At 61.5% G+C, this 137,421-nt stretch overlaps 7 protein-coding genes and 1 non-coding gene across 9 annotated transcripts in view; 7 read left to right on the forward strand and 1 right to left on the reverse strand.

The window, feature by feature from the left end:
• Positions 1-8,977: 8,977 nt before the first annotated feature.
• LOC101937762 (solute carrier family 35 member G3) lies at positions 8,978-11,944 on the forward strand. Its single transcript, XM_005279490.4, has one exon. It carries the CDS (start codon positions 8,997-8,999, stop codon positions 10,044-10,046), a length of 1,050 nt encoding a protein of 349 aa, XP_005279547.3. The 5' UTR covers positions 8,978-8,996; the 3' UTR covers positions 10,047-11,944.
• A 3,833-nt stretch (positions 11,945-15,777) lies between these two features.
• On the forward strand, positions 15,778-38,388 carry POLR2A (RNA polymerase II subunit A). Of its 2 annotated transcripts, XM_065570340.1 has the most exons (30): positions 15,778-16,012; positions 19,361-19,493; positions 19,803-19,939; positions 20,538-20,711; positions 22,517-22,798; positions 23,038-23,199; positions 23,826-24,046; positions 24,130-24,262; positions 24,759-24,883; positions 25,089-25,299; positions 25,387-25,596; positions 26,664-26,832; positions 27,395-27,489; positions 28,134-28,337; positions 28,951-29,173; positions 29,572-29,755; positions 30,214-30,385; positions 30,741-30,982; positions 31,032-31,171; positions 31,273-31,478; positions 31,679-31,903; positions 31,997-32,243; positions 32,624-32,724; positions 32,827-32,931; positions 33,783-33,965; positions 34,301-34,504; positions 34,797-34,983; positions 36,027-36,140; positions 36,257-36,406; positions 36,496-38,388. In XM_065570340.1, exons 1-30 carry the CDS (start codon positions 15,923-15,925, stop codon positions 37,650-37,652), a joined length of 6,186 nt encoding a protein of 2,061 aa, XP_065426412.1. In that variant the 5' UTR covers positions 15,778-15,922; the 3' UTR covers positions 37,653-38,388. The 2 variants fall into 2 exon arrangements, with proteins under 2 accessions (XP_065426412.1, XP_065426413.1); XM_065570341.1 differs by lacking the exon at positions 31,032-31,171 and having other exon boundaries at positions 30,741-30,846.
• A 1,961-nt stretch (positions 38,389-40,349) lies between these two features.
• TRNAL-UAG (transfer RNA leucine (anticodon UAG)) lies at positions 40,350-40,431 on the forward strand. The gene has a single exon. It is a non-coding gene; the product is annotated as a tRNA-Leu (tRNA).
• Positions 40,432-41,915: 1,484 nt separating this feature from the next.
• LOC101937482 (TNF superfamily member 12) lies at positions 41,916-60,764 on the forward strand. Its single transcript, XM_065570407.1, has 13 exons — positions 41,916-42,147; positions 46,161-46,196; positions 47,462-47,542; positions 47,917-47,974; positions 48,509-48,544; positions 49,146-49,267; positions 49,620-49,868; positions 53,485-53,697; positions 54,998-55,115; positions 58,052-58,099; positions 58,499-58,617; positions 59,326-59,467; positions 59,627-60,764. Exons 1-13 carry the CDS (start codon positions 41,980-41,982, stop codon positions 59,734-59,736), a joined length of 1,500 nt encoding a protein of 499 aa, XP_065426479.1. The 5' UTR covers positions 41,916-41,979; the 3' UTR covers positions 59,737-60,764.
• Positions 60,765-62,451: 1,687 nt separating this feature from the next.
• WRAP53 (WD repeat containing antisense to TP53) lies at positions 62,452-69,014 on the forward strand. The gene is given in 12 exon segments (XM_065569126.1): positions 62,452-62,739; positions 63,315-63,791; positions 64,295-64,319; positions 64,321-64,396; positions 64,990-65,096; positions 65,557-65,645; positions 65,871-65,961; positions 66,286-66,418; positions 67,170-67,378; positions 67,483-67,586; positions 68,055-68,198; positions 68,635-69,014. Coding segments are annotated over 11 exon segments (1,416 nt in total). The 5' UTR covers positions 62,452-62,739; positions 63,315-63,537; the 3' UTR covers positions 68,819-69,014.
• Positions 69,015-73,764: 4,750 nt separating this feature from the next.
• On the forward strand, positions 73,765-89,017 carry EFNB3 (ephrin B3). Its single transcript, XM_065569125.1, has 5 exons — positions 73,765-74,676; positions 79,004-79,296; positions 84,413-84,505; positions 85,526-85,630; positions 86,718-89,017. Exons 1-5 carry the CDS (start codon positions 74,558-74,560, stop codon positions 87,116-87,118), a joined length of 1,011 nt encoding a protein of 336 aa, XP_065425197.1. The 5' UTR covers positions 73,765-74,557; the 3' UTR covers positions 87,119-89,017.
• Positions 89,018-99,709: 10,692 nt separating this feature from the next.
• LOC101936383 (T-complex protein 1 subunit theta-like) lies at positions 99,710-101,693 on the reverse strand. Its single transcript, XM_042843841.2, has one exon. The coding sequence runs from the start codon at positions 101,468-101,470 to the stop codon at positions 99,818-99,820; it is 1,653 nt and encodes a 550-aa protein (XP_042699775.2). The 5' UTR covers positions 101,471-101,693; the 3' UTR covers positions 99,710-99,817.
• A 2,759-nt stretch (positions 101,694-104,452) lies between these two features.
• DNAH2 (dynein axonemal heavy chain 2) overlaps positions 104,453-137,421 on the forward strand; it is a 149,087-nt gene continuing 116,118 nt past the window's right edge. Inside the window, 13 exon segments of the mRNA XM_065570348.1 lie at positions 104,453-104,562; positions 106,994-107,129; positions 115,273-115,364; positions 116,553-116,723; positions 117,362-117,590; positions 118,295-118,405; positions 123,196-123,434; positions 123,826-124,017; positions 132,212-132,417; positions 132,916-133,045; positions 133,477-133,659; positions 135,675-135,889; positions 135,972-136,118. Of these exon segments, the coding sequence (XP_065426420.1) occupies positions 107,009-107,129; positions 115,273-115,364; positions 116,553-116,723; positions 117,362-117,590; positions 118,295-118,405; positions 123,196-123,434; positions 123,826-124,017; positions 132,212-132,417; positions 132,916-133,045; positions 133,477-133,659; positions 135,675-135,889; positions 135,972-136,118 (2,036 nt within the window). The 5' untranslated portion in view covers positions 104,453-104,562; positions 106,994-107,008.

A 137,421-nucleotide genomic window follows, 5' to 3' on the forward strand; every position in this document is an offset into this window, starting at 1 on the left:
CACACACTGACACACACACCACCTGTGTCACACACACCGACACACACACACACACATTGCCTGCGTCACACACACACACCCTGACACACACCCCGACAAACACACACCTCACCTGCGTCACACACACACGGCCTGCATCACACACACACTGACACACACACCACCTGTGTCACACACACCGACACACACACACACACACATTGCCTGCGTCACACACACACACCCTTACACACACCCCGACATACACACACCACCTGCGTCACACACACACCGTCTGCGTCACACACACACATATAGACAAACACCTGCCTGCGTCACACACACACACACCGACACACACAGACCGGCCTGCGTCACACACACACCCTGAGACACACACACCGGCCTGCATCACACACACACCCCGACACACACACACACACCCCGACACACACACGCCGGCCTGCGTCACACAAACACACACTGACACCCCCCCAACACACACACACACACACCGGCCTGCATCACACACACACCGGTCTGCGTCACACACACACACACACACACTCCAACACACACACACACCAGCCTGCATCTCACACACACACACAGCAACACACTCTGACGCACACACACCAGCCTGCGTCACACACACACACCCCGACACAGCCTGTCAGACACACACACACTCACCAGCCTCCCCGCGCTCACACACAGACACACACACACCATGGCCTGCATCACACATCCAGAGACACACAAACCCCGACACACACACACACGCCGCCTATGTCACACACAGACAAACCCCGACACACACACACACACACACTACCTGCGTCACACACACACACACCCCGACACACACATACAAACACACTGCCTGTGTCACGCACACCCCGAAACACACACACACCCCACCTGTCACACACACACACAAACCCTGACACACACACACTACCTGCGTCACACACACACACCGACACACACACACACATACCGCCTGCATCACACACACACTGACACACACACCGCCTGCATCACACACACACACACACACCGACACACACATACAAACACATCGCCTGCGTCACATACACCCCGAAACACACACACACACACCCACACCACCTGTGTCACACACACACCCCGACACACACACACACCGCCTGCATCACACACATACTGGCACACACACACCGCCTGCGTCACACACACACACACCCCGACGCACACATACAAACACCCCGCCTGTGTCACACACACACTCACCCCGACACACACACACCACCTGCATCACACACACGACACACCACCACCTGCATCACACACACACTGACACACACACCGCCTGCATCACACACACACACACACACCGACACACACATACAAACACATCGCCTGCGTCACATACACCCCAAAACACACACACACACACCCACACCACCTGTGTCACACACACACCCCGACACACACACACACCGCCTGCATCACACACATACTGGCACACACACACCGCCTGCGTCACACACACACACACCCCGACGCACACATACAAACACCCCGCCTGTGTCACACACACACTCACCCCGACACACACACACCACCTGCATCACACAGACACGACACACACACCACCTGCATCACACACACACTGACACACACACCACCTGCGTCTCACACAAACACCGACACACACATACACACACACCGCCTGCATCACACTCTGACACACACACACCAGCCTGCGTCACACACACACACCCCGACACAGCCTGTCAGACACACACACACTCACCAGCCTCCCCGCGCTCACACACAGACACACACACACCCTGGCCTGCATCACACATCCAGACACACACACCAGCCTGTCAGACACAGACACACACACACCAGCCTGCGTCACATACCCTGACACACACACTCACAGAGACACACACCGGCATGCATCACACACCCAGAGACACACACACCAACCTGTCACACACACACACACTCCGGTCTGCATCACACACCCAGAGACACACACACCAGCCTGTCACACACACACAGACACATACAGACACACACCGGCCTGTGTCACACACCCAGAGACACCCCCCCCCAGCCTGTCAGACACACACACACACAGGTCTGCGTCAAACACACAGACACACACACCAGCCTGTCAGACACACAGACACAGTCCTGCATCACACACACACACAGACACTGACCTGCATCACACACACAGAGCCACAGATTAATACACATGCACACACACACAGTAAGACACACACATACACAAGCCTGTGTCACGTGCACACATCCTGAAACACACAGACACGAGCCTGCATCTCACACAGACACACTCACAGACACACACAGGCCTGCATCACCCAGAGACATAGACACATAACCAGAGCCCTGGCCAGCGCCTGGTGCACACTCACACTGACACACTTGCAGGCCTGCATCACGTGCACACCCAAGCAGACACACCCCCCAACATACACACACACACACACGCACAGAGGGCTCTGTGTCACTCACACACACGGGCCTGCATCACACACACAGACATACCAACACACACGCATCTGTCTCACATAACACACACAGGGGCCTGCATTGCGCGTACACACAGAGGCATGGATCACATACATACACACACACAGATGCCTGGATTGCATGCACACTCACACAGGTCTGGATTGTGTGTGTGTACACTGACACACATGGGCCTGGATTGCACACGCATACACACACAGATGCCTAGATCATGTGTGGGCACACACACACACACACTAGCCTGGATCGTGTGCACACATCATCAGACACACCCAAAGGCCTGGATCACGCATGCACACACACAGACACCTGCCTGGATTGCACACAGACAAATACAGAGGGATGGATCACACGCGTGCACACACAGCGGCCTGGATAGCATGTGCGCGCACACACAGAGCAGCCTGGATCACACACGCAGAGGCCTCCTTGTGTGTGTTGGTGTGTATGTGAGCTAAACACACACACACATCTGGAGGGGGCTAGATCTCACACAGAGGCCTTGCACTATCTTCTTCTGTCTCATGCGCACGGGCCTAGATCACACGTACAAACACACACACACACGCCCCACAAATCTCACACACACGCAGGCCTCGATATCAGATCCACACAAAGTTACAGGTCCAGCTCACACACATACGCACACACCCCCTAAATCCTACACACACTGGCCTAGATGTCTCTCTGTCTTGCACACACACGCCTAGATCACACATGGACACAGGCCTAGATCTCTCTCTCACACACACACACCCCCGATCTCAAATACAGGCACAAATCACACACACAGAGGCACAGAAAGGCCTAGATCACACAGAGGCCTAGAACTCTGTGTGTGTGTGTCTCTCTCTCTCTCACTCACACACACACACACCAATTTTTCTCACACACAGGCCTAAATATGTCATCACACAACACAGAGGCCTAGATATCAGAAACACAACGGCCTAGACAAACACAAAGGCCTAGCTCTCACAGAAGCCTAGATGAAACACACACACACACAGAGGCCTAACACACAGACACACACACAGGCCTAGATATCATAGAGTTACCATATTTCAATACTGAAAAAAGAGGACACTCTACGGGGCCCTGGCCCCGCCCCAACTCCACCCCTTCCCCCCAAAGTCCCCGCCCCAACTCCACCCCTCCCCTGAGCACCCCACATTCCCCCTCCTCCCTCCCACCCCCCGGCTGCTGCTGTGCTGGGGAAGTTGCTTCGGCCCCCGCTGCGGTGGAGAGCGGCGGGAGCCGGGAAAGTTGGAGCCCGGGGAGGAGTCGGTCCCCTTACCATGCCTCTCTATTTTCCCGGACATGTCCAGCTTTTTGGAAATTCCTTCCGGACGGGGATTTGAGGACAAAAAAGCCAGACATGTCCGGGAAAATCCAGACGTATGGTAACCCTACCCCAGAGCCGCCTCCCGCCCGCCCGCCGGACCCCCCCAGGCCTCACCCCAGAGCCGCCTCCCGCCCGCCCGCCGGACCCCCCCAGGCCTCACCCCAGAGCCGCCTCCCGCCCGCCCGCCGGACCCCCCCAGGCCTCACCCCAGAGCCGCCTCCCGCCCGCCCGCCGGACCCCCCCAGGCCTCACCCCAGAGCCGCCTCCCGCCCGCCCGCCGGACCCCCCCAGGCCTCACCCCAGAGCCGCCTCCCGCCCGCCCGCCGGACCCCCCCAGGCCTCACCCCAGAGCCGCCTCCCGCCCGCCCGCCGGACCCCCCCAGGCCTCACCCCAGAGCCGCCTCCCGCCCGCCCGCCGGACCCCCCCAGGCCTCACCCCAGAGCCGCCTCCCGCCCGCCCGCCGGACCCCCCCAGGCCTCACCCCAGAGCCGCCTCCCGCCCGCCCGCCGGACCCCCCCAGGCCTCACCCCAGAGCCGCCTCCCGCCCGCCCGCCGGACCCCCCCAGGCCTCACCCCAGAGCCGCCTCCCGCCCGCCCGCCGGACCCCCCCAGGCCTCACCCCAGAGCCGCCTCCCGCCCGCCCGCCGGACCCCCCCAGGCCTCACCCCAGAGCCGCCTCCCGCCCGCCCGCCGGACCCCCCCAGGCCTCACCCCAGAGCCGCCTCCCGCCCGCCCGCCGGACCCCCCCAGGCCTCACCTCAGAGATGCTTCCTCCCGCCTGCCCGCCGGACCCCCCCAGGCCTCACCCCAGAGCTGCCTCTCGCCCGCCCGACCCCCCCAGGCCTCACCCCAGAGCCGCCTCCCGCCCGCCCGCCGGACCCCCCCAGGCCTCACCCCAGAGCCGCCTCCCGCCCGCCCGCCGGACCCCCCCAGGCCTCACCCCAGAGCCGCCTCCCGCCCGCCCGCCGGACCCCCCCAGGCCTCACCCCAGAGCCGCCTCCCGCCCGCCCGCCGGACCCCCCAGGCCTCACCCCAGAGCCGCCTCCCGCCCGCCTGCCGGACCCCCCCAGGCCTCACCCCAGAGCCGCCTCCCGCCCGCCCGCCGGACCCCCCCAGGCCTCACCTCAGAGATGCTTCCTCCCGCCTGCCCGCCGGACCCCCCCAGGCCTCACCCCAGAGCTGCCTCTCGCCCGCCCGACCCCCCAGGCCTCACCTCAGAGATGCTTCCTCCCGCCTGCCCGACCCCCCAGGCCTCACCCCGGAGCTGCCTCCCGCCTGCCCGACCCCCCAGGCCTCACCCCGAGCCGCCTTCCACCCGCCCGCCGGACCTAGGGTGACCAGATGTCCCGATTTTATAGGGACAGTGCCGATTTTTGGGTCTTTTTCTTATATAGGCTCCTATTACCCCCCCACCCCCTGTCCTGATTTTTCACATTTGCTGACTGGTCACCCTAGCCGGACCCCCCAGGACTCACCCCAGAGCCACCCGCTCTCCACAGGGCCCATCCTCAGCCTTCTCCTGCCTCAGTGCCCCCTCTACTGAGAGCCTGCCCTCCGCAGCCCCCCTGCCTCAGAGCCCCCCACCCCCTCCCATAGCCCCCTACCCTCAGAATCCCCCACCCTTCACCTCCCTCAGGGGAGCCTCCACCCCACTCCCAGACGGACCTGGGGAGGCGCTGGAGCGCGGGCCCTTCCCCAGTGGGGGAGCTCGGGCTCCCGGGAGCCGACAGCACCGCCGCGCACCGAGAAACTTTCCCCTGCGCCGGGACTCACCCCCGGGCAGCGGCTCGGCCGGGGGTGGGGGGAGGCAGCCCCGGCTGCACGGACCGCTGGCGGGGGGGGGCTCCTTGCACGGCCGGGACGGAGGGGGGAGACTGAGGCTCTGTCAGAGCCGCGGGGGATGCTCGGAGGAGGGAGAAGCGGCCGCGGGTCCCCCGCACCAGCAGCGGCTGCAGAGACGCCACCGCTCCTAGCCGTGGGGTGCAGGGTTGCAGCAGCACGGGGGGTTGCAATCCGCAGGCTGAGCGAGCTGACACCCCAAGAGGAGAGGGGGCAGTGGGTAGGGTTATCATACGTCCATATTTTCCAGGCGTTTTTATATATTTAAAAAATCCTCCCAGATGGCAATTAACAACTAAAGAGCCAGACATGTCCGGGGAAATACGGACGTATGGTAACCCTAAGATATCAGATACACACACACACAGAGGCAGAAAAAGGCCTAGATCACACAGAGGCCTAGAACTCTCTCTCTGTCTCTCTTTCTCACACACACACACACACACACACACACACACACACACACACACACACACATTTTTCTCACGCACAGGCCTAAATATTTCATCACAAAACACAAAGGCCTAGATATCAGAAACACAAGGGTCTAGCTCTCACAGAGGCCTTGATCACACACACACACACAAACGTGCACACACATAGAGGCCTAACACACGCGCGCACACACATAGGCCTAGATATCTCACTCACAGACACACAAAGGCTTAGATATCAGATACACACACACACACACACACACACACTCTAGATCTCACACACACACACGATCTCACACACACACACACACACACACACACACACTAGATCTCTCTCACACACACACACACACACGATCTCACACACACACACACACACACACACTAGATCTCACACACACACATGCCCAGATTTCTCTCACACGCAACCCTAAATAGCTGACCCCTGGACAGACAGAGGCTGAGGTATTGGAAACACAAAGATCTAGACAGAGACACAGGCCTAGCTCACACACACACACAGGCCTAGCTCACACACACACACAGGCCTAGCTCACACACACACAGGCCTAGCTCACACACAGAGGACTAGATTGTACGCACGCACACACACACAGAGGCCTAGATTACACACACAGGCTTAGATCACACACAGAGGACTAGATTGTACGCACGCACACACACACAGAGGCCTAGATTACACACACAGGCCTATATCTCTCTCTTTCACATACACACACATGCCTAAATCACACCCACCAACTCCATCATATATACGAACATACAGACATTTTGCTCTCCATCTGTCTGTCTCTCTCTCACACACACACACACACACTCTCCCAAATCTCTGTCTCACACACCCAGAGTCCTGGATCCATCTCTCATACACGTGCGCACACACACACAGAGGTCTGGATCTGTCTCTCACACGCATGTGCACACACACACACACACACAGAGGCTTGGATCCAACTCTCACATGCATGTGCACACACACACACACATATGCCTGGATCCATCTCTCACATGCGTGTGCACACACACACACATGCCTGGATCCATCTCTCACATGCGTGTGCACACACACACACCTGGATCCATCTCTCACACGCGTATACACACACACACACACACAGAGAGGCCTGGATCCGTCTCTCAAACACATGTGCGCGCGCACACGCACACACACAAATCTCACATGTACACACAGACTCAAATCACCCAGTAACACTATAGAGGCCTAGATGACACACCCCCTAGATCTCCCACAGGCCCAGATTGCACACTCACAACACACTGGCCCACATCTCTCACACACACACACCAGGTTGCACGTGAGTGTGTACACACACACCCCTGCACACCTCCTCTTATGGCTTAGCCAGTCCCTCCAAATCCTAACCCCGTAGCAATCATCCCAGCCAGGGGGTGGGAGGAGGGGGGTCATGACATCATCTGCGGCGGAGGTGATGTCACAGAGCCGTGTGGGTGACATCACAGTTCCCAGGGAGCTGAGCAGCTGCTGCAGGACCTGCCTGAGTCCTGCCCGTGGGGCACGAGTCAGGCCCCCCACCCGACCCCAGACCGAGGCCAGAGGTGAGGGCCACGCACGGGACCGGACGGAAGGCGCGGGCGGCTGGACGGACAGATGGAGGCGGGGTGGGTGGATCGGTGTAGATGGGGACGGACGGACGGGTGGACGGAAGGACAGAGGGACGGATGGATGGAGGTAGATGGGGATGGACGGGGTGGATGGAGAGGGGTAGATGGGCATGGACGGACGGACGCGGTGGTGGTGGGTAGATGGGGATGGATGGATGGGGTGGATGGAAGGACAGATGGCTGGATGGATGGACAGAGGGACGGGGTGGACGGGGTAGATGGGGATGGACAGACAGACAGGGCGGGTGGATGTGGGTAGATGGAGATGGACAGACAGACAGACAGGGCGGGTGGATGTGGGGAGATGGAGATGGACAGACAGACGGTGGGTGGATGGGAGTGGATGGGGGTAGATGGGGACAAACGGGGTGGACGGAAGGACAGAGGGATGGATGGATGGAGGTAGATGGGGATGGACCAGGTGGATGGAGAGGGGTAGATGGGCATGGACGGACGGACGGACGCGGTGGTGGTGGGTAGATGGGGATGGATGGATGGGGTGGATGGAAGTACAGATGGATGGATGGATGGACAGAGGGACGGGGTGGATAGGGATGGATGGACAGACAGACAGGGTGGGTGGATGTGGGTAGATGGAGATGGACAGACAGACAGACAGGGCAGGTGGATGGAGGTAGATGGGGATGGACAGACAGACAGACGGTGGGTAGATGGGGACGAACAGACAGACGGGGGGGGTGGATGGGGGTAGATGGGGACGAATGGGGTGGATGGAAGGACAGAGGAACGGATGGATGGGGGTAGATGGGGATGGACAGATTGATGGACGGGGTGGATGGAGGGGGGTAGATGGGGTTGGACAGACGCGGTGGAGGGGGTAGATGGGGATGGTGGGTGGAAGGACAGAGGGACGGATGGATGCAAGGACAGAGGGATGGATAGATGGACAGAGGGATGGAGGGATGGATGGATGGGGGTAGATGGGGCTAGACAGACAGACAGACCGGGTGCGTGGATGGGGGTAGATGGGGCTAGACAGACAGACAGACCAGGTGGGTGGATGGGGGTAGATGGGGCTGGACAGACGGACGGACAGGGTGTGTGGATGGGGGTAGATGCTCATGGGGGGGGTGCACGTCTTGCCAATGCCCCATTCACCTCCCCCTCCCTCCCTCTCTCCCCTAGGCTGCGGTGTGAGCGCTGCCCCCCGCCGGCCATGCGGCCCCCCAGTGCCCCGCCCACACCATCCTGGCCGCTGGCCACCCTGCTGCGCTCCTCCCGCCCCTGCTCCCCCGCGGTCCCAGCCCGCTGGGCCCCCTGGCGTCGGTACCGCCTCTCGGAGAGCATGAAGGGGCTGCTGGTGGCCCTGCTGGGGGGTGGGGTCCCAGCCGGCTTCGTGGCCCCCTTCACCCGTATGGCCCACGACGCCTCCGCCATCCCCTCGCTGGAGATCCTGCTGGTCCGCTGCCTCTTCCACCTGGCCTTCGCGTGCCGGCTCCGCTGCGGCCGGGCCCCACTGCTGGGGCCCGCCCAGGCCCGCCGCCGCCTCCTCCTGCACGCCGCTGCCAATGTTGTCTCCGTGGCCTGCGCCTACAGCTCCTTCGTGGCCGTGCCCAGTGCCAACGCCGCCACCGTCCGCAAGGGCTCCTCCACCCTGGGCTCGGCCCTGCTGGCCCTGTGCGTGGAGAGCCGGCCGCTGAGCGGCTACGACTGGTTCGGGCTCTTGGGCAGCACCTTGGGCCTGTTCATCATGGTGGTGCCAGATCTGCTCAGCCTGGACCCCAGCACCCGCCTGGACGACGCCTTCGGCTACACCTTGGCCTGCCTGGGCGGCGTGGCCTTGGCCTTGGCCTTGGTCATCTTCCGGGCCTTGGATTTCCCGGCCAAGCTGCCCACGGCGGCTTTCGCCTTCGGGGCGCTGGGGGGCCTGGTGTGCGCCCCGGCCATGTTCCTGCTGCAGGAGCCGGTGCTGCCGGCTGAGCCGCTCACCTGGAGCTGCACGGTGGCCATCGGGATGCTGGCCGTGGTCTCCTTCCTCTGCGCCAGTCACGCCGTCACCCTGGCGCACCCGGCCCTGGTGTGCGCGGTGCTGCACTCCGAGGTGGTGGTGACGCTGGCCGTGCAGTACTACGTGCTGCGGGAGGTTGTGACGCCCTTCGACGTCATGGGGGCAGGCGTCATCTTGGGCAGCATCTCCATCATTGCCGCCCAGAATGTCAGCTGCCACCCGCGGGACGAGGAGGAGGGGGAGGACGAGGAGGGGTGAGGGCAGGGAGCAGGCTCGGCTGGGACCCTGTGCCCCATGGACACACCCGGAGGAGACCGCCATGTACCAGGCCGAGCTGGGACCCTCCGCCCTACGGACACACCTGGAGAGATCCCCACGTACCAGGCCAAGATGGGACCCTCCGCCCTACGGACACACCTGGAGAGATCCCCATGTACCAAGCCGAGCTGGGACCCTCCACCCCATGGACACGCCCGGAAGAGATCCCCATGTACCAGGCTTGGCTGGGACCCTCCGCCCCATGGACATACCTGGCGGAGATCCCCATGTACCAGGCCGAGCTGGGACCCTCCACCCCATGGACACACCCAGAGGAGATCCCCATGTACCAGGCTTGGCTGGCACCCTCCACCACATGGATCCACCCGGAGGAGATCCCCACGTACCAGGCCAAGCTGGGACCCTCCGCCCCACGGACACACCTGGAGAGATCCCCATGTACCAGGCTGAGCTGGGACCCTCCACCCCATGGACACACCCAGACGAGATCCCCATGTACCAGGCCGAGCTGGGACCCTCCACCCCATAGACACACCCGGAGGAGATTCCCCACGTACCAGGCCAAGCTGGGACCCTCCGCCCCACAGACACACCTGGAGGAGATCCCCATGTACCAGGCTTGGCTGGGACCCTCCGCCCCATGGACATACCTGGCGGAGATCCCCATGTACCAGGCCGAGCTGGGACCCTCCACCCCATGGACACACCCAGGGGAGATCCCCATGTACCAGGCTTGGCTGGCACCCTCCACCCCATGGATCCACCCGGAGGAGATCTCCACGTACCAGACCAAGCTGGGACCCTCCGCCCCACGGACACACCTGGAGAGATCCCCATGTACCAGGCTGAGCTGGGACCCTCCACCCCATGGACACACCCAGAGGAGATCCCCATGTACCAGGCCGAGCTGGGACCCTCCACCCCATAGACACACCCGGAGGAGATTCCCCACGTACCAGGCCAAGCTGGGACCCTCCGCCCCACAGACACACCTGGAGAGATCCCCATGTACCAGGCTGAGCTGGGACCCTCCACCCCATGGACACACCCAGACGAGATCCCCATGTACCAGGCCGAGCTGGGACCCTCCACCCCATAGACACACCTGGAGGAGATCCCCACGTACCAGGCTTGGCTGGGACCCTCCACCCCATGGACACACCCGGAGGAGATCCCCATGTACCAGGCCTGGATGGGACTCTCCACCCCATGGACACACCCAGAGGAGAACCCCATGTACCAGGCCATGCTGGGACCCTCCGATGCTGAAACGAGGCCTGATCCCACAGGGCACCAGTGCCCTCTTATGGGCACCGGCTTAGCGCCCACTTCCTGGTGTGGACACACCCGCCCGGTACAGACCCTTCCCATGCAGCGTGGATGGGAGGGACCGGCCCCGCCCCACCCCGGGGCCTGCTGGACATGCCAGACTTTGGCTTCCCAGAGCTGTTCCCCGACAGGTCTTGCGAACGCCACGGGGCCAAAGCCGAGAGTCAGAAATAAAATGTGTATGTCTGAGGATGGGCCTTCAGGGCAGCTCGATACAGGTGTCCCCCGGGGCAAGGCGCCCTCGCTGGGCGGGCGGGGCTGTCTTGGCCACCCTAAATAGGCCCCCATGAAGCTGTAAGTGCCCCACTGGCTGATAACCATCCTGCCCCATAGATCCCTTCCTGACCCTTGGCCATTACAGCCCTGAAGCTTGAGGTTTAAGGTGGGGCCTGGGCTGAAAGGGAGCAAAGGGATGCCCGTGTGGGCTCTGGGACATTAGTGTTACCAGCGTGGTACCTTCGGAGCCGCCCCAGTGTTTCCAGCCAGGTTGATTGGGGGGGAATAGGGGTCACAGAGAGTCAAGTCCCTTTCTGAGCAGCTGCAGTTGGTTGAGGACAGAAATTGACGCCTGGCAGCAGAACTGCCCAGTGGGTGTAACGTGCTGACTCCCTGAATGGCCCCGATCTTCGGGGGGGGGGGGGGGGGCTGGGTAGCATCCGGCATGACGGGGCCCCAATTTCGGACAGGGGGGTCTGGGCAGCACTCCCGCCATGCTCATAATAAACTCTTCTCATTTTGGACAGGAGGGGGAACATGTCAGGACTCCTGGGTTCTCTCCTCAGCTCTGGAAGGGGAGTGGGGGCTGGTGGATTAGAGCGGTGGGGGGCTGGGAGCCAGAACTCCTGGGTTCTCTCCCTGGCTCTGAGAGGGGAGTGGGGGCTGGTGGGTCACAGCAGGGGTGGCTGGGAGCCAGGACTCCTGGGTTCTCTCCCTGGCTCTGGGAGGGGAGTGGGGGCTGGTGGGTCAGAGCAGGGGTGGCTGGGAGCCAGGACTCCTGGGTTCTCTCCCCAGCTCTGGGAGAGGAGTGGGGGCTGGTGGGTTAGAGCAGGGAGGCAGAAAGGCCAGGCGGACGAGGGAGGGCAGGTGATTCAGGCTTTATTTAATATCTGCTCATTAGGACATTTCTGTTCCATTCCTTTGTAACCCCAGCTTTTTTGTCGTTGTTGTGTGTGGGGGGGAATTAGCAGGCAGGAGACCTTCAGCGCAACCCCCCATCCAGACCGGCTGGGGTCTCCCATCTGGCCCAGCTCAAGCTCCTCATTCACATGCTAATAGAGTCACCCAGATACAGGCACCAGCCAGCTGGGCTGTGGGCTGTGTACTGACCAGCTCAGGGGACATGGGGCCTGTCCCTCTAGGGGGCGCCGGCTCCCCTCCGGCCCCAGGGCAGGGACTGGCTGGCTCAGGGGGGCAGGGAATGGGGCAGGGGCCTGTCCCCTCTAGGGGGCGCCGGCTCCCCTCCGGCCCCAGGGCGGGGACTGGCTGGCTCAGGGGGGCAGGGAATGGGGCAGGGGCCTGTCCCCTATAGGGGGCGCCGGCTCCCCTCCGGCCCCAGGGCAGGGACTGGCTGGCTCAGGGGGGCAGGGAATGGGGCAGGGGCCTGTCCCCTCTAGGGGGCGCCGGCTCCCCTCCGGCCCCAGGGCGGGGACTGGCTGGCTCAGGGGGGCGGGGAATGGGGCAGGGGCCTGTCCCCTCTAGGGGGCGCCGGCTCCCCTCCGGCCCCAGGGCGGGGACTGGCTGGCTCAGGGGGGCGGGGAATGGGGCAGGGGCCTGTCCCCTCTAGGGGGCGCCGGCTCCCATCCAGCCCCAGGGCAGGGACCAATGGGTGCTGGGTTTCAACACGCGCTGGTGCCATCTAGTGCCCAGCGGCAGGAGCTGCAGACACAGTGGGCTGGGATCATACCCTCCCCCTACTCAAAATGCCAGCTGGGGGGGGACCCAGCAGGGGGGTGAGTCACCCTTCCCAGCTGGCACCTGTCCTGGCACCTGCGCCATGGAGGCCCTGGCTGTACTGGGCCAAATTCAGCATGCCGGGGGGCGGAATTTTCTGTCCTATTTCTCAGAGGCCCAGGCGTGCCTCAGTTTCCCCCGGCAAAGGGACCTGGGTTTCAAGGTGACCCAGATCTGTGAGGCGGCCAGAGAAACACCGGCACAGGGACGCCAAGCCAGGCGCGATTTCCACGGGGGGGGGGGGAGGGTTCGGTCTCTGTAACCGTGTCCGGGGGGGGGGATTTTCACACCCCCGGGCGCAGACCTGTGCAGAGCACAGGGGCTTTGGGAGGAGAATGACCCCGCTAGGCACCTGCCTGCGGCCTGGGGGGCGGGGGTGGACTCCAGGCATTTCAGGGCGGGGGGTTGGATCACGCGTCAGGCACGAGACACCGGAGCCTGGATCCCCCACGGCCCCTAGCCAGGCAATGCTCCCCCAAATCCCCCAGCCCTTAACCTGGCAGCGTCCCCCAAGCCCGGATGCCAACTGCCCCTAACCGGCCAGTGCCCCTCCTGAGCCTGGATCCCCTCCAGCCCCTATCTGGACAGTGTCCCCCCGTACAGCATGGATCCCCTGGCCCCTAACCGGGCAGCGCCCCCCCAGCCTGAATCCCACCTGCCCCTAACCAGGCAGTGCCCCCCCAGACCTCCTCGGTGCCTAACTGGGCACTGCCCCCCTGAGCCTGGATCAGTGCCCCCCTGAGACCGGATCCCCCCAAGTCCCCTAACTAGGCAGTGCCTCCCCCCAAATCTAACCCTGCCTGAACTGGGCAGCGCCCCCAACTCCTAACCAGACAGCGCCTCTCCCCCCAGGTCTCAACCCCGCCCGGCCCCTAACCGGGCAGCACCCCCCCCTCGAGCCTGAACCCCCCAGCCCCTAACCGGGCAGCGCCTCCCCCCCCCGAGCCCCTAACCAGACAGCGCCTCACTCCCCCCCCTGAGCCCGGATCCCCCCGGCCCCTAACCAGACAGCGCCCCCCCCCCCCCCCCGAGCCCGGATCCCCCCGGCCCCTAACCAGACAGCGCCCCCCCCCCCGAATCCCCCCCGGCCCCTAACCAGACAGCGCCCCCCCCCGAGCCCGGATCCCCCCGGGCCCCTAACCAGACAGCGCCTCCCCCCCGAGCCCGGGCCCGGATCCCCCCGGGCCCCTAACCAGACAGCGCCCCCCCCCGAGCCCGGATCCCCCCCGGCCCCTAACCGGGCAGCGCCTCCCCCCCCCCCCGAGTCCGCCCCCCCCCCGGCCCCTAACCGGACAGCGCCTCCCCCCCCCCCCGAGCCCGGATCCCCCCCGGCCCCTAACCGGACAGCGCCTCCCCCCCCCCCCGAGCCCGGATCCCCCCCGGCCCCTAACCGGGCAGCGCCTCCCCCCCCCCCCCGAGCCCGGATCCCCCCCCGGCTCCCAACCAGACAGCGCCTCCCCCCCCCCCGAGCCCGGCCCCCCCCCGGCCCCTAACCGGGCAGCGCCTCCCCCCCCCCGGATCCCCCCCGGCCCCTAACCGGGCAGCGCCTCCCCCCCCCCCCGAGCCCGGATCCCCCCGGCCCCTAACCGGACAGCGCCCCCCCCCCCGAGCCCGGCCCAGTGCCCCCCTAAACCTAGATCCTCCTGCGGCCCCTAACCAGGCACTGCCTCCCCCAGCCCAGATCTCCCTCCCCCGGACCCGCGCTACGATTTCGCTCCGGGCGAAGGCCCGAGCCGCGGCCTTTCCCAGTCCGGGAGGCCGGGCCGCGGGGCACCTGCCCCGGCAGGCGGCTCACGCAAGGCTCCCGGCTGCGCAAGGCCGCACCCGGAGCGTTCCAACCCCTCCCCCCACCGCCGCCGCACTCCGAGCCTCGACTTGGCTCCCAGGCCCGGCTGGCGCGGCGCTCAGCCATCTCCAGTCCTTTCCGGCCAGCCCCGCCTTTTTCCCTCATGCATATTCACCTGCCCTCGTGAATTATTCATAGAGGGGGGCGGAACGAACGTTAGGTTAATTATTCATGAGCGCGTACCATTAAAACCGGAGACGGGGAGATTTGTTTTTGTTTTTTAGAAAAAGGTTGCTGGATCATTCTGGCACGTACCAAGCCCTCCCTTTACTACTAAACGAGTGGGGAAAAAAAATCCCCTTCCCAAATTTCACATGGACGGTCTCACACAACAGCGGGCTCCGCCCCCCCCTCCTCGCCTTTGCACTTGGTTCCGTCCCCTCTCCCACCATCCCTTCCCGTGCGTGCTCACCCCTGCCGCCTGGCCCGGGCCGCCCCGCGGCCCGAGGAGGGCGGGGGGGAGCGAGGGGCGAGGCTATATAAGGCGGCTCCCGGCCGCTCGCGGCTCAGTCGCGCTGAGAAGCGCGCCGGGGACGGATCGGAGGGAGGGGTCCGGCGGCTGGGCGCGGTCGCGCGTGCGGAGCCCGGGGGCTGTGGTGGGGTGTAGTGGGGCTGGTGGGGTGTAGTGGAGCAGGCGGCCCGGGGCCGCGAAGCGCGGGAGGGGGCCGGAGCCGGTTGCTGCCCGCCGGAGGAGGCCGCCGCGGCGCGCGGCCGTGTCACGTGATTCGCCATGCACGGGGGGCCGCCCTCCGGGGACAGCGCGTGCCCGCTGCGCACCATCAAGCGCGTGCAGTTCGGCATCCTCAGCCCCGATGAGATGGTGGGTGCCCGGGGGCAAAGTGTGTGTGGGGGGCGGGGTTCCGCGCAGTGCAAATGCGGGGTGGTGCATTGCACAGCTTCGTGCTCTCTGGGGGTGCGTTGGGGGCATTGTACCAGCGAATTCATTGGCTAGTGGAGTATCTGGGGGTGCGTTGGGGGCTCTGCATTCACTAGGGGGTGCATTGCACAGCTTCGTGCTCTCTGGGGGGTGCGTTGGGGTTGGGGGTTGTGCATTGATTGCACTAGAGTGCATTGCACAGTCGAGTGGTATTTTGGGGGTGCATGGGAGATTGGGGGGCTGTGGATTGCACCAGAGTGTGTATTTGACAGTGGAGTATCTGGGGTTGGGGGGGTGTCTGTGCATTCACTAGGGGGTGCATTGCACTAGAATGCATATTTGACAGTGGCATATTGGGGGTTGTGGGACTGCATTCACTAGGGGGTGCATTGAACAGTGTACTGGTATCCTGGGGGGGGTGTATTGGAGGTTGAGAGGCGTGCATTGCACAAGAGTGCTTGGCGTAGTGGGGGGGTGTCTGCATTCACTAGGGGGTGCATTGCACTAGAATGTACATTTGACAGTGGCATATTGGGGGTTGTGGGACTGCATTCACTAGGGGGTGCATTGAACAGTGTACTGGTATCCTGGGGGTGTGTGTATTGGAGGTTGAGAGGTGTGCATTGCACAAGAGTGCTTGGCGCAGTGGAGTGGTGTCTGGGGGTGCATTGGACGTTGGGAGGCTGTGCATGGCGCATGGGGGTGTTGCACAGCGTAGTGCAGGGATTCTCAAACTTCTGTACTGGTGACCCCTTTCCCATAGGAAGCCTCCAAGTGCGACCTCCCCCTTATAAATTAAAAAAGCTTTGTTAGATATTTAACACCATTATAAACTGGGCAAAGCAGGGTTTGGGGTGGAGGCTGACCACTCGTGTGCCCCCCCATGTAATAACCCCATGACCCCCTGTGGCCTCCAGACCCCCAGTTTGAGAACCCCTGGCATAGTGGTATGGGTGCATTGGAGGTTGGGAGGCTGTGCATTGCACTAGAAGGTGCATTGCACAGCGTAGTGGTATCTAGGAGTGCATTGGAGGTGTGTGGGGCTGGTGCATTGCCCTAGGGGTTCCATTGCACAGCGTAGTGGTATCTAGGGGTGCATTGGAGTGTGGGGCCGGTGCATTGCACGAGTGGGTGCATTGCATAGTGTTAAATGGGGGTGCATTGGAGGTGTGTGGGGCCGATGCATTGCACTAGGGGTTCCATTGCACAGCGTAGTGGTATCTGGGGGTGCATTGGAGTGTGGGGCCGATGCATTGCACTAGGGGTTCCATTGCACAGCGTAGTGGTATCTGGCGGCGCACTGGAGTATGGGAAGCAGTGCATTGCACTAGAGGGTGCATTGCACAGTGTGATGGTGTCTGAGGGCTGTGCACAATGTAACGTTTGGGGGTGCATTGGGCGGATGCTGTGCATTGCAGTAGGGGCGCATTGCACAGCGTAGTGGTATCTGGGGGACTTACTGGAATGTGGTGAAATGTGGGGTACAGAGTGAGGTGCAGTGAAATAGGGGTACACACCACAGTGTAGTGCATGACATAACTGGGGCATTGAGGACACTTGGAAGCGAAGGACTCTTGTGGCTACATAACCTAATTAAGGGTGTGGGAAAAGTGGGATCAAGTTTTGGGGGTGCTGTGACTAGGATCATGGGGGGGCAGCTGTGGAATATGGGCGGGGACAGACAGATGTACGAATCGGATGTTCTGGGCAGTTTGTTCCCGGACTCTGGGAGCAACATGGATCTTCGTAACACTTTTCCAGTGGTGGTGTTTGGGGACTGTCACAGAGTGTGGGGGGACACAAGGCCCTGCACCCCCGGCTTCCTGCGATTCACCATGACTCTCAGCCAGCCAGTAAAGCAGAAGGTTTATTTAGATGACAGGGACACAGTCCAAGACAGGTCTTGCAGGCACAGACCACAGGATCCCCCTCAGTTAGGTCCATCTTGGGGTCCCAGGGGCACCACAGCCCCATTGGGAGGTCAGAGCCCCGTCTGCCTCCCAGCCCTTCCACCAGCCAGCTCTGAAACTTCCCCTTCAGCGACCCCTCCCCCAGACTTTGTTCAGTCTCCGGGCACAAGTGTCACCTGGGCTCTAACCCCTCCCTGGGTTCTCATGTTACATGCTCAGGTATTCTCCGTGGGTCAGTCTCCCATCCCCCAGTGCAGACTATCCTAGCCACACTCCCCTGTCAGCATTCAAAGATCACAGTAAGAACCGTCCCAGTTCATCACAGGGACGAGGGGCTATTTCCTGCCGATTGCATTGGCGTGCAGAGTTTTAATACACCAGGATGGAACTGGAGACAGACAGGGAATCGGGGTGCAAATATTTCTGCTTTCATTCCTTCAAAACGTTTTTGGATGCGGTTTGCAGAGCGTCGTATTAAGTGACGTATTAAAAAATCAATTCCAAGCCATTTCAGGTGCAGTACCTCTGCTCGAATCCTGCCAAATTTTGTGATCTTCCAGACACCTTTAAATGTGTTGTCATGTTTTTTTCTCCGCGGGGTGGCAAGTGAAATTGGCCGTACGAAGAGCCAACCGGCTCAACAATCAGAAATGATTTGATCGCCTGTTTTCCTGGTGCCGTAATTTTTAAGCGCTGTTTGCAGCGAAGGCAGGTCAAAAAAAATCACCAAAAAAACTAGTCGGAGGCAAATGCTGATATTAAGGGAGTTGTCAGAAAGTTTTTGAAGTTTGTAGACAGCTTCATTTTTTGGTTCATACATAGCGGCTCAGGATACGATCGGTTAATTCTTACAACGGCAAATCAGAAGGGCTTTTTTGATGGATCCTTAATTTATCTTAGGCCTCGCTGGTGAAACGCGGTAGATAAGTGATGCAAAGTTACCAGCTCCTTGACTTACCGGGAGCCACTGGATTTAGCTTTCTGAAAATCCTGATCTGATTTAGGTTGAAAGCCCTGGCAGGTTTAAAGCCGGGAGTTAATTATAGGTTGGTACTGGGCGTGGGAGGCTTAGACAGTGCAAATTAACCTGTGGAACTCCATGCCACATTAAATGGAGGCAGTCTTTCCAAACTGCAAGGTGTTGACAGGAGTCTTTGTCATGCTTTGGGGCATTGCTGGAGACAGGATATTGGGATAGAGGTCGGACCCGTCATGAAACATCCTGGGCTTCTCCTAATCCTTAAGCCCCCCACATGCAGTATCACCCAGGCTGACAGCCCACCCTGCGCTGCCGCGCCGGCGTCTGCCTCAGTTTCCCCTGGGTGTGGTGTCACTTCCAGCACAAGCCTGACGCTCCCTTTCCGTTTTGCCACCCTCCCAGAAACGAATGTCGGTGACGGAGGGGGGGATCAAGTACCCCGAGACGACGGAGGGGGGCCGCCCCAAGCTGGGGGGCTTGATGGACCCCCGTCAAGGAGTGATCGAGAAGACGGGCCGGTGCCAGACGTGTGCGGGTGAGACCAAAAGACCTCGCTCCTGAGGGCGGTGGGGGGGGGGGGGATGCCGGCGTGGCGTCCCCTGGGGCTGAGCCAGCCAGTCCCTGCCCTGGGGCCGGATGGGAGCGAGTGCCCCATAGAGGCGACAGGCCTCATTCCCCACCCCCCTAAACTGTAATCCCCAAAACCCAAATGTTCCCAGGCGGGCGCCTGCTGCATTGGCTGACCGGTGCTGTTGGCCGCCCGCCAGCCCGCAGCGCGGGGGTGCCCCTGGTGTGGGTGTTTCTGGGGTGCCGTGGCGCTCACCGGGGGCCGCTCTCCCCGCAGGGAACATGACCGAGTGCCCGGGCCACTTCGGCCACATCGAGCTGGCCAAGCCCGTCTTCCATGTGGGCTTCTTGGGGAAGACCATGAAGGTGCTGCGCTGCGTCTGCTTCTTCTGCTCCAAACTGTTGGTGGACTCGGTGAGCTGACCCCCCTCCCCACGGGGGCCCGGTACAATTGTCCCGCCCTTTGATAGGCCCCCCCCCGGAAATCCATCCCCTCCCCACCCTGAGACAAGTCCCTTGTCAGCTCCCACTTGCTCTGTAAGACCATAGACGAGCGGCCCCCAAACGTTTGAGGGTCACGCCTGGTGGGGAGCAAGGGCGCAGATGGTAAGGGGGCCGAGGCTGGGGCTGCAGCTGGGGGTGGATCTGGGACCTGGAGCAGGTCCGTGGCTCAGAGGTGGGGAGGGGGAATGGGGACGGGTAAGGGGCCTGGGGCTGCAGCCAGGGCTGGAGCCATAGCAAGGCTGGGGGCGGAGTCAGGGGCTGAGATGTGGCTGGGGATGGGACCAGAGCAGAGCTGGGGGTGGGGAGGGGCTAGGTGGCGCTCCGTCCCCACCCCTGTGGGGGCTGGCCTGCACCCCGCCGTGCCCTCCAGACTTTCCTCCATGCCCCCCACTCTTTGGGGACCTCTGCCATAGACCCATCACCACCCACCTCGCCACGCCCCTCTCTGTGCATCTGGGGGATCTCGGGGTTCCCTGGGTCACGTCCCGGTATGTGTCTTCTGCTGCAGAACAACCCGAAAATCAAGGACATCCTGGGCAAGTCAAAGGGGCAGCCCAAGAAGCGCCTGACCCACGTCTACGACCTTTGCAAAGGCAAGAACATCTGTGAAGGTGGGGAGGAGATGGACAACAAGTTCGGGGTGGAGCAGCCGGATGGCGACGAGGACCTGACCAAAGAGAAGGTAGTGAGGGTGTGACCCCCCCCTTGGGAACTGCCACCTGATGTGCAATCTTGTTACGTACACCCCACACACACACTACCTCTGAGCCCATTTTCCTGCCAGCTTGGGACTCCAGAACCCTGCCTTGTTGAGCCAGACACGCCTGCCTGCTACAGCACAGACCCAGCTCTGAACCACGTCCCCCAAAAGCTGCAGGCTTAACTGAAAACACCTTAAGTGCTCTTGTCTCCAGTACCCAGATACCCAGTTCCCAATGGGTCCAAACCTCAAATCAATCCGTTTTACTCTGTATAAAGCTTATACAGGGGAAACTCATAAATGTTTCGCCCTCTGTAACACTGATAGAGAAATGCACAGCTGTTTGCTCCCCAGGAATTAATTGCTTGTTCAGGGTTAATAAGCAAAAGTGACTTTAAGTATAAAAAGGAGGATTTAAGTGGTTCCCAATAATAACAGACAGAGCAAAGTAAATTACCAAGCAAAATAAAACAAAAACAGGCAAGTCTAAGCCTAATACAGTAGGAAACTGAATATGGGTAAATCTCACTCTGAGATGTTCCAATACGCTTCCTTTACAGACTAGACTCCTTTGTTCTGTTCCACCCCCTTATATAGCTTTTGCACAAGGCGAGAATCCTTTGTCCCCACCTCCTCCTTCTAAATGGAAAACACTGGGTTAAAGATGGATTCCAGTTCAGGTGACGGGCACTGTCACGGAGTCCCCGGGCGATGCTCTGGGACTGCTCCCTACGAAGCCAGGCAGGGCTCTGGTGAAGTCTCCTCTCTGTGAGCAGACTGTCTCCAGGGCAAGAAGCTCCCACGGCTTCCACCTTCCTGGGTCTGACCTCAGAGCATCCACCATCCTCTGCCCCTGCGTGAGCTTCCCGCAGCAAGTCCACCAGGCGGGTCCTGGGGGAGCCAGAGGGCCCCGTACCCCCACTTCACAGTCAGACGTGACTCTCAGCCAGCCAGTAAAACAGAGGTGACAGGAACATGGTCTAAAACAGCTTGTAGGTACAGAGACCAGGACCCCTCAGCCGGGTCCATTTTGGGGGGCAGTGAGCCAGACACCCACATCTGCACTTCACTCCTCGTCCCCAGCTAGCTCCAAACTGACCCTCCAGTCCGACCTCCTTTGCTTTGTTCCTTTCACTGGGCCAGGAGGTCACATGATTCCTTTGTTCTCTAACCCCGTTAGCTATCACCTTGCAGGGGGAAAGCGCCCCGGCCATTAGTTGCCAGGAGACAGAGTGTTGGCCATTTATGTACACTGGCCCTTTGCTCTGCAACAATCTCACCCCCTAGCAACTTAAGAAATGCATAGGGGAAACTGAGGCACCCACACAGTATTCAGAGGAAACATTAAGAACAGTCCCACTTCGTCCCAGTCACATGTAAGACTTCATTACCCACTTGCCAGCATACAGGGAGACTTACAAGTAAACAGAGCCCGGTACAACCAATTGTCCTGGTCAATGGGAGCCATCAAGATTCCAAGCCACCATTAATGGCCCACACTTTGCATAATTACAATAGGACCTCGGGTTATATTTCATAGTCCTAGTTTCAGATACAAGAATGATACATTCATACAAATAGGATGACCACGCTGTGTAGATTATAAGCTTTGAAATGATCCTGTACAAGAGACCTTTTGCAGGAAGCATGTTCCAGTTGCATCATATTGATGCTCATTAGCATATTTGCATAACATCGGATGGAGTGCACCGTCACAGAGGGACCCCGGCGGGGTGGGGATGGCGCCGGGCTGGCCCTGACTGGGACTCCCTCCCTCCCCTGCACAGGGTCACGGCGGCTGTGGGCGGTACCAGCCCCGGATCCGGCGCACCGGGCTGGAGCTCTACGCTGAGTGGAAACACGTCAACGAGGACTCGCAGGAGAAGAAAATCTTGCTGAGCCCGGAGCGGGTGCATGAGATCTTCAAGCGCATCTCGGACGAGGAGTGTTTCATCCTGGGCATGGAGCCCAAGTACGCCCGGCCTGAGTGGATGATCTGCACCGTCCTGCCTGTGCCCCCGCTCTCCGTCCGGCCCGCCGTGGTCATGCAGGGCTCGGCCAGGAACCAGGTGGGAGTTGGGATGCCTGGGGTCTCTCCCTGGCTCTGGGGGGGAGTGGGGGCTAGTGGTTAGAGCAGGAGGGGCTGGGAGTCAGGACTCCTGGGTTCTCTCCCTGGATCTGGGAGGGGAGTGGAGGCTGGTGGGTCAGAGCGGGGAGGGGGCTGGGAGCCAGGACTCCTGGGTTCTCTCCCAGTGCTGGGAGAGGGGCGGGGCCGCTCCCTGACTCCGGCTGTCTCCCCCTCTCTCAGGACGACCTGACCCACAAGCTGGCGGACGTGGTGAAGATCAACAACCAGCTGCGGCGCAACGAGCAGAACGGGGCGGCCGCCCACGTCATCGCCGAGGACGTCAAGTTGCTGCAGTTCCACGTGGCCACCATGGTGGACAACGAGCTGCCGGGCCTGCCCCGGGTGAGCCTGGCTCTCCTCGCTGTGCTGGGAGCCTGGCAGTGCCGTGCGTGCTGGGACTTGTAGTCTGTGCCCCTGCCGGTTGCATGCTGGGATTTGTCGTCTCCATGTGTTGTCAGTCTGATTTGGGACAAGAGGGAGCATTGCATGCTGGGATTTGTGGTCTTTGCTGCTTGTGCCTTTGCTTGTGATGGCACGTTGTGTGCCTAATCCCAGCATGCAGTAGAGACAATGCTGCACTACAAGCCAATCCAGAGACTACAAATCCCAACATGCAAAGCTGTACCCCAAGCCAGAGACTCTGTATCTCAGCATGCAATGCTGTGCGGAGCACTGCATGCTGGGACTTGTAGTTGGCGTGGCTTGTAATGGAGAGTTGCATGCAGGGAGGTGTCCCTGCTGGGCCAATTGGCTCAAGGCCCAGCATTGCATGCTGGGATTTGTAGCCTCTGGCTTGCCTTGATAGCCCAGCGTTACATGCTGGGACTTGTAGTCTTGGTGGGCGGCACCTCCACATTAATGATGGTGGTTCCTGTGTGCCCTGCTTTTCCCAGGCTGGGGGTGCCCCCTCTTGCTCCCCTAATCTGTGTCCGAGCCCAGTTAACCCCCTCCTTCCTCCCCCCTGGCAGGCTATGCAGAAATCAGGGCGTCCCCTCAAGTCCCTGAAGCAGCGGCTGAAGGGGAAAGAGGGGCGCGTGCGGGGGAACCTGATGGGGAAGCGGGTGGATTTCTCCGCCCGGACGGTCATCACCCCGGACCCCAACCTCTCCATTGACCAAGTGGGGGTGCCCCGCTCCATCGCTGCCAACATGACCTTCGCCGAGATCGTCACGCCCTTCAACATCGACAGGTGGGGCAGCCGGCGAGCCCAGGGGGGCTAGGGGAGGGGAGGGCCCGGATCCCCCCACAGCTAACGCCTCTGCCCCCTCGTAGGCTCCAGGAGCTGGTACGCAGGGGTAACAGCCAGTACCCGGGGGCCAAGTACATCATCCGAGACAACGGTGACCGCATCGACCTGCGCTTCCACCCCAAGCCCAGCGACCTCCACCTGCAAATCGGCTACAAGGTCGGCGCGGCCGGGGGGTGGGGGCCTGGCTCTCAAGGCAGTAGCTTCCCCGATCTCCCAGAGATCCTGCCCATGACCCCGGTGGGGGCTGCAGAGGGGCTTTCCATACCTTAAAAAGGGGGGAGGGATGGGGGGGTCTGGGGGGGAGGGTTCAGATTGGGGAGGGGCGTATGGAGACTGGCGGTCAGGGGGTGGGACGGCGTGTGGTTCAGATTCGGGGCAGGGTGTCGGGAGGTGGGCCTCTGGGGCAGGAGGGTTGGGGCAGGGGTCTTTGGCCAGGGTTCAGGGGTGGGGTCTCCAGGGTGGGAGGGTTTTGGGGAAGGGGATGGGCTCTGGGGTGGGAGGGTGTTGGGTGGATGGGGAAGGGGTGTGGGGATGGGATTTCTGGGGGTGGGAGGCTCGAGGAGAGGGGCGGGGTCTGTGGGGCACGGGTGGGATCTCTGGGGGCAGGTGGGATCACTGCCCCGCTCACCCCCCCTCCCCCCACCCCCGCCAGGTGGAGCGGCACATGTGCGACGGGGACATCGTGATCTTCAACCGCCAGCCCACGCTGCACAAGATGTCCATGATGGGGCACCGGGTGCGCATCCTGCCCTGGTCCACGTTCCGCCTCAACCTCAGGTGAGGGGCACCCCCTCCCCGTCTGGGCTCTCAACCCCCCTCATCCGGGCGGCCCCGTGCCCCCGTGTGTGGGAGTCCCCCAAGCTGCGGGCGGTGCAGGTCTGTTAACCCAGCCCCCGACGTGACCCCGGCTCGCTGCCATGGGGGCTGGGAGGCTGATCTGCCAGGCACAGCCCCCCCTTCACGGGCTCCGCTCCCCCCCCAGCGTGACCACCCCCTACAACGCCGACTTCGACGGGGATGAGATGAACCTGCACCTGCCCCAGTCGCTGGAGACGCGGGCGGAGATCCAGGAGCTGGCCATGGTGCCCCGCATGATCGTCACCCCCCAGTCCAACCGGCCCGTCATGGGCATCGTGCAGGACACCCTCACCGCCGTCCGCAAATTCACCAAGCGTGATGTCTTCCTGGAGCGGGTGAGCGGGCGCGAATCGCGGGGGGGCGGGGGAGGGCTGGGCCAGCGTCCCATCCCCCCATCTGACGCTCCCCCCCCTTGTCTCCAGGGCGAGGTGATGAACCTGCTCATGTTCCTGTCCACCTGGGATGGCAAGGTGCCCCAGCCGGCCATCCTCAAACCCCGCCCACTCTGGACGGGCAAACAGATCTTCTCCCTCATCATCCCGGGCCACATCAACTGCATCCGCACCCACAGCACCCACCCCGACGACGAGGACAGCGGGCCCTACAAGCACATCTCGCCCGGCGACACCAAGGTACCCGCCGGGGCCGGGTCCCCCCCTGGGGTGCCACTGAGCGGCTGTGCCCGGCTCTCATGCCCCGTTCCAGCACACACGCCCCCGCTGTCGAATCACACAGCGTCTCCATGGGAGGACTCAGCTAGGGGGATGCCCAGTGCCCCGTGTGTGTGAACCCCAAATTATATTGGCGGGCGCTGTACAGGCCGATCTGCACCGCGCAAGCTCAGAAAATGTGCCCCCTCCCTCGTGTGGCAGGAGATGTACATGATGTGAATTGCTGTCACGTGGCGGGAATGTTCTTAATGTTTTCTCTGAATGCTGTGTGGGTGCCTCAGTTTCCCCTATGCCTTTCTTAAGTATCTAGGTGGTGGGATAAGGGGGGATGATTGTTGCAGAGCCCGAGAGGGCCAGTGCGATGGTGTCTGCACAGAGAATGGCTGACACCCTGTCTCCTGGCCACTGATGGCCTGGGCCCCTCCCCGGCAAGTGCTGTTGGAGAACAGAGATCAGGTGGCCTCCTGGCCCGGGAAAAAGAGACAGGCCAGAAGAGGGGCTGGAGCGTTTCAGTTTGGAGCTGGCTGGGGAAACTGAGGGAGGCCCAGACTCGGGGCCCCAAGATGGACCTGATTGAGTTGGTCCTCTTGTCTGTACCTGCAAGCTCTGTTTGGGGCCGTGTTCCTGTCGTCTAATAAATCTTCGGTGTTACTGGCTGGCTGAGTCTCAGGGTGAATTGCAGGAAGTGGGGGTGACTCCCCCACACTCCGTGACACGGGTGAACCCCAAATTATATTGGCCTGCGCTGTGTAGGCCCATCTGCACCGCGCAAGCTCAGCGAATTCACCCTCTCTGTCGTGTGGCGGGAGATAGACGTGGCTTTTGAGACGAATGGAACAAGCTGGGTTCTGAAATCAGCAAGAAATAGATTGAACGACGGGTGGATTTTAAGGGATCGCGAACAGATCAAAGCAGATTCCTTTAGTATAGAAACCATTCCCGTGGCATAGGGTTATCTCGCGGGGTTCCTCTACCCAGCCACGCGTCGTGACGGCCGCTCTGCCGAGATCTGACTCCTCTCCCGCCAGGTGATCGTGGAGAACGGGGAGCTGATCATGGGTATCCTGTGTAAGAAATCGCTCGGCACCTCGGCGGGCTCCCTGGTCCACATCTCCTACCTGGAGATGGGCCACGACACGACCCGCCTCTTCTACAGCAACATCCAGACCGTCATCAACAACTGGCTGCTCATCGAGGGTGAGTCTGGAGGGAGGCAGCTTCCCACCCCCTGCAGGTGCCCTGCTCCAGCTCCTTGCTGACGGGGCTCCTGCAGAAAGGACTGGCTACTGCTAGGTGCTACGGGGGGTCCCCTGGTCCTTTCTGCAGCACCCCGTCGCCTGGGCACAGCGCGAACCCTCCCCCCCCCCGATCTCCCGGCTGGGCACCTCACAGAGGGAGATAGTCTGTGCACGGAACGCCTTCCGGTCTGCGAGACGGAGGGGGATCGGCCGATGTCAGGAAGGACCCTGATTCCCAGCCCCCCGGCTCTAACCCACCCACCCCCACTCCCCTCCCAGAGCTGGGGGGAGAATCCAGGTGTCCTGGCTCCCAGCCCCCCCCTGCTCTAACCCAGCAGCCCCCACTGCCCTCCCAGAGCTGGGGGAGAACCCAGGCGTCCTGGCTCCCAGCCCTAGCCTGGAGGTGGGACCCCAGGTTTGTCATGTGCCTTGGGAGACCAGAAATCCCCCCCCTGCCCATTCCTCGTGGGTGGATCCTGCTGGGGAGGGGGGCCGGGTCTGACTGTACTGTTCCCCCCCAGGTCACACCATCGGCATTGGGGACTCCATTGCTGATGCGAAGACCTACCAGGATATTCAGAACACCATCAAGAAAGCCAAGCAGGATGTCATAGAGGTGCCAGGGATCGGGGGGCGCCGTGAGGGAGCTGGCCTGGCCCCTTTGTGCTGGGGTGTGGGGGCGCAGTGGGGCTCTGCGTTTTGGGGCTTGTGGGTGGTGGTGATGGGTTTGGGGGACATGGAGGCTGGGTTTCAGGGGGCAGTGGAGGCCTGGATGTGGGGGGGCTGGGATTTGGGGGCTTGTTTTGGGGGCAGCGGAGGGCTGGATGTTAAGGGGTGTGGTGGCAGGGTTTGGGGGAGCTGTGGGGGCCTGGATTTGGAGGGGTGTGGAGGCTGGGTTTTGAGGGGCTGGGTTTGGGGGCAGTGGAGGGGTGTGGCGCATGGATTTTCGGGGCAGTGGGGGGGCTGGATGTGGAAGGGCATGGGGACTGGGTTTGGGGGAGCTGTGGGGGCTGATCTGGAGCGGTGTGGAGGCTGGGTTTGGGGTAAGTGGAGGCTGGGTTGTGGGGGGCTGGGTTTGGGGGCAGTGGACAGGCATGGAGGCTGGGTTTTGGGGGGCCATAGGGGGCTGGGTTTGGGAGCTGTGGAGGGGCGTGGAGGCTGGGGTTGGGGGGCTGGGTTCACCCCACCAGAGGCCCCTCTGGGATCAGGGCTGGCGGTGGGGTTTCGGGGGCCCGGCACTCACCCCGTGCGGCTCCCCAGGTGATCGAGAAGGCTCACAACAACGAGCTGGAGCCCACACCGGGCAACACGCTGCGGCAGACCTTCGAGAACCAGGTGAACCGCATCCTGAACGATGCCCGCGACAAGACCGGCTCCTCCGCCCAGAAGTCCCTGTCCGAGTACAACAACTTCAAATCCATGGTGGTGTCGGGGGCCAAGGGCTCCAAGATCAACATCTCCCAGGTGGGGCTAGAACCTGGGGACTGGCCGCTGCCCCAGGGCCTTGCTTCTGGGGGTGGGCGGGGCCTTCTCCCAGCCCCACCCCCTGAGGTGGGAGTGGGCAGGGCCTTCTCTGAGCCCCACCCCCTGGGTTGGGAAGGTGGCAGGGGCTTTCTAGCACCGCTCCCTGGGTTGAGATGGTGGGATGAGCCTTCTCCCAGCCCTTCCCCCTGGGTTGGGGGAGGGGCTCTCTTCCAGTCCTGTCCACCCAGTGCTAGCTTTTCACCTTGCCCCCAGCCTCCCTTAGGATCTGTGGGGCTAGGCGTGGGGGGGGAAAGCAGTGTGGGAACCCTTTTGGGGAGCTGTGTGTGCAGAGCCGGGAGCTGGGGCAGCCCCTCCGTCCAGCACCGGTCCCAGGTGTGAATCACAGTCAACGGGGGGGCTGTGAAGTCCCCCGTCACAATGCGGGGGGGGGGGGGGCTGATCTTGGTCTGTGGGGATCCATCCCTGGGAGCTGCTGGGGGGGGGGGGGGGGGGGGCTGGGTGAAGAGGGGGAGACCCAGGCCTGGCTTGGCCAGTGGGCTGGGACCAGGTTGGCACTGGGATCACCCTCCCCTCCCCCCCCCCCCCCCCCCAGGTCATTGCCGTGGTGGGGCAGCAGAACGTGGAGGGGAAGCGCATCCCGTTCGGGTTCAAGCACCGCACGCTGCCCCACTTCATCAAGGACGACTACGGGCCGGAGAGCCGGGGCTTTGTGGAGAACTCCTACCTGGCTGGCCTGACGCCCACCGAGTTCTTCTTCCATGCCATGGGCGGGCGCGAGGGCCTCATCGACACGGCCGTCAAGACAGCCGAGACCGGTGAGGAGCGGGGCACTGTGGGGCGGGGAGTGGGGCAGGGGGCGCTCTCGCACTGGGATACCGCGGCAAGCTGTAAACCCCTCCAGGTCCTGCGCTCACACAGACGTTCGCCCCCAGCTGTGTTGCCATGCTGGTGCCTGTGTAAGAAAAGGCCCCCCCAAAATCGGGACATCTGGTCACCCTCCAGCCGGGACCCACCTCGTGGCTTCAGTCTCGGTTCCCCAGACGGGTGTCGAGTTGTGGGGGGAGTGTCCCCTCTTTGATCCTTTGCCCGAGAACTCTTGTACCGAGAACTCGTGGGTGGTGAATGTCATGGTGCCAGGGCACTGCTTGGGGGTATCTCCCCGGCAATGCCCCCCCCCCCCCCCCCGCGCTGATGCCCACTTTCCCCTCCCCAGGGTACATCCAGCGGCGGCTGATCAAATCCATGGAGTCGGTGATGGTGAAATACGACGCCACCGTACGCAACTCCATCAACCAGGTGGTGCAGCTGCGGTACGGCGAGGACGGGCTGGCAGGGGAGAGTGTGGAGTTCCAGAACCTGGCCACCCTCAAGCCCTCCAACAAGGCCTTTGAAAAGAAGTGAGTGAACCTGGCCCTATGCGTGTGGGGCGCCATTTCCCCTCGCCCCAGAGGTGGCTGCAGTGGCTGCATTGCGGCGCCGGGCAAGGAGTACCTGGGTAACTGGCCGCCAGGCCCCAGAGGTGGCCGCATCTCAGTGCCGGGCGAGGGGTCACTGAATAACCAGCCGCCCCGCCCCAGAGGTGGCTGCATCTCCGCTCTAGCCGAGGGGTCCCTGTGTAACCAGCCGCTCTGCCCCAGAGGTGGCCGCATCTCAGTGCCGGGCGAGGGGTCACTGAATAACCAGCCACCCCGCCCCAGAGTTGGCTGCATTGTGGTGCAGAAGCTGTACATTTGGGAGTATGGGTGGGGAAAGGTTTCAGAGGGAGGGGTGTGAGGGAGCAGCTCCTAGGGGTGGGTGTGTGGGGAGGTGCCCCCCCCTGCCCAGCAGCTCTCACTCCTGGCCCTTCCGCCCGCAGGTTCAAGTTTGACTACACCAACGAGCGGGCCCTGCGGCGCACCCTGCAGGAGGAGATGGTGAAGGACATCCTGAGCAACGCGCACATCCAGAACGAGCTGGAGAGGGAGTTCGAGAAGATGCGCGAGGACCGCGAGGTGCTGAGAGTCATTTTCCCAACGGGCGACAGCAAGGTGAGTGGGTCAGCGCGGGACCCAGCAGTCCCAGTCCCCTCCCAGAGCCGGGAGAGAACCCAGGAGTTCTGGCTCCCAGCGCGCCCCCCCCCCCCCCCCCCGCACTCACCCACCAGGCCCCACGCCCCTCCCAGAGCCGGGAGAGAACCCAGGAGTCCTGGCTCCCAGCCCCCCTGCTCTGACTCACCAGCCCCCACTCCCCTCCCAGAGCTGGGAGAGAACCCAGGAGTCCTGGTGCCCAGCCCTCCTGCTCTGGACTCTAAACCTCAGGACCTTGCGGTGTGGGGGGAGGCTCTGGATTGTACCATGTGCTGAGCCCCAGTTTCTTCTCCCTCCCCCCCCCCCCCCCCACAAGGTGGTCTTGCCCTGCAACTTGCTTCGCATGATCTGGAATGCCCAGAAGATCTTCCACATCAACGCGCGCCTGCCCTCCGACCTGCACCCCATCAAGGTGGTGGAAGGTGGGTCTTCCCCCGGCCCCGTCGAGGGGCCAGTCAGCCCCATGGCATGCTGGGACAGCCGGGGGGGCGGGGGTGTTTCTCTGCAGGGACCCTGGAACTCCCTGGGGGGGGGAATGCTGGCCCGGAGTCTGATCCGGTGCGGGAGCAGAGGGTACTGGCCCGGACGGGCCCGTGGTCTGATCCAGTGCTGGGCATGGGGGGGTACTGCCCGTGGACTGGTCTGATCCGGGTGCGGGGAAGGATACCGGCCTGGGTGGGGACCAGAATATCTTCCATATCAACATGCGCCTGCCCTCCAACTTGCACCCCATCAAGGTGGTGGAAGGCGGGACGCTGGGAGGCTCCGTGGACGCTGGGGTGACCCCTGGGCCGCCTGACGCTCTCTCTCCCCCCCCCCTTCCTCCCCCCCCCCCCCCCCCCCCCCAGGCGTGAAGGATCTGAGCAGGAAGCTGGTGATCGTGAACGGGGATGACCCACTGAGCCGGCAGGCCCAGGAGAACGCCACCCTCCTCTTCAACATCCACCTGCGTTCCACGCTCTGCAGCCGGCGCATGGTGGAGGAGTTCCGGCTCAGTGGGGAGGCCTTCGATTGGCTGCTGGGCGAGATCGAGTCCAAGTTCAACCAGGCCATCGTAAGCGCTAGGGGGCGGCGGAGCCGGGGGAGGGGGGGGGGGGCCTGGCCTAATGCAGGACAGGCGGGATGCCGGGATAGATGGGGCCCATCCAGGCGGGACGCCGGGGTGGGAGGCCAGAGGATGGCTGCCCCAGGAGCCGGTCTCCCGGGCTGGTTCCTCCCCCTCTCCGGTTCCGACGCCGTCTCCCCCTCCTGCAGGCTCACCCGGGTGAGATGGTGGGTGCCCTGGCGGCCCAGTCGCTGGGCGAACCCGCCACCCAGATGACCCTGAACACCTTCCACTACGCCGGCGTCTCGGCCAAAAACGTCACACTGGGCGTGCCCCGTCTCAAGGAGCTGATCAACATCTCCAAGAAACCCAAGACGCCCTCCCTCACCGTCTTCCTGCTGGGGCAGTCCGCCCGGGATGCTGAGCGGGCCAAGGTAACGCCATGGGGCTCTGGCGTTGCTTGGGGGGGGGGGGAAATGGGGGGGAGGCTGCATGCAGTCCCCCTCAACCCATCTCTCTCCTACCAGGATATCCTGTGCCGGCTGGAGCACACGACTCTGCGCAAGGTGACGGCCAACACAGCCATCTACTACGACCCCAACCCGCAGAGCACAGTGGTGGCGGAAGACCAGGAGTGGGTCAACGTCTACTACGAGATGCCCGACTTCGATGTGAGCCGCATCTCACCCTGGCTGCTGCGGGTTGAGCTCGACCGCAAGCACATGACCGACCGCAAGCTCACCATGGAGCAGATCGCCGAGAAGATCAACGCCGGTGAGGGGGACACACACACTCCCTCCCTCCCTCCCTCCAAGGTGGCAGGAGCCTTCATGCCATCCCAGCCGGGGGGGTGGGGGGGAAGCAGAGATGTGTTCCTCACCCCCCCCCCATAGCTCTGCTTTGAGGCAGATTCCAATCCACTCTCATGCTTCATGGCTCTGGCCTACAGGGGTCAGGAAGCATTTGTGCAAAATTAGACACACATGTTTTGTTTTGTTTTTTCCCCCACCTTCCTCTGAAGAATCAGAGCTCATCCCACAGCAGGAGATGGGTTATGGGGCGGCCCTCTGGGGGAAGGGGGCAGCACAGGGGCGTGGGGGTCTGACCCATGGCGGGAAGGGTGCTGCCGCTGATGGCTCCCCTCCCCACCGCAGGCTTCGGGGACGACTTGAACTGTATCTTCAATGACGACAACGCAGAGAAGCTGGTGCTGCGGATCCGCATCATGAACAGCGACGAGAACAAGATGCAGGAGGTGAGTGACCGGGTTGGGGGGCAGCCCTGGGGTGGGGGGAGATTGGGGAGGAGGGGAGGTGTTGCCTGTTGCTAACCCGGCCCCTCTCCCCGTGCGGCGCAGGAGGAGGAGGTGGTGGACAAGATGGATGATGATGTTTTCCTTCGCTGCATCGAGTCCAACATGCTGACGGACATGACTCTGCAGGGCATCGAGCAAATCAGCAAGGTGGGGGGGCCTCTGCCCACCTGGGGGGGTGACAGAGCCAGACTAAGCCTGCCCCAGGGCACGCTGGGTAACTGGGGTAGTGCCGGGGTTGGCGGGGGGGGGGGGGTTGTTACAGAGCTGGGCTAGGCCTGTCCCAGGGCACGCTGGGTAACTGGGCTAGTGCCAGGGTTGGGGGGGTGGGGGGTTGTTACAGAGCTGGGCTAGGCCTGCCCCAGGGCACGCTGGGTAACTGGGCTAGTGCCGGGGTTGGCGGGGGGGGGGGTTGTTACAGAGCTGGGCTAGGCCTGTCCCAGGGCACGCTGGGTAACTGGGCTAGTGCCGGGGTTGGGGGGGGGGGGTTGTTACAGAGCTGGGCTAGGCCTGCCCCAGGGCACGCTGGGTAGCTCGGGGGCGCTGTGCTGCGGGAGCCGGGCGAAGGGCTCAGTAGGGGGCGCTCTCCCCTCAGTGCCCACCACCACCACAGATGTGAAACCAGGATCCTCATCCGTGAATGCCACTAAACCCCCCCCTGCCCCCAGGACCTGTCACATTAATCCGGGTGGTGTCCTGGCCCCGCCCCTTCTCGGGGATCCTGTTGGGTCACTTCCTGTCCTCCCCTGCAGCTTCAGTCACACCACGTCTTTCACTTCCTGTCCTAAACTACTGGTACCATGGCTCTGCAGCTGTTCAACCCCCCCACACTCCACCCTAGAAGCAGCTGCATTTCCGCAAAAGGATCCCTGATTAACAGAGGTGGCCACATCTCAGTGCTGAGCGAGGGGTCCCTGGCCGGCCCCTCGGGGGCGTAGCGTTGACCTACCCTGTGTCTCTCGCCTCTTGCCTCCCTCCCTCCCCCCACTCCCTCCCCCCAGGTGTACATGCACCTGCCCCAGACTGACAACAAGAAGAAGATCATTATCACGGAGGATGGGGAGTTCAAGGCCCTGCAGGAGTGGATCCTGGAGACGGATGGGGTCAGTCTCATGCGGGTGCTGAGTGAGAAGGACGTGGACCCCGTGCGCACAACCTCCAATGACATCGTAGAGATCTTCACCGTGAGTCTGGATGCCTGGGTTCCCTCCCTGGCTCGGGGAGGGGAGTGGGGGCTGGTGGGTAGAGCAGGGGGGGCTGGGAGCCAGGATGCCTCGGTTCTGTCCCCGGCTCTGGGAGGGGAGTGGGGGCTGGTGGATTAGAGCGGGGGGGGGGCTGGGAGCCAGGACCCCTGGGTTCTCTCTCCAGCTCTGGGAGGAGAGTGGGGTCTGGTGGAGAGTAGGAGGAGCGGGGGGGGGGGGAGGGGGGACACACATCCTGCAGTATCTGGGCCCATTGCCTGCCCCAGCAGAGGGGGGGCCCCATGATAAGCAGGCTCCACTGCCCCTGCCCCCCCCAGGTGCTGGGCATCGAGGCCGTGCGCAAGGCCCTAGAGCGGGAGCTCTACCACGTCATCTCCTTCGACGGCTCCTACGTCAACTACCGGCACCTGGCGCTGCTCTGCGACACCATGACCTGCCGTGGGCACCTCATGGCCATCACCCGGCACGGGGTCAACCGCCAGGACACGGGCCCGCTCATGAAGTGCTCCTTCGAGGAGACGGTGAGCCGGGGGCGCTGTGGGGAGCGGGGCTGGCTCTGGGGTGGAGCTCCCGGCTCCTCCAACTCCAGCCCTCCTGGCAGAGGGTGCTGTGCGGGCAGGGGGGCTGGCGAGGGGGCGGGCTCCCAGCTACTCCAACCTGGCCACTCCTAGCAGGGGGCGCTATGGGGGGGGCTCCTGGGTACCCCATTCCCAGCCCCTCCAAGCAGGGGGCTATTCGTCTCCCAGTGGGGGGGGGGGGGGGGCCTCCCGGCTCCTGTGTTCCCCGCCAGCCCCTGACCCCCGGCCCCCGCAGGTGGATGTGCTGATGGAGGCGGCGGCCCACGGGGAGAGCGACCCCATGAAGGGGGTGTCGGAGAACATCATGCTGGGGCAGCTGGCGCCCGCTGGCACCGGCTGCTTCGACCTGCTGCTGGACGCCGAGAAGTGCAAATACGGCATGGAGATCCCCACCAACATCCCCGGGCTGGGCGTGGGCGTCCGTGAGTACCGCCTGGCTGCCCTGCCCGGCTCTGGGAGGGGAGTGGGGGCTGGTGGGCCAGGACTCCTGGCTTCTCTCCCGGCTCTGGGAGGGGAGTGGGGGCTGGTGGGCCAGGACTCCTGGGTTCTCTCCCCGGCTCTGGGAGGGGAGTGGGGGCTGGTGGGCCAGGACTCCTGGGTTCTCTCCCCGGCTCTGGGAGGGGAGTGGGGGCTGGTGGGTTAGAGGAGGGGGGCCGGGAGCCAGGACTCCTGGGTTCTCTCCCGGCTCTGGGAGGGGAGTGGGGGCTGGTGGGTTAGAGCAGGGAGGGCCGGGAGCCAGGACTCCTGGGTTCTCTCCCGGCTCTGGGAGGGGAGTGGGGGCTGGTGTGCCAGGACTCCTGGGTTCTCTCCCCGGCTCTGGGAGGGGAGTGGGGGCTGGTGGGTTAGAGCAGGGAGGGCCGGGAGCCAGGACTCCTGGGTTCTCTCCCGGCTCTGGGAGGGGAGTGGGGGCTGGTGGGCCAGGACTCCTGGGTTCTCTCCCCGGCTCTGGGAGGGGAGTGGGGGCTGGTGGGCCAGGACTCCTGGGTTCTCTCCCCGGCTCTGGGAGGGGAGTGGGGGCTGGTGGGTTAGAGGAGGGGGGCCGGGAGCCAGGACTCCTGGGTTCTCTCCCGGCTCTGGGAGGGGAGTGGGGGCTGGTGGGTTAGAGCAGGGAGGGCCGGGAGCCAGGACTCCTGGGTTCTCTCCCGGCTCTGGGAGGGGAGTGGGGGCTGGTGTGCCAGGACTCCTGGGTTCTCTCCCCGGCTCTGGGAGGGGAGTGGGGGCTGGTGGGCCAGGACTCCTGGGTTCTCTCCCTGGCTCTGGGAGGGGAGTGGGGGCTGGTGGGCCAGGACTCCTGGGTTCTCTCCCCGGCTCTGGGAGGGGAGTGGGTTGTGGCAGGGGAGCTGGGAGCCAGGATGGCTTTGGGAGGGGTGGCTTCCCCGCCCAGCCTGGGGGGTTGGTGCTGGCCTCTTCCCCCTCAGTCACCCCGCTCTTCTCGGCTCTAACATTCTGCTCTCCTTCCCCGCAGCCACCGGCATGTTCTTTGGCTCGGCCCCCAGCCCCATGGGGGGGATGTCACCCGCCATGACCCCCTGGAACCAGGGGGCCACCCCGGCCTACGGAGCCTGGTCCCCGAGTGTCGGTGCGTATGGGGGGGATGGAGTTATCCCTTGGGGGGCAGTGGATGGGTTCTGCTGTCCTCCCCCTTACTTCCAGTCAGGGGTGAAATTAACCTGCCCCCTTTGTCGCTCCCCACAGGCAGCGGCATGACCCCCGGTGCGGCCGGTTTCTCCCCCAGCGCTGCCTCCGATGCCAGTGGCTTCAGCCCGGGCTATTCCCCGGCGTGGTCCCCCACCCCCGGCTCGCCAGGCTCCCCGGGCCCCTCCAGCCCCTACGTCCCGTCACCAGGTGAGTGTCGGGCCTTGGCCCATGTCCCCCGCCCCCCGCCATGCTCCCCCACCTCTAACAACCCCCTCTCCTCTTCCTTCGCCCCACAGGTGGGGCCATGTCTCCCAGCTACTCCCCAACGTCGCCGGCTTACGAGCCCCGCTCGCCCGGAGGGTACACGCCCCAGAGCCCCAGCTACAGCCCGACATCCCCCTCGTACAGCCCCACGTCCCCCTCCTACTCTCCCACCAGCCCGAACTACAGCCCGACCAGCCCCAGCTACAGCCCCACGTCACCCAGCTACAGTCCGACCAGTCCGAGCTACAGCCCCACATCGCCGAGCTACAGCCCAACCAGCCCCAGCTACAGTCCAACATCACCTAGCTATAGTCCGACCAGCCCCAGCTACAGCCCGACGTCGCCTAGCTATAGTCCGACTAGCCCCAGCTACAGTCCAACATCACCTAGCTACAGTCCGACCAGTCCTAGCTACAGCCCCACGTCGCCGAGTTACAGCCCCACTAGCCCAAGCTACAGCCCGACGTCCCCCAGCTACAGTCCCACCTCGCCCAGCTACAGCCCAACCAGCCCCAATTACAGCCCGACGTCCCCCAACTACACCCCCACCAGCCCCAGCTACAGCCCAACGTCACCCAGCTACAGCCCCACCAGCCCCAACTACACCCCGACCTCGCCAAACTACAGCCCCACCTCTCCCAGCTACAGCCCGACGAGTCCCAGCTACAGCCCGACGTCGCCCAGCTACTCACCCTCCAGCCCCCGCTACACCCCGCAATCACCAACCTACACCCCCAGCAGCCCCAGCTACAGCCCCAGCAGCCCCAGCTACAGCCCGACCAGCCCGAAGTACACCCCGACCAGCCCCTCCTACAGCCCCAGCTCCCCCGAGTACACCCCAACTTCCCCCAAGTACAGCCCTACCTCCCCCAAATACAGCCCTACCTCCCCCAAGTACAGCCCTACCTCGCCGACCTACAGCCCCACGACCCCCAAGTACAGCCCCACCTCGCCGACTTACTCCCCGACCTCCCCCGTCTACACCCCGACCTCCCCCAAGTACTCCCCGACCAGCCCCACCTACAGCCCCACCTCCCCCAAGTACAGCCCCACCTCGCCCACCTACAGCCCCACCTCGCCCAAGGGCTCAACCTACTCCCCAACCTCGCCCGGCTACAGCCCCACCTCACCGACCTACAGCCTCACCAGCCCAGCCATCAGCCCCGACGACAGCGACGAAGACAACTGAGGGGGCGCCGTGCCTGGGTCCTTGCAGCTTGGGGCGTGAGCCGTTTAAATGGGGGGGGGGGCAGGGAGGAGACCTGTTGCAATCAGGAGTGTCTGATCCTTTTGGGGTGGGGGGTCACCCCAGGAAATCACAGGGGCCAGGAGTTTGATCTCCATTGAGGTAGGCTGGGGGGCTGATCCCCCCCCCCCCCTTGAATTCCTTACTGGGCAATCCAAAGGGGCAGAAACATGGGGGGACATGGTTCATGACCCCAAAAAACAGGGCCCCTGTTTTAATTCTCTTTGTAGATACATTTAGACTACCTAGCCGGTGGGAGAGGCGGGGCACATTGCTGCCATTGGGGGTGTCTGTCTCCCCCCGGCATTATACAGCCACTGCAAGTGGTGTTTCGATACCTTAGTTTAAGCCTTTTCTGCCGGCGCTCGGAGCTGTATGTTTCATTTGGTGTCGGTTTATACCCCCCGCCCGGCGACATGAGAGCAGATTTTAACCAGCGTAGAAAATCCAGGGGGACGGTTATTGCTCTGGGCTTTTAATGAAACTTCCTCTAGCGCTGTTTGCCTGGGGGGGGGGGGGGGGGTTCCACCCACCCACCCACACCAGGGGGCAAATGACCGATTGTAAATGACCTGCCCCCTGCTTCTATTATGTTTTTTTTGTGTCAAGTTTGACTTCCCTGCAGGGAGGGAGAAATACTGTACCTTTGTGAGGAAAATAAACGTTTTAGTAATTTTCATCAAGGTGCGTTTGTGTCTGTGAGAATCGAGCAGGGGGTGGAGTGGGCAAACCGCTGCGGATGCTAGAACCCAGGAGTTCTGGCTCTCAGCCCCCCTTGCTTTAACCACTAGCCCCCACTCCCTTCTCAGAGCTGGGGAAAGAACCCAGGAATCCTAGCTCCCAGCCCCCCCTGCTCTAACCCACCAGCCCCCACTCCCCTCCCAGAGCCGGGGAGAGAACCCAGGGGTCCTGGCTCTCAGCGACCCCGCTGTGTGTGTCAGGAATGAGTTCTGTGCCTATAGCCTCTCATGCCTGCTCTCCCTGCCTCAGTTTCCCCAGGGGGTAACAGCAGGAGCCTTCTTCCCTGTCCCCTTCCTGCAGCGGGGGTTGGAAGGGGCCTCAGACCTTTAAAAGAGAAGGACTCAGCCGGCTGCGTCAGCCGGGAATCGAACCCAGGCCAACGGCTCGGAAGGCAGCTCTGCTCACGGCTGGCAGGTGGTGGGCGCCAGGCTGGGGGTGAACACTGAATCCGGGGGAGGGGACAAGCTGGTTCTGGGCAGGGGGTGGTTTTGAACCCCCTGTCCCCGGAGCCTTAAACTGCTCGGCGGTGCTCCTGTGGGGGCAGGCTTGATAGAAGGGGGACGTGGGGCTGAGAGATTGTGCAGAGTGGGGGGCAGGGGAAAGGGGGGGGTGTGTCTTTCCAGACACCAAAAAAACCCTCAGGACTCCTGGGTTCTTGCCCTGGCTCTGGGAGAGGAGTGGGGTCTAGTGGTTAGATGGAGGAGGCAGGACTCCTGGGTTCTGTCCCTAGTGCTGGGTGGGGAGTAAGGCCTAGTGGGTTGGAACTGGGACTCCTGGGTTTTGTGCCTATCTTGGAGGCTTTGGGGGAAGTGCCTGTGTTGTGTTGTGCCTCAGTTTCCCCATCTGGTAACTGAGGCGGAGGCAGAGTGCGGGCAGGGCCTGGCACAAGCAGGGCCCGGTTCCGGACGAGCCCTCTGGGATCCCACCCATCCTTGAACAGTCTTCGAGGGAAAGAAGACGATTCCCTGCGGATTTCACTCCATCACCCCGAGAGGTGGCCGCATCTCAGCGCCGGGCAAGGGGTCCCTGAGTAACCAGCTGCCCCGCCCCAGAGATGGGCACATCTCAGTGCAGGGCGAGGGGTCCCCGTGTAACCAGCCGCCCCGCCCCAGAGATGGGCACATCTCAGCGCCGTGCGAGGGGTCCCCGTGTAACCAGCCGCCCCGCCCCAGAGATGGGCACATCTCAGTGCCGGGCGAGGGGTCCCCGTGTAACCAGCCGCCCCGCCCCAGAGATGGGCACATCTCAGTGCAGGGCGAGGGGTCCCCGTGTAACCAGCCGCCCCGTCCCAGAGATGGGCACATCTCAGCGCAGGGCGAGGGGTCCCCGTGTAACCAGCCGCCCCGCCCCAGAGATGGGCACATCTCAGTGCAGGGCGAGGGGTCCCCGTGTAACCAACTGCCCCGTCCCACAGGTGGCCGCATGTTTGCTTCATGCAGCTGTAGCAGAAAGTGGAGGTGAGCTGGGTTTATACCAGTGGGGGGTACGTGTGCTCTTGGGGGGTACACTGAGGTCTCCCAGGGGGGCCACGCCAATGCCTTGTTTTCCAGCAGGCCAGTGGAGTCAGGCCGCATTCAAATTTCCAACCTTGACCTCTTAACGCTGCTCGGGATCCGCCCCCGAATCAAGATTTCTATGGCCTGGGTGTTTCCTACTGCATCGGTCACGCTTGGGGGTTGATGGGGGGTTTGGGGTGTAATTTGGGGGCGCAGAAGCCAAATCAGCCTCCCGCCAAGAGGCTGGCGGCCAGGCCAGGCCGAGAGGTGCCGGTTTATATGGGCCGGGAATCTGGAGGGGGCAGAACCAGATGTGGCTCCAGATTTGCTTCGCACCTTTGGAGCCGGTGTCAGGCTGCTCCTGACCCATTGCCAGGCCCCGACGCAGGAGGCTGCCGCCGGTGGTAGCGTGGCCGAGCGGTCTAAGGCGCTGGATTTAGGCTCCAGTCTCTCCGGGGACGTGGGTTCGAATCCCACCGCTGCCAAACGAAGGTTTTCTTTTGGAGAGTTTTAGCGCCGCCCCCTGCACGAAGGGGGGGGCCGGGAGCCGGTCGCTCCTCCCAGGAAAGGGATTTTAGCTGTCGCTCCCCCTCCCGGGCGCCGCGTCGGTGGCGTGGTGGGCAGCGGAGCTGGTTTCCAAGTAACAGACCCCGGTTCGGTTCCCGCCCCGACCAGCTTGTTTCTTTACAGATTATTTTAACCCCTTCACCACCATAGGATCCTTCCCCCCATGGGTCAATCCCGACCCCCTGCCCGCCCCCCAGCTCTACCGGTGCCCCTCACTCCCGACCCGCAGCCCCCTGGATATGGGGACTGAGGCCAAATTCTAGGAGGTCTCCGGCCAGAGGCATCCGGAGTGGCCCGGCTGACGAGCCTCCCCTAGCCCCCCGGGGGACGCCAGATGTTGCGGGGGAGGGAAGTGGGGCGGGCGCTCCGTGCAGATGCAGAAGTCTGGGGGGGGGTCCTCTTGGCATGTGGGGGGCAGGGAGGGGTCAACCAGCTGCTTAGCTGGGGCCGATCTGGGTCCTGGAGCTGTTCCACACACCGGCCACCAGGGGGCAACAGAGACCGGCTGGTGGGTTGGGGGGGGCTGGGAGCCAGGACTCCTGGGTTCTCTCCCTGGCTCTGGGAGAGGAGTGGGGGGCTGGGTTAGGGGTTGCCAGCCCCCTGCCACTCGGAGGATTTCGTTCTTGTGGCCAGGCCGGTGCGTGTCAGGGCAGAGCGACCCACCTGGGCCGGCTCCTCTGTCTGCTTGTCACACACACCCTGATGCCTTGCTCGCACACCCAGAGATGGCTCGCACAAACACTCACACATGCATACATTGACACAGAGTGCTACACTGACAGTGCTAATGACACACACTGTCTCTCACACAGACAGAAACACACTGACACACACACCCTGCTCTCTCTCGCTCTCGCTCTCTCTCACACACATACCGACAGAAACACACACTCACACAGAAACACACACTGACACTCACACACTGACACACACACAAACACACACTGACTGACACTCTCACACACATTGAGACACACTGACTGACACACACACTCAGACACAAACACACACTGACACACACACAAAGACACACTGACTGACACTCTAACACACAGAAACACACACTGACTGACACTCTCTCACACATTGAGACACACTGACTGACACACACACTCAGACACAAACACACACTGACACACACACAAAGACACACTGACTGACACTCTAACACACAGAAACACACACTGACTGACACTCTCTCACACACACTGACACACACACTGATTGACACACACTGACACACACAAACACACAATCACACACACTGACACACACACAGACTGACACTCTCTCTCTCACACACACACACACACACTGACTGACAATCTCACACACACACACACTGTCTCTCTCTCGCTCACACACACACACACACACACACACACGGTCTCTCTCATTCTCTCTTTCGCTCCCCCCCCCCGCCTGTTTCCTGTCCCTGGCGCCCGGCCCCGCACGGACCCGCCCCGATGCCCCGGCCCGGCCCCGGAGCGAGGGGCGGCGGGTCCATGGGGCGCAGGCGGCGGCGGGCGCGGGCCGGGCGAGCGCTGGGGCTGGCGGGGGCCGCGCTGGGAATAGCCGGGCTGGGGCTGGGGCTGGTGCTGGCGGCCTGGGCCTGGGCCCGGAGCCCCCCGAGGGTGAGTGACCGGGACCCCCAGCGCCCCCAGCCTGGGACCCCCCCGCGGCCCCCCAGCGGCCCCAGACTGGGACCCCCCCCGCGGCCCCCCAGCGCCCCCTCCTCGGGCCCCGAGCGGCCCCAGCCTGGGACCCCTCCGCGCCCCCTCCTCGGGCCCCGAGCGGCCCTAGACTGGGACCCCCCGCGGACCCCCAGCGCCCCCAGCCTGGGACCCCCGCGCCCCCTCCTCGGGCCCCGAGCGCCCCCAGCCTGGGACCCCCCCGCGGCCCCCCAGCGCCCCCTCGTCGGGCCCCGAGCGGCCCTAGCCTGGGACCCCCCCGCGGCCCACCAGCACCCCCTCCTCGGGCCCTAGCCTGGGACCCCCGCGCGGCCCCCCAGCGCCCCCAGCCTGGGACCCCCCCCCCCGCGGCCCCCCAGCTTGGGACCCCCCCGCGCCCCCTCCTCGGGCCCCGAGCGGCCCTAGCCTGGGGCCCCCCGCGCCCTCCGCGCCCCCAGCCTGGGACCCCCCCCGCGCCCCCTCCTCGGGCCCCGAGCGGCCCTAGCCTGGGCCCCCCCCCGCGCCCTCCGCGCCCCCAGCCTGGGACCCCCCCGCGCCCCCTCCTCGGGCCCCGAGCGGCCCCAGCCTGGGACCCCCCTGCGCCCCCTCCTCGGGCCCCGAGCGCCCCCAGCCTGGGGCCCCCCCGCGCCCCCTCCGCGCCCCCAGCCTGGGACCCCCCGGCCCCCCCACCCCCCAGCGCCCCCTCCCCGGGCCCCGAGCGGCCCCAGCCTGGGACCCCCGCGGCCCCCCCGCGCCCCAAGCCTGGGACCCCTCCGCGCCCCCAGCCTGGGACCCCCCCCGCGTCCCCCCAGCGCCCCCTCCCCGGGCCCCGAGCGGCCCCAGCCTGGGACCCCTCCGCGCCCCCTCCCCGCGCCCCTAGCCTAGGATTCCCTGCTCCCCCTTCCCGCGCCCCAAGCCTGGGACCCCTCCGCGCCCCCTCCTCGCGCCCCCAGCCTGGGACCCCCCAGCAGTTCCCCTCTTCCGCGCCCTCCCGCGACCCCCCAGCCGCTCCTCCCAGTGACCTCTGCCCTCCCCGCGCCCCAGCCAGGGACCCACCCCAGAGCTCCCCCCCTCAACCCCCCAGCGCCCTCCACGCCCCGAGCCGGCGCCCCCCCCCCCCCCAGGGATTGAGTGACCGGGACCCCGGCGTTCGCCCCCCCCCCCCCCCCCCCGGCGCAGGGCGGGGGGCCGGCGACGGGAGGACGTGGTGGGGGAGGGGAAACCAAACGGTTACACAACGCCTCCCCCCCCCCGCTACACACACACACCACACCGCCACACAACCCCCCCAACACACATCGCCAAACAGCCCCCCCCCGCTATACACACACACACACCACCACACAACCCCCCCACAGCTACACAACCTCCCCCAACACATAGCCAAACAGCCCCCCTGCTATACACACACACACCGCCACACAACCCCCCCAACACACATCGCCAACCCCCCAAATGCTATACACACGCACACCACAGAGCTACACACACACCCCATTGCTACACAACCCGCCAAACAACCACCCCCCCGAACCACTACACACACACACACACAGCCCCAGCCCCCTCCCCCATAGCTACACACACATTGCTCTGCAAACACACACACCACACCGCTACACACACAGAGTCCCCCACATGGCTACACACACCCGCTACACACACACACACATACACACTGCTGTGCAAACACACACCCAGTACACACACCCACTGTTCTGCAAATACACACCCCGCTACATAAGCACACACTGCTTTACAAACATACACACAGTACACATACACACTGCTCTGGAAACACACACCCGCCACACACACACACACACACTGCTCTACAAACACACCCACACATTCCCTGCTCTGCAAACACAAGCCCCGCTAAACACACACACACTGCTCTGCAAACACACACCCGCTCTACACACACACACACACACACACACAGAGCTTTGAAAATACACACACTGCCACATACACACACTGCTCTGGAAACACACACCTCGTCACATATACACACTGCTCTAGAAACACAACCCCACTACACAAACACACACACTGCTCTAGAAACACACACACACACACACTACACACATACACACTTAGTCACTGCTCTCCAACACACACACACACACACACACTGCTGTGCAAACACACACCCGCTACACACACACACTGCTCTGCAGACACCCCACAGCTACACACACTGCTCTGCAAACACACACCTCCTACACACACACACACACACTGCTCTGCACATGCATACCCCATTACACACTCACAGACTGCTCTGCAATCACTCTCCTGCCACACACACACACACACACACACAGAGAGAGCTCTCTACAAACACACACACACACAGAAACACTGCTCTGCAAACACAAACCCCGCACCCCACCCCACCACATACACACACTGCTCTACAAACATACGCCACTACACACACAGACACACACACTGCTCTAGAAACACACACACTATACACACACTGCTGTGCAAACACATACACTGCTACACACACAGACACATTGCTCTGCAGACACACAACCCGCTACACACACACACACACAGCCCTACAAACACACACCCACTATGCACCCACCCACACTGCTGTGCAAACACACACACCGCTACACATACACACACACATACACACACTGCTCTGCAAACAGACCCACTACACACACACTGCTCTGCAAACACACACACTGCACACACTACTGTGCAAAAACACACCACCACATATACACACTGCTCTACAAACACACACACTACACAAACACACACTACTGTGTATACACACACACCACCACATACACACACTGCTTTACAAACACACAGACAAACACTGCTCTGCAAACACCCACCCACTACACAAACACACACACTGCTCTTCAAACACACTCCTGCTACACATACACACATGGCTAGACAATCCCGCCCTACCGCCAAACAACAGTCCTCACACACAGCTACACCCCCCCAACCCACACACCTACACCCCACACACCACACTGCTACACACACAGCCCCTCACACCACCTAACAACTTCTGCCCCCACACCGCTACACACACAGCCCCCACTACCACTAAATGCACACCCCTGCTACACCCCCCCACCACTAAACACACACACTGCTCTGCAATCACACACCCTGCTACCCACCCACAAACACTACCCTGCTAACATACACCTGCTACACACACAAACTGCTCCGCAAGCACACACCCCACTATGCTCTCACACTGCTCTGCACACACCTGCTACATACACGAACACACACAGAGCTTTGCAAACACCCCCTGCCACACACACACACTGCTCTGCAAATGCACACACTGCTACACACACACACGCACACCCACTACACTCACACATGCACTGCTCTGGAAACACCCTCCCGCTACACACGCACATACTGATACACACACACTGCTCTGCCAACACACCCCACTATACACACCCACACACACTTATTATGCAAGCACATAACATTCTAACATACAACACTGTCCAAACACACCCACAATAACACACCCACATCTCCTGTGCCTTGATCTGATGTGTGATCTCCCCGCCCCACCCGCTGGCTGCAGCCATGGGTGCTTTCTCCTCCAGGATGGAAGGGTCTGTGCGTGCCCCCCCCCACCCTGTGCCTCAGTTTCCCCATGTGTTGGGTTGCGGGAGGCTGTTGCCTCTCTGGCCATGGGGACAGGGTGGGACGGCAGCGGGTCCAGACCTTGAGATGCCCAGGAGACACCGCCCTGAATCTAGGCTGGGTTATAGGGCAATGGGGCCAGCCCTGCCTGCCAGGGGAGATCGCCCCCGCCCCGCTCCCTGCCCCACAGTGCCCCCTAGCGCCGCCCTGGGGTCAGCCCTTCCTGCCAGGGGAGAGCGCCCCCTGCTGAGCCCCCTGCTTCACTCCCACAGCGCCCCCTAGCGTTGGTCTGACTCCATCTGTGTCTCTGTCGCCAGGAGCTGCCGGAGGAGATGCCGGGTGCGCTGGAGCTGGTATGTCTGGGGTGCCAGTTCCCCCCCTCCACCCCACACCAGCTCCCTTCCCTCTGGGGTCGGTTTTCTCCTTTCCCTGACAAGTCGTTTTCGTTCCCTTTTGCTTTTTCCTTCCGTCTTTCTTCTCCTTCTCTCTCTTAATTTCTCCCGCTCTTTTCCTTTCATCCTTGAGTTTCTCGTTCCTCCTTTTCTTTCCGTTTTCCTCTCTCCGTTCTTTCTTCCTCTCATCCCTTTGCTCTCTGGTTTTCTCTGTCCCGTCTTCCGTTCCTCTTTCCCCTCAGCCCTGTGATGTTCCTTCTCCTTTCCCTTCACTTTCCTTCTTTCTTCTCTTTCATCTGTTCAGCCTTCTTCGTTCGTTCCTCTGCTTTTCTTTCCTTCTCTCCTTTGTCTGTTCAGTTCTTCATTCATTTCTCATTCCTCCTGTTCGCCTTCCCGTCTCTTCTCCTTTTCTTTTTCATTCTCTTGTTTTTTTCTTTTGTTTGTGCTTTCTTTTTGTTTCTCCCTTCAGCCTTTTCATTCTTCTTTCCACTGATTCTGGGTTCTGCTTTCCTCCATCATAGACTTTTTCATTCTTCCTTTCTCCTCTCGTTTTTCTCCATTCCTCCTACATTTTTCCGCTCTTCTGTGCATTCACTGTTTGTGCGTTCGCTTGTTTTGCCTTTTGCTCCTTTTTCATTCATTCTTCTGCTTTTCTCCTTCCTGTCTTTCACTCATTCGTCCCACATTCAGCCTTCTACCCTCTCTCTTCACTTTGCCTTTTCTTTCCCACTCTCTTCTTTTTCCATTGCTTCGTTTTCTCTTAGTTTTTCTCTTTCGTCCTTCACCCATCTTTTCCTGCCATTTTCTTCTTTCTTTCTTTCTTTCTTATTCATCCCCTTTTCTTTTTCTGTCTTTCTTTCAAATTCGTCCCCTTTTTTTTCTTTCTTTCTTCATGGACTTTTTCACTCTTTCCGTCTCTCTTTCACTCCTTCTCTGGAGGGGGCCCAGGACCCCGGAGGGAGGTGGGGGAGACTGGGTCATCCCCCCGCCCTGAGGGATATGGGCCATGAACAGAGATGGGCTAACTTCCCGCTGCCCCCGCTACTCCCCCCTTCCTGAGACTGGGCCCCTCCCAGCCAGGACTGGCTCCCACCCCCCAAGACGGTGTATTATTTAGGGGGGTGGGCTCCTGCAACACAGAGATTGTGGGGGGCTGCAGGGGGGCTGTGTGTGTGTCATTTACACACCCCCATTAACCCTTTCCTCACTCAACTGTCCCCCCCCAGCTGGTGCCCCCTGTTGGCCGCAGCCCCCAGGGCTGGTTCCTGCAACACCTGGACCAAGAGGAAGCACCGCGGGAGAGGAGATCGGGTGAGTGAACCCCCAGCATTGTCCTCAACCCGGCAAAGGGGGGCTGGCAGCCCGGACTCCTGGGTTCCCTCCCCACCATGGGGGGGCTGGGAGCCAGGACTCCTGGGTTCTCTCCCCGGTTTTGGGAGGGGAGTGGGGGCTGGTGGGTTAGAGCAGGGAGGGCTGGGAACCAGGACTCCTGGGTTCTCTCCCGGGCTCTGGGAGGGAAGTGGGGGCTGGTAGGTCAGAGCAAGGGCGGGTGGATTCTGTGGTTGTCTGCATATGCATCTCCATGTAATGCTGCCCCCTAGTGGCAGCTCACCATATAGCGCCCGTGTGTGTCATGAGACCCATATGGCATAAAGGTAAGTGCGATTCTCCCTGCTTGTATTCGGCAGTGTCCAGGGGGAAGAGGCCTCGCTCAAAACCTGTTGCTGCGCACTATAAAGGTGAGAGACCTGGGAGGCATCCGGTCGGGTTGGGATTGGGAGGTGGTGGATTTAAAAAATATATATACACATATTTGGAGCTGGCTTGTTGCTGGTTAAGTCATTGTGGTTTTGAGCCCCCCCTGCTCTAACCACCAGACCCCATTTCCCTCCCAGAGCCAGTGAGAGAACTCAGGAGTCCTGGCTCCCAGCCCCCTGCTCTAACCCACCAGCCCCCACTCCCCTCCCAGAGCCGGGGAGAGAACCCAGGAGTCCTAGCTCCCAGCCCCCCCTGCTCTGATCCACTAGCCCCCACTCCCCTTCCAGAGCCGGGGAGAGAACCCAGGAGTCCTGGCTCCCAGCCCCCCCTGCTCTAACCCACCAGCCCCCACGCCCCTCCCAGAGCCGGGGAGAGAACCCAGGAGTCCTGGCTCCCAGCCCCCCCTGCTCTAACCACCAGCCCCCGCTCCCCTTCCAGAGCCGGGGAGAGAACCCAGGAGTCCTGGCTCCCAGCGCTCCCAGTGTAATAACGGTTCGTGTTGCTCTCTGTTTCAGTGCAATTGCCAAAGGACCCAGCTGGGATCAATTCAGGTAATTCTAGGAGGGGCTGTGTGAAGCCCGCGATTCCACGAGGTGGCTGGGAGCCAGGACTCCTGGGTTCTCTCCCCGGCTCTGGGAGGGGAGTGGGGGCTGGTGGGTTAGAGCAGGGGGCGCTGGGAGCCAGGACTCCTGGGTTCTCTCCCCAGCTCTGGGAGGGGAGTGGGGGCTGGTGGGTTAGAGCAGGGGGGCTGGGAGCCAGGATTCCTGGGTTCTCTCCCCGGCTCTGGGAGGGGAGTGGGGGCTGGTTGTTAGAGCAGGGGGTGCTGGGAGCTTTCAGTCTAGCTACGCTTTCCCTGCCACCGCCTTAGGGGTGGGGAGCCTGGTACCTGTACAAACATCCCTCCCCAGCCCGAGCGCCCTGCAGTTCCGAGGGCAGCCAGCAGGGGGCAGCCTCACACCCTGAGGATAATACATCAGGGGCAGCTTATTATAAACCGGGAATGGGGGCAGAGAAGGTGGGAGTGGGGCTGGGGGAGCCAGGCAGAGGGGTGGGCCAGTGCAGCCCTCAGTCTTGAGTGTGGCGGGGTGGGGGAATCTAATGTGTAATACACCTGCCCCCCCTTCTGTGCCTCCCCCTCCCCCACCATGCCAGGGCCTGACGGGACCATCCGGGGCTGGGAGGAGACGCTCAATGCCACGAAACCCTTGAACTACAATCCGGCCAGCGGGGAATTTGACGTCCTCCGGAAGGGCCTGTACTACCTGTACTGCCAGGTGAGGGGCAGCCAGATGCCTGGGTTCTCTCCTCGACTCTGAGAGGGGGGTGGGGGCTGGTGGGTTAGAGCAGAGGGGGCTAGGAGCCAGGACTCCTGGGTTCTCTCCCCGGCTCTGGGAGGGGAGTGGGGGCTGGTGGTTAGAGCAGGGCGGGCTGGGAGCCAGGACTCCTGGGTTCTCTCCCTGGCTCTGGGAGGGGAGTGGGGGCTGGTGGTTAGAGCAGGGCGGGCTGGGAGCCAGGAGTCCTGGGTTCTCTCCTCGGCTCTGGAAGGGGAGTGGGGGCTGGTGGATAGAGCAGGGGGGGTTGGGGCCTGGACTCCTGGGTTCTATTGACCCCCTCTGCCCCCGGCAGGTGCATTTCAACGAGGGGCGGACAGTGTACATCAAGCTGGACGTGGTGGTGGACGGGGTGCTGGCCCTGCGGTGCCTGGAGCAGTTTCCCCCGACCAGCGCCGGCCCGCAGGACCCCGAGCTGCACGTCTGCCAGGTCTCCGGGCTCCTGCTCCTCCAGCCGCACTCCGTCCTTCGCCTCCGCACCATCCGCGACGTGAGGCTCAAGGCTGAGCCCTATCTGACCTTCTTCGGCCTCTTCCAGGTGCACTGAGCCCGGGGCGGCGGGGCAGGACTCCTGGGTTCCCTGGGAGAGCAGTGGTGTTGAGTGGCCGGAGCAGGACGGGGCTGGGAGCCAGGACTCCTGGGTTCTATCCCCAGCTCTGGGAGGAGAGTGGAGTCCAGTGGTTAGAGCGGGGGGGCTGGGAGCCAGGACTCCTGGGTTCTCTCCCTGGGTCTTGTAGGGGAGTGGGGGCTGGTGGGTTAGAGCAGGGGGGGCTGGGAGCCAGGACTCCTGGGTTCTCTCCCTGGCTCTTCCTGTCCCCAATGCTCAGGGTGGGGATAAAACACCCAACCAAAGCCCTGACCCCCACAGCAGGGGAAAGTGGCACATGGGGGGGGGGGGGGGGGGGCGCAGTGCCCCTTGTTGCCACCAGGGGGCACACGGCTGCTCTCGGCTGGCTGGCCTGCCCGTCTCGCCCACCACTTGACAGCAGTGGCGGCCAATAGCACGCCGGGACCACCGATGCCTGATTGGCTGCACCATGGGTGGGCGGGGCACACACACACACCGGTGCCCGTGCGGGGTGGGGCCGGGACTCACGGGACACAGAGTATTTTATACCAGAAACAATTATTAAAAGGAGAATTAAAATGCCGTGGCCTCATCTGTGGTGAATTGCTTGACCTGGGTTCTCTGGGAGGGGAGTGGGGGCTAGTGGTTAGAGCAGGGGGGCTGGGAGCCAGGACTCCTGGGTTCTCTCCCTAGATCTATATGCGGGCAAGGGTGTTTCGCATAGGAGAAGAAGTGGACGGTCCCACTGAGGTTTATTCTTCGGCCCCCACCCATTTATTTTACCACGAACGCCCAACACCGGCCCACCTCCCTGGCCATGGCAGAGACTGACAGCCGCAGCTGTCTTCCTGGCTCAGAAATCCCCAGGCCTGTTTCTCCAGCCGGTCCTGTGCCCCAAGGAGCTCTGTCTCTTGACTTCCTCTCTGGGTGACCCGCCCAGCCTGCCTCTCTGGCTTTCTGTGCCTCCATCGCTTTCTGTTTCTCACACACAGCGGCGATCCGTCGATCCCTCAGCCCATGCCCTTACCCCTCAGTCCCAGGGAAACCCCTCCATCCGCAGGGCTTAGCACCTTGGGCGGTGGCTTTCCGCGGTTTCATCTCTCGCTACACACATGGTGCACTGAGTTGCTCCTTCTGCTGAGCCAGATCGGTCCGCGCAGCCTGGGCCGTCTGTCGAGCAAAACAGCCGTGAACCGGTTTGTCACGGGGTGCGAGAAAGGGAGTGGAGTCCTGGGCAGCTAGACACATTACCAGCTGCCAAAAAGGGGCAGCTTATAAAGGCGGAGACGGCTGCTGGCAGACAGCGCCCGGAGGGAGGCCAAATTCCAGGCGACAGGTGCTGGCAGAACAGGAAGCCAGGGGCCGAGGGAGGAGGCGGCTGGCCCCAGAGAAACAGGTGTGAGTTTTCTTTTGAAAGGCTTCATGCAGGGCTTAATAGACCAGAGGCCAGACGAGGGAGGGAGGGGTGCTGTTTTGGGGAAACTGAGGCAGGCCTCAATAGAATCACGCTCAGCCAGGTGCCCTGGTGAACGCTGCTTATTCATTGGATCACATGATACTGTGGGGAGAAAGGGGAGGGGTTACACCTTGTATATGTCTACCCCCGACCTTGAGACGGCCAACCCTCCCCACGGCCCCCTCCATCCATCATGACATACACCACCTAGCTACCTGCCCTGCTGTCCCAGGCCTCCGCTCCCTGCCCCCTCTTGGTCCAGACCCGCAGCCCCCCGCCCCTGCTAGCCCAGCCCCGCCAGGGCCCCTTGATCCTGCCCCCTGGGGTGAAGGCCACCAGGCCTCGATCGATGGCTTTCCCAGAGCCGGCGGCCGCGTGGGTGGCTGGGTCAGGCCTGCAGTAGCTTATCTTGTGTTCGCGCTCACCAGAACAAACTGATGATCAAACACTTCAATTCCTGAGAAAGCCTGAACGCGGGTTATCTCAACCGCTGCCCCGCCCCAGAGGTGGCCGCATCTCAGCGCTGGGTGAGGAAGCCCTGGATAACCAGCCGCTCCGCCCCAGAGGTGGCTGCATCTCAGCACCGGGTGAGGGGTCCCTGGGTAACCAGCCGCCCTGCCCCAGAGGTGGCCGCATCTCAGCACTGGGCGAGGGGTCCCTGGGTACCCAACCTGGCAACTGCTTTAGGCTCAAAAGGCACAAGGGGACTATTGGTTGGGAGGGGGCTGCAGGCAGATGTGGGATAGGCAGTAGCCCAGTGCGAGGGAGGGGAGTGGGGTCAGGTGGGTTAGAGCAGGGGTGCTGGGAGCCAGGACTCCTGGGTTCTCTCCCTGGCTCTGGGAGGAGAGTGGGGGCTGGTGGATTAGAGCGGGGGTGGGGCTGGGAGCCAAGTCTCCTGGGTTCTCTCCCTGGCTCTGGGAGGGAGTGGGGGCTGGTGGTTAGAGCAGGGGGGGCTGGGAGCCAGGACTCCTGGGTTCTCTCCCCGGCTCTGGGAGGAGAGTGGGGGCTGGTGGGTTAGAGCAGGGGGGGCTGGGAGCCAGGACTGCTGGGTTATAGTCTATTCAGGGGGGCAGGGAAGTTTCCCAGCTTTTGCTAACACCCTGGGACCTGAGTGCATTCATCCTTCCTATGCAAATAGGAATGAAGCCAAGCATTTGGGTGGGGGAGATAGAAATCAGGGGGTGACTTTGAGTTCTGGAGGTCTGAGGCAAGAAGGGGGAGCTGGATATTTGCAGAAGAATTCAGGGGGTCCCTGGAAAATTCAGGGTGAGCTCAGAGACTTGGGGGTGCCCTCCACAGAGGGGGTAAAGGTTGGGGGAGAGATTTGGGGTGCAGAGACTTGTGGGTGACCTCCCCACGGGAGGAAGGTTTCAGGGGCAGAGATTTTGTGGACTTCCCAAGAGAGGGACTTTAGGGGGGATTTTGCAGGAGGGGGGAAAGATTTGGGGGGGACCTCAGGGAACCCACAGAGATCTGAAACAGGGGGACCCCCACCCATTCGCCATTGTGGGGAGGCTAACGGTCCCGGCCAGCTGGCAGACGGATACAGCTGGCAAGGCCCCGGGCACCCGGCAGTTTCCTCCCCACACGCCCTCTTCCCCACGTCCCCTTACGCAAGACCCAGACGCCAGCGCCCGCCACTAGCCGGCCACAGCCTGGGGCTCGCCGGCCACCCCCTGGAACCTGCAAAGGGGCCCCCACCAGATCCCAGCTGCACCCCCTAGGCCAACCCAGGCCTCACTGGGCTCCGGAGAGGTTGGGGGAGGAGTGAGCAGGGGGATTTTCAGGGGGTGGCTTTGAGAACAGGCCGGGAGAGATTTTGGAGGTGTCCAGGCAGGAATTTGGGGGAGCAGCTAGGGAGGGGGAGGAGAGGCTCTGGGAATGGGATGTGTGGGGGTGTCAGGGAGGGATTGGAAGGGGATTTGGGGGCACAGCTAGGGAGGGGGAGGGGGCTCTGGGTGTGATTTTTGGGGGTGTCAAGGAGGGATTTGTGGGCGAGCTAGGGAGGGGGTGGGGGCTCTGGAAGGGGGATTTGGGGGTATCTGGGCAGGAATTTGGGGGAGCAGCTACCAAGGGGGGGCTCCGGGAGTGGGCTTGGGGGGCATCAGGTGGGGGGAAAAGCCAGGGGGGAGGTGACGCTCCCCAGCCCTCATGGCCGAGGCCCCGGGGCGCCAGGCTCTGGGGGGGCTGTGGCTGGGGGGGGGCGCGGCCCTGGGGGTGCTGGCATGTGTCATCGCCCTTATGGCCCAGCAGGCCCACCTGGGAGCCCTGCGGGGGGAACTGACCCAGCTCCGGGGGGAGCTGGCGGCCGCCAGGAGGGGAGAGACCAGGCCCCCTGGAGAGACGCAGGTGAGACCCCCCAAAACTGATCCACATGAGGGGCTGGTGGTTAGAGCAGAGGAGGCTGGGAGCCAGGACTCCTGGGTTCTCTCCCCAGCTCTGGGAGGGGACTGGGGGCTGGTGGGTTAGAGCAGGGGGGGCTGGGAGCCAGGACTCCTGGGTTCTCTCCCCAGCTCTGGCAGGGGAGTGGGGGCTGGTGGGTTAGAGCAGGGGGGGCTGGGAGCCAGGACTCCTGGGTTCTCTCCCCAGCTCTGGGAGGGGACTGGGGGCTGGTGCGTTAGATCAGGGGGGCTGGGAGCCAGGACTCCTGGGTTCTCTCCCCAGCTCTGGGAGGGGACTGGGGGCTGGTGGGTTAGAGCAGGGGGGGCTGGGAGCCAGGACTCCTGGGTTCTCTCCCCAGCTCTGGCAGGGGAGTGGGGGCTGGTGGATCAGAGCAGAGGGGGCTGGGAGCCAGGACTCCTGGGTTCTCTCCCTGGCTCTGGGAGGGGAGTGGGGGTTGGAGAGTTAGAGCAGGGGGGCTGGGAGCCAGGACTCCTGGGTTCTCTCCCCAGCTCTGGCAGGGGAGTGGGGGCTGGTGGGTTAGAGCAGGGGGGGCTGGGAGCCAGGACTCCTGGGTTCTCTCCCCAGCTCTGGCAGGGGAGTGGGGGCTGGTGGATCAGAGCAGAGGGGGCTGGGAGCCAGGACTCCTGGGTTCTCTAACCGGCTCTGGGAGGGGAAGGAGGTGCAGGGGGCAGGTGAAACTTACCGGGGAAGATCGGAGGTGCTGCTTTGCTCTCGCTTCCCCCTTGTCCTCCACGGGGCAGCAGCCGGGAGGGAGGAGACCCCTGAAGGGTTAAAGATTAAGCTGCCCCCCCGCATCAGGGCTGGGGGGAGCCGCGAACACAAACCTGGCACCGACCTTCAGCGTTCGGCGAGGAGGCGGAAAGAGCCCGCCTCCCTGGGAAAACCCCACATGGCAGAAAGGAATGTGCAGAGCGACCCAATTACTGCCGGCGCTGGGAGGGGAGTGGGGCCTAGTGGTTAGAGCAGGGGGGGGGGGAGCTGGGAGCCAGGACTCCTGGGTTCTCTCCCCGGTGCTGGGAGGGGAGTGGGGGCTGGTGGATTAGAGCAGGGGGCCTGGGAGCCAGGACTCCTGGGTTCTCTCATCAGCTCTGGGAGGGGAGTGGGGGCTAGTGGTTAGAGCCAGGGTGGGGCAGGGAGCTGGGAGCCAGAACTCCTGGGTTCTCTCCCCAGCTCCGGGAGGGGAGTGGGGGTTGGCGCCAGGGGATCTCTTCCAGGGTTAACCCTCTCCTGTCTGCTCTTGGTTCAGGAGCCTGGGGAGCTGGAGTCCCCCCTGGCTGCGGGGGTCCAGGCCCCCATGGTTTGGCGAAGGGGGAAAAGGGGCTCTGAGGGGAAGTCAAGGCAGCAGGACCAGCGGCAGCAACACAGTGAGTGGCTGGGGATGAAGTGACAAGTGGCTGCAGCTGATAATGGGTGTCCCACCCTTGGGTGGGGGTGGGGAACGGGGCCTGTCCCCTCTAGGGGGCGCAGGCTCCCATCCGGCCCCAGGGCGGGGGCTGGCTGTGGGTGGTGTGTGTGGTGGGGGAATGGGATATTGAGAAATGAAAGTAGAAAGTGACAAACTCAGCAGGGGAAAGGCCAGCTGCGGATATCAGCTGCCTCCCCGGGTGAATCCGGAGTCACTCCTGATTGCAATGCGGTGAGGCCTAGATTCCATTTCCAATTTTTGCCTCCCAGGTTGTCACACAGTTTGGGGGAGTCCGGGCCCTGCACCCCTCTTCCTGGGATTCACCGTGACTCTCAGCCAGCCAGTAAACAGAGGTTTATTGGACAGTAGGAACACAGTCTGAAACAGAGCTTGTAGGTACACCAGAACCCCTCAGTCAAGTCCTTCTGGGGGGTTCAGGGAGCTTAGACCCCAGCTTGGGGTTCCCTGCGTTGCACCACCCAGCCCCAAACTGAAAACAAAAACTCCTCCAGAAGCTCTCTCCCCCCTCCCCCAGCTCCTCCTCTCCTTTGTCCAGTCTCCCGGGCAGAAGGTGTCACTTCTCCCACCCCTCCTCCTGGCTCAGGTTACAGCTCAGGGATCTTCCTTCAAGGGAAGCCCCCCACCCCCAATGTAACCCCCCTGCAACATTCCCAGGTCAGATCTGCTCTGCTCCCTGCTCCGTCACATCTCTCCCCCCTTCGAGACTGAACTGAGCGGGGTCACTCTGACCAGGGACCTGGGGAAGTTCAGGGCCCCGTCTCCGGGACAACGCGTCCGCTGTCACGTTGGCACTTCCCTTCCCATGGACCACGTCCATGTCCTCATCCTGCAGGAGCCGGCTCCACCTCAGGAGCTTGGCGTTGGCTCCTTTCATCTGGTGCAGCCAGGTCAGGGGAGAGTGGTCGGTGTGCACGGTGAAGTGTCACCCAAAGAGATATGGCTCTAGTTTCTTGAGGGCCCACACCATGGCCAGGCATTCCTTCTCGATGGCCGCGTAGGAGCCTGTCTGCAGGGTCAACCCTGTGCATCTCGCAGGTATTCTCAAAGGCCGTCAGGAAGGTATCCATGTCCTCCCCCTCCTTTCGCTGGGCCAGGAAGCACTTATCAAAGCTCTTTGCAGTCTTGGGTCCCCCCTCGCTCGCCGCAGCCGGGGCCCCACTGGTCCTCAGCCTGGCCAGTTCCAGCTCATGCTGACGCTGTTTCTCCTTCTACGCCAGCCTACGCTGACTCTGTTTTTCCTTCTCTTCCCGCTGCTTTTCCCGTTCTTCCCGCTCCTCCTTCAGTTCTTGCTTCCTTAACTCAAGCTCTTCCCGTCTCATCTCCCATTCATATTCCAGCCGCATCCGCTCCCGGGACGGGGAGCTCCGCCGGGACGATCCCCTGCTGGCCGCTAGGGTCAGGGTGCCCTCGGTATTCGCTGGGCTTCCCCCAACCCCTCCCCTAGGTATAGGTAGGCAGGGTCTCGGGATGTCCTCGGCAGCAGTCTGACCCCTCCCCGCCATGTCAGGCCCCGGGGCCCACGCTGCATCCGCCGGGCGGCTTCCCTCAGGGACAGGGCTCGGTTCATCCAAGCGATCCCTCTCCTCCAGCTGGGCAATGAGCTGTTCTTTGGTGGACCTCCCACTGCGCAGCCCCCTCTGCCTGCACAGCTCCACCAGGTCGCTCTTAAGGCGTTTAGCATCCATCCTCCTGCTGGCCACTCGCCGGCCTGTGCTCTCCGCTTTCCACCGTTCCAGGGGGACCCCTAGTGTGCCAGCCCTTCTTCAGGTCACCCCCTCTCTGCCAGGGTCGAGGTGCAGACTCCTCCGCCCCGGGACCGCTCGCTGCGATCCCCCGGGGGACCCTGTTACTGCAACAGTCCTCCTCTCTGGTCACACACTCCCAGGGGTTAATCGCCCCCTGAAACCGTCTCTCTCTGACGCTTCAGCCCACCTGGTCCCCATCGATCCCCCTTCGTTTTACTGCTCCCCAGTCACTTACTGCAGGAAGCGCCGTCCACGGGGTGCAGTAGATCCCACCCTACCACCAGTTGTCACGGAGTGTGGGGGGACACAAAGCCCTGCACCCCCGGCTTCCTGCGATTCATCATGACTCTCAGCCAGCCAGTAAAGTGAAAGGTTTATTGGACAGTAGGAACACAGTCTGAAACAGAGATTGTAGGTACAACCAGGGCCCCTCAGTCAAGTCCTTCTGGGGGGTTCAGGGAGCTTACACCCCAGCCTCAGGGGTCCCTGCGTTCCACCACCCAGCACCATACTGAAACTAAAAACTCCTCCAGCAGCTCTCTTCCCCCTCCCCTCTGCTCCTCCTCTCCTTTGTCCAGTCTCCCGGGCCGAAGGTGTCACTTCTCCCACCCCCCCTCCAGTTTCAGGTTACAGCTCAGGTAGCTTCCTTCAAGGGAAGCCCCCCACCCCCAATGTAACCCCCCTGCAACATTCCCAGTCAAATCCACCCGCTCCCTGCTCCGTCACACAGGTCAGTTTCTGGTAATAGCTGTTGCCCCGGCGCCCCCCGCAGTGAATCACCCCGTTGAGCTGATGTCAGGAGTGGGATCGATCGCTGATTATCTCCATTAACCCACCTGTCTTTTGCGGTGCGGGGGGAGATGCTCCGGGGTTGACCCCTGGGGTGGAGACCTCGGGCTCTGACCCTGGTGCAGGCAGCAGTTCTGGGGAGATCACACAAGCCCTTAAGTTCACACCGCTTGGTGGCAACGGTGGGATCGCAGTGCCGCTTGATAGGTCTGTTAAAGTTCTCAGTGGCTCCGAGCCCACTGGGAGATCCAGGCTCTGGCAGCCATGGGGCAAAGGGGCGCAGGGGTGAGGCGAGGGAAACTGGCGAGTCACTGTCTCTGTCTTTCCACCTGACTCCTAGGGAAACGCTCGGTTCTGCACCTGGCCCCCAGCCATCGCTCCACCAACAGTAAGTCGTCGTCCCCACCCCCCACCCCAGCATCCCCCTTGCCTATGTGACCCACACTGACCATCAGGACTCCTGGGGTCTCTCCCCTGTTCTGGGAGGGGAGTGGGGGCTGGTGGGTTAGAGCAGGGGGGCTGGGAGCCAGGACTCCTGTGTTCTCTCCCCGGCTCTGGGAGGGGAGTGGGGGCTGGTGGTCAGAGCAGGGGGGGCTGGGAGCCAGGACTCCTGGGTTATCTCCCCGGCTCTGGGAGGGGAGTGGGGGCTGGTGGGTTAGAGCAGGGGGGCTGGGAGCCAGGACTCCTGGGTTCTCTCCCCGGCTCTGGGAGGGGAGTGGGGGCTGGTGGTTACAGCAGGGGGGGCTGGGAGCCAGGGGGTCCTAACAGCCCCCCGTCACCCCCACAGATGAGGGGGACATGACTGAGATCTGGTGGCAGCCTTTCCTGCAGCAGGGCCCAGCGCTGGAAGTGAGTGGTCCGGACGTGGCCGTGAAGCAGACGGGATTGTACCTCGTCTACAGCCAGGTAAGGGCCAGTCCCCGCCCTGGGGCCAGGTGGGAGCCAGCGCCCCCTAGAGGGGACAGGCCCCTGCCCCGTTCCCCGCCCCCCTGAGCCAGCCAGTCCCTGCCCTGGGGCCGGATGGGAGCCAGCACCCGCTAGAGGGGACAGGCCCCTGCCCCATTCCCTGCCCTCCTGAGCCAGCCAGTCCCTGTCCTGGGGCCAGAGGGGAGGCGGCGCCCCCTAGAGGGGACAGGCCCCTGCCCCATTCCCTGCCCCCCTGAGCCAGCCAGTCCCCGCCCTGGGGCCGGATGGGAGCCAGCGCCCCCTAGAGGGGACAGGCCCCAGCCCTGTTCCCCGTCCCCCTGAGCCAGCCAGTCTCCGCCCTGGGGCTGGATGGGAGCTGGCTTCCCCTAGAGGGGACAGGCCCCTGCCCCGTTCCCCACCCCCCTGAGCCAGCCAGTCCCCGCCCTAGGGCCAGAAGGGAGCCAGCCTCCCCTAGAGGGGACAGGCCCCTGCCCCATTCCCTGCCCCCCTGAGCCAGCCAGTCCCCGCCCTGGGGCCAGAGGGGAGCCAGCGTCCCCTAGAGGGGGACAGGACCCTGCCCCATTCCCCGCCCACCTGAGCCAGCCAGTCCCCGCCCTAGGGCCGGAGGGGAGCCGGCGCCCCCTAGAGGGGACGGGCCCCGGGACCCCCAGTCCAACCCTCAGCCCCTCTCCCCTGCCGCCGCCCCAGGTGCTGTTCCACGACCCCACGTTCACCATGGGGCAGGTGCTGTGGCGGGCGTCGGCCGGGGGGCCAGGGCAGATCCTGCTGCGGTGTGTCCAGAGCATGCCCCGTGAGCCGGAGCAGGCTTACAACAGCTGTTACAGCGGAGGTGAGCGGGGGGGGGGGGGGGGAAATGTTATAGCTACTCGGGGGGAGACCATCCCGGGGGCAGGAATTTGCAGCCACTGGGGGGGGCAGTTACAGGGAAGGGGGGGGCAGCAGGGAGCTGTCCAGGCCCCCGCCCATGATGATGTGTGTCCCCCCTCAGGCGTTTTCCAGCTGCAGCGTGGGGACCAGCTGAGTCTCCGGGTGCCCCGGGCCAACGCATCACTAGATCTCAGCCCGCATGGGACGTTCCTGGGCCTGGTCCGCCTGTAGAGGGCCGGCCACCCCCCCGCCCCCAGGAGAGGAAGGGACCCAGGCGTCCGGGGAGCTGCAGAGGGACTCGGCTAGAAAAGGGACCCAGGCGTCCGAGAAGCTGCAGAGGGAATCATCCGGAAGGGACCCAGGCATCCGGGGAGCTGCAGAGGGAATCGTCCAGAAGGGACCCAGGCATCCGGGGAGCTGCAGAGGGACTCGGCCAGAAGGAACCCAAGCGTCCAGGGAGCTGCAGAGGGAATCATCCAGAAGGGACCCGGGGAGCTGCAGAGGGACCAGGCCAGAAGGGACCCAGGCATCCGGGGAGCTGCAGAGGGAATCATCCGGAAGGGACCCGGGGAGCTGCAGAGGGACCAGGCCAGAAGGGACCCAGGCATCTGGGGAGCTGCAGAGGGACTCGGCCGGACGGATCCCAGGGGACCTGCAGAAGGGAGCTGCAGAGGGACCTGGCCAGAAGGGACCCAGGTGCCCGGGAAAATCCCAGGGCTGTGATTTTGGGGTCTCATCATTGGGGCGGGTGCAGGACTCCACCCTGACCACCAGGGGGCACCCCCGAGGATAGCCTGAACCGAACCAACCCCCCCCCCCAAAAAAAAACGAAGGAAATTCCAGCCCAAAAACTTTGTGAAGGTGGCGAATGGGGCACAGTGAACAAACATGCCCAGGGGATGGGCGACTGGGAGCCCGGACTCCTGGGTTCTCTCTTCAGTTCTGAGTGGGGTCTAGTGGCTTGGAACAAGGGCAGGGGAGGAGCCAGGACTCCTGGGTTCTTATTTGGCTTTGTCCGAAGCCCGGCAGCGACAGGGATACAGACCACTCGGCCGGTCTGGGAGGAAGGGACCCAGGCATCCGGGGAGTTGCCAAGGAACTCAGCTGGCCTGGGAGGAGCCACAGGGGGGCGTTAAGAGGACACATCCCGTTTGTTACAGTCCCGGGTGGGAGCAGGGGAGTGGCGGGGGGCTGGGTTCGCCTGGGGGCTCTGCTGTGGGTTTGTTACCTGCTAATAAAAACTGATTCCACTTGCCAAACACCCCCCTCGTGCCCCCATCTGCTCGGACCCCCAGCAGGTCCGTCACAGACACCTTCCGGCTTTGTCCTTACGGAGACCGGGCTGCGCCCCCCGGCCCGTGTCCCATTCCCTGCCCCGCCAGCTTCACCTGCCCCCCACTCAACCACCCTGCCCCCCAGCTCCATCTGCCTCCTCCAACCAACCTACCCTCCCCGCTGGGCCCCCTCCCCCCCGACCTCCACCTGCCCCCCACTCAACTCCCACTCCAGCCAGCCGCCCCTTCCCCCCACAACCCCCCTCCAGCCAGCCGCCCCTTCCCCTACACCTCCCCCCACTCAACCCCCCCTCCAGCAGGCCGCCCCCTCCCCCCCCACCTGCCCCCACACAACCCCCCTCCAGCCAGCCGCCCCTTCCCCTACACCTCCCCCCACTCAACCCCCCCTCCAGCAGGCCGCCCCTCCCCCCCACCTCCACCTGCCCCCACACAATCCCCCTCCAGCCAGCCGCCCCTCCCCACCACCTGCGCCCCACTCAACTCCCCCTCCAGCCAACCTCCCCTCCCCCCACAGCTCCACCTACCCCCCCACTTGTTCCCCCCACCAGCCAACCTCCCCACCCCACTGCCCCCCCAGCCAACCTCCGCACCCCCCAGCTCTACCTGCCCCCCCCACTCAACCCCCCCACCCAGCCAGCTTCCTGCCCCAGCTGGGCCCCCCTCACGCCCCCCAGCTCCACCTACTACCCCCATGAGCCTCCCCTCCCAGGTGGGTCCCCCCTCGCCCCCAGACACCCCCCCCATTCGACTCGTGCCTCATCCCCAGCCGAGACCTCCCCTATCGAACCAGCCCCCTTCCCATCTCGGCCTCCCCCAGACTACAGCCAGGCCCCCACGACTGGGCCCTGCCCTCAGGCTCCAGCCAGCCCCCCAGCTGCCCCCCTCCAGCCCAGCCCCCCCAGCAGAGGTCCCGGCCATCCCTGGGGGGGGGGGAGGAGTTGAGGCACCCAATAGGTTCCAATCCCCCTCCATGGAGGGACCCATCGGTCTGTCACCTAGGGGTGGGCCGTGCATGGAAGATGGGGACGGGGGGGGGGGGGGGGATTGGGACACGGGAGCGTGGGGGCCGCTGGCAAAACCAGAGTGCGAACGGTTCCTCCCCCTGGCCCCGGAAAGGCCCTTCAGTGTCACAAGCAAACGCAAACCACAGAGTTACGAAAAACAGGAAATGGGAGGGGGGGGCTGCGGCAGAGCTGGGGGGGGCAGGGCCGGGCTGGCAGGGGCTGTGGATCGGGAGTGAGGGGCACCGGCAGAGCTGGGGGGGGGGCAGGGCTGGGGGGGCAGGGGCTGCGGGGTCGGGAGTGAGGGGCACCGGCAGAGCTGGGGGGGGCAGGGCAGGGCTGGCAGGGGCTGCGGGTCGGGAGTGAGGGGCACCGGCAGAGCTGGGGGGGGCAGGGCTGGGGGGGCAGGGGCTGCGGGTCGGGAGTGAGGGGCACCGGCAGAGCTGGGGGGGGCAGGGCAGGGCTGGCAGGGGCTGCGGGTCGGGAGTGAGGGGCACCGGCAGAGCTGGGGGGGGCAGGGCAGGGCTGGCAGGGGCTGCGGGTCGGGAGTGAGGGGCACCGGCAGCGATGGGGGGGGCAGGGCTGGGGGGGCAGGGGCTGCGGGTCGGGAGTGAGGGGCACCGGCAGAGCTGGGGGGGGGGGCAGGGGCTGTGGGTCGGGAGTGAGGGGCACCGGCAGAGCTGGGGGGGCGGATTTGGAGGAGTGTGGCCAAGGCCTGAGATCTCGCGGGATTTGCGGAGGAGTGTGGCCAGCAGCTCAGATCTCGCGGTATGTGGGGGAAGCTGGGGTGGGCGGTGGCGTCGTGAGAGCAAGGGTTTCAGGTCTCGCGGAGTTTCCAGGCAAGTCTCGCGAGATCTCCCCGAGGGGCGGAGCCTGGTGCTGTCATGGCCGCCTCCACCGATTGAGCTGCTCGTGTTGTCGGAGTGAGAACCTGGGAGGTAACGGGGCCCGTCCATCTACCCCCCCACGGGAGAGAGTGGGCGCGTCCATGTAACCCCCCCCACGGGGAGAGTGGTCCCGTCCATCTACCCCCCCCCCCCCGACAGAGAGTGGTCCCGTCCATGCACCCCAACACCCTTCTCCTTCCCCCGCTCTCCGGGGTAAGAGCCCAGATTCCAGCCGGGAAGAGGGACACGTGGTCTGGGGGGGCGGGGCTGGGAGCCAGGACTCCTGGGTTCTCTCCCCGGCTCTGGGAGGGGAGCGGGGGCTGGTGGGTTGGAGCGGGGGCGGGGGGGGAGCCAGGACTCCTGGGTTCTCTCCCCGGCTCTAGGAGGGGAGTGGGGGCTGGTGGGTTAGAGCAGGGGGGGGCTGGGAGCCAGGACTCCTGGGTTCTCTCCCCGGGTCTGGGAGGGGAGTGGGGGGCTGGTGGGTTAGAGCAGGGCGGGCTGGGAGCCAGGACTCCTGGGTTCTCTCCCCGGCTCTGGGAGGGGAGTGGGGGCTGGTGGGTTCGAGCTGGGAGCCAGGACTCCTGGGTTCTCTCCCGCCATTAACCCTTTGTCTCCTGCCTCGCCAGGCGCCCCCGCCCCATGCTCTGGGGATGCTCGACTCACTGGGGCACGTCGGCCGCTGCAGCACCCGCCGGAGCAGACCCGTCCCCGGCCGCGCTCCCCGCCGCCCGCCCAGCTGAGCCCCCGGGCGATGGAGGCAGAGACTCTCGCTGGCGATGCCTGTGTGGATGATCCGGCGGGAGAGACGCGGGGTCCCCAGAGACGTCTGCCCAGCTGAGCCCCCGGGCGATGGAGGCAGAGACTCTCGCTGGCGATGCCTGTGTGGATGATCCGGCCGGGGGAGCTGCTGGGTCCCCGGAGCCGCCCGCCAAGCTGGCCCGGCAGAACGGCTCGCCCAGGGGCGAGGCGCCGGGGGCGGGATCCATGCCGCAGGAGGACCCAGGTTGGGAGCCGGCTGGCGGAGAGGGGCTGGCGGAAGCAGGGAACGAAGTGGCGGAGGACGGAGGACCGGGACCGGGACCGGAGTGGGAAGAGGAGTACTAGTAAGGGCCAGAGCGATGAACCAGGCCCCCCCGTTGCGCCGGGCATGGGCCCCCCACACACGGAGCCTCAGTGGGGCGGGGAGCGCCTGGATCTGGTCGCTGGCGCTGAGCAGGGGCTGGGTCGGGGTGGCCTGATCCACTGGAAGGGTTCGAGGCCGGGCATGTGTCAATGCTTAGAACGGCCAGCAGGGGCTGTGAGCCAGGACTCCTGGGTTCTCTGCCTGGCTCTGGGAGGGAAGTGGGGCTGGTGGGTTAGAGCAGGGGGGGCTGGGAGCCAGGACTCCTGGGTTCTCTCCCCGGCTCTGGGAGGGGAGTGGGTCTAGTGGTTAGAGTGGGACAGCTGGGCCCTAGGACTCCTGTGCTCTCTCTGCAGCTCTGGGAGGGGATTGGGGTCTGGTGGTTAGAGCAAGGGAGGGGGGCAGGCTGGGAGCAGGACGCCTGGGTTCTCTCCAGAGGGGCTGGGTGACCTCTTTAGCAGTGTCTCCCCCTCTCTCTCCCCCCAGCCTGCCGGGCTACGAGTTCCTGGGCCCCCCCCAAACTGCTGACGGGCGCCTGGGGCGAATACGGCTGCCTGCCGGAGAACTTCCTCAAGGGCTGCAAGTGGTAGGATGCTGGGCCGGGCCCTGGTTTCGGGGACGGGGTGGGGGGGCATAGATCTTTGGGGTCACATCCCGGGACTGTGATCAGGGATCGGCTGAGTGTCACACAGAGCCCCCTTGCGGAGATCGGATCCTCCCCCCGCCCCTGCCCCCTCGGTGCTGGACAGAGCCCCAGGCCAGGAGCAGGTCCCAGACACACTTCATAGTGGGTGCTGCATGGACACCGCTGGCGAGGATTGAGGGGACCCCAAGTTGGAATGGGGGCGGGGGCTTCCCACAATGGGCTGGGTGCTCAGGGCAGTTCTTTCCCCACAGGGCCTTCAGCCTAAATACACGTGGGTAGGAGGGGAAACTGAGGCACGGGAGATTTTTTTTTAAGCTGAGTTCCGGGAGGGGAGTGGGGTCTAGTGGTTAGAGCAGGGGAGGGAGGCAGGATGCCTGGGTTCCCTCCCTGGCTCTGGGAAGGGAGTGGGGTCCGGTGTTTAAAGCGGGGGAGGGGGGCGGGGTTGGAGCACGATGCCTGAGTTCTCTCCCCCGTTCTGGGCCGGGACAGGGGCACCCTGACTGCCTGGCTCTGCCCCTCCCCCTCTCCGCAGGGCCCCCCGACGGCTCCTGTCTCCTGACCAACAGCGCCGACAACACCCTGCGCATTTACAACCTGCCCCCTGAGCTCTACGGCCAGGAGTGGGGGGCCGTGGCCGAGATGGTAGGGGGAAGGGGCGGAGCGGGTGGGAAGGGGGAGTGCTCTTGAAGGGACAGTCACCTTCCCCCCTGTGTGGCGTGGGAACTGTGCTGGTGTAATGGGTGTGTGGGTGCGGGGCCGTTTTTTCCCCCAATAGCCCCCACTCCTCTCCCCGAGCCGGGGAGAGAACCCAGGAGTCCTGGCTCCCAGCCCCCCCGCTCTACCCACCAGTCCCCACTCCCCTCCCCGAGCCGGGGAGAGAACCCAGGAGTCCTGGCTCCCAGCCCCCCCCGCTCTACCCACCAGTCCCCACTCCCCTCCCCGAGCTGGGGAGAGAACCCAGGAGTCCTGGCTCCCAGCCCCCCCTGATCTAACCCACCAGCCCCCACTCCTCTCCCAGAGCTGGGGAGAGAACCCAGGAGTCCTGCCCCCCCCCCGCCCCCGAAGGGGCAGCCTGACCGCACGTGGGTCTGTCTCCCCGCAGAGCCCCGTGCTGCGAATGGCCGAGGGAGACACCGTCTACGACTACTGCTGGTTCCCGCTGATGAGCTCCGCCGACCCACCCACCTGCTTGTAAATGCCGCGGTCCGCGAGGGCGCCCCCTGCTGGCCCACAGGGAAGGGGGTGGAGCTCTTTTCCACCCGGCCCCAGGGCGGGGACCGGCTGGCTCAGGGGGGCGGGGAATGGGGAGGAGCCTGTCCCCTCTAGGGGGCGCCGGCTCCCCCCGTCCTGCACTCCCCAGCTGTCCCCGCCCCCACCCCCGTCCCTCACATTTCTGCCTCTCTTGTGGTCCTGCAGCTTTGCCAGCAGCAGCCGGGACAACCCTGTCCATGTGTGGGACGCTTTCCGCGGGGACCTGCGGGCCACATTCCGCAGCTACAACCACCTGGTGCGTACAGAGTCTGGCGCCCCGGCCCCCCCCCACGCCCACCGCTGGGGAGAGAACCCAGGAGTCCAGGCTCCCAGCCCCCCCGGCTCTAACCCACCAGCCCCCACTCCCCTCCCAGAGCCGGGGAGAGAACCCAGGAGTCCTGGCTCCCAGCCCCCCCTGCTCTAACCCAGCAGCCCCCACTCCCCTCCCAGATTCAGCGAGAGAACCCAGGAGTCCTGGCTCCCAGCCCCCCTGCTCTGACCCACCAGCCCCCACTCCCTTCCGAGAGCCAGGGAGAGAACCCTGGCGTCCTGACGCCCCTCTCTGTGGGTCTGTCCCCAGGATGAGCTGACGGCCGCTCACTCCCTCTGCTTCACCCCCGACGGCTCCCAGCTATTCTGCGGGTTCGATAAGACCGTGCGGGTGTTCGAGACGGAGCGCCCGGGCCGGGTGTGCGAGAGCCGTCCCACTTTTGGTGAGTCCCCCCCAGCACCACCCCAGCTGATGGCACCACAGCGCTGGCTTTGTGAAAAACCCATTAGGTTGCAGAGTTAACACTTCCTTGGCAGGGAAAGGAGGGGCCCCGTGGAGGTCAGGGAAGGCGGATTCGGGGTGACGCTTGGACTTCTGGAGAGAAATAGGGAATTATTTGTCGCCATTGTTAGCTTCCAGAGGTAACATTTTGCCTCTGCCGCGAATCTTTGGTAATCGGTCAGTTGGCCATCACTAGGTTCCAGAGTTAACAAACCACTGGGGTTTGCGTGGGGGTGAAATGTGTGTGTCTCAACCCCAGCTACTCCCCTTCTTCCAGTGAAATCGGCATCAGGTGTCTCACTGCCATCATTGGGCTCCAGAGTTAATACGCCCTCCTCCCCCCCCCCCCCCCCCAGATTTGAAGTTGCCCTTTCAGCTCAGGGAGGCTGTGGAGGAACGGCCCCTCCTCTCTGTGGTGAAACGGGGAGCTGGCAGTTTACCATCATCATTAGGGTCCAGAGTTAACGCCCTGGCCAGGTTTTTTGGGGGGGCAGGCAGGGTATGCGGAGGGGGCGCGTTGGGTCAAACCCACCCCAGGGAATTAGGTCTCGGTGGTGTCTGTTTTCCCAGCCTGCCACCATTAGGTTCCACAATGAACGGCCCGGCACTGAGTGGAGGGGGTGGGAGGGCTGTTCTGGGGGGGGGTATCGTTTGGGGGTTTTTAACCTCTCCTTCGCCCTCCCCCAATGCAGTGAAGAAACAGGGGCAGTGCGGTATCATCTCCTGCATCGCCTTCAGCCCGGCCCAGCCCCTCTACTCCTGTGCCTCCTACTCCCGGACGGTGGGGCTGTATTCGCGGGCCGAGGGTGCGCCGCTGGCCATGCTGCAGGGCCACCGGGGCGGCGTCACTCACGCCCTCTTCTCCCCCGACGGCACCCGGCTCTTCACCGGTGGGCGCAAGGTAGGCGAAACTCGTGGAGCGGGGGCAGGGCCTGAGAAGCGGCTGCTGGAGGGGGGGGGCAGGGGTGGAGTCCCGGGGCACTCACAGCTTCTCCTGCCCCACAGGACCCCGAGATCCTGTGCTGGGACCTGCGGCAGCCGGGCCGGGTCCTGTTCTCCATGCACCGCACCGTGGCCACCAACCAGCGCCTCTACTTCGACCTAGAGCCGTGAGTGACCCCTCCACACATTTTCCCTCCTTCCTCCGCATCCCTGCCCGGCGGGGGCTGGGGGCCCAGACTCCTGGATTCTCTCCCCCAGCTATGGCACACGCTCTCGGTACGAGAGAAGGCGAGTCATTTTGCGGTTGTGTGCCTCAGTTTCCCCACCCGGCAGAAGAGGGACAAGGCTCCTTCCTTTGCCCGTGGCGCGGGGAGCGGCGCTCACGGAGGGGCTGGGTGGGGCTCTGGGCGACGGGGCCACCCCACCCTTGGCACGGGGGGGGGGGTCTCGCTGCTACCATAACACCCCTAATAGTGCCCCTTCAGATAATTATTGAGGTCGGGGGATGGAACCCAGGCCTCCTGGCACACCCAGCCACTGCCAGTGTGGGAGCCCAAGGACCCCTGGGAGCCATAACCCTCCCCCAGCTGCAGCCTCTAAGGGCCAGATGGGGTGTCGTTTCCCCCCCCCCCCAGGAGCGGCCAGTTCCTGCTGAGCGGTACCACGGAGGGGCTGGTCTCAGTGTGGGACACGGCTCAGCCCCCGACCGGAGACCCCAAGCCGGTGCTGGAACCCGTGCTGCAATTCCAGGCCCTGCGGGACTGCGTCAACGGGATCAGGTACTGGTGGGCGGGAAGCCCGGATGCCTGGGTTCTCTCCCCGGCTCTGGGAGGGGAGTGGGGGCTGGTGGGTTAGAGCAGGGGGGGCTGGGAGCCAGGACTCCTGGGTTCTCTCCCCGGCTCTGGGAGGGGAGTGGGGGCTGGTGGGTTAGAGCAGGGGGGGCTGGGAGCCAGGACTCCTGGGTTCTCTCCCCGGCTCTGGGAGGGGAGTGGGGGCTGGTGGGTTAGAGCAGGGGGGCTGGGAGCCAGGACTCCTGGGTTCTCTCCCCTGGCTCTGGGAGGGGAGTGAGGGCTGGTGGGTTAGAGCAGGGGGGGCTGGGAGCCAGGACTCCTGGGTTCTCTCCCCTGGCTGTGGGAGGGGAGTGGGGCTTACTGGTTAGAGCAGGGGGGGGAGGAGCCGGTGGCCCCCTCTTGACCCTGTCTCCCCTCTGTTCAGCCTGCACCCCAGCCTGCCCTTGCTGGCCAGCGCGTCCGGCCAGCGCGAGTTCCCGGAGCCATGGGGCAGCAGTGAGGAGGACGAGGAAGGGGAGCCCGGGCCCCCCCAGCGCCCGGCCCGCGGCCAGAACTGCCTACAGCTGTGGTGGTGTGGGGAGAGCAGGGGGCACAGCCCTGCCCCATGATGCTGCCTGCCCGGACTGTGTGGCCTGGATGACTCGGGAAGGGCGGCGGGGGGGCTCGGCTGGAGATTTCGGGGTGGCTTAGGTTGGGGGGAGATGGAGGGGCACTGCTTTGGGGGGGGGGATCTGTACATAACGCTCTCGGCTTTGTCTATTCACCGGCTTGTTCGGAGCCATAAAATGTTTGGGTTTTTTATCATCCCCCTGTATGTTTTTGGGGGGCAGATGACGGACGAGAGCTGGGGCCAATACCCTGACCGGGGGCACTTCCACCCTAGCCTGCTCTCACCATTAGCTCCCTCGCACGCCTGGGGGCTGGGCTCTGGGTTCCCTGGATTTCATCCCTTTTGGTAGGCCCTACCATAACAACCAACCAGGAGACCCTACGATAACAAAGCGCCTGTGGGGAATTGACCAAGTCCCCGAGGAAAATGAAAAGAAGGAAGACGGATAAGGGGGCACGGTCTACCTGCCCTGCACCCCCCCCCCCAGTTGTCCCAGTAACAGGGAGCAGGCAGGTCCGCCCCCCCCCCCCCCCACCCCAGGCGTGTGAAACCCACCCCAGAGCCGCTGTCTGGGGCCAGGCGGCCCAGCGCGGGGCTGGTTTGTCTTGGCAGCGGCTGTCCAAACACAGCTGGAGATGGGTAAATAGCCCTCTCCATGCAGGAGGGAAGCGGGCCGGGGGAGTTGGCGCGAGTGTCCATCTAAATGTTGCTGGGGCGGGGGGTTGTGAGTCAGGACGCCTGAGTTTGGGAACGGGGGCGGGGGGGGGGAGGAATCCTTGGATAGATCCCAAAGGGGGCTGCATCTCAGCGCCGGGCAAGGGGTCCCTGGATAACCAGCCGCCCCGCCCCAGAGGTGGCCGCATCTCAGTGCCAGGCGAGGGGTCCCTGGAGAACCAGCCGCCCTGCCCCAGAGGTGGCCGTATCTTGGTGCCGGGTGAGGGGTCCCTGGATAACCAGCCACCCCGCCCCAAAGGTGGCCGCATCTCAGTGCTGGGCGAGGGGTCCCTGGATAACCAGCCGTCCCCCCACCCTCCCCGCCTGGCTCTCCTCCTGTGGGTCAGGGTCCCTTTAAGAGCTCACCTTCGGGCCTCCTTCCCTCCCCACCTGAGTCTCCTGTTTCCAGCAGCATCCGGTTGCCACAGCAACCTCCTCTGATGTCACAAAGACGGGATCAGGGGCAACAGGAGCCCCCCTGCCTCCTTAAAGGGACCCTGCCTCCTGGGTTCCCATCCCAACCTGGGAGCCAGGACTCCTAGGTTCTGTCCCAGCTCTGGGAGGGGCCCCCCTCGTCTAACCACCAGTCTCCACTCCCCTCCCAGATCTGGGGAGAGAACCCAGGAGTCCTGGCTCCCAGCCCACCCTGCTCTGACCCACCAGCCCCCACTCCCCTCCCAGATCTGGGGAGAGAACCCAGGTGTCCTGGCTCCCAGCCCCCCCTGTTCTAACCACTATTCCCCACTTCCTTCTCAGAGCTGGGGAGGGAACCCAGGAGTCCTGGCTTCCAGACCCCCCTGCTCTACCCATTAGCCCCCACTCCCTTCCCAGAGGGGTCAAGGGGTGGGGAGAGACCTGAGATTAGATTGGCTGCTGGGTCTGATCCTGGCAGGGGCCGGGATGCCAGGGTAGATGGGCCCGTGGACCTGCCGCTATGGGGTGATGGGGCGGCCTACTGTGCCTCTGGCAAACCCTATAATAACAAACATTTGGGCCCAGTGTTCCCAGAAGACCCTACGATAACAAAGTGACAGCCACTGCCGGTGCTCATAAGACCCTACAGTAACAAAGAGGGGCAAGTATGCAGGGTGCTCAAACCATCTAATGATTTATTATTGTAGGGTCTCTCTCTGCCAACAGGTTCTGTTTTTTTGGGAGGGGTTTGTTTATTCTGCTAGATTAATTAACGGGGGGGTTGGGATGGGGCAGATCTCAGCGTAGGGGATGTGGGATAGGAATTGAGGAATCTCTGTGGTCTCTTAGCAGTAAAGGGGCTATGACACGCACTAGGCTGGGCTCTCCCAGAACGGGATTTAATTCCCCCTTTTTCTCTGGCGCGCAGCAGCTCTGGCTCGTTCCCTCCCAGAGCCTGTCCCTGCTTGTCCCAACATCCCACCTTCCCCAGCCGGCTCCGGACGTGCCCGGCTCCCCCGGCAGGGGGTGTGTGGCTGTGGGCTTCGGGGGCGAAACGGCCTCTTCCCCAGCCAGTGGGCGATGGGATCGGGGCTGGAGAAATGCCCCCACTCGCTCTGGGGCGGAGGGGGAGCTCCTGGCTGCCCCGGCCCCTGCCAGCAGGGGGCGCTGTGGGGGGGGGGGCAGCTCCTGGCTACCCCGGTCCCGGCTGCTGGAGCAGACTCGCTGCAATAACAGATTCGGCCACCAGATGGTGCCAGCAGCCTCTGTTTGCATTGGGCAAATATCGCCCCCCCCCTTCTTGTGGGCTACAGCCGCCCCCACCCCTGTCCCCTGCCGAGTCCCCCGCCCCCGCTCCCTGCCCCACAGCGCCCCCTAGCGCCGCCCTGGAGCCAGCCCCGCCGGCTAGGGGAGAGCGCCCCCTGCTGAGCCCCCCGCCCCGCTCCCTGCCCCACAGCGCCCCCTAGTGATCCCCTGGGGCCAGCCCCGCCTGCCAGGGGAGCGCGCCCCCTGCTGTCCCCGCCCCGCTCCCTGCCCCACAGCGCCCCCTAGTGATCCCCTGGGGCCAGCCCCGCCTGCCAGGGGAGAGCGCCCCCTGCTGCCCCCGCCCCGCTCCCTGCCCCACAGCGCCCCCTAGCGCCGCCCCGGGGCCAGCCCCGCCTGCCAGGGGAGAGCGCCCCCTGCTGAGACCCCCCCGGCCCCGCCCCCTGCCCCACAGCGCCCCCTAGCGCCGCCCCGGGGCCAGCCCCGCCGGCCAGGGGAGAGCACCTCCTGCTGAGCCCCCCGCCCCGCTCCCTGCCCCACAGCACCCCCTAGCGCCGCCCCGGGGCCAGCCCCACCTGCCAGGGGAGAGCGCCCCCTGCTGCCCCCGCCCCGCTCCCTGCCCCACAGCGCCCCCTAGCGCCACCCTGGGACCAGCCCCGCCCGCCAGGGGAGCGTGCCCCCTGCTGAGACCCCGCCCCACATGACATCCGTGGGGCTGGGGAGTCTTCCATCCTGGCTCCTGGCTCGCGGCGGGAGCTGGGCGGCACACGGGGGCAGACGGCTTCTCGCAGCTGCGGATTGTGCCTTGGGAACAACATGCTGCGAAGATTTACATCCAAATCACAGTTTCCCCAAAGCAAACTCAGCTCTGTGCTGCTCCGGCCTGCCCTGCGGGGCGCCCGGACGCCTGGGTTCCCTCCCCAACGCTAGGGGGGAGGAGGGACTGGTGGGTTAGAGCAGGGGGGGCTGGGAGCCAGGACTCCTGGGTTCTCTCCCCGGCTCTGGGAGGGGAGTGGGGGCGGGTGGGTTAGAGGGGGGGGGCGGGAGCCAGGACTCCTGGGTTCTCTCCCGGCTCTGGGAGGGGAGTGGGGGCTGGTGGGTTAGAGCAGAGGGGGGCTGCGAGCCAGGACTCCTGGGTTCTCTCCCCGGCTCTGGGAGGGGAGTGGGGGCTGGTGGGTTAGAGCAGGGGGGCTGGGAGCCAGGACTCCTGGGTTCTCTCCCCCGGCTCTGGGAGGGGAGTGGGGGCTGGTGGGTTAGAGCAGGGAGGGCTGGGAGCCAGGACTCCTGGGTTCTCTCCCCAGCTCTGGGAGTGGAGTGGGGGCTGGTGGGTTAGAGCAGGGGGGCTGGGAGCCAGGACTCCTGGGTTCTCTCCCCGGCTCTGGGAGGGGAGTGGGAGCTGGTGGGTTAGAGTGGGGGGGCTGGGAGCCAGGACTCCTGGGTTCTCTCCCCGGCTCTGGGAGGGGAGTGGGAGCTGGTGGGTTAGAGTGGGGGGGCTGGGAGCCAGGACTCCTGGGTTCTCTCCCCGGCTCTGGGAGGGGAGTGGGAGCTGGTGGGTTAGAGTAGGGGGGCTGGGAGCCAGGACTCCTGGGATCTCTCCCCGGCTCAAGAGCCACATGTCGAAAATGCCCCTCCCTGCTCCTGACACTAAAATCACACCCCCCTTTGCCCCAGGCCCGTCTGGGAACCCCAATAACGCCTGCTAATGCTGGTTGGCTTCCCGCCTCGGCCTCAGGATCCCACCTGGCCCATTTGACCCCCCCACCCCCCGCGAACATCAAAACCCTGCAAGCCCAACGGGCCGAGAAATCCCAGAGGCCCGGTCAAAGATACCAATCTGGGCAACTCCTGTCTCGGGAAAGCCCCCCGGCCGCAAGGATCTACCCGTTTGTAGGAACCGCCGCTGCCCTTAAAACGAGCGAACCCCGGAGATCCCGGATTAAATTTTTAATGAAAGGGTTTCCCAGCCGGTTTAACATCCGCGAGTTGTTCTCGGCGAAGGAACAGCCCCTGGGGAAACTCTTCGATGGGCCCAGCAGCTCGGAAACGGCCTTCGAATCTGTGCGGGGTTTCAAAAGCCACTGGATTCATCTCCAACCGGATTTGGCAATCGAGGGGGGGTTCTTGCTTGTTTAATCGATCCCCCCGATTCTCATGGAGAAATCCCACCTCGCAAATATTGCTTCAGCAAGGCACTTCCCAGTCCCCAGATGCTCCCCGACGCTCTGGCCTGGGAGCCCCAACGAAAACCCATCCCGCCCGGTCCCGAGGGCCAAAATCAGAAGATTTGTTTCTTGGGTCCCTTTCTGATCCCAGACTGATTTCCAACCCCGCATCTTCCTCCCCCTAAAAAAAACGTTTCCCTCACCGGATGAAAAGTGACTTTGTAACACAAATCCACCTTTCCCTACACACAAAGAACTGGGCTGGGCATTTGACGAATAAATCGAGGCTTGGCGACATTTCTCTGTTTCGTCGCTGCGCAAAGCGGCTCGGGAAAAGGACCCTGATTTCTCTCTTTTTTTTTTTTTTTGGTCAAGAAGCGACTGTGTCTCTGATTAGTCCTGACAGGGAAGCGGAGAGGCCGAGTGAACTGAGCTGCAAAATATTCCTGTCTTCAAGCAACCTTGCTGGCTGGCTCTGCTGGTTTATGTGTGCTATTCACTGGGGAGAATTTTATACCTGAATCCGGATTCCACGTCTTCCTTAAAGTCCAGACTCCAGATCCTAGTCTCTCTCTCTCTGTGTATGTGCCCCGGTCTCTCTCTTTCTCTCTTTCCTCCAGTATTTCCCATTCACCACTTCTTCTCTCCTGCTCCTCCTCCTCTCTGCTAACTCCCATTCTCTGTCCTCATCTCTGGAGTTACTCAATGCCGAACCTTCAAAAAAAAAGAGAAAGAAAAGAAAAAGAAAAAAAAAAAACCTCACCAAAGACAAGGAGTCCAGGAGGGGGCTTTCAAATGAATTCCTTCCCCCTCCCTCCCTTCCTTGTGTTTTACAACTCTGTGTCCTCCCTGCTCAGGAGATCAGACCAGAAAGACACACACAAGAGAAGTGGAGGCGAATTTTCTCTCTCTCTCTGTGTGTCTAGCTGTATTTTTCTCCAAGGCTGAAGATGGCATTAGGATCTTGAAGAAAAAAACAACACACACACACAAAACAACCAACTTTCCAGTTCTGGCATGAAAAATCCAGGCGTGTGTGTGGGGGGGAAATCCATAAAACTTTATCTAGCCTAGGCAGAGAGGGGGGCAAAGTCTTTGGGAGCCTCTTGATTTGTGTGTGTGTGTGTGAATCTCAAGAAGAAAACACAGAGGAGGGGTAAAAACATTCCTTTTCCTTTGCAGTCATGGCATTGAGGACTTCATTGCTCGGACTCTCTATAGGGTTACTGTTTTCCTTGCTGGAACTTTGGGTTATATCAGCTGTGAGCCTGGAGCCTATATACTGGAATACAGCAAATAAAAAGTAAGTGGGGAAGGGGGGGAACTCCCTTGGTTTCGTGCTGCTTTTTCTGCTATAAAGAGGGGATGGGTTTGGGGGGGAAGAAGGAAGGCACGCCCAAGTTTTAAATCGTGGTTGATTTTGGGGCTGCAAATCCCAGAGGAGAAAGGGGGGGGGGGAGTGAAGGGAAAAAGAAATTGCATTTTTTTTCCATTTCCCCCAATCCAGTCAATTTCCAGTGTAACTGACAAGGGTTTTATAAGGACCTGTGTCAGTTTCACCCTCAAAAGTCTGCCCTTTAATCCGCTTGTCAAACTTTTCTTTCTTTCCCTTTATCCCTCTTCAGTCAACACATTTCCTGGAAAGTGTGTTGGGAGTGGGACCTCCCCCCCCCAAAATCAAGGATGATGTTTTATTTAACAAAATCAGAGTGGGGGGGGGATTATTGTTTTTGCTCTTTATAATCATAATTTTTTTTTTTTAATTCTGGACAAATCGGTGTTTTCAGTGCAAAGGTGAGAGGTGTTTGTTTTTTAGGGGGGAAAATATCTGGTGGCCTTTTGACGCTGTCCAGCGCAGGAGAGCGAGTGTGTGTGTGTGTGTTTAAGAGAGAGATTGCGGTGTTTTGGTGAAGTTTGTGCAGGCAAACCGGAGATGGGTGTGAATTTGTGGTAGGCCTCTTGAACGGCGGATTTTGGGTTGGCATTGGCTTTTTTTGAAAATGAGTGGTGCTCTCCGCTGGTGCGGTCTATAAATGTGCATCTTCCGAGTTGTGGGTGTTGGTTTTGGTGCCTTCAGTGTGTATGTCTGTGTAGATCAAGCATATGTGTGTGTGTGTGTATCGAACGGGGAGGGGGGGATGCCCTTAAAATTAGTTATTCTGTGAGTGTGTGTGTGTGTGTTTCTTTAGCTTTATACTAGCAGCTTCTTAAAGTTGTGTGTAGTTTGATATCCCCTTGAAACAAATGACTGGGTATCATAGAAGATCAGGATTGGAAGAGACCTCAGGAGGTATCTAGTCCAACCCTCGGCTCAAAGCAGAATATATGAATTTATCCCGCTCCAGACGGCTTCTTGAGACTGACCTTTGGGTCTTGCCTTGTGTTGTGGGGCTCTGCGGATCCTTTTCATTTCGCACACGGGCCTGTTTGCTGGACTGCGCTTTATGGGGCCGATAGGTCAAAGCAGGCATTTCTCTGCCCGGGTAGATCTGGAAGATACGTTTTCTTCCCTCCTGGCCGTATCACTCCAGACACGAGATCCATCGAAACCACCCGAGTCTTGCATCTGCTCCGGGCTCAATCAAAACCCCTTCCCCCTTCGGAGCAAACGACAAAGTTTTCGGGGGTCCGACAGGCTGGCGAGGGATGGAGCCTGGTTGCCAGAAATATGGAGCATTCGTCAACGCGACAATTACTCCCATCAATGTGTGGCAGTGCTTCCTAGCAACAAATACATACTCGAGCTAATGGATCTATTCGTCTACATCTTTTCCACCAGCCCCCAGGCCTGAAAAAGGGGTTAGCCGTCTCCCAGTGGCCTCTCCGGAGAAGGGTGTTTTTCGGCGGCATCCTGGCTGGTTTTTTTCCCTCCCCCCCATCCCCACATCCAAGGGATGTGTGGATCTTAAAACAGAATAAAAAGAGAGGCCGCTTTATTTTTAAAATGTATTTATTTCACAGCGCAGAATGAACGTATCAGAGCAGATCAGCCGCTGGCGACATTGGTGTATGGGGACCAATGTTGCTGTCTCTTGGGGAGTGGGCAGTGTGTGTGTCTGGGAATACTTCCTGTCATTTTTTAACACCACTTTCTTTTTAAAGCAAACCACTGGCTTGCTTAGGACATGATCTTGGACACACGCACAAGCTTAGATCTCTGATACTCCTGTATGTATGTATATATAAACACACACACATGCCGATCGGCTGAGCGGCCTAAGGCTAGAAAATTGTTGACCGGCTTTAAAACCCCCGAACGCCAAGTCCCATTTTCAAAGATCACTCGGGCCCAGCGCTTAATTTGGGCCAGGGCTTGGCTGGGCAGAGCCCCGGCACCTCTGCATCAGTCGCGAATGTAAAAATTAAGCACCGCTTGGGCTGTTTGGCGAAATCAATGGGAACGAGGTGCCTAACCCCCTTGGGGGAACTGGAACCTAGCAGTCTGAGACTCAGTGGAAGGCTTCTAAATCTCCCGGGACCACGAACCGTGGCTCTGTGTGTGCGTGGTAGGGGATTGGGACACTGGAGAGCTGGCCGGTCCCGAGGCTGGAGGGAACGGACTCCCCGCAAACCGGTTTCTCTCTTGAATTTCCCTCGGCACCAGTTTTTTTCTGGGAGCTTCTACGGGCCCAGCCAGAAACCGTATTTGTGACTATCCAATAGCCCCATTTGGGGAGGGGGGTTCCATGAAGATTTTCGGTGTCCAATCCGGCGAGATCCATCGACTGATTTTTTTGGAGTGATCTTCAAACCGGACGTTTTCCAAAAGCGGGAAAATCTGGGACTCCCTTTCCCAGCCGGAGCTCAGATTTCTCCCGCAAACTCCTGCCCCTGAATCCTGGTTTTGGAAGCCATTGGGATAATTTTTAGCTGCCCAGGCCGGAAGGACACAGGAAATATTCCGGCGGCTATTCTCGGTCATCGCTGTCGGTTTTGATGAAGCTGGCCAGAAGTTATTCTGGTGGAGTTATTCCTCACGAATGCTGTCGTTTGCTTAAAATTAAGAAGGCAAATGCAATGCCCGATGGATGCGCCAAGCCGCTGAAAATGAGTTTCTCTTATTAACTAGAGGCAGGCCCCATATGTTTGAGCTGGTCTGATCGCAAATGAATATTTTAACATCCGGGAGGTACACGGATCAGACTTTATCAGCCGGGAATCAACACTGATTCGTGTGACTTCTGATCAGAACTTTAACGCTCCAACGCAGCTGGCTCTGGGGTGGGGAGCAGCGCCCGGGTCATTTTCAAAGCGACCTCCGCTTGTGTTCGAGAGGCTGGACTTTGTTTTTTAAGTCCATCGGCCACAAAAGTGCCCTGTGAAGCGCTGAAAAATCCAGCCCTCTGACCAGATAGCTAAGCCGCAAACCAGCTGCCCCTCTGAGCGATACAGCATCATTACAACACCAGTGTCCTCTCAAATCACTTGCCCTTAGTCAAGATAGACGTGCCAGTGGGAAAGACAAAGGGTTCGTGCCCCAGCATGGCAACTGACTGAAAAACTCAGGGCCTCTTGCGTCTTCGCCGGCCGAGGATTTGCCCCTAGAGTTGAGAGAGAACCCTGGGCCTCTGCGGGATTCACAGGGGACCGAGAGATCAAAGGCCACAGGGCGTGGTGGACGATTTTCAGATCTTGCTTTGCGGTGCCATGGGGAGGGTGGGAGGGGACCTGGAGGGCTGGATGAGGCGGGGGGCAGTGGGCGTGATGGTCTGCTGTGGCCCGTATCGATATGTGCAGATTCCGGGGTGGGGGGTGTTATCGGGCTTGAACGGGGCCCGGGCTGGCCGAGGAAATGCACGGGAAATTCCAGGAACCGCGAAATCAGGCTGCCGGTCCGGGAGAGAAAATGCGGTAGAGGCTCATGTTCTATGCTCCAGAGGTCCCCGGTTCGATCCTGCCCCTCGGCGTTACATCGGCTCTTGGGCTAAAGGCCTGTGGCCGTCAGGACGTCTGGGTTCTAGCCCTGACTCTGGCATAGATAAGGAATAGAACCCAGGAGTCCTGGCTCCCAGCCCCCCCCCACACCTGCTCTATCCCACCAGCCCCCACTCCCCTCCCAGAGCCAGGGAGAGAACCCAGGAGTCCTGGCGCCCAGCCCACCCACATCCCGCTCTAACCACTAGCCCCTCTCCCCTCCAAGAGCCAGGAATAGAACCCAGGAGTCCTGGCTCCCAGGCCCGCGCCCCCAACCCACTAGAGTAGTAGCTGTGCCCTGCCCCAGAGGTGGCTGCATCTCAGTGCTGGGCAAGGGATCCCTGGGTAACCAGCCGCCCCGTCCCAGAGGTGGCCGCATCTCCGCGCCAGGTGAGGGGTCCCTCGGGGACCATAGGCAGCTGATTGGGATCTTTCCCCCAACTCTGGGTGGGGGTGGGTCTGGGTGGCTCCCCAGGCGCGGGGCTGGGGGGGGGCAGCAGAAGGGTGAGGGGATGGGTGTTGCACATAGAGGGGCCCTGTTGCCAGGTGGGTGGCTGGTTTGTCGGGAGGGGCCTGGCTGGCTCAGGGGGGCGGGGAATGGGGCAGGGGCCTGTCCCCTCTAGGGGGCGCCAGCTCCCCTCTGGCCCCATGGTGAGGTCTGGCTGGCTCAGGGGGACGCGGGTTGGGGTCCCCTCTCTGACACCCGTCTCCGGCAGGTTCCAGGTGGCGGGCGGCTACGTCCTGTACCCGCAGATCGGCGACCGGCTGGACCTGATCTGCCCGCGGTCCCGCCCGCCGGGCCCCTTCTCAGCGGAGGAGTATGAATATTACAAGCTGTACCTGGTGCCGGGTGAGCAGGCCCGGGCGTGCGAGATCCTGCGGGCCCCCAACCTGCTGCTGACGTGCGACCGGCCCGAGCACGACGTGCGATTCACCATCAAGTTCCAGGAATTCAGCCCCAACCTGTGGGGCCACGAATTCAAGAGCAACCAGGACTACTACATCATCAGTGAGTGCCTGGATGCCTGGGTTCTCCCCCGGCTTGTGGGGCTGGGAGCCAGGTCTGATGCATTTCCCTCCTGCCTCTCCGCGCTGGGCGAGGGGTCCCCGGGTAACCAGCCGCCCTGCCCCAGAGGTGGCTGCCTCTCAGCGCTGGGCGAGGGGTCCCTGGGTAACCAGCCGCCCTGCCCCAGAGGTGGCCGCATCTCAGCGCAGGCGACAGATGCAGCTGGTGGGGGTCCCTGGTGGGGGTCAGTCAGCTGGGATTTGGAGGGGGGCTCCTGTCTCTTAGGCTCTGTGTTGTGAAATCCAGCTCCTCTCCCCTCCCCAACACAATCTGTCCGTCATTCTGTCTGTCTGTCTCCTGCCTTCCTACGCTGTGTATTGCAGAGTCAATCGCTCGCCGCCCACGAGCCGCTGGCATCTGTCGGCTTCTCCCGTCCCACCCCCAACCTCACCTCCACCGGTGCCCCTCACTCCCAACCGGCAGCCCCCCCAGCTCTGCCGGTGCCCCTCACTCCCAATCCGCAGACCCTGCCAGCCCAGCCCTGCCGCCCCACCCAGCTCTGCCGGTGCCCCTCACTCCCGACCCGCAGACCCTGCTAGCCCAGCCCTGCCCCCCCCAGCTCTGCCGGTGCCCCTCACTCCCGACCCGCAGACCCTGCCAGCCCAGCCCTGCCGCCCCACCCAGCTCTGCCGGTGCCCCTCACTCCCGACCCGCAGCCCCTGCCAGCCCAGCCCTGCCCCCCCCAGCTCTGCCGGTGCCCCTCACTCCCAACCCTCAGCCCCTGCTAGCCCAGCCCTGCCCCCCCCAGCTCTGCCGGTGCCCCTCGCTCCCGACCCGCAGCCCCTGCCAGCCCAGCCCTGGCCCCGCCCCAGGTCTGCTGGTGCCCCTCACTCCCGACTCACAGCCCCTGCCAGCCCTGCCCTGGGCTCCCCGCAACTCCCGAGGCCGTGCCTGGGGTGACAGTGGCAGGCTCCCAGCCGGGATCACAGGGTCTGAGAAGTTGGGGGCAGAGTTGGAGTCGTGGGGTGACCCCCCCCCGAGTCCAGTGTTGTGTCCTAGGGGTGGGGGGTTGTTTGCATGGGACGGAGGCTCTCAAGAGGAGGCGTTTGCATGTCAGGGGGTGAGCGTGCAAGAGACCAAGGCACCTTGCACGGGGGGAAACGCGTGCAAGGGGTGTGTGCACATGGACTGGTGTGGTGTGGAACAGGGGTGGGCATGCAAGGGGATAGCTCAGTTTGCTTGCACACTCAGACTGCCCCCTCCTCCTCCCCAAAATGTTCCTCACACACTCAGGCCCTCATGTGCATTTACACACACACAGTCCCTTGCATGCCCCTCATTCTTTGCACACTCACTCCCCTGCAGACACCTGGGGTACCTTTCACCTTTGCGCGCCAACCCTCTGGCCATGGCCTCTGTCGCACACTCGTAGCCACTTGGTCCTTTACACACACATTTGCACACACTCTTGCTCACCCCCCTCAGACCAGGGCCTGCACACGCCTCCTGGCCCGCCTTGCACAGACACACACTGGGGCGGCTGTTTGGTCTCTTGCACACTCATGTGGCTCATTGCACACTCACACCCATGCACCATCCCCCTCTTGCACGCACGGTAGAGCTGTTCGGCCCCTCGCACGCTCGAGTGGTCCCTGGCATGCACACGGGGTGAACATTTGCTCCGTCAAACCCGCCCGTTGCACATTCACACCCTCACACACTCCGTCTCTCGCGCACACACACACACGCAGGTTGGACATTCAGCCTCTTGCACGCTCCATTCCACGCACACTCACATGCCCAGGGCACCGCCCCCTCCTCTGCCATCCACAGGTTCTCACTCGCCCGCTCTCCTTGCACACTAACCTGGCCCCCTCCCTATAGAAGGCACAAGGCCTCGTCCCCCGGCTGCTGCCGCACATGCTTGTGCGTGCGCGTGCGAGACAGGGCGCGTGCGAGATGGGGCTGGGGGGGCCTGGGCTGAGCAGTCCCTCCCCACAGCCTGGAGCCTGGCGTCTGCTCCGGGATATTTTCCCTTTTGACATCCAGGCGCTGACGCTTCCTGACATCTGGGTCACGGGCGGGAGGTTCGGGGGGGGGAGCAGCACGGAGGGGATAGAACGGGGAGGGGCAGTAAGAGGGGGAGGGGAGCAGGGGGGAGGGGCCGGTTGGAATCAGCAAGGCCCCATGGGGGGGGCAATCGTTGCCCCTCGGGGGGTGGGAGGGGTGGGGGGGCCCGCACGTCTATTCCCCCCCGCGGTTCCCATCATAGGCCATGGTGGTCTTTCCCCCATCACTATGGCAACTGTCTCCCAATAAACCAGTGACTTCCGGGCATCCTGGCAACCTCGCCACGGCAACCGCTCCCCCGACCCCACCCCAGAGAGGCTGCAGCCCCCCCCATGCAGGGAAGGGGGGGCTCAGCGGAGGGGTAGGGCGGGCTCATGGGGGCTTGATGTCACCTGGGGAAGGGGACACTCAAGTCCTCAGGCCCCCCACACCTCCATTCGCCCCCCTCCCTCCCTGCCCCTCCTCACCCCACATCCCCACCCCTACCCCTCCCTCCCTGCCCCTCCCCATCCCCCATTCCCACCCCTCCCCTTCCCACCCCCATTCCCCCCTCCCTGCCCCTCCCCACTCCATTCCCACCCGCAATCCCACCCCTCCCCTTCCCCCACCCCCCATTCCCACCCTTCCCCCTCCCTCCCTGTCCCTCCCCTCCCCCTTTGCTATCACCCACCTGCCCCATTGTCTCCTGGGGGGTGTTGGGGTTTTTACTGGTGTGGGTGGGGGGAACGAAGGGCCTAGAGGGGATCCCGGGGGGGGGCACTGGAGGGGAGAGAGAGAGGCCAGGAGAAGCAGGGAAGGGAGATGGCAGGGTGGGGGGGGGGGGAGATGCAGGGGGGAGGGGGGCAGGAGCATGGTGGGGGGAAGGGCCTGGTGGGGGAGGGAGAGGAGCTGACCCAGATTCTTGTCAGATGATTGTTCTGCTCAACCAGACACGAGGGGGTGAAGTGCGGAGGGTCAGGTGCCAAGTAGGACAGGAAGTGACAGAACCGGAACACCCCCCCCCCCAGTAAAAAATCCCTGGATAACCAGCCGCCCCGCCCCAGAGGTTGGCCGCATCTCTGCGTCAGGCAAGAGGTTCCCATGTAACCAGCCGCCCCATCTCAGCACCAGGCGAGCGGTCCCTGTGTCACCGTCCGCCCGCCCCAGAGGTGGCCGCATCTCAGCACCGGGTGAGGCGTCCCTGGGTAACTGGCCGCCCTGCCCCAGAGATGGGCGCATCTCAGCACCGGGCGAGGGTTCCCCGGGTAACCGGCCGCCCCGCCCCAGAGGTGGCCGCATCTCAGCACCGGGTGACGGGTCCCCGGGTAACCAGCCACCCCGCCCCAGAGGTGGCTGCATCTCAGCACCGGGCGAGGGGTCCCCGGGTAACCGGCCACCCCGCGCCAGAGATGGCCGTATCTAATACACAAATGTTTGTTCCAGATCTTTAAACACGCCAGGACTCCTGGGTCCAGTGCTGGGGGGTGGGGGATGACAGACCAGGGCCAGCGGCTGGGGGCCGATGGTTATGAAGGGGGGGGCACGGAGCGGGGTGTGGGGGGACAGAACAGACCGGGGTCAGCGGCTGGGGGCCGGTGGATTTGAAGGGGGGGCACAGAGCGGGGTGGGGGGGGGACAGAACAGACCAGGGCCAGCGGCTGAGGGCCGGTGGTTTTGAAGGGGGGGGCACGGAGCGGTGTGGGGGGTGGGGAGTCGCTGGGCTGCGGCAGGAGACGACGAGGTGGGGGGCGTCGGGGGGCTGAATGTGTGGGGGTGTCTGTGGGGTGGGTGATGGGGGGCATGTGGGAGGGGACTGGGGGGCAGGGTACCATGGAGGGGATGGGGGGGTCCGTGGGGAAGACTGGCTGCGGCGGGGGGGGGCTGGCCCAGGGAGCCGGCATCTTTGAGCACGGACCCCCCCATCTTTGGCAGTGAAAGGGCCTGGCCATGCGCGGCTAACGCGACGTGACGGCCTGTCCTGCCGGCGCCCCCGGCACCTGCTGCCACCGCACGCATGCAACCCCCCCCCCCACACACACACACCGCTCCCTGGGGACCCCGGCGTCCGGGCCACCACCCCCGCTCGTCTTCAGCACTGACCTCCCAATGGGCTCCCAGCCCCCCTGCTCTCACCACCAGTCCCCACTCCCCTCCCAGAGCTGGGGAGACAATGGGGGTGGGGGTGGGGGCTGGGAACCCGGACTACTGGGTCCCGTGGGGGATGGAGGCTGCGCTGTCCCTGCGGGTTGGGTCGAGAGGCGAATTGCTGAGAGCAGCACAATAGTGACCTAGTAACACAGTGTGTGTGTGTATGTGAGATCTAGGCCCGTGTGTGTGTGTGCGTGTGTGTGTGTGCGTGTGCGTGAGATCTAGGCCCGTGTGTGCGTGAGATCTAGGCCTGTGTGTGTGTGTGTGTGTGTGTGTGTGAGATCTAGGCCCGTGTGTGTGTGTGTGTGCGTGTGTGTGTGTGTGAGATCTAGGCCTGGGTGTGTTTGTGTGTGATCTAGGCCTCTGTGTGTGTGTGTGTGTGTGTGTGTGTGTGTGTGTGAGTGAGATCTAGGCCCGTGTGTGTGTGTGTGTGTGTGTGTGAGATCTAGGCCCGTGTGTCCGTGTGTGTGTCTGTGTGAGAAAGAGAGATCTAGCCCTGTGTGTGTCTCTGTGTGTGCGTCTCTGTGTGTGTGTGTCTGTATGTGTGTGTGTGTGTGTCTGAACTATAAGCACCAGGGTCTAATTTGTCCTTCCACAGAACTACAAGGAGCTCACACAGCCTCACCCCACACGCACCCATCACACGCCGCGGTCAGAGACCCCCACGTACACGGCGGGCGTGACAGGGAGATCACACACACACCCCCACCAGCCAACACACACACACACACACACACACGTCACATATAGCGTCCATCCGCAGAGCAACCCCGCCCCCCCAAACTGACCCTGCTGAGCCACCCTGCCCCACTCCCTGCCCCACAGCGCCCCCTAGCGCCGCCCTGGGGCCAGCCCTGCCTGCCAGGGGAGAGCACCCCCTGCTGCCCCTGCCCCGCTCTGATGTTCCTGTCTCTCCGCATAGCCACATCGGATGGCACCAAGGAGGGGCTGGAGAACCTGAGGGGCGGCGCCTGCCTGTCGAAGGGGATGAAAGTCGTCTTGAAAGTGGGGCAGCGTAAGTCACAAAATTGCTGTGTGTGTGGGGGGGGGAATTCAGTGTGATGGGGGCTCGGCAGGGGGTGCTAGCCCCAGGGCGGTGCTAGGGGGTGCTATGGGGCAGGGAGCATGAATTGGAGGACTGGGAGCCAGGACTCCTGGGTTCTCCCCCCTGGCTCTGGGAGGGGAGTGGGGGCTGGTGGGTTAGAGTGGGGAGGGAGGGCTGGGAGGCTGGACGCCTGGGTTCTCTCCCCGGCTCTGGGAGGGGAGTGGGGGCTGGTGTGTTAGAGCGGGGGGGGGGCTGGGAGCCTGGACGCCTGGGTTCTCTCCCCGGCTCTGGAAGCCTTTCTCCCATCTGGGTGGATCTGGCTGATTGCCACTGAGCCCCTCCAACGAGCTAATTAGCGCTGCATGATTGCAGCGCCAGGGTGGGAAGAGGAGGGGAAGTAGCGAGAGGGGGAGGGGAAAGGGGGAGGAGGGCCCTACCCCTGGGCCGCAAAGTGGGGTGAATGACCCACAGCCTCTGGGGAAGCCTCTGCTCAACTCTCCCTCCCCCCCTCACCCGGCAGAGTTGGGCTAGCAGGGGCTGCGGGTCGGGAGTGAGGGGCACCGGCAGAGCTGGGGGGGGGGCAGGGCTGGGCTAGCAGGGGGCTGCGGGTCGGGAGTGAGGGGCACCGGCAGAGCTGGGGGGGGGGGCAGGGCTGGGCTGGCAGGGGCTGCGGGTCGGGAGTGAGGGGCACCGGCAGAGCTGGTGGGGGGGGGGCAGGGCTGGGCTGGCAGGGGCTGCGGGTCGGGAGTGAGGGGCACCGGCAGAGCTGGGGGTGAGGGCGTCCTGCCTCCCATAGATTGCAGTGGTGACTGGCGCCCCCTCCTGGCCAGGCCGGGTACTGCAGCACGCAGAGGGGAAGGGGGCTGGGAGAAGTGGGGTACGGGGGGCTCTGCACCCACCCAGGGGGAAGAGTGTGTTGGGGACCCTGGTCTGTGAGCACCTGTTGCTCCCCCATCCATGCAGGTCTCTCTCTCTCTCTGCCCCTCCCAGATCCCGGCACGGGGTCCAAGTCCCAGAAATCGGGGCCGGAGACGCCGTCCGAGAAGGAGCACGGGACGCTGGACAGGGCAGACGCCGGCAAGGAAAGCGGTGCAGGTACGGAGCTGCCCCCCCCCCCCCGCCCAGTTCCCCACCCAGCACTGGGGGTCCCTGCCCCTCCCCCAGCATGTTCTAGATGGCTCCCCCCGACCACGCGCGTCCAGAGGCCGGGGATGGGCAGCTCGTGGGGGTGGGGTGGGGGTTTCCCCTTGAGGGGGTGTGGTTAGGATCAGGCCCCAGATCGGGGATGGGTTGTGGGGAGTGACTCAGAACAGAACCCAGGTGTCCTGGCTCCTGCCCCCAACCACCAGCCCCCACACACCCCTCCCAGAGCCGGGCAGAGAACCCAGGAGTCCTGACTCCTTCCCCTACTGCTCTAACCCACCAGCCCCCACACACCCCTCCCAGAGCCGGGCAGAGAACCCAGGAGTCCTGACTCCTTCCCCTACTGCTCTAACCCACCAGCCTCCACCCCCCTCCCAGAGCTGGGCAGAAAACCCAGGAGTCCTGACTCCTTCCCCTACTGCTCTAACCCACCAGCCTCCACCCCCCTCCCAGAGCTGGGGAGAGAACCCAGGCGTCCTGGCTCTCAGCCCTGTTCATGGTGGCAGCTGGCTGACTGGCTGGGCCCAGGGGGGTTTCTGATCCCTTCCTGTCTGTCAAAGCGGGTTAAGGAAGCTAATTGTCTCTGTGATGGGTCCCCCAGCCCTGGGTCCTTTACAGGCATCAGCATCCACCAGCCTCTGTTTGCCCGGACCAGAGCGACAAGCCATTAACCCCTTCACACCCAGCAAGGCGGGGACGGGGGCTGGCTCGATAGCCGCACCCCGGATCCCAGAGGGGGAGCAACCTGGGCAGTGCCCCCTACAGGGGAAAGGCCCATATGCCATTTCCCCCCCCCCCCCCCCCAGCTCTGCCGGTGCCCCTCACTCCCGACCCCTGCTAGCCCGGCCCTGGGCTCCTGGGCGGGGAGTGGAGTCTGTTGGGTTAGAGCAGGGGGGATGGGAGCCAGGACTCCTGGGTTCTCTCCCCGGCTCTGGGAGGGGAGCGGGGGCTGGTGGGTTAGAGCAGGGGGAGCTGGAAGCCAGGACTCCTGGGTTCTCTCCCTTGAGCCCTTTCTCTCTCTCTCTCTCTCCCCCCACAGGCGCTGGGAACGCGACAGGCCCGGCGGGGGGTGCGAACGGGCCCCTGTCCCAATCCAACGTGCCCGTGGTGGCTGGGGCGGCGGGGGGCGCCGCCTTCGTGGCCCTGGTGGCGGCGGGCGTGACGGGGGCCGTGTGCTGGCGCCGGCGGCGGGCCAAGCAGAGCGACACTCACCTCCCGCCCCTCTCGCTCAGCAGCCTGACTAGCCCCAAGCGGGGCGGGGCCGGCGGGGGGGGGAACAACAACGGGTCGGAGCCCAGCGACATCATCATCCCGCTACGGACATCGGACGGGACTTTCTGCCCCCACTACGAGAAAGTGAGCGGGGATTATGGGCACCCTGTCTACATTGTCCAGGAGATGCCCCCCCAAAGCCCCGCCAACATCTACTACAAAGTGTGAGGGGGAAGGGGGGGCCGGGCCCACCCCGGCGCTGGCTATGGACTATTGCCTCTCCTCCCGAATACGGACGCCCCCCCCGGTGCTGACGGGGTTCACAAGGATCCAGGACGGCGACCCCCCCAATGCGGACGGCCCCCCCAGTGCTGACGGAGACGGATGCCCCCCACTCCCTATTCTTTCTCATGTGAAGAGCCCCCGGCACTGACAGGGTTAAAGCAGAGATGGGGGGGCCCTGTATTCTGGCGCTGACAGGGTTAATGGGGGCCAAGGGGGTTCCTGTGCCATTCTGCTCTCTGGCACTGATGTGGGGGGGGCTCGGAGCGGGTCCCTTCCCCAGACCCCCCCCAGCTCTGCTCCTCCCATCCCTACAGTCCCTTCCAGGCCAGGTCCTACCTCTTCCTCCCCTCGGGATGGGGGTCAGGGGGAAGGCCAGGAGCAGCAGTGTTATGTCCCGGGGTGGGGTGAGGGGAGATCAGCCCTGTTCAGGAGATTTCCCCCTGTCCTAAGGACTGGTGGGGGCAGTTTTACCCCCCCACACACACCCAGTCCCAGTTCACATGTAGTGGGGGTGGGATTCGAGGGAGGGGCGAAAGGTTTGGTTATTTCAACCATTGGGACCTTTTCTATGTCGCTGTTTGAAAATGTGACTCAACAAAAATGGCTGCCAGCCGCACGCACCCTCCCCCCACCCCCCCTTTATCAGAGAGACATTTTCGTCCTGGGGGTGGCAGGCATGGAGGTATGGGAGTGGGCTCGTCATTTTTCACCCCCCTTGCCATTCAGCAAGAAGCGAACGTTAAGCCACAGGAAGTGACATATCGCCCACCAGGAAATGAGGTGGAGGAAGACACTCCGGCGAGGGTGGGACTTCCTCTTTTTGGATGGGGACTTCCTGTTTCGGGTGGGACTTCCTGTTTCGGGCCCGGAAATGGCTTCAAGGAGAAAAAGAAGTGGTCGGGGGGAGGCAGGGGAGGGGCACGGATCTTTGCGGGCTTTAACGACGTTTTTTGACCTGGGAATTTCTTAGCTTTTGTTGGTGGAATTTACTGTCCGATCACGTGCATTATAGAGGTTCTTGTGCATCCGTCCGGACGCCCTTGGTTATTTCCTACCCGTCTCTCCCCCGCCCCCTTTTCCCTTGTGAGTTCACGAGGGAGCCCCGGAGGGGGGGGGGATGGTTACACTTGTGATTCTGCCCCCTGGCTTTGGTGGGTGATGTGAGAGAGAAGAGATATTTCACCAGAGGCCTCGTCTCCTGGGAACGCAGTACGATAAACAGGACTATAGAGGTGATTTTGACCTCGTAACGTATGAATCTATTTTTTTAAGAGTTCAGGGCCGCTCCCCCCTGCATGTTCCACCTCTGGGATCTGCCAGCGGGCTGCGGGAAGTTTCTGGGGTTGGGTGGGTCTACATGAACACAAACCAACCCCCGCCCCACGCTTAATTTCGCGGCCTCCCATGTCGCCAGGGGATAGCAGGATACCGCAGGTCCGAAAGGCGGCTGGGTCCCTCCGAAGCCGAGCCCGAGAAAGCCGCCTCCGAAAGCCAAAAGGGATGGGGACAAGTCGTCCCCGCGCCTTGGTAAGGGGATGGTGGAGAGGGGTCCGGCCAAGCCAGGCTGACAGCGGTCATGATCCTGGCGGAGCTCCGGCTGGAAACTGAAGCTAGACACGTTCACACAGGAAATTGGGCACAAAGTTTCAATGTTGAAGCAGTGAAACTGTAGCCGGGCCAGCTCGAGGGGACGTTGGATCCCGGGGGGCCAGGTGGGATGAACTGGCCTAGGCAGGAGCCGGTCCCCAGGATGATGGAGGGGCTCTGCTGGGCTCTCCGGAGGTGCAGGCTGAGCCCAGCAGAGAATCGAGATGCATCTGCTGCAGAGACCAACCATGGGGCAGCGCGGGGCACTTGGGTGGGGGGCGTTGGTGGGGAGAAAAGACACGTTATATCAATTGACCCTGCACATACCTTGCCTGGGACCTGCTGAGACTGGAATTTCACTCCTGGAAAATATATAAAAATACATCCCTCCTGCTCGGTTATCTCTGTGTCTGTCTTTCGGTCTATTCCCATTCGCACCCTCTGCCTCTCTGTCAACTCCCGTTCGCACGCTCTGTCTGTCTGCTGGTCTATTCCCGTTCGCACCCTCTGCCTGCCTGTCTGTCTGTCGGTCTATTCCCATTCGCACCCTCTGCCTGTCTGTCTGTCGGTCTATTCCCGTTCGCACCCTCTGCCTGTCTGTCTGTCGGTCTATTCCCGTTCGCACCCTCTGCCTGTCTGTCTGTCTGTCGGTCTATTCCCGTTCGCACCCTCTGCCTGTCTGTCTGTCTGCCGGTCTATTCCTGTTCGCACCCTCTGCCTGTCTGTCTGTCTGGCGGTCTATTCCCGTTCGCACCCTCTGTCTGTCTGTCTGTCTGCCGGTCTATTCCTGTTCGCACCCTCTGCCTGTCTGTCTATTCCCATTTGCACCGTCTGCCTGTCTGTCTGTCTGCCGGTCTATTCCCGTTCGCACCCTCTGCCTGTCTGTCTGTCTGTCGGTCTATTCCCGTTCGCACCCTCTGCCTGCCTGTCTGTCTGTCGGTCTATTCCCGTTCGCACCCTCTGCCTGTCTGTCTGTCTGCCGGTCTATTCCCGTTCGCACCCTCTGCCTGCCTGTCTGTCTGTCGGTCTATTCCCGTTCGCACCCTCTGCCTGCCTGTCTGTCTGTCGGTCTATTCCCGTTCGCACCCTCTGCCTGTCTGTCTGTCTGCCGGTCTATTCCCGTTCGCACCCTCTGCCTGTCTGTCTGTCTGCCGGTCTATTCCCGTTCGCACCCTCTGCCTGCCTGTCTGTCGGTCTATTCCCGTTCGCACCCTCTGCCTGCCTGTCTGTCTGTCGGTCTATTCCCGTTCGCACCCTCTGCCTGTCTGTCTGTCTGCCGGTCTATTCCCGTTCGCACCCTCTGCCTGTCTGTCTGTCTGTCGGTCTATTCCCGTTCGCACCCTCTGCCTGTCTGTCTGTCTGTCGGTCTATTCCCGTTCGCACCCTCTGCCTGTCTGTCTGTCTGTCGGTCTATTCCCGTTCGCACCCTCTGCCTGTCTGTCTGTCTGTCGGTCTATTCCCGTTCGCACCCTCTGCCTGTCTGTCTGTCTGTCGGTCTATTCCCGTTCGCACCCTCTGCCTGTCTGTCTGTCTGTCGGTCTATTCCTGTTCGCACCCTCTGCCTGTCTGTCTGTCTGTCGGTCTATTCCCGTTCGCACCCACTGCCTGTCTGTCTGTCTGTCGGTCTATTCCCGTTCGCACCCTCTGCCTGTCTGTCTGTCTGTCGGTCTATTCCCGTTCGCACCCTCTGCCTGCCTGTCTGTCGGTCTATTCCCGTTCGCACCCTCTGCCTGTCTGTCTGTCTGTCGGTCTATTCCCGTTCGCACCCTCTGCCTGTCTGTCTATTCCCATTTGCACCGTCTGCCTGCCTGTCTGTCTATTCCCGTTCGCACCCTCTGCCTGTCTGTCTGTCTGTCTGTCTATTCCCGTTCGCACCCTCTGCCTGTCTGTCTGTCTGTTGGTCTATTCCCGTTCGCACCCTCTGCCTGTCTGTCTGTCTGTCGGTCTATTCCCGTTCGCACCCACTGCCTGTCTGTCTGTCTGTCGGTCTATTCCCGTTCGCACCCTCTGCCTGTCTGTCTGTCTGTCGGTCTATTCCCGTTCGCACCCTCTGCCTGCCTGTCTGTCGGTCTATTCCCGTTCGCACCCTCTGCCTGTCTGTCTGTCTGTCGGTCTATTCCTGTTCGCACCCTCTGCCTGTCTGTCTGTCGGTCTATTCCTGTTCGCACCCTCTGCCTGTCTGTCTATCTATCTATTCTCGTTCATATCCTGTCTGTCTGTATATTCCTATAAGCACCCTGTCTGTCTCCTTATCTATTCCCATTGTTCTATCTCTCTATCCCCACACACTGCCCCCTTTCTCTCAGCAAGGGGGGAATATTCACTGGGGATTCATATCCCTAGTTTGGGGGGCACCTGGGTCTGGATCACTGCTGGTGCCCCCGAGAGAGAAAAGTTCCCCTGCCCCATTCCCCGCCCCCCCTGAGCCAGCCAGTCCCCACCCTGCGGCCGGGTGGGAGCCGGCGTCCCCTAGAGGGGACAGGCCCCTGCCCCATTCCCACCCTCGCTCTGCCTTTCTCGCTGCGTTTTGCCTGGTGTCTCTCTCCCCCGAAATAACCTCCCATGTCCCTGTCCCTGTCCCTGTCTCACCCTCACCCTGACAAGGGGCCTGGATGTGGCGGGGCGGGGGGAGGGCTGGATGTGATGGGGGGGCTGTCTCTGTTCCCAGCTGATCTAAGCCAGGCCTATGCCACCCTCCTCCCCCAACGCCAGAGGGGCTGCATTCGGGGGGGGGGAGGTGAGAAGCGTCATTAGATCCATGGTGCATAGGACAGACTCTGCCCTGGGGAGGGGGAGACAGTGGGGGGGCCGCGCTGGCTGCTGTCAGATCCGTTCACATAACGGCCTCACGCAACACGGTTAGTGGCAGAAGTTGCTGCAGAAGCTGTGGAGGGGGTGAGGGGTCCGGGGATGGGCAGCTCGTGGGGGTGGGGTGGGGTGTTTCCCCTCGAGGGGACACTGGTTAGGATCAGGCCCTGGGTCGGGGATGGGAGGGTTGGGAGTGACTCGGAACAGAACCCAGGAGTCCTGGCTCCCAGCCCCCCCTGCTCTAACCCACCAGCCCCCACTCCCCTCCCAGAGCCAGGGAGAGAACCCAGGAGTCCTGGCTCCCAGCCCCCCCTGCTCTAACCCACCAGCCCCCACTCCCCTCCCAGAGCCGGGGAGAGAACCCAGGAGTCCTGGCACTTAGCTGTCCCTGTTCTAAACCACTTCCCTGCCCCCCCGCCAACCCTCACAGGAGCGATGTGGGGGGCACAGAGTGGGGTGTGTGTGCTGCTAACGAGGGACGGGACTGGCTATTAGATCAGCGAGCACCAGGTCCGCACTGCCAGCCAGGGGTCGCCTGGGGTCAGTCCCCAATTAGGTCACGTTTGTCTACTGCTGAGTAAAGCGGCCTGTAGGCACCATCCCGCTCCCCTCCCCCTGTGCAGAGATCCCGGACTCCTGGGTTCTCTCCCCGGCGCTGGGCAGGCAGTGGGGTCTAGTGGTTGGGGGGAGGGGGGGCTGGCCCCGGCTGGGTGGAGGCCCCTGGACATGGGGAGGGGGCTGGGTGGAAGTTCAGGTGGCCACATCCGCTCCTGTCTCTTTAAATCTCTCCCCTTCCCTCCCCCAGCCCTGGCAGGGGGCTGGGACAGGACATGGAGAATTAACTCGGGCTCAGAGCTGGGGGGTGGGGGGGGCTGGGAGTCAGGACGCCTGGGTTCCAGCCTCAGCTTTGGAACGGCCCTGGGGCCAGTATTGGCTGCCAGGAGAGAGGAAAACTAGCCAGCCCCATAGACACCTATGTAGGAGGGTGCCCCCCGGCTAGCTATCGTCCTTCCGCCCACCCACGTGTGTACAGCAGTGTCCCGCCCCCGCCAGCCCCGTCCTCCCCATCTCTCCCCGTCCTCCCCCCATGTGTACAGCAGTGTCCCCCCGCCCGCCCCGTCCTCCCCATCTCTCCCCGTCCTCCCCACGTGTGTACAGCATTGTCCCCCCGCCCGCCCCGTCCTCCCCATCTCTCCCCGTCCTCTCCAAGTGTGTACAGCAGTGTCCTCCCGCCCGCCCCGTCCTCCCCATCTCTCCCCGCCCGCCCCATCCTCCCCATCTCTCCCCGTCCTCCCCACGTGTGTACAGCAGTGACCCCCCGCCCGCCCGGTCCTCCCCATCTCTCCCCGCCCGCCCCGTCCTCCCCACGTGTGTACAGCAGTGTCCCCCCGCCCGCCCCGTCCTCCCCATCTCTCCCCGCCCCTCCTGTCCTCCCCGTGTGTGTACAACAGTGTCCCCCTGCCCGCCCGGTCCTCCCCATCTCTCCCCGCCCGCCCCGTCCTCCCCGCGTGTGTACAGCAGTGTCCCCCCGCCCGCCCCGTCCTCCCCATCTCTCCCCGCCTGTCCCGTCCTCCCCGTGTGTGTACAGCAGTGTCCCCCCGCCAGCCCCGTCCTCCCCATCTCTCCCCGTCCTCCCCGCGTGTGTACAGCAGTGTCCTCCCGCCAGCCCCGTCCTCCCCATCTCTCCCCGTCCTCCCCGCGTGTGTACAGCAGTGTCCTCCCGCCCGCCCCGTCCTCCCCATCTCTCCCCGTCCTCCCCATCTCTCCCCGCATCTGTACAGCAATGTTTCCCCGTCCTCCCCATCTCTTCCCGCCCGCCCCGTCCTCCCCGCGTGTGTACAGCAGTGTCCTCCCGCCCGCCCCGTCCTCCCCATCTCTCCCCGTCCTCCCCACGTGTGTACAGCAGTGTCCTCCCGCCCGCCCCGTCCTCCCCATCTCTCCCCGTCCTCCCCACGTGTGTACAGCAGTGTCCTCCCGCCCGCCCCGTCCTCCCCATCTCTCCCCGTCCTCCCCGCGTCTGTACAGCAATGTCCCCCCGTCCTCCCCATCTCTCCCCGCCCGCCCCGTCCTCCCTGCGTGTGTACAGCAGTGTTCCCCCGCCCGCCCCGTCCTCCCCATCTCTTCCCGCCCGTCCTTTCCTCCCCGTGTGTGTACAACAGTGTCCCCCCGCCCGACCCGTCCTCCCCATCTCTCCCCGTCCTCCCCGCATCTGTACAGCAATGTCCCCCCGTCCTCCCCATCTCTCCCCGCCCGTCCTGTCCTCCCTGCGTGTGTACAGCAGTGTCCTCCCGCCCGCCCCGTCCTCCCCATCTCTCCCCGCCCGCCCCGTCCTCCCCCCCGTGTACAGCAGTGTCCCCCCGCCCGCCCCGTCCTCCCCATCTCTCCCCGTCCTTCCCGCGTGTGTACAGCAATGTCCCCCCGCCCGCCCCGTCCTCCCCACGTGTGTACAGCAATGTCCCCCTGCCCGCCCCGTCCTCCCCGCGTGTGTACAGCAATGTCCCCCCGCCCACCCCGTCCCCCACATCTATCTCCAGACAACCCTCTATCTATCTATCCCCATCCACACCCCTCTGTCTATCCCTCCCCATCCTCATCTATCTATCGATCTATCTATCGCCTCACTCTGTGCCCCCCCTGACAGACAGGGTCTCTTCACTGTGACTGGAGGCAGCTGTTGTGGGGCCGAGCATCAATCACAGCTCCCCGCCGCAGATGGGCTGGGCCAGGCCCGGAGCAGAGCCTGGCCCAGCCTGACCCATCGCCCCTTGGCACAAATATGTGGGGCAGGCGAGAGTCCTGGGGAAACGCTGCCCCCTAGTGGGACACCTGGCAGCTGCATGTGCAGCCACTGCCCAGCTGTAGCCTGTAGTGGTCACAGTGACCTGCCGTGATGGTGTGGGGGGGGGGGTTGCTGGGAGTCAAGACTCCTGGATTCTCTCCCCAACTCTGGGAGTGGAGTGGGGGCTGGTGGGTCAGAGCAGGGGGGCTGGGAGCCAGGACTCCCAGGTTCTCTCCCCAACTCTGGGAGGGGAGTGGGGGCTGGTGGGTTAGAGCAGGGGGGGCAGGGAGCCAGGACTCCTGGGTTCTCTCCCCAGCTCTGGGAGGGGAGTGGGGGCTGGTGGGTTAGAGGAGCGGGGGGGCTGGGAGCCAGGACTCCTGGGTTCTCTCCTTGGCTCCGGGAGGGGAGTGGGGACTGGTGGGTTAGAGCGCGGAGGGAGGGGGGGGGGCTGGGCACCAGGACTCCTGGGTTCTCTCCCCGGCTCTGGGAACGGAGTGGGGGCTGGTGGTCAGAGCTCGGGGGCTGGGAGCCAGCATGCCTGGGGGGAAGTGGGGTGTAGCTGTGGGGTACAGAGCGAGGGGAAGGGCGGGGGCTCGGGGAATGTGGGAAGCAGACCCCCCCCCCCGAGCTCCCTAGTGATTGGCTGTACGTTGGGCGAGGGTCTGGGCAGTTGTGCCCCGGTGCTCAGTGGGGCGTGGCAGGGGGCTGTGACCTCCTGTGGGCGATGGGGGGGGCACCCAGGTGGGGAGCAGCGACCAAGCCCCTCGGCGTGGCCTGGGGGGACTTGAACTCACAGAGTTGGGGGGTGGGATCTTGGCTGCCCCAGGCAGGGGCTGGGGGATGAGGGTCCCACACTGGGGATGGGGGGAAGCAGGGGGTGCAGACCGGTGCGGGGGGTTGTTCGGGGTAGTGCTGGGTTTGGAGTTAGGGAGAGGGGCTAGGGATCAGGGTTGAGGGTCAGAGGTTAGGGATCAGGTTAGAGGTGAAGGGTTAGGGGGCAGGGGGCAGGGTTAGAGGTCAGGGCTGAGGTTATGGTTGGGGTCAGAGGTCAGGGTTAGAAATTGGGGGTCGGGTTGTGGCCAAGGTTAAAGATTAGGGGTCGGGATCCGCTGTTAGGGGTAGAGGTTGGGGTTAGGGATCGGGGTCAGAGGCTGGGGTCACAGGTTATGACTGGCGTCGGAAGTTAGGTGTTAGAGGGCAGGGTTAGAGATTGGGGGTTAGGTTATGGCCGGGTTTAAAGGTTAGGGGTTGGGGTCAGAGGTTAAGAATTGGGGTTAGGGACCGGGGTCAGAGGTTGGGGTGGGGGTTAGAAGTTAGGGGTCCACGGTTAGGGACTGGGGTCAGAGGTTGGGGTGGGGCTCAGAGGTTAGGGGTCTCAGGGTTAATGGGTCTGGGTTTGCGGGGCTGGAGCTTACGCTAGGGTTGGGGTCCGGGCTAGCAGCGGGGGAGATGTCGGGGTCTGGGCTCGAGGCGGGAGAGGGGTCAGGGTCCCGGCTCGCGGCGGGGGAGGGGTCCCGGCTGGCAGCAGCCCCTTCCCTCGGAGGCAGGTACGTGTCTGGCCATCAGTGTCTCTGGTTCCCGCAGGGTGTCGTCCTGCCAGCTTCCCCGGCCCCCCACAGCCGTGAGCTCCCCAAACCCCACCCCAGCCCCAGCAGCCAGCTCCCCCTCTGCCCCCCATAACCTACTGCCACCCCTGCCCCCGCGATCTCCTACCCCCAATGCCCCTCAACCCCCGCCAGCAGCTCATTTTTGCGGATGGGAGCCGGTGCCCCCTAGAGGGGAGAGGCCCCTACCCCATTCCCTGCCCCTCCTGACCCAGCCAGTCCCCGCCCTGGGGCCAGAGGGGAGCCAGCGCCCCCTAGAGGGGACAGGCCCCATGTGGTCTCTGTAGCATCCCAGCTGCAGCTGGGGCCGGAGTGTGCAGGGGGGAGCTGGGGGGCGGCAGCAAACAGGGCGAGAGAAGCCAGGCCCGGCACTGTCAGGCTGCAGGGGGGCGGGGGGAGGGGTTCCCTAGAAACAGCCATTTAATAGAGGAGAGAAAATATTGAGTTTTAATTAAAAATCCCCATCAATCACACGCGGGGGGGGGGGGGGGGGGAGCGCAGTCTGCAAATGTCCCTGGCTTCCCACACTCCCGGGCCAGCCTGGCACCAGGGCGGGCGTCTGGGAGAGACAGGGATGGGGGTAGGAGGGGGCTGTGGGTCAGGAGTGAGGGACACTGGGAGAGCTGGGGGGCAGGGGGCTGGGCTTGCAGGGGCTGTGGGACGGGAGTGAGGGGCACCGGCAGAGCTGGGGGGGGGCAGGGCCGGGCTGGCAGGGGCTGCGGGTCGGGAGTGAGGGGCACTGGCAGAGCTGGGGGGGGCAGGGCTGGGCTAGCAGGGGCTGCAGGTCGGGAGTGAGGGGCACCGGCAGAGCTGGGGGGAGCCCAGGGCTGGGCTGGCAGGGGCTGCGAGTCGGGAGTGAGGGGCACTGGCAGAGCTGGGGGGGCAGGGCTGGGCTAGCAGGGGGCTGCGGGTCGGGAGTGAGGGGCACAGGCAGAGCTGGGGCGGGGGTAGGGCTGGGCTAGCGGGGGCTGCGGGTTGGGAGTGAGGGGCACCGGCAGAGCTGGGGCAGGGGGCAGGGCTGGGCTAGCGGGGGCTGTGGGTCGGGAGTGAGTGGCACTAACTAATGGGGGGGGAAGGGGGTGACTGCGGGGGGGGACAGTGAGGAGGAGGCTGCTGGGAAGGCAAGGGGTGGGGGATATGGGGGAGCAGGGGGTGGGGGGAGGGAGCAGGTGGAGGCGGGGGGTTGGGGGGCTGTCTCTGAAGGTGTCAGGAGAGGTGTCACAAAGCGATGCAGAACCCAGCGAGTGTGAACAAGGGCCCTGGGGGGCTGGCGGAGGAGAGGGATGTTGGAGAGGGCTGTGGGGGAAGGGGGAAAGGGGGGGTTTCTCCTTGACAGCCCCCCCCTCCCCCTATCGTGGTGAGATCCCAGGCGACGGCTGGAATCCAGCTTCATTAAAAAGGGGATAAATCAAATGGAAACCAGAGATGGGCCCAACCCGCCCCCGCCCCTGGGCCTGGACTCCTGGGTTCCCTTCCTGCTGTTGGGAAAGGAGTGAGACCAGCGCCCCCCCGCCCCCCCAGGCCCCAAACAGCTCTACAGACAGGCCCCCGGCTGTGAGCCAGCCGGTTCCAGCCACCCCCACATGGCCTGGCCCATCCTGAGCTCAACTGTGTGGCACAGACAGAGCCATTCGGGGAGCCCAGGGCTGGGGGGGCAGGGGCTGCGGGTCGGGAGTGAGGGGCACCGGCAGAGCTGGGGGGGGCAGGGCCGGGCTGGCAGGGGCTGCGGGTCGGGAGTGAGGGGCACCGGCAGAGCTGAGGGGGGGCAGGGCTGGGCTAGCAGGGGCTGTGAGTCGGGAGTGAGGGGCACCGGCAGAGCTGGGGGGGGGCAGGGCTGGGCTGGGGGGGCTGCGGGTCGGGAGTGAGGGGCACCGGCAGAGCTGAGGGGGGGTAGGGCTGGGCTAGCGGGGGCTGCAGGTCGGGAGTGAGGAGCACCGGCAGAGCTGGGGGGAGGGCAGGGCTGGGCTGGCAGGGGCTGCGGGTCGGGAGTGAGGGGCACCGGCAGAGCTGGGGGGGGGGCAGGGCTGGGCTGGCAGGGTCTGCGGGTCGGGAGTGAGGGGCACCGGCAGAGCTGGGTGGGGGGCAGGGCTGGGCTGGCAGGGTGGTCGGGAGTGAGGGGCACCGGCAGAGCTGGGGGGGCAGGGGATGTGGGTCGGGAGTGAGGGGCACCGGCAGAGCTTGTGGGGGGGGCCAGGGCCGGGCTAGCAGGGGCTGCGGGTCGGGAGTGAGGGGCACCGGCAGGCCTGGGCTAGCAGGGGGGTGTGGGTTGGGAGTGAGGGGCACTGGCAGAGCTGGGGGGGGGCAGGGCTGGGCTGGCAGGGGCTGCGGGTCGGGAGTGAGGGGCACCGGCAGAGCTGGGGGGGGCAGGGCTGGGCTGGCAGGGGCTGCGGGTCGGGAGTGAGGGGCACCGGCAGGGCTGGGCTAGCAGGGGGGTGTGGGTCGGGAGTGAGGGGCACTGGCAGAGCTGGGGGGGGGCAGGGCCGGGCTGGCAGGGGCTGTGGGTCGGGAGTGAGGGGCACCGGCAGCCATTGGCACTGACCCCATTGTTCAGTCTAAGGCAGATGTGGGGGATTCATGTCTTTGCCCTCCCCACCTCCCCCCCTGCAGCCTGGCACATCCTGCCCTCCCCCCCCCCCCGGCTGATACACCCTCCCCCCACGAGGAGGCGGGGGGCTGGGAAGGGCCCGGCGCAGGAGTTAAACATTGACGGCTGGCAGAGGCCGGCTCCCAGGGGCCCCATGGCGCGGGGCCGGGGGGGGGGTCGGCTCGTAGCCGGGCAGGGCGACCCTGACATGTGCCCCCGCAGGGACCCGACCTTTCCCAGCCATCAATGTTTAACTTCTGCGCCAGGCCCTTCCCAGCCCCCCGCCTTGGCAAGATCCAGCCCCCCGCCAGCCCCCACCCCCCGGTCCGGGTTGTTATAGTTACGGTGCCGCAACACATGGGGGAGTGGGGCTGGGGAAGGGGAAACCCCCAAGATTTGGGACAGGATTGGCTTGGGCAGGAGGGGGGCATGGGGTGAGAGGGAGGGGATGGGTGCGTGTGGGGATAGAGACAGGGTGTCACTGCCCCCCCATCCTTAGCTGCGGCGGGGGGGGGGGGAGGAGGGCTGGGCCTAGGGACAGGGAAGGGAAGTGTCATTAGCGCTGGTTTAAAGGGAAATGCAATCAAGGGCACGTCTCCCGCCTGGGCTTAATTACGGCCCCTGGAGAGTCCGCTCAGCCCCTCCTCCCCCACCCCCATCAGCCCCCCCAGGGGTAAAGTCTCCCCTCCCCATCTGGTAGAATGTGGGGGGGTCTGGGAGCCAGGACTCCTGGGTTCTCTCCCCGACTCTGAGAGGGAAGTGGGGGCTGGTGGTTAGAGCAGGGCGGGCTGGGAGCCAGGACTCCTGGGTTCTCTCCCCGACTCTGAGAGGGAAGTGGGGGCTGGTGGTTAGAGCAGGGCGGGCTGGGAGCCAGGACTCCTGGGTTCTCTCCCCGACTCTGAGAGGGAAGTGGGGGCTGGTGGTTAGAGCAGGGCGGGCTGGGCGCTAGGGGCAGGGAGCGGGGCAGAGGGCTCAGCAGGGGGCGCTCTCCCCTGGCAGGCAGGGCTGGCCCCAGGGTGGCGCTAGGGGGTGCTGTGGGGCAGGGAGCGGGGTGGGGGGGCTCAGCAGGGGGTGCTCTCCCCTGGGAGGTACTCGGGGGTCTGTGCAGTGCCCGGCACGACGGGGAGAGAGGAGGGCAGGACTGACAGTGGAGTCTCTGTAACATGGTGAGAAGCTGTTTATTGGGGTGCCAACGGGCGGATGGGGGGCAGGGGCCGGAGGGCCGGCGGGGGCCCGTTTCCGTGTGGCCGCGGGGCAGCCCCCTCTCCCTTGACAGCGGCTCACTCCAGGGTGTCGGGTTCCAGGTCCCAGTTGGGGTTCTCCCCCCGGACCTTCGGTCCCCCGCTCTTCTTGGCCACCAGGATGTGGCTGACGCCCAGCAGGGTGGTGGCCGTGTGGACCGCCAGGCGGATGACCTTCTCCTTGACCAGCAAGGAGTCCAGCACCCCCTCCCGGGCAGCGTCCATGGTGGGAGCCCCCCCCTCGCCCGGCCGGACACCGGCGGTGGCCGTGCCCAGCTGGTGCAGGGCCTCCAGCGCCGCCATGGTCTCGTTGACCGGCAGCCCCGCGTTCTCGGCCAGCGCCGCCGGCAGGGTCTTCAAAGCCTGGGCGAACTCCAGGATGCCGTACTGCTCCAGGCTGGGGAGGTAGGTGCCCAGCGTGGCCAGCCGCACGGCCAGGGCCATCTCCGCCGCCCCTGCCCCGGGCAGCAGCCGGCGGTCACTCACCAGGGCCTTGTAGGTGTTCAGCCCGTCTGTCACCGCCTCCTCCAGGCTGCAGAGCAGCTCGTGGGTAGCCCCCCGCAGCAGGATGGTGGCCACGGGGCAGGCGCCGCCGTCCTGGCGGAAAACCACCACGGCCGTGCTCCCGATCTCGCTGAGGTAGACGCGCCGGCAGTGCCCTATGGCGCCGGGCGGCGGGGGCACCAGGCTGGCCAGCGGGACAGCGCCCACGGCCCGGCACAGGCACTGCAGCTCCAGCCGGGAACTGAGCCGCACCACCATCAGCCCCAGCTGGTCGGCGTACTGCAGGGCCAGCGGGTCCACCCGCCCGCCCACCACCACCACGCTGGCCCCCTCCTCAGCGATGGCCCGGACGCGCCGCCCCAGCAGCGCCTCCTCGGCGTCGCCGTACGCCCGCATCTCCGCCGCCCCCTGGAACAGCACCATGCCTTTGGTCTCGCTGCGGGCCAGGCCGAAGGGGCAGCAGTAGACGGCGATCCGGGCCTCGTGTGCCTGGTGCACCTGGCTCTCGACCTCGGTGCAGAAGACCATGCCCTCCAGCAGGCAGGAGTCGGTGACGCCGCCCCCTGGCACCTTGCAGAGGCGCACGTTATTGGGCTCAAAGGCGCCTTCCGGGCTCAGTGCCGCCACGCAGCACCGGGCCACCAGCTCGGCCAGGAAATCCTGGTAGCCGAAGAGCTTGCTGCCCACGGCGGCACGCAGGGCCCCGGCCACCCCGGCCGGGTCCCGGAGATCCGCTAGCACGTGGCAGGCCAGGCCGGGCAGCAGCCGCACGGCTTCCTTGCAGGCCGCGTCGTAGCCGTCCCGCACGGCGGCCACGGGCAGGCCGGCACGCAGCAGCTTCTCGGCGTTGTCCAGCAGCGCCCCGGCCAGCAGCACCACAGCATTGGCCCCATCGCCCGTCTCCTCCTCCTGGGCCTGGCTGGCCGCGCCCAGCATCCGGGCCACCGGGTTCTCCAGCTCCAGCTCCCGCAGGATGGTGCCGGCATGGGCCGTGCACAGGGCCTTGCCCAGGTGGGTGATCACCAGCTTGTTGTGGCCCAGCGGCCCGTAGGAGGTGCGCAGGCACATGGCCAGGGCCCGGCAGGCCGTGATGTGGCTGAAGAGCGACTCCTGCAGGCCGGAGAAGTACTTGGTGCCGGCTTTGAGCAGCTGGGGCAGGCCAGGGGGCAGGGGCACGTGGGCGGCCATGGCCTGCGGAGAGAGAGACAACCAATGGCCATGTTATGACTGGCTGGGGCAGGGAATGGGGCAGGGGCTTGTCCCCTCTAGGGGGCACCAGCTCCCATCCAGCTCCAGGGCGGGGACTAGCTGAATCAGAGGGGCAGGGAATGGACACGGGGTCTGTCCCTCTAGGGGGCACCGGCTCCCCTCTGGCCCCACGGTGGGGACTGGCTGGCTCAGGGGGGCAGGGAACGGGGCAGGGGCCTGTCCCCTCTAGGGGGCACTGGATCTGGGGTGGTTTCCCCACTATATCCAGGGTTACCCCCCACCAGGGGCGACCCCATCTCTGCTCACGGTGCAAGTGGGAGGCAGGGACTTGGACGCTGGGGTCCTGTCGCCGGCACCGGGGGGCCGGTAACCGACTGCTGCAAACCGTACGTAAACGGGCGATGTCATAGTGGCGCCTTCCGTGCGGGAGCTGTTCTGCCACCCCATTGGCTGGAATGGGAGTGAGGTCAGCACTAGGTGGGGCAGCGGTGGGAACTAGGGTGGGAGCAGAATCACAGGAGTTGGGAGGGGGAGGGAGCTGGGAGAATCCAGGATGGATGTATGGATGGTGTGTATGGGGATGGATGGATAGATGGATGGTGTGTACGGGGACGGAAGGATAGATGACGTGTATGGGGATGAGTGGATGGATGGCGTGTATGGGTACGGACAGATGGATGGATAGCTGTGTGTGTGGGGTGGGTGGGTGGATGGATGCATGGATGGCATGTACGGGGATGGATGGATGGATGGATGGCGTGTACGTGGATGGGCGGATGGATGGCATGTACGGGGACGGACAGATGGATGGATAGCTGTGTGTGTGGGGTGGGTGGGTGGATGGATGCATGGATGGCATGTACGGGGATGGATGGATGGATGGATGGATGGATGGATGGCGTGTACGTGGATGGGCGGATGGATGGCATGTACGGGGACGGACGGATGGATGGATAGCTGTGTATGGGGATGGGTGGTTGGATAGATGGTGTGTATGGGGACGGACGGATGGATGGATAGCTGTGTATGGGGATGGGTGGGTGGATAGATGGCGGGGACGGGGACGGACGGATGGATGGATAGCTGTGTATGGGGATGGGTGGGTGGATAGATGGCGTGTGTGGGGATGGTGTGACGAAGTGGGAATGTTCTTAATATTTTCTCTGAATACTGTGTGGGTGCCTCAGTTTCCCCTATGCAGTTCTTAAGTATCTAGGTGGTGGGATAAGGGTGTGTGATTGTTGCAGAGCCCTAGAGGGCCAGTGCAATGGTGTCTGCACAGAGAATGGCCGACACCCTGTCTCCTGGCCACTGATGGCCTAGGCCCCTCCCCGGCAAGATGCCAACTGAAGGTGTTGGAGAACAAAGAGATCAGGTGACCTCCTGGCCCGGGAAAGGGACAAAGGCAGAGAAGGGCCTGGAGAGTTTCAGTTTGGAGCTGGCTGGGGATATGGAGGGTTGGGCCAGAGGGGCTCTGGCCTCCCTGCCCCAAGATGGACCTGACTTAGGGGTCCTGGTCTCTGTACCTACAAGCTCTGTTTTAGACCATGCTCCTGTCGTCTAATAAACCTTCTGTTTTACTGGCTGGCTGAGAGTCACGTCTGACTGTGGAGTTGGGGTGCAGGGCCTTCTGGCACCCCAAGAGCCTCGCCTGTGCGGACTCGCTGTGGGAAGTGCACAGTGTGGAAGGGGAGGCTGGATGCTCCGAGGTCAGACCCAGGAAGGTGGAAGCCGTGGGAGCTTCTTGCCCTGGAGACAGTCTGCTCACAGAGAGGAGGCTCCCCCAGAGCCCTGCCTGGCTTCGTGGGGAGCAGCTCCAGAGCATCGCCCAGGGACTCCGTGACAACTGGTGTTAGAGGTGGGATGTACTGCACCCCGTGAATGGCGCTTCTTGCAGTAAGTGACTGGGGAGCAGGAAAAGTCCCAGGATAGCAGAGCCAGGAGGATGGGGGGATAAAGGGCCTTTGACCTCTGCAGGGGGCTAGGTCCAATCAGGGGAACTGGCTGGCTCCAGGGTCTCGAGAAACGGGGTACATAAAGTGTTCCTATTCCATGGGCCTGCAGCTTGTAGTGTGTGTAGCAACACATTCTGGGAGCTCTGCTCCGGGCCTGCGGCTCATAGTGGTGTAGCAATGGATTTTGGGAGCTCCGCTCCCGGCCTGCGGCTCAGTGTGTGTGTAGCAATGCATTCTGGGAGCTCCGCTCCGGGCCTGTGGCTCATAGTGTGTGTAGCAATGCATTCTGGGAGCTCCGCTCCAGGCCTGCGGCTCATAGTGTGTGTAGCAATGCATTCTGGGAGCTCCGCTCCGGGCCTGTGGCTCATAGTGTGTGTAGCAATGCATTCTGGGAGCTCCGCTACGGGCCTGCGGCTCATAGTGTGTGTAGCAATGAATTCTGGGAGCTCTGCTTTGGGCCTGCGGCTCATAGTGTGTGGAGCAATGCATTCTGGGACCTTCGCTCCGGGGTTGCACCTCGTAGTGTGTGGAGCAATGCATTCTGGGACCTTCGCTCACATTCAGGTACAGCTCTGCTCCTGTTCCATCGGTGCAATGCATTCTGGGACTATTGCCAAGCTCTCATAGGCATCCCACTCCCGCTGCATGATGGGAGCTGTTATCCAGACTTTGAGGGGTGTGGGGGGGGAGGATTGAATTCCTCCTCAGGGAATTTGAGGTGTCACTTTCCTTCTTCCCACCCCTTTCCCCCATCCCGCCAATCAGCTTCCTTCCTGGGCAAGATTGACTAGTTTTTCCTAGTCCCACCCATCCCTTCTGCTCCCGCCGCTCTACTCCTGGTTCTCCAATCAGGCGCCTCTCTCGGTAGGATTGACAGGGCGGCTTCCCATCCCATTCGCTCCTCCTCACCAACTGTCACTCAAGCGGCGCGCGCTTTCCTCCCCTCGCCCCAACCGCCACTCAAGCGGCGCGCGCTCCTTCCCCCGGCCCTCTCCTGATTGGCTCCCGCCCCGGCTCGCGCTCTTCCCCGCAGCGTCCGTTGCTCGGTTGCCCGGGGAGACACTGCGGGTGGGAGGGGCCCGAGGGGCGAGTCGGAGCGGCGCGTGCGGGGCAGGGGTGAGGTGGGGTAGGAGTGAGGTGGGGGGAGGGGGCAGGTGAGGGGCAGATGTGAAGGGGAGGGGGAAGTGTGTGGGGGGAGTGAGGGGAGGGGCAGGTTGAAGGAGGGGGCAGGTGGGGTAGGGAGCAGGTGAGGGGAGGGGCAGGTGGGAAGGGCAGCTGTGTGGGAGGGGGCAGGTGCGGGGGGCAGATGTGAAGGGGAGGGGGAAGTGTGTGGGAGAGGGGGCAGGGGAGGGAAGGGGCAGGTGGGAAGGGCAGCTGTGTGGGAGGGGGCAGGTGCGGGGGGCAGATGTGAAGGGGAGGGGGAAGTGTGTGGGAGAGGGGGCAGGTTGAAGGAGGGGGTAGCTGGGGGAGAGGGCAGGGGAGGGAAGGGGCAGGTGGGAAGGGGAGGGGGAAGTGTGTGGGGGAGAGGGCAGGGGATGGAAGGGGCAGGTGGGAGAGGTAGCTGTGGGGGAGGGGGCAGGTGAGGGGCAGATGTGAAGGGGTGGGAGAAGTGTGAGGGGGAGTGAGGGAAGGGTCCGGTTGAAGGAGGGGGCAGCTCGGGTAGGGAACAGGTGAGGGGAGGGGCAGGTGGGAAGGGGAGGGGGAAGTGTGTGGGGGGAGTGAGGGGAGGGGGCAGTTGGGGAGGGGACAGGTGAGGGGGGGCAGATGTGAAGGGGAGGGGGAAGTGTGTGGGGGAGAGGGCAGGGGATGGAAGGGGCAGGTGGGAGAGGTAGCTGTGGGGGAGGGGGCAGGTGAGGGGCAGATGTGAAGGGGTGGGAGAAGTGTGGGGGGAGTGAGGGAAGGGGCAGGTTGAAGGAGGGGGCAGCTCGGGTAGGGAACAGGTGAGGGGAGGGGCAGGTGGGAAGGGGAGGGGGAAGTGTGTGGGGGGAGTGAGGGGAGGGGGCAGTTGGGGAGGGGACAGGTGGGGGGGCAGATGTGAAGGGGAGGGGGAAGTGTGCGGGGGAGAGGGCAGGGGAGGGAAGGGGCAGGTGGGAGAGGTAGCTGTGGGGGAGGGGGCAGGTGAGGTGCAGATGTGAAGAGGTGGGAGAAGTGTGGGGGGAGTGAGGGGAGGGGCAGGTTGAAGGAGGGGGCAGCTGGGGTAGAGCAGGTGAGGGGAGGGGCAGGTGGGAAGGGCAGCTGTGTGGGAGGGGACAGGTGAGGGGGGCAGATGTGAAGGGGAGGGGGAAGTGTGTGGTAGAGGGGGCAGGTTGAAGGAGGGGGCAGCTGGGGGAGAGGGCAGGGGAGGGAAGGGGCAGGTGGAAAGGGTAGCTGTGAGGGAGAGGGCAGGTGAGGGAAGGGACAGATGTGAAGGGGTGGGGGAGGCATGGTGGAGGGGGGAGGGGAGGGAAGGGGCAGGTTGAAGGAGGGGGTAGCTGGGGGAGGGGGCAGGTGAGGGAAGGGACAGATGTGAAGGGGTGGGAGAGGCATGGTGGAGGAGTGAGGGGAGGGGAGGGGCAGGTTGAAGGAGGGGGTAGCTGGGAAGAGGGCAAGGGAAGGAAGGGGCAGGTGGGAGGGATAGCTGTGGGAGCAGGGGCAGGTGGGAAGTGGGAGGGGTGGGTGTGGAGGTGAGTTGAGGGGCAGGTTGTAGAGGGAGGGAGTAGGTGGGGAACAGGGTAGGTGGAAAGGGCAGCTGAGTGAGAGGTTGGCAGGTGAAGGAAGGGGCAGATGTGAAGGGGAGGGTGAGGGGAGGGGCAGGTTGAAGGAGGAGGCAGCTGGGGGAGAGGGCAGAGGAAGGAAGGGACAGGTGGGAAGGGTAGCTGGGGGAGGGGACAGGTGAGGTGAGGGAAGGGGCAGGTGGAAAGGGGAGTGGGAAGTGTGTGGGGGGAGTGAGGGGAGGGGTTAGGTTGACAGAGGAGGAATCTGGGGGAGGGAGCAGGTGAGGGGAGGGGCAGGTGGGAGAGATAGCTGTGGGGAGGGGGCAGGTGAGGGAAGGGGCACATGTGAAGGGGTGGGGGAGGCATGGCGGAGGAGTGAGGGGAGGAGAGGGGGCAGGTGAGGGGAGTAGCTGTGGGAGCAGGGGCAGGTGGGAAGTGGGAGGGGTGGGTGTGGAGGTGAGTTGAGGGGCAGGTTGCAGAGGGAGGGAGTAGGTGGGGGAAGGGGCAGGTGGAAAGGGCAGCTGGGGGAGAGGTGGGCAGGTGAGGGGAGGGGCAGAGAAGTGGGAAGGGCAGCTATGGGGGAGGGGCAGTTGTGAAGGGGCAGGTGGGGATAGCTGTGTGGGAGGGGAGCTGCAGGTGCGGGAGGGGCAGGGGAACCCCACTCCCCTCCTAGAATCAGGGAGAGAACCCAGGAGCCCTGACTCCCAGCCCCCCCGCTCTAACCCCCTAGATCCCACTCCCCTCCCAGAGCTGGGAATAGGACTTTGACTCTCTGTCCCATCTGCTCTGTTCAACTGTTTTCCCTTCCGGTTATGCAGTCAGTTTCCTAAATACAGGTTTGGTTTTTTTCACAGCGCCTTTGGTGAACGATGAGTGCTCGCCGCCGCGGCGCGCCCGGTGACAAAAAGCAGCGCAAAAGTGCTGCGCGGAGACCCTCCTTGGTATCGGATAGTGAAGTGGGTCTGCTGGCACCGCCCCCGGAGGAGACTGGTATTTCCCCAAACCCTTCACTAGCGCTGCCTGCTGCGCCGATGATCCAACTCTCTGCGCACCCCGTGGCTTCCTGGGAGTCATAAGTGCTCAGCACCTCGGCAAATCCGGCCACTAGCTCTATTGACCCTCATTTGTACCAAACCCGGGTGCAAAGGTCATGTCAGTAACCAGACATTTGGCCAGACTGCAGCCTCTTGGGCCTTGTCTACACTATTCGGGCCTGGTTTTCAAGTGCTGAGCTGAAGTCAATGAGAGCTGCAGGCCCTTCAAATTCCCCGCCAGTGTTCTGACTGTTGCAGCTCCACCATTGTACATAGGACTGACAAGGTCCTCCTGGGTCATGGAGTCCAGTCCCAGTTCACCCTGTCATAGCCCGTTTAAACTTATCATGCTCCAGCTTCAAACTACACCTCTACCTCGATATAACGCTGTACTCAGGAGCCAAAAAATCTTACCGCGTCATAGGTGAAACCGGGTTATATCGAACTTGCTTTGATCCACTGGAGTGCGCAGCCCCACCTCCTCCCGGAGCATTGCTTTACCGCGTTATATCTGAATTTGTGTTATATTGGGACGCGTTATATCAGGGTAGAGGTGTAGTTCGGTTGTTTGCCCCCACTATTCCTACTGGGGGGCTGTTCCAGAACCTCCCGGCACCGTGAGAATCTCAGATCTGGGTTGTGCTAAGCCTAGGCACCTAGACCCTGCTAGGAGATAGATCTTTCAAAATCCGGCCCACTCCGGATGAGGAAACCACAGGAGGAAGGTCAGGTTAGAGTTAGAAACCTTCTCATTTCCAGCCTAGATTCCTTTCTTTCTCCCTTTTATTCTTGTGTCAACATTGTTCTGGACAGGGTTTGGGCATTTTAGTCACCATAAAATTCATCTCACCCAGTGGTTTTCAACCTGTGGTCCACGGGGGAATCCACAGACTATATCTAAGGGATCCACGAAAGGTTGTTGTTCCCATAGAACAATGGTTTTCAACCTGTGGTCCATGGGGGATCCGCAGACTGTCTATCATGTCCAAAGGGGGCCGCACCTCCATTCCAAAATGTTCAGGGTCCCGCAAATGAAAAAAAGTGGCAAACCGCTGAGCTAACCTGCTCTCAGCAAGTCTATTATGACGACAGTCGCACCTGCAGTGCTGCATCGTATAAACACCGGGTGAGGGATAGTCCCCGTCGCGGAGCTAACAGTCTCGCTAGACAAAGAGCGAGAATGAAACAGAGGCACGGGAGCTTGCCCACGGCTATACATCAGATCTCGGGCAGAGCCAGGAATAGAAGCCAGGTCTCGTGGGTCCTAGTGCGGTGGTGTAACTACAGGTCCACAGGAGATGCTGGCTGAAACCCAGGCAGCAATCTGGGTCCTTTCTACGCACTGCTGGAGCTGAAAGGGTGGGAAGTTACACCGGACATAAAAATGTCAAGTGTAGGCCTCACCTTGTTAAATCAAACCCAGTGTTCCCTTCCTGGCCTCCTGGTATAGGGAGTGAAGTGCAGCCCGCCCCTTTGCCCTATTAAAGATACAGGCAAGGTGAAGACATCTGCTAGTCTTGTTCATGGGCACCCTCCAGCCCCAGCTGCCGTTCCAATTGTTTTAATATTTGGGGTTTTTTTTGTAAAAAACTTGGGTCTGGATTACAACTGCGGTTGTAGCTGTGGAAGGCTCTTCATCCCACTCCCTAAACCAGTGGTCCCCAACCTTTTCCATGGGGCGGGTGCTGGACGACTACCCGCCGAGGACCGTGGCCGCTGGACAAGCAGCTGCCGAAATGCCACCGTGAAGCGGCAACGCCAAGAGGCATCGCCATCAAAATGCCGCCGAGAAGCAGCGTCATCAAGAGGCGTCGCTGGCGAAAATCGGCGGCATTTCGGCGGAAGCGCTTCTTGACGTTGCCGCTTTTCGGCGGCTGCTTGTCCGGCGGCCAGTAGGCGGGCGCACATGGATGCCCCAGCGGGCGCCATGGCGCCTGCGGGCACCGCGTCGGGGACCCTGCCCTAAACTAACCAATCATCTCGGACATGGTGCCAGATGCAGTCACTGCTCTAGAGGTGAAAGGCCCCGTGTCCTGTTCCCTGCCTCCCAAGAGCCAGCCCGCGCTCCCCATGTGGGGCTGGATCAGAACCAGTGTCCTAGAGGTGAAAGGCCCTATATCCCATTCCTTGCCCCCCATAAACCAGCTGGTCCCCCCATGTGAGAGACAATACTGGAACTGATGCGCTAGAGGTGAAAAGCTGTCTCTCAGTCTTGGACTCCCGATCTATGCTGTCTTTTCAATCATTCCTTTCTTCAGACTTATCATTTAAAACTCCTAGCTGGAGATGTTTATCTTAACCAGGTCTGTGAGCCCCCCCTCCCCCTCAAATTGTTTCCCTTCAGTGTGTTACCACAGTAACCCACCCGGATTTCCAGCAGCAGCTCTTCGGAGCTCACGCTAGCTCTTACGTTCCAGTGATCATCGCTGCCTAATGTAACGTGCACGAAGCCAGCTCTGCTCAGAGCTTCTGCTCCAATCCAATCTGCTGCGACAGTCAGTGAAATGACATCCCCTGTCAGGCGGCTGAACGCTGGCTGAATTGGGAAGCACTTCCATGGGCCTGCTCCCTGGGAGGTGAAGCCGCGGAAGGGTTTCAGTCAGCAAGTGCAGAGGGTTTGATTAGGGACAAGGGAGCATGAAACAGAAGACAAGATGAAAGGGAGCAAAGATTAGGTCTGTAACACCAGCACCCAGGCATGGCGTGACCGCCTGCTGGTCCCCCTTGACGTACTCTGAGTCATCAGGGCCAGATGTAAACCAGACCTCCCCTGTTGGCAGCTGTCTCCCCTGGCCTGTCTGTCTTTCTCTTGCCAGCTTTGTAGCCATGTCTGTCCCAGGTCGCTCCCACCAATGGAAGTTGGTCTAATATTGCCTCACCCACCTTGTCTAGCTAGCCGTTCACGGTAATGAATCCCTTTAGAGGTGGCCACTTGTTTTTTTGGGTTCTTATATTGGGACACCCTGGGCCTGATTTTCCGAGCTGCAGAGCACCCCCAACGCCCGCTGGCACCGTTAGGAGCTGGGGATTCTCAGCCCCTCTGAAGATCGGGGTCCGAATTTCTAAAATGGGGCTGTGAGTATTAGAGGCGCCTGGATTTGAACAGGTGATGGCTAGTGACAGCCAGGAGGTCCTGCGCTGGGCACGGGGGCGGCTCAGAGCCGCACAGCAGAGGCAGATCTAGAACTCAGGGAGTGCACAGCAGTCGGGAGGGGCGATGGCGGCACGGGGCGGCATACCCAAGCTAGCGTTACTTGAGTTGGCTTGCGAAGAGTAGCAGTATAGTTGCAGCAGGATGGGCTAGTCGGCTGCGGACAGTCTCGCCCTGGCCCATAGTTCCTCCTGCTCCAGAAGCTCAGGGCCCGAGCACTTGCGTGAAAGGAGACTCTCCCTCAGCTTTGGGATGAAAAGGCTTGTGTGATTCCTGATAGTTTGAGGACATTTCTCTGGTACTCCCTCTTATTTCAGACACCGCAGTAGGAAGTCTCTCTGTCTCAGTCTCTCCTCCTGTGTCACGCTGGCTGGCACCGGCACTTCTCTCTAGCTTGGAACCGTGGCGCCCGGTTTCCACATCTCGTTTATGGTCACTGATTCTGTATTTGTTGAGAATCAGCCTCAGCTTTGGATGTGTTACTGTAGTGAAGTATCTGCTAGTGCAATAGGCCTGAAGCAGTCTAACTCAGGGGTCCCCAGTGCGGTGCCCGCGGGCGCCATGGCACCCGCTGGGGCGTCTAAGTGCGCCCATGTACTGGCCGGCGGACGAGCATCCGCCGAAATGCCACCGAGATGCAGCGTCATCCAGAGGCATTGCTGCCGAAATGCCACCGAAAATTGGCGGCATTTTGGTGGCGCCGCTTATTGATGTTGCCGCTTGTCGGCGGCATTTCGGCGGATGCTCATCCGCCGCCACGGTCCTCCGTGGCTCGTCTGGCACCCACTAGACGAAAAAAGTTGGGGACCACTGGTCTAACTCATTGTTTTGGATGTCTCTAGTGGTGTTTTAAGTTTTGCTCTAGTCTTGTTTTTTTTCTGCTTTGGGTGGGGTATTTATGCCCCTGGAAGTTGTTAATTAGCACTGGGAGTGATGATGTCTAGGTGTGGATTTTGCTCCCCTTTGGATTTAATTTCCCTGGTGAACTGCAGCCACTTCTGAAGTAGAGCGCAGCAGAGAGGAGTGAGGGGAAAGGACATTTTAGCTGAGGCAAATTCTGACTCTTACAGAAAGCACCCCCCTGGATCATTAATACTCATGCAAAGCAAACAAGACCTTGCCTGGGCTCCAAAATGTGGAGGGAGCAAACAACCTTCCTAGGATTTGAGTCCCTAGAGATTTCAGACCTGATCCGTAGATGATTACAGGTTTGCTACAAGGACACCTTGTGCGGGGGTCTCCTAGACGAGACCTTAAATGCCCGAGTTTTGGGGTGCTCTGTGCTGGATCTGGGCAAGATAGCTTTCCATCTCTCACTTCCCTGATTCTGTGACTAGGGCACATGCTCTAGAAATGCAGAACCTCGGGTGGGTCTGTTTGAGCGAGCAGATTGCTACATCGCTCTGTTGGATTCTAGCTGGCTGGTTTTTTAGCTGTGAATTCAAATGGAGAGAAATTCCAAAGCAACTTTTAAACATGATCACAAAATGCTAAAGGGTGGGGATCGCTAGCTCATGGCGGGGACGAGGTGGAGCTTGGTCTCTTCCACCTCTGGGTCATGGGTGTAGAACTGGCGTGGGTGGAATTCATACCCACCTGATGCCATTCGATTGCCCACTTGTGAAATGAATTCAGGTCAGTTCCACATTAAGATTATCACCACCGTCTGCTCCGGTGCTGGCAGCCCGGCGGAGACGCAAAGGCCAAATGGGTTATAGGCACCGATTTTAAATCAGTGGGAGTTAGGCGCCCAAATACCTTTAAAATCTAGCCCAGGTAGACTAACTCTTGTCTTCCCCTACAAGGATTCCCCTGGCTGCGGCACACTGCTGTGGACAGTGTACGAACTGGGGGGAGAAGTTTACTCTGCTGCCATACCCGCTTTGGTGATAAATGAAGGACTCCATGTCCGGGGAAGGCCAAGCTGGCACCTTTCACCAACCCATAAATTCACTTGTTAACAGTTTCATATAAAGGAAAAGTATTCGTGGCCAATCAGAAGGCGACTGTTCTTCATTCCCTCGCTCTGAGCAGAGGGTGCCTCACTCTGGATGCTGGTGTAATTGAAACACAAATGATGGCTCGTTATGGGCAGTGGCGTGTCCCACTGCGTTTGATTTGAGGAGCAGGGGGTGGTAGTGGGGGACAGTTAATTTAAAGAGTTGATATTCAAGCGTTTCTGTTTCAGCTTGACGGTTAATTTGTCACGCTTCATGACAACATTGTAAGTGTCCCCGAGGTCCCTCTCTGCTGGGTTTACAGGGTGTCGCATTCGTAGTGCCGACGTTCAGGAACAGAAACATTTAGCTGTACGTCACGCTTCCGTAACCTAATGTGTTAGAAAGGCTCAGGAGGCAGCCTTGTCACTCGGCTCGAGGGAGGCTCACGGTGCTTTAGGAACCCTCATCACAAAGTGCTCCAAAATCCATGAGCCTTCATCTCTTCTTACAGCCCCATTTCCTTTTCCTCCTCTCTCTTTCCATGTGCCGCGACAATGGAATAGTCGATTACTAATGAAGCTGTTTTGTTGTGCTCAGGGGTTTGGGGAATGGGATAATGGGGACTTTCATACCTAGGGCACCAGTTCCAATTTGGCTTCTGGTTGATGGGGACTGGCTGGCTGGCTCAGGGAATGGGACACTGGGTCTTTCATATTGAGGGCGCTGGTTCCAGTTTGGCCTCAGGTTAGGGTGGATGGGTTGCTTCACAAGATCAGGGAATAGGATACCGAGGCTTTCAGCTCAAAGGCACCACTTCCAAGGTGGCTCAGTGGTGACTGAGTGCTCCCATCTGGCAGCCATTCTGGATCTAGATCTGGATCTGAATCTAGACTGTTCTCAGTGGTACCAGAGGACAGAACAAGGAGTAATGGTCTCAAGTTGCAGTGGGGGAGGTGCAGGTTGGATATTAGGAAAATCTTTTTCACTAGGAGGGTGGTGAAGCACTGCAATGGGTTACCTAGGGAGGTGGTGGAATCTCCTTCCTTAGAGGTTTTTAAGGCCTGGCTTTACAAAGCCCTGGCTGGGATGATGTAGTTGGGGATTGGTCCTGCTTTGAGCAAGGGGTTGGACTAGATACCTCCTGAGGTCCCTTCCAACCCTGATATTCTATGATTCCGGGGTCCCTGTGTGTAATTATGTAGGAGTTTGAGTCCAGTTCCTAGTACCAGCCACACGGGTAAAACCTCATAGCAACTAGCACTAATAGATGTCCTCATTGGCCCCTTCACAGTAAAGCTCTTTGGAGAGGGGACATAAGCGTCCCTTGCCTCCAGTTCTGGGGATACACAGAGAGAATATCTTTCTTGGACTGGGTGAAAAGCCTTGTGAATGTGGGAGAGCAGGAGATGCGCTGCAGCTTGGCTTTAGTAAGGTTTTTGAGTCTCATGACTTTGCAAACTAGGGAAATATAGCCTAGATGAACCTACTGCAAGGTAGGTGAACAACTGGTGGAAAACTATACTCAGAAAGTAGTTATCAACGGTTCACAGTCAAGCTGGCCGGGGAAATCAAGTGGGGTCCTGCGTGGATCTGTCCTGGGTCTTTTGTTCAATGTCTTTATAAATGATTTGGGAGTGGCACAGAGGACACTTATAAGGTTTGTGGATGATACCCAGCTGGGAGGGGTTGCAGACGCTTTGGAGGACAGAATTAGAATTCAAAATGATCTGGACAAACTGGAGACATGGTCTGAAATAAATAGGATGAAATTCAGTAAGGACAAATGCAAAGTACTCCACTTAGGAAGGAACAATCAATTGCACAAATACAAAAGGGGAAATGACTGCCTAGGAAGGAGTACTGCGGAAAAGGATGTTGGCCAGGGATGGCCAACCTGTGGCTTCGGAGCCGCATGCGGCTCTTCAGAAGTTAATATGTGGCTTCTTGTATAGGCATCGACTCCGGGGCTGGAGCTATAGGTGCCATCTTTCCAATGTGCTCAACCCCTGGCTCTACCACAGGCCTTGCCCCCACTCCACCCCTTCCCGCTCCCTCCCCTCAGCCTGCCGTGCCTTTGCTCCTCCCCCCACCAGAGCCTCCTGCACGCCGCAAAACAGCTGATCGGGAGGGAGGGAGAGGTGCTGATCGCGGGGCTGCCGGTGGGTGGGAGGCGCTGGGAGGGGGTGGGGGAGCGGATGGGGGGGCTGCTGATGTATTACTGTGGCTCTTTGGCAATGTACATTGGTAAATTCTGGCTCCTTCTCAGGCTCAGGTTGGCCACCCCTGTCCTAGGGGCTATAGGTGATCACAAGCTAAATATGAGTCAGCCAGGTAATACTGTTGCAAAAAAAAGCAAACCTCGTTCTGGGATGTATTAGCAGGAGTATTGTAAGCAAGGGGTGAGAAGTAATTCTTCCACGGTAGTCAGCACTGATAAGGCCTCAGCTGTAGTACAGTGTCCAAACTTTGGGAAAGATTGGAGAAAGTCCAGAGGAGAGCAACAAAAATGATGAAAGGTCTAGAAAACATGACCTATGAGGAAAGAGTGAAAAAATCAGGTTTGTTTAGTCTGGAGAAGAGAAGACTGAGAGGGGTCTTGGGTGGTTATAAAGACGAGGGTGATAAATTGTTCTCCTTATCCACTGAGGACAGGACAATTAAGTAATGGGTTAAAGCAAGGGAGATTACCCTTCCAGTTAGGAAATTTTTCCTAATTAAGCACTGAAACAAATTACCTAGGGAGGTTGTGGAATCTCTATCTGGAGGTTTTTAAGAACAGGTTAGACAACCACGTGTCAGGGTGGTCTAGAATAATGCAGAGGACTGGACTTAGATGACCTACTGAGGTCTCTTCCAGTCCTACATTTCTATGATTCATTCTCCAGGGGCTGTTGAGTTGACACCTTCCACCAGTGCTAAACTCACTAGTCATTAAAGGAGGGGGAAAGTGTCAAGGCTCAGAGAAGAGCCCCTTATTTTTTGTGTCTTTACATTTTGTCTTCTCCAAGGAGGCAGTCCTCTTGGACCTTGCGATGGCGGGGGAGAAGGTGAGGCAGACGTGGTTGCAGTCACCATCCCAGAGGAAAAAGAGGTGGATCTGGTAGGTCAGAGGGCCCCGATGTGCTTTGTGGGCCATTGTGTCACCCATGCATATGACATTCCCTTTCCGTAATATCACGAAAGGATGATGCAGCCTGCATGATGGGGCTGGGCTGAGAAAGGACGGCCATCAAATACAAGACTTTCCTATACGTGGAACGACTAATATGTTATCTTGATGTTCTGGCCAGCTTCCAGCTCAGGTGATCCCATTTTCCCGCTCTCAATTCCCTGCTGCCACTGCAGTTGGATGTGGAATCCACCTTCATTTTCTGTTTCAAACTCCCTGTGGAACGGTGAAATGGCTGCCTCGTTCCCCCTTCCAAGTGTTGCATTTCACGCTGCAAAGCTCTTCCAGATTCGATGGCCCCGTAAGTGATTCTGATGATGATTACTGGCAGTGACCATTAATCCATCCTCCCCTCTCCGATCAGTCACACGGAGGGATTGGATGCGATGCTGTTTCTGAACTGTGTTCTCACCTGCCATCAGGCGCCTCCCAGCCCCGATGGCTCCTCACTCAGAGCCCCGAACAGAAAGGATAGAAGGAAGGAGGGTGGCACAGAATCGAGTTTTGTCACATTAATGCAGGTACATCTGGCTCTAAACTTTCGTGCCAGATGTTACCTCAATTTGATCCTAATTTCCAGGTTTTCTTTCGACGTTCCTGAGAATGAGAAATGGAGACAAGGCTTAATGTCTGTTCTAAAAAAACCCTTCCAAACCCAAACAGCTGCTCTGCCCAGCTCAGAATTTGCTGCTTTCATTCCTTACATTTCGGCTCTTTATTGTCTCTTACCTTCTCCTCCCCAGCAGGGATCAGGTTGCCTAACAGCCTAGCCCAGAAAGCTATGGAAGCTTTGATTGTCCTTCAACTACTTTGACAAATTATCCTCTCCTATACATTCCTGCGGGGCCTCAGGGGACAGTGATTGGCTAATGAGGATTTGTAATGAGATCAGGAGGCTTTCACTTTCTGGTATCCATTCCCAATGCAGTGCAGGTTGGTGCGGAGGAGAATCCACTCCCATTTGATGGCCATTCTCAGGCCCGCTCTGTGAAATGGGAAGGCCGTGTCTGTATGTTTCAGTCCAGTTCAGAGAGAAGCTGGTGTCCACCTCACAGAAACCACTGCCTCATCTCTCCTTGGCTTTGCTAAGGCTGTCACTGTCCTGTCCTCTTTCCCCAGAAACCCTGCATCCGAAGCCGGGTGGTCCTGAGTGGCCTAAGGGATGACATGTGGACAGAAGAGCATGCTGCAACCCTGGATCTCTTTCTGAAGGATGTCAGTAAGCAATTGCTCGTCGTCTACATAGATGAGTTTGCCGGACTGAAGGTTGAGCAGAATATGCCACATCAGGTTTGTCTGGCACCATGCTGCCTAGATCCTACAGGAGTTCCCGTGGAGGGGCTGCAGTCATATCAGTTTGTGCTGTCATCCTATTGGCCTCGTGAGCTAACCAGGTTTGGGACTAGTTCTCCCCTATGAGTTATTGCTGATCCTAATGCCCCAGCACTAGGAGGTGCTGTGCTGCAGGGGATGTTGAGGGGAACCTGGTGGTTCAGCATGGTGCCTTCCATGGCATGCTCATCACATTCATAAAATTAAGCTCGCGTATAAATGTTTGCAGGCTCCGGGCCTTAGTTTCCTTAAAAGCCTTTTGGGATGGGTTTTGCCTAAAGCTTTTTGAAATGCTAAATACATGATGTCAGCCCGTTCTCCTTTATTCACTCGTTGGCTGAGATGCTCAGGGAATTCTAACAGGTAAGAGAGGTGCAGAAGCCAGGCCAGCTCATCCCTGTCGTATCTTGTTCATAACTATCATTTCCTTGCTCTGATTATGTTTCAAACCTACGGCCCATTGCTTTAACTCTGCGTGTTGGGTGTGGGGACAAGACGCGTTCCCCATAGATGCATTCCCCATAGATACATTCCCCATAGATACAGCAAAGCCTGCTGCTAATTAACCTCACCCTGTCATTGGTTGTTCATCACAGGAGCAGAAACAGCTCACCTACTTCATCCGCCATGAGAATGCCGAGATCACCGCCGAGAATTTCCAGAAGACAGTGCAATTTGGCACCGTCCGGAGACCCTACATTGATTCCCTTGTGCGAATTCTCAATAGCGTCTTCCTCCCCCGCCTCTTCCACAACACCAATTGGCCCGAGAGCATCAAGAACGAATTCTTCTCGGAAATATACCACTTCATGACCTCTCTCACAGGTAGAGTGAGCGATGCCCTTTCGCTCTGAGCTGCCTCGCAGTGCTGGTTCTCTCCACCAGGATGGCCAATTTCTTGTTACACACTTGTTGGCTTGCTCTGGGCTCTCCTATTCCGGAGACTCCAGTGATGTCCCCAGTAGAAAATGGGGTGCTCAGCAGGATTTTGCACAGTGCCATTAATGATTTAGTTGGGGATTGGTCCTGCTTTGAGCAGGGGGTTGGACTAGATACCTCCTGAGGTCCCTTCCAACCCTGATATTCTATGATTTCCGGCCTTCAGAGGAGAATGAGTTTGGCACCACTGTTGTTTGCAGTGTGTGTTGGTCCCAGCATATGAGAGACACAAGGTGGGTGAAGTAATATCTTTTGTTGGACCAGTTTCTGAGACAAGCCTTTGAGCTCCACAGAGCCGAGGGTCCTACCTCACCCGCTTCATCTTTGTCACCACTGACCGAGGGCCAGGGTGGAGTTGGTCCTTAGTGGTGAAAGGCTTCGTATCCCATTCACTGACCCTCTTTGAGCCAGCCAGCGTTCCCTGATTGGAGCTGGTCCCTAGAGGTGAAAGGACCCATGTGCCATTCTCCGATTCCTCTGAGAAAATAAACCCTCTTCTGCCCCCCAGCCCCAAAGCCAATGCAGGAGAGAGGACCCAGAGAGAGGGTTTGATTGTGTCCCAGCACTTCATCTGTCTCTCCCTTCTCCAGATACCCGTTCGAAAATGAAGGGCCGCACGGTGCTCTACATCCCCATTGAAGCCCTGAGCATGAAGCCTGAAGTGGTAGTGAAGGACAAAGCACTGGTTCAGAGACTGGAAAGTGAGTAACTCCCCAGCCTGGCTCTCGGGGGGCCGTCGTGCTGCCTGGCCTGGGAGAGGGGAGCAATAACGGGATCAATGTAATGGGAAAGGGGCTGGGTGGCGGGATAAACTCCACAGAGGAGCCGGTGAGAATCGCAGTGCGCGGAGTCTAAGTGAATTAACCTCCAGCAGCATATGAGCTGCATCCATCATTCCCAATCTCTGAGCGGCTCGGCGAAGCACGGAGGATCCTTTGGCAGGGTTATTGCTTTCACTTTAGATAGTCTTCAAGGAGCTGGCGGCCACCAGGCAGTAAAAAGTTTTAGGCAGAGGCGAGACCAGCTGGAGCGGCTCCGTGGCGGGACTCTGCATTCCCCAGAACCTGGGGACAGACTCGCTGCACTGTACTCAGGTGCCTCTCCCAGGGATCAGGGCATAAAGTGGGCCTTGATTTCATGACCTTGGAGGATGTTAGGCTGGGCAGGGTCAGTCCAGGCCTTGCCATGTGGGTTCCGAGTGGGAGGGGAAAGCGCTCATGACTGGTGCAGTTAAAATAACTTTTCTGGTATTGACTTGTGGCAAAGGGATGCCTGACTAGTCCCCAGCCAGAACTTTGTGGGGGGAAGGGTTAGTAACGCTAGAAAAATTGGGGAGCACTCAAAAAGGATCACCCAAAGAGAGCAGGAGACAGACCATCAAATGCCTTTGATCGTTCCACCTTCTGGGCCCCCGCCTGCCTTGCTTTCTCTGCACAGGTTAGCAGTAGGCATCGCTGTGGAGTGCCCAGCACCCATTCACCGAACGCTCACCAGCTCTCAGGTGTGCTACTCCTAAAGGACTCGCGCACACCAGTCTGGGAGATTCAACGTCAGATCGCCAAGTTGCTTCACGTACACCACTCAGATATGTTTATAGTGAAAGCAAGAATTAGTTTATGATCAAAGAACAGAGATGCAAATGAGAGAAAGCAAGGATGCTGGAAACAAATGGTTACATATACAACAAAACCATAGCACAGTTTTTAGTGCATACCTTTAATTCCCAAGATATTCCTGTCAAGAAGTGTGGGGGAGACGAGGCCCTGCACCCCCGGCTTCCTGCGATTTAACATGACTCTCAGCCGGCCAGTAAGGCAGAAGGTTTATTAGACGACAGGAACACGGTCCAAAACAGAGCTTGCAGGTACAGACAACAGGACCCCTCAGTCAGGTCCATCTTGGGGGCCAGGGATCCCAGTCTGGGCTTCCCTCCCCTTCCCCAGCCAGCTCCAAACTGTAAGGCTCCAGCCTCTCTTCTGCCTTGGTTTCTTTCCCGGGCCAGGAGGTCACCTGAACTCCTTGTTCTCCAACACCTTCAGTTGGCACCTTTGCAGAGGAGGGGCTCAGGCCATCAGTGGCCAGGAGACATTCTCTGTGCAGACACCATCGCACAGGCCCTCTCGGGCTCTGCAACAATCACACCCCCTTATCCCACCACCTAGATATTTAAGAACTGCATAGAGGAAACTGAGGCACCCACACAGTATTCAGAGAGAACATTAAGAACAGTCCCACTTCGTCACAATTCCCTGGTTTCCTAGAGAGTAGCTTCCCCAAGCCCTCTTCCTAGAATTTTCAGCCAAGCCTCCTGAAGTAAACCCATGGTTAGTTGACCTCCTCAATGGGGATTTATCTGCACCCCTTTTGTACTAAACCAGACCTTTTGATCTTCACTTGAAGAACAGGGTGTCTCTCCCCCCCCCCCCACTGTTTACATCTGCCTCTTACTTTCCTTCTCAAGTCTCCATTAGCTCTTCATTAGTATTTGACCCAGTATGCAAATCGACTTCTATTGTATGCTACACAATGCCTCCCTGCCCCACTAGGAGATAAGTGTCTCCTGCCTGCTGGGGGAAATGTGTCTCCAGGCAGGGTAACCTGCCTTTAACTTGCAAGACCCAGAGAACATCCTTTTCAGCGTGTACGGAACTCCTAATGGATTTGCCGTGCATACCTCTTGCAATGGTGACGCTAGCCAGGGCAGCACGGACTTTCGTTAGAGACCTTACCTGACATTCTGCGGTGAAATCAGGGGGCTCTGTACCCCTATGGACCCCTCTGCCAGTTGGCATCAAGAGCTCCTCGGGGCACGAGCTTTATTAAGCACCAGCGCTGCATTTGCACTCGGATCCGCTTACCATTACGCCCGTGTGGAGTCCCATTGAAATGAATGGGGCTCCCCCCCCCACCCCCGAGCGCAGAGGGCTCTCTGCACGGCTCAGATTGCTGGCTCAGGGCCCTAGAGGAAAGCCGGGAAATGACAGTCTAAGCCCCAAGTCCATGGGTGTTCAGTTTGACACGCGTCACTTCATTCACACGAGTGGTCCATTTATTTAGTTAGGATATTTACTCCCGTGTGAATATTTGCAGGCTCAAGTGCTGCACCCGACACAGAAAAACACAGCAGCTAGAACAATGGAACCCTGCTTCCCGATGGGGGCCTGTAGGCACTACTCTAATTGAAATAATTAATAATAATTAATAACTTCAAGTTAATTATAATGGTGCGGCTGCTACATAAAGCGAGCACGTACACCCTCTATCCCCCACGAAAACCATTCTCTCTCAGCACTGGCTGCGTATCCCACCAATGCAAACCGGAAAAAGCAGTTCAATGATTCAGCTCCTCATCTGCGTGGCTCTCATCAGCTCCCTTCTCGCCCTGATCTCCCTCCCTCCCGCAGCCCGTGTCCCTCCACCCTTATCCGGAGCAACCCTCAAGCAGCCGGAACACCAGCCAGGCTCATTTGTTAATCTGGTGGGGGTGTAGCTTTCCTCAAATACACTGTATGTAGTGCTTTACCTGGCCTGTCTAACGTATCTATAGCCTCACGGCACTGTAGTGCTGAGGGAAGAGACATCCAGTGAAACTGAGCAGTAACCCAATGTGTAATTCAACTGTGGAACTCACTGCCCCAGTATCTCGTTGGGCCCATTAAGTTCTGCTGAATTTCAAAAGGATTTGACATTTCTATGGCTAACGAGACCCTCTACAGTTACATTAAATAGCATAAAACATGTATAAGAGCTATACAATCTCATGTTTCAGGACACCGAAACATCCTCTACGGGGAGATTATTCCATAATTGACTATTTAGAGGGATTTTTGTACCTTCCTTTGTAGCATCTGATCTTGGCCACTGTCAGAGACAGGATACTGGGCTCGAGGGACTTGGTTTGAGTCTTCTGTTACTGTATACACAAATTCAATTGAATGGATCGCTCAGGACAAGTCAAAAGCTGTAGATTGAATTATTTATGCAATATGTCTTGATTATAAGTAATAAAGCGAAAACTATGCTTGGATTTGGCTCGTCAGTGGCTAAATTCCCCTATTGTTCCTAATGCAAGCGGTGCCAGTGACGTGAACAGGACTTCTTGTCTGGCCAAGGCGGGCCCCATTTGCAGATATGTGCGTCCCGAGATACCCTGCGTCTTTCTTTTAGTCAAAAGAATTGAGTTCGGGTCGAGGGAGTTGATTTCTCATTGATTCCATCGCAATGTTAATGTTATAAAACCCAAGAACACGTTTGATCTGAGATTTGACAGAACCTTTTACAAAAGTTAAATATGTCCCTGAAAAGTGTCCCCTGCCCATGTTTCTTTTGAACCATGAACAAATTCCCACTGCTAAGGAGATGCGGAGGGTATGCAGTGGACATGAATGGCCCATAATGAGAAGGACTGTGTGTTCCACAAAACCCAGCACTGTCCCCACTAAAATCTTTGCAGGGCCAGCTATTATGCCTGGCAATATGTGTCTGGGTGAAACATCCAATTGGACACCTTGGGGGTAGCTTCCATTATGACTACATCTTCGATGTTATCAAGTACTTAGCGATGCCTGGCTATTCTAATGGCTGGGCTGCGTGATTATCTTACCCCTATAATTTGGTGCCGAGATTGCTGCTCTCATCCTGGGCTCCTAACTCTTCGACTGGCGCACTGTGACTATTAGCAGCTTCCACTCTGTGGAACAGGGGGGAAGCCGCAAGCGTAGTTAATTGAGTTCAAATAAACTTTTTCCTTCTGCCGCCATCTGGTCAGTTACTTGGGTTACTTCCTAGTTCGATGCACTCACGTATCCGGCACCTTTCGGCTCTCTGCCTGAGGTGCAGCAAATCTCCTCTAGGGTTCGCCCACGTAGGTCCCCTCGTCTTTGCGATACCGCTCTGCTCAGCTTTCTGCAGCTGCACCTGGGATGAAGAGGAGCTTGTTACGGCAGTTTCTATCTGTTTTACAGTGTGTTTTGGATCACAACAGTGATACTAGAATAGCACCCCCCACCCCAGCTTTGCTCCCTGGGCATTTATGAATCACATTCTTGACACTAATGAAAAATTTAGCTTCACAACCCGCCTCTGAAGTAGGGAGATATCATCGCCTGCAGTTCACAGAGAGGGAAACAGGAGGCCAGAGAGCTGACGTGGGTTAGAACGCAGGAGTCCTGAATTTTAGCCTGTTTCTAATCACCAGGCCGCGTTTCCCGCCCAGAGCTGCAAACAGAATCCCGGCGTCCAGATGCCCCATTCCTTTGCTCAAACCACATTCCACCGGGGTCCATTATTCGGCAGCACAGTGGAATGTCCCTATCATGCCAGGGCGGAGAAACAGAAAGGAAAATCCTCAACCTTAACCTTAACACTTCTCACACCCTGTCAGACAGTCCTGGGTGCTAAAGCCCAGAGCTAGAAAGCTATTTGGCGCCCATTAAAATCAGCGATGGCTAAACCCCTAACGCCTTCGGCCTCGTCTGACTCTTTGTTCCAGCTTCCATGATCCACTGGACGCGGCAGATCAAGGAGGTGCTGCGAGCGCAGGAGGCGGTGGAGAGCAGGGAGAGCACGGGGCCGTTGGAGGAGATTGAGTTCTGGACGAACCGCTGCACCGACCTGTCTGAGATCAGCAAACAGCTATGCAGGCAGGGAGTGACGCACATCGAGTCCATCCTGGTGCTCTCCAAGTCCTCCTATGTGGCACCCTTCCAGAGGCTTGCCAGACAGATACAGGTAGGGGTGGAGACAGTGCCCGGCTGAGTGGGGAGAAGTGGACCAGAGCCGGGTCCCACTTTGTAAAAACTTGTGCTGAATGTTGGCTCATGAAAGGGAGGGGATCCCTACAGTAACCCCCATCTGTACATGCACTGCTCTGGTCCAGTCCGGGGCTCTGCGCACACAGCTCGGCCGATGTCCCTCGAGCCCTGGAGAGGGAATGCAGTTTTACTTCGGTGCAGGAACCGAAAAGACGTCAAGAGTCTAACTTGGGCCTTGGAACCCTGCAGGCCGAGTGTCCTGCTTTCACTTGGAGCCCACTAGCCCTGGGTCCTCAGGATTAGCCCGCCTGCTAGAAACCCGGGTGAGATGAGTCCTTTTTCTCTCCCCCTCGGTGATTGCTTTGCAGGACGGGTCTGAGCAAGCGCAGTCGAACCTCCGCTTCCTTTCCATCCTGAAAGAGCCGTTCCAGGAGCTGTCCACGCTGCGGCCCAAAGACATCCCTGACAAGCTGCCCCGCCTCGTCAGCCTCGTCCGCATCATATGGGTCAACTCCCCATACTACAATACCAGAGAGAGAATCACAGCCCTCTTCCGAAAGGTGGGGGCTAGTGGGTTAAAGCAAGTGGGGGAGGGGTCTGGGAGCCAGGACTCCTGGGTTCTATCTCTGGCTGTGGCAGGGGAGTGGGGTCTAGTGGTTAGAGCAGGGGGGGCTGGGAGCCAGGACGCCTGGGTTCTCTCCCTGGCTCTGGGAGGGGAGTGGGGTCTAGTGGTTAGAGCAGAGGCTGGGAGTCAGGACTCCTAGGTTCTCTCTCTGGCTCTGGGAGGGAAGGGGAGTGGGGGCTAGTGGTTAGAGCAGGGGGGGCTGGGAGTCAGGACTCCTGGGTTCTCTCCCCGGCTCTGGGAGGAGAGTGGGGTCTCTCCTCCCAGTTAGAGCAGGGATGCGATGTAGCCCACCTAGGGACTATTCTTAGTCTCCTCTGGCTTTGAACTTTGCCAAGCTCCCTGCCTCAGTTATATCTGGTGGCAGCGAGTTCTTCAGGTTAATTATCCTCTGCCCCAAATCATTTCTTCCCGTCACTCTGATGTGTGTTGCCATTGAACTTCTTGGAGAGCTGGACTCGTTATTGCTAAAAATGATTGCCCAGGAAGAGTCTTTGTTTACTTTAAGAGGCCCACGCAGAGCTGTGCTGACCCTTGAATCATTTCTCCTTAGATGAGCAACAAAATTATCCTGATGTGTTGCCAAGACATTTCCCTGGACCGGATTTTTGAGGGTTACGTGGTATCCAGCAGACAGTCGCTCCATGACTGTATCTCATGTATGAACGCCTGGAAGGATTGTTACCTGTACGCAGCTCAGATGCACAACAGGTGGGCAGCGGGACAGCCTGCGCCCTGCAGAACCAGCGGAAGGATGTAAAGGGAATGCGTGAAAGAGCCCAGATTAGCGACTCCTCCGGATGTCCCCAGAGTGGGGACCACCTGGGTATTGTCTTCCCCCTCCCTGCTGCAGCCCTGCTGTCAGTCTGGGTGGCCTGTTCAGTTCTTGGGACCTTGCCCAGACTGCCAAAAGGTGGGTCAGAAACTTGCAGCCCACTAGGGACAAAAAATCCGCTTGGTGGCTGGGAGATGGGGATGAGTGGAACCAGTGAGCTGGATGGGAAAGGCCCCGTGTCCCAGTCCCCAGCCCCTTCTGACTGGCTCCAGTCTCCCTTCCCTGCTTCTCCTGAGCTGTAGAAACCAGAATCTATCATTATGATTAGGGATGTCAGGTTTAAGTGGGCGCCTGGTCCTTGACAATTAAGCCTAAGTGTTACTTGTCGGCTTCAGGTTCAGCTTTGTCGGGCTGGATCAATATTTTATAAGACAAAGACATTAGCGTGCAAGCCAGGCAAATACAGCTGAGTGGGGATTAGGTACTCGAGCTTTGCTCTCATTGTCTGTGATCTCCCCAGAGCTCCTGGGTAGGATAAGGCCCCGGGGTTTTCCTACAGCCCTGTCAGTGGGAAGAGATTCTGGGGCACCTGTCACGGAGTATGGGGGGGACTCAGGGCCTTGCACCCACGGCGCCCTGCGATTCACCATGACTCTCAGCCAGCCAGTAAAGCAGAAGGTTTATTTAGACGACAGGAATACAGTCCAAGACAGGTCTTGCAGGCACAGACAACAGGACCCCCCTCAGTTACGTCCATCTTGGGGTTCCAGGGCATCCCAGCCCCCCTTCGAGGTCAGAGCCATCTCTGCCTCCCAGCCATCTCACCAGCCAGCTTCTGAGACTCTGCCTTCAGCGACCCCTCCCACAGCCTTTGTTCAGTTTCCTGGGCAAAGGTGTCACCTGGCCTCTAACCCCTTCCTGGGTTCTCATGTTACATGCTCAGGTATTCTCCGTTGGTCAGTCTCCCATCCCCCAATGCAGACTATCCTAGCCACACTCCCCTGTCCGCATTCAAAGCCCACAGTAAGAACAGTCCCAGTTCGTCACATCTCTCCCCCCTTCGAGACCGAACTGAGCGGGGTCACTTTAACCAGTGACCCGGGGAAGTTCGAATCTACCCCCGTTCCCATGGATGCCCCAGCATCCCTGCCATTCCTTGGTGAGAATTACACCAGGCCCCTCCAGTTTCACGCCCCCCCCCTTAGGTCGGGGGTGCTCGATGGCACTCGTAGTTCGCATGTGGGAAGGTTTATGCGGCCTGTGCCCTTCCACCCCAATACCCCTGGGGTGCCAACTGGGTTGGGGTCTTCTCCCAGCGTTCCAGTCTGGAGGTCAGTGATTTGGGCTCTCTTGGTTCAGAGCCCCCCTTTTAACCTTGGCCACCCTCTGGAAAGGCTCCTCTATGCTGGGCAAGGGTCCTAAAGCTGTTTTCCCCTTGTCCCAGGCCTTCCTCCCCCTCTGACAGGGGTCACAGGATCCGCAGTACTGCCGGACAGTAACAAAGACCCCAGACCAGTAAAAGCTCCGTAGCAGCCTCTGCTGGATATGCCAGGTTTCCTGGTGCCCTGAGAGGGGAATGTCATGGGCCCGGTACAGCAGCTGGCGGCGATACTTCTGGGGTACCACCAGCTGCCTCCTGAACCCCCCTGACTCCATTTTCCCTGGGGGAGCCCATTCTCGGTACAGGAACCCCTTCTCCCACAGGAACCTTTTCCGGCCACCTCTCCCCATGGTTTGTACCGCGCTGAGGTTGGCCAGGTCCCTTATCTTCCGCAAGGAGGGATCTTTCTGCACCTCGGCCTGGAACTCAGCAGCTGGGACAGGGATGGCCACCTGCTCTCTCTCGCCGGCTGGGTCTGAAGCCGCAGCCTCCCTGAGCCATGTCCCTGGGTGTTCCCTCCCCACCAGGTTAGGGTCCTGCGCCTCGGGCAAGGCACCCTCCCCAAGGTCAGGGTGCAGTGCCCCTCGCCGGCTGACTGCGGGTCACAACCAGGGCACCCTGGGGGTTGCTTGGCCAGTCCTCCAGGTCCCCCCCCCATGAACACCTCAGTGGGCAAATACGGGTGTACCCCCACGTCCTTGGGGCCCTCCTTGGCCCCACAGTTCAGGCATACCCTCGCCACAGGTACCTTGAATGGGGTCCCACCCACCCCCATCAGGGTCAGGTAGGTGTTGGGCACCACCCGATCTGAGGCCACCACCTCGGGCCGGACCAGTGTCACCTCTGAGCCCATATCCCAGTATCCATTGACCTTCCTCCCATCCACCTCCAGGGGAACAAGGTACTCTCTCCGGAGGGACCGCCCCGCGCCCACCGTATAAACCAAAAACCCTGAGTCTGGAGCATCCAGTCCCCCAGAGGAGCTGGCCTGGAGCTCTCCTCCCCCCTCAGCAGGTGGTACTCTGCCAGCCCCCCTTCCCTGGGAATGCTGCTCCTCGTCTGGCTGGGTCTCTACCCAGTCAACCCAATGCGGGTTCGGTCTGCTCAGTCTGTCCCTGAGCCTGTGGCACTGGGCCCATATGTGGCCTCTCTGGTCACAGTGATAGAAGCCCATGTCCCGTGGGTCCCCTCGAGTGGGTTGGATGGACCTGATGCTGGATCTTCCCCTTTGGTGGGGGTTCTCCCTATTTCCTCGCTGGGAGGTCCCATGGTGACTCTCTCTCTGCGTTGTGGTGGTACTGTTCCTTTGGGACTCCTCCCTGTTATCCCCTGCCTGACTGTTCACAAACTCGTCGGCCAACTGGCCTGCGTGCTGCGGTTCTCTGGCTTTTGGTCCATCAACCATCGCCTCAGGTCGGATGGTCACTGCTCATACACGTGCTCCAGTACGACTAGGTCAAGTAGGTCCTCCATAGATTGGGCCCCAGCTGTCCACTTGCGGGCATACCCCTGCGCCCGGTTGGCTAGTTGTAGGTTTGTGACCTCACGGGTTTTATGCTGATTCCGGAACCTTTGCCGGTACATCTCAGGGGTCAGCCCAAACTCGCGGAGCAGGGCCTTTTTGTACAGTTCGTAGTCCCCTGTCTCCACCCCTTTCAGTCGGCTGTACACCTCCCTGGCTGTGGGGTCCAGTGAGGGAATGAGAAACTGGAGCCTGTCTGCAGGGTCAACCTGGAGCAGTTCGCAGGTATTCTCAAAGGCCGTCAGGAAGGTATCCATGTCTTCCCCCTCCTTACGCTGGGCCAGCAAGCACTGATCAAAGCTCTTTGCAGTCTTGGGTCCCCCCTCGCTCGCCGCAGCTGGGGCCCCATTGCTCCTCAGCCTGGCCAGTTCCAGCTCATGCTGACGTTGGTTCTCCTCATGCTGACGCTGTTTTTCCCGTTCTTCCCGCTCATGCTGACGTTGTCTCTCCTTCTCTTCCCGCTCCTGCTTCAGTTCTTGCCGCCTTACCTTGAGCTCGAGCTCTTTCAGTCTCAGCTCCCTGACACATTCCAGTCGCATCCGCTCCCGGGACGGGAAGCTCCGTCGGGACGATCCCCTGCTGGCCGCTGGGGTCAGGGTGCCCTCAGTATTCACTGGGCTTCCCCCAACCCCTCCCCTAGGTATAGGTAGGCAGGGTCTCGGGATGTCCTCGACAGCAGTCTGCCCCCTCCCAGCCATGTCAGGCCCCGGGGCCCACGCTGCATCCGCCGAGCGGCTTCTCTTAGGGACAGGGCTCAGTTCATCCAAGCGATCCCTCTCCTCCAGCTGAGCAATGAGCTGTTCTTTGGTGGACCTCCCAATGCGCAGCCCCCTCTGCCTGCACAGCTCCACGAGGTCACTCTTGAGGCGTTTAGCATACATCCTCCTGCTGCCACTCGCCCGCCTGTGCTCTCCGCTTTCCACCGTTCCCGGGGGACCCCTAGTGTGCCAGTCCCTCTTCAGGTCACCCCCTCTCTGCCAGGGTCGAGCTGCAGACTCCTCCACCCCGGGACCGCTCGCTGCGATCCCCCAGGGGACCCTGTTACTGCAACAGTCCTCCTCTCTGGTCACACACTCCCAGGGGTCAATCACCCCCTGAACCGTCTCTCTCTGACTCTTCAGCCCACCTGGTCCCCGTCGATCCCCCTTCGTTTTACTGCTCCCCAGTCACTTACTGCAGGACGCGCCGTCCACGGGGTGCAGTACATCCCACCGCTGCCACCAGTTGTCACGGAGTATGGGGAGACTCAGGGCCTTGCACCCCCGGCGTCCTGCGATTCACCATGACTCTCAGCCAGCCAGTAAAGCAGAAGGTTTATTTAGACGACAGGAATACAGTCCAAGACAGGTCTTGCAGGCACAGACAACAGGACCCCCCTCAGTTACGTCCATCTTGGGGTTCCAGGGCATCCCAGCCCCCCTTCGAGGTCAGAGCCATCTCTGCCTCCCAGCCATCTCACCAGCCAGCTTCTGAGACTCTGCCTTCAGCGACCCCTCCCACAGCCTTTGTTCAGTTTCCTGGGCAAAGGTGTCACCTGGCCTCTAACCCCTTCCTGGGTTCTCATGTTACATGCTCAGGTATTCTCCGTTGGTCAGTCTCCCATCCCCCAATGCAGACTATCCTAGCCACACTCCCCTGTCCGCATTCAAAGCCCACAGTAAGAACAGTCCCAGTTCGTCACATCACCTCAAAGGCTGTGAGCTCTTCCATTCTTTCGTGGGGTGCTCTTGAGAGGGTCTGCAGGCTTGATGTGCCCTTTGGGGGCGGATTCTCAATTCAAATCGCATGCATTTCATAGAAGATCAGGGTTGGAAGGGACCTCAGGAGGTATCTAGTCCAACCCCCTGCTCAAAGCAGGACCAATCCCCAAATGGGCCCCCTCAAGGATTGAACTCAGCACCCTGGCTTTAGCAGGCCAGTGCTCAAACCACTGAGCTATCCCTCCCCCCCCCGTTTGCGAAATCCTGGGAGTCACATCCCAGACCCCAGAGTCTGTGAGTGAGGAAACTCTTGGGTGTATAGGCGCCAACTTTCTCCAGCGCCAGTAGGTGCCCCCGCCCCTTTCCCAACGCCCCTGGCCCCACCCCCATCTCCAAAGTCCCTGCCCTAACTCTGCCCCCTCCCTGCCCCTATTGGATCCCTTCCCCAAATCCCCGCCCCAGCCCCGCCTCTTCCCCCAGCGTGCCTTGTTCCCCCTCCTTCCCGCCCCACGAATCAGCTGCTTCGTGGCACAAGTGCTGGGAGGGAGAGGGGAGAAGCAGGACGCGGCGGTACGCTCGCGGAGGAGGCGGAGGTGAGCTGGAGCAGGGGGGCAGGGCGGGGAGCTGCCAGTGGGGGCTGAGCACCCACCAATTTTTTTCCGTGGAGTCGGCGCCTATACTTGGGTGACATTCCTATCCCTTGTGCCAGCAGGGCACTGGCTTCTGTTCCCAGGGCGCGGCTCTGCCTTTTCTGCAGGGCCCTGGACGATAGACCTGCTGCTGCCTCTGAGAAGCCCACCCAGGAGAATCTACTCCCCATCTTGGTGCCTGCCTCTGAGGCGGCCGTGGGGCACGACAAACCTTTTCTCCTTCCGCACTTCTAACAGGCTTTCCGGGAAAGGCTGGGTCCTGGACCAGACGAGCATCTTCGCTCAAGTGGACGCCTTCGTTCAGCGCTGCAAAGACCTCCTGGAGGTACGTGGCAGTGGCACGTGGTTCCCCCCGCGTGCTGACAGGACTAGGGACGTGGCCTGGGATGATAATCTCCCTGCAGCATTGGCCCCCTGCCGTCGTTGTGAGAGGAGGCTGCATCTCAGCCTGACAATTACTGGTGTTTCATTTACTTGGAGCCAACGGCTGCTCTCAGGTGCAGCAGGACAAATCCATCTGTTTCCATGACAGAGCGGTTTGGCGCTCAGCGGTTCGTACCGTGCCTGAGACAAGTAGCAGGTGCTGTGTAGTGATCAGTCTGGCATCAAACTCTCCTCACACCGAAAGCACAAGAGCGTGATGTGGGGAGCTGTGCGGGAGGTACCCAGCCCTATGTCACAGTGGGGACCCTCACAAGGAGGTAGCCAGCCCTGGGTGGTGGTGGGAACGCAGCCTTCTGCATCAGCTGGAGTTTTCAGAGTGTCTGGTTGTCCCTGACGCTCCAGGCAGCTTTCACGACAGTGCCCCATTCTGGTGGGGATATGTGGGCAACTGGGGCAGACACTCCTTCCCCGCAGCACATGCAACAGCAGCACATTGTGCATACGGTCCTGGCGCCCGCCTTGGTCTGCAGACTCAGGCAGCCCCAGCGCTTGGCTACACTTCAAACTCTGCAGCGGTACTTCGGTGAAGACGCTACCTATGCTGGTGGGAAGGGTTCTCCAGTCAGCGCAGACGCTCCCCCTCACCGAGAGAGGGTAGCTAGCTTGAAGGGAGAATTCTGTCTACACTGGGGTTAGGCTGGTTTAATTCTGGTGCTCAGAGGTGTGGATTTTTCACACCTCTGAGTTGTCCTAGTGACCTAATTTCCTAGTGTAGACTTACCTGTGGCTTTACATTGTAAGATCTTTGGGAGAGGGACTGTCTTTTTTGTTCTTGGCTGCAGAGCACCTAAGCACAGTGGGGTCCTAGGATGTGCCCAGAGCTCCTAGGTGCAGTGGTTTGAGCATTGGCCTGCTAAACCCAGGGTTATGAGTTCAGTCCTTGAGGGGGCCATTTAGGGATTTGGGGCAAAAATCTATCTGGGGATTGGTCCTGGTTTGAGCAGGGGGTTGGACTAGATGACCTCCTGAGGTCCCTTCCAACCCTGATCTTCTATGATAAATGGGTAGCTGAAAGCCCGAGCTGTCACATGGTTGTGGCAGTTGGGCCAAGGAATCCACTATGTGTCTCATACAGCCAATTAAATTGTTGCATGCAAATTAGCTGTAAAGTAAGGGTGGTGGTTGAATCATAGACCCGTAGGACTGGAAGGGACCTGGAGAGGTCCTCCAGTCCGGTTCCCTGCACTCAAGGGCCACCTCTACACCCTAGACGTTCCCTGACAGATGTTTGGTTGATATCACGGACTCTGGGCATGGCAGATACATGCCTTGCTTTGCACAGGTGTAATTTGTAAAGTCAGAATAGCTGGGACCTTAAAAATTGGGTGGTAGCAGATGGCAAACCCCAGTGATGGTTGAACCTGGTGATATTCTGAACAGCAAGAGCTCCCAAGCATGTTTGTAGGTGTTTCCATTCCTCCTAACTGACTCAACAGACATTCAAGGCCCTGGAATCTTATTATATAGATAACGATAATAACATGAGGGTGGGTGGCTGCCCTGCCAAGATGGGATGGGGTTGAACTACATCTCCCAGCAGCCACTAGGTGCTCCCACAGCCTAGAAATGTGTCCGCAGCCAGTCAATGGGGGTGAGGGTGGGATGCATGCCGAGCAATGGGAAAGCAAACCCGAAAATGCGGTGGTGCACTTGCCAACAGGTTTGCGACTGCCAGCAGCACTTCGCCCGCTGGGAGGACGGGAAGCAGACCCCGCTGCCCTGTTTCTTTGGGCACCGGGGTCCCCAGATGACCCGGAACCTGCTGGAGATAGAGGAGACCTTTCAGAAGCACCTGCACACCCTGCGGAACATGAAGGGGGGGATCCTGGACGTGAAGAACACGTTCTGGCACGAGGATTTTAACCGGTGAGAGGGGGCCCTCAGCTCGCAGGACCAGGTGGCAGAGTCTTCCCCCTCTGGCAGCTCTCGCAGTGGGCATGGGGGTCAGCTCAGTGTGCTGAGACTGCATGGGTCAGGCCTGGACTAAGAGCATTGGCAGGGGCCTGAGCTGGCAGGGACGGATTGGCCCCATTTCCTACCCCCGTGTCCAGCAGTGGAAGAATGGAATCAGCTCCGTGTCACAGAGGCACTCCCTCCGTATCGTCAGGTCAAGAGGGCAGGAGGTTACAGACGGATCCACTGTCACAGAGCAAGGGATGGTGGATGAGTGGACAGGGGGACAGGGAGTCGACTCCTGGGTGGGGGCGATACGTTGCAGGGGGCGAGACTGTGTGAGTGGTAGGCATGCTGGGAAAAGTGGAGTCACGGCCTGGTGGGGTGGGGTGGGGGTGTTGTCCCAGCAAGGTGGGGATGAATTTGTGTCCTCTGTTTGCTGTTTCCCTTCCCGCCGGCCTGACGTGCTAGGTTCCGCTCTGGCGTCAAAGACCTGGAGGTGATGACCCAAAACCTGATCACCTCGGCCTTCGAGACGGTGCGGGACGTGGAGCATGGCGTGGAGATCCAGGACATCTTCCACCACCTCTCCGCACGAGAGGTACGGGGCCGGTGCCAGGACCCTGGCAGAGCGCTGTGTCCTGAAGATAAGTAACCTTTCAAGACACAGATGCCAAACTCCTAGCCAGCTATTGACCGGCTAGCTGGGAAGTTTGGAAGCTCCTGGAACAGGGGAGATTGGGGTGTCCGTGGGGAACAGCCTCTGGACCAGGTGGTTCTGAGTGGGGGCAGTTCTCAGACATGGCCGTCAGGGGGTGCAGGCTTGTTGTGAGCTGTGGGAAGGCTGCTCCCAGACTGGTCTGCTGGGGAGTACGGGTTATGTCAACGAGTGCATCTTCCAGGGAAGTTGGGGGGACCAGCCCCTAGATGGGGAGTGGGTTGCTGGTGCAGCTGCTGCATTGCGTGGGCTAGTGGCGTTGGCCCAGCGCCTCAAACCCCTATGGAGCTCCGCTGGCCTCTTCCCTCCCCCAGGCCATCAAGCGCACCTTTGACAAGAAAGCCGTGGACGTCTACATGCTGTTCAACCGAGAGCTCTCCCTGGTCAACAAGGAGCTGAGCAAGAAGCTACCGTTCCTGCCGCCGCACATGTGCCATTATTCAGGCCTGGCGCACTGGCTGCGGGCTCTGCGCCGGCGCATCGACAGACCCCTAAAGGTGAGGATCCCACATCCATGGCAAGACCCCTGTTCCAGCGTCCATGTCTCCCTGTCTCATGCCCCCACGTCAGGGGCCCTTTCTACCTCTGGCGAATGGGACAGAGCTTTCCTTGGGGGCCTGTTTGCAGCTGATTATGGGGCAGTGTCGAGAGAGAGAGAGTGTTCTTGGAGAGACACTCCAAAGTCTGCCCGTCAGAGAGAGAGGGCAGGACTGAAAACCCAGTTAGACACCAACACCTACTGCTTCCAGGTGTAACATGCCACCCCGTTTCAGGCCAGCACTATCCGTTGTTGCTTGAGGGAGTGTATGTATGGCTGAAGCCATCCTGTCGCTCAGCCCTTCCTCCCTGTATCTTGAAGACTTGGAATTTCTGCCCGAGCAATTGTCATGGCAGATGTTGTTTTTATTCATCTAACTACCTCATCTGTTTTTGACTATTTGCCTCAATAACAGTCTCTGTCAGTGAGTTCCTTTGACAGGTTTAATTATACGTTGTGTAACAACAGAACAGCGTTTCCAGCATCAGTCACAAACCCTCCAGGACGTGCAGGCTTGAAACTGCCAAATCTAGGCCTGAAAAATCACCTCTGCCTTTCCTACCTGCCCAGCGCAGGGCTCGGCGTTGTGGGGCTCACCTCTCCTCTGTCTGGCAAACACCCTGTGGCTCCTGTTTCTCTGCGCTGCATGAGGTGTTAGTCATACAGTCGTGGGTTGCATCAGTCCCGGAACATAGCTCTTGTTGGAACGCAGAAATACCTCCTGCTCCTATTTCTCATCGGGAAGGATCTCAAAGCGCTTTACAAGCTATAATGATCGCTTAACACGCCATGGAAAGGCAGCTTCCCTTGGGGTGGAGCCTTGCAGGAGTTTGCCAGTCACACGCCAGTGTCACTAACCCAGCACTGAAATGCAGCTGCCTCTGGTGTGGGACACAGCTGCTGTTTAACAGTGTTGCTGCTCAGCAGTTTAAAACAGGACGCAAAGGAGAAGCCCGTAGCCGGCTGAAGGAGTCACCCAAGTTGGCCAGGACACCACTTTTCTACCCAGTGCCCTCTGCATATTCCCACTTTTGTGCTGGGTTCTGCACAGCATTGGAACTTGCCAGCGAGTGGAGCCCGGCTGGGGCCTCAAGAACTCTTTCTTGGGACATCCCAGTTGGGGCTGTAGTTATATAGGGGTCATGCAGCCTCCGCCTTCCTCAGTTTCTTCTGTTCTTCTTCGAGTGCTTGCTCATATCGATTCCAATTAGGTGTGCACGCGCTGCGTGCACGATTGTCGGAAGATTTTTTACCCTAGCAACACTTGGTGGGTCGGCTGAGGCACCCCCTGGAGTGGATATGAGCAACACATCTCGAAGAACAACAGTTACAAAGGTGAGTAACCATCTTTTACCCCTTGAGAGTCCAGGGATGGAGAGGGGAACAAACAGGGTGAGAGGGGTGGGCTGAAAGAGGGCACCTCCAGCAGCACGGTGTTGCAGAACCCTACACCGGGAGGCTTGAAGCAGCCTTGTCACTCGCTCGTCAATGGCTCTTGGTTGCCCTAACGCCGTTTGTTTTATCGCATGACTAAGCGGCTCCGTGTGTGCGCGCTGGTTGGCAAGAGCTGAACGTCTAGTGAGAATTTTATCTTCGGATTTCACTTGTTCCCCAAGCAATCAGCTAATGACCTAGCAGTGTTTGGGGAGTGCAGGGCTGGGACAGCAAGGGGCTGTGAGTGGGGACTGAGGGGCATCAGCAGAGGTAGGTGTGTGCGTCTGTGTGTGTGTGTAGTCCAGAGTTGCAATATCTACGGGGACTGTGTGTCAGGAATGAAGGACATCAGCAGAGCTGAGTGGATTTCAGGACTGGAATAGCGGAGGGAGGAGTCAGGATCGAGGTGCAGTCCCTGCCCCCATGAACCCTCTTCCTAGCTAACGTCCTCTGTCCCGCCTTTGCAAAATCTGCCCCCCCCCCCAGTTCCTCCCCAGTGGAAGTAGAAACACTGGCTGGAGTTCTCTGTCTGCCTTGCAGTGTCTTTCCAATGCCCACTTCTTGCCCCACATTGGGACCGGGGAGGAGAGCTTTCAGGCCTACCAGCTGCTTGTCCAGGCCATGGATGAGATTGAGAGGAAGACCTTCCAGGAGTGGGCGCAGACCCTGGACAAAGACAGCCTGAAACGCCTGGACACCCCGCTCCTGATCCCCAGCGCCGAGAAGAGCGGCATGCTGGACATTAATTTTGACAAGTAAGCGGGACCGGGCGGGGCAGGCTCAGGCTGGCGCTGGGTGAGACAGGCCTTTCGCGACCGCCTCTGCTTCCTTTTGCAGGGACTTGTTGAAATTATTTGTGGAAATCCATTACTGGGAGCGGCTGCTCTTCGAGATCCCCCACTATGTGGTGGAAGTTTACGACCGGAAGGAGGATCTGCGCAACCTCCGCGAGAACCTGCTCCTGGTTGCCCGGGACTATAACAGGTTTGCCATCCCTGCCCTGCCGCTGCTGGTCGGCTCCCTCTCGGCTTTCCTAGGCAGGGCCTGAGCTCTGTATGGCATTGGCCGTGCTGTTCAGCAGACGGCTGGGAGTGGGACACAGAACTTGTCGCCTACCTGTTGTTCTAGGCATCAGTGAGCAGAGAGAAGCCTGATTTCCAGAGTATGGCCTGTGGGCCACATCTGGTCCGCAGGACCCTCCTGCCCGGCCCCTGAGTTCCTGGCCCAGGAGGCTCGGCCCCTCCCCTGCCGGTGCAAGGCTCTGGGCGGCGGGGAGGCGAGCTCTTGCCGGGCAGCGCAGCCGCAGAGCCGCGGCCTGACCCGGTGCTCTGTGCTGCGCGGTGGTGGGGCTGGTTCCAGCCGGGAGGCACGGCTGCCTGTCCTGGTGCTCTGGGCAGCGCGGCTGTAGTGCCGCCAGCCACCGGAGCTCCAGGCAGCGCAGTAAGGGGGCAGGGAGCAGGGTTGTGGGTTGGATAGAGGCAGGGGAGTTTGGGGTGGTGGACGGGGGCGGGGGTGTGGATAGGGGTCGGGGCAGTCAGAGGGTGGGGAACGGGGGTTGGATAGAGGCAGGGAAGTTTGGGGTGGTGGACAGACCGCGGGGGTGTGGATAGGGGTTGGGGCGGTCAGAGTGTGGGGAACAGGGGGGTTGGATAGAGGCAGGGGAGTTCGGGGTGGTGGACAGGGGGCGGGGTGGACAGATGGTGGGAAACAGGGGGGTTGAATGGGGGCAGGAGTCCCGGGGGGGCAGTCAGGAAGGGAGGGGTTGGAAGGGGCGGGGGGGGGCAGTCAGGGGCAGGGGTTCCAGGGGCAGTCAAGGAGAAGGGGTGGTTGGATGGGACATGGGTCCCAGGGGGGCCGTCGGGGCGAGAAGCAGGGGGGTCAGATAGGGGTTGGGGGCCGGGCACAGAGCTCCCCTAACTGGCCCTCCATACAATTTCGGAAACCCGATGTGGCCCCCAGGCCTCTGCTCTAGTCTCTCTATTTCAGCAGTGACTGAAAGTCATTCCCATTTGGTGGCCCCCGTGTAAATGGATTGTAGGGGGATGGGATCTGAATCCAGTTCTTAGCAGAACAGATGTCCCCATCACAAACCCCACCAGGAGAATTGACGCTGATTGGCCCCCGCGTTGGCAGCCAGAACTCCCTCTCCCTGGTGGAGCGGGTCCCTCCAGAGAAGAGCCGAGGCCCATCAGTTGGGGGAGTGTGTGTGTTTTGGGGGGAGGTTGCGTGGAGGACGCACCGTGAGTCAGGCTTCACCACTACCGGTCTGGTACCACCATCCGTCGGA

The sequence above is a fragment of the Chrysemys picta genome, chromosome 16 (assembly GCF_011386835.1).
Source record: "Chrysemys picta bellii isolate R12L10 chromosome 16, ASM1138683v2, whole genome shotgun sequence".
Taxonomy (NCBI): Eukaryota; Metazoa; Chordata; order Testudines; family Emydidae; genus Chrysemys; species Chrysemys picta.

Coding starts and splice junctions, on each gene's coding strand:
- LOC101937762 (XM_005279490.4), top strand. CDS start 8,997: ATGCGGCCCCCCAGTGCCCCGCCCACACCATCCTGGCCGCTGGCCACC.
- POLR2A (XM_065570340.1), top strand. CDS start 15,923: ATGCACGGGGGGCCGCCCTCCGGGGACAGCGCGTGCCCGCTGCGCACC. Junction 16,013..19,360: donor TCCTCAGCCCCGATGAGATG/GTGGGTGCCCGG, acceptor CCACCCTCCCAG/AAACGAATGTCGGTGACGGA. Junction 32,244..32,623: donor CGCCGAGAAGATCAACGCCG/GTGAGGGGGACA, acceptor TCCCCACCGCAG/GCTTCGGGGACGACTTGAAC.
- LOC101937482 (XM_065570407.1), top strand. CDS start 41,980: ATGCCCCGGCCCGGCCCCGGAGCGAGGGGCGGCGGGTCCATGGGGCGC. Junction 49,268..49,619: donor TGTACTACCTGTACTGCCAG/GTGAGGGGCAGC, acceptor TGCCCCCGGCAG/GTGCATTTCAACGAGGGGCG. Junction 58,100..58,498: donor CAGCCATCGCTCCACCAACA/GTAAGTCGTCGT, acceptor TCACCCCCACAG/ATGAGGGGGACATGACTGAG.
- EFNB3 (XM_065569125.1), top strand. CDS start 74,558: ATGGCATTGAGGACTTCATTGCTCGGACTCTCTATAGGGTTACTGTTT. Junction 74,677..79,003: donor TGGAATACAGCAAATAAAAA/GTAAGTGGGGAA, acceptor CGTCTCCGGCAG/GTTCCAGGTGGCGGGCGGCT. Junction 79,297..84,412: donor CCAGGACTACTACATCATCA/GTGAGTGCCTGG, acceptor CTCTCCGCATAG/CCACATCGGATGGCACCAAG.
- LOC101936383 (XM_042843841.2), bottom strand. CDS start 101,470: ATGGCCGCCCACGTGCCCCTGCCCCCTGGCCTGCCCCAGCTGCTCAAA.